General features: G+C 39.5%; 4 protein-coding genes across 7 annotated transcripts; 2 read left to right on the top strand and 2 right to left on the bottom strand.

Moving 5' to 3' along the window:
- Positions 1-2754: 2754 nt before the first annotated feature.
- On the bottom strand, positions 2755-52632 carry LOC144018042 (solute carrier family 22 member 23-like). Its single transcript, XM_077520137.1, has 10 exons — positions 51745-52632; positions 35584-35687; positions 35320-35474; positions 19770-19938; positions 17884-18011; positions 15249-15351; positions 12823-13058; positions 11292-11324; positions 10303-10426; positions 2755-7749 (listed from the first exon to the last, which is right to left on the bottom strand). The coding sequence occupies exons 1-10, from the start codon at positions 52189-52191 to the stop codon at positions 6708-6710; spliced, it is 2541 nt and encodes an 846-aa protein (XP_077376263.1). The 5' UTR covers positions 52192-52632; the 3' UTR covers positions 2755-6707.
- Positions 52633-69361: 16729 nt separating this feature from the next.
- Positions 69362-92008, top strand: dspa (desmoplakin a). 2 transcript variants are annotated; one of them, XM_077520082.1, is made up of 24 exons: positions 69362-69704; positions 71709-71793; positions 71914-72032; positions 72570-72834; positions 74939-75064; positions 76599-76658; positions 76735-76902; positions 76981-77085; positions 77757-77852; positions 77948-78073; positions 78203-78361; positions 79433-79587; positions 80689-80815; positions 80896-81082; positions 81162-81349; positions 82459-82640; positions 82729-82867; positions 83552-83745; positions 83843-84005; positions 84090-84173; positions 84295-84402; positions 85264-85362; positions 85442-85939; positions 88305-92008. In XM_077520082.1, the coding sequence occupies exons 1-24, from the start codon at positions 69439-69441 to the stop codon at positions 91503-91505; spliced, it is 6900 nt and encodes a 2299-aa protein (XP_077376208.1). In that variant the 5' UTR covers positions 69362-69438; the 3' UTR covers positions 91506-92008. The 2 variants fall into 2 exon arrangements, with proteins under 2 accessions (XP_077376208.1, XP_077376201.1); XM_077520075.1 differs by having other exon boundaries at positions 85442-87256.
- LOC144018034 (uncharacterized) lies at positions 80912-108275 on the bottom strand. 2 transcript variants are annotated; one of them, XM_077520125.1, is made up of 7 exons: positions 108226-108275; positions 104309-104335; positions 103873-104189; positions 102102-102221; positions 97828-97866; positions 94125-94192; positions 80912-80988 (listed from the first exon to the last, which is right to left on the bottom strand). In XM_077520125.1, exons 3-6 carry the CDS (start codon positions 104012-104014, stop codon positions 94182-94184), a joined length of 312 nt encoding a protein of 103 aa, XP_077376251.1. In that variant the 5' UTR covers positions 104015-104189; positions 104309-104335; positions 108226-108275; the 3' UTR covers positions 80912-80988; positions 94125-94181. The 2 variants fall into 2 exon arrangements, with proteins under 2 accessions (XP_077376251.1, XP_077376242.1); XM_077520116.1 differs by lacking the exon at positions 108226-108275 and having other exon boundaries at positions 103873-104039; positions 104112-104800.
- Positions 93636-143508, top strand: tns3 (tensin 3). Of its 2 annotated transcripts, none has more exons than XM_077520103.1 (27): positions 93636-93916; positions 103946-104114; positions 104327-104377; positions 105513-105635; positions 107362-107426; positions 109030-109113; positions 110838-110950; positions 111662-111722; positions 111815-111890; positions 111978-112107; positions 112472-112537; positions 114312-114425; positions 123619-124743; positions 131139-131290; positions 131368-131500; positions 132492-132578; positions 133550-133682; positions 133759-134288; positions 134376-134462; positions 135662-135793; positions 137847-137942; positions 139316-139393; positions 139504-139581; positions 141242-141410; positions 141488-141556; positions 141625-141654; positions 141746-143508. In XM_077520103.1, the coding sequence occupies exons 2-27, from the start codon at positions 103965-103967 to the stop codon at positions 141888-141890; spliced, it is 4077 nt and encodes a 1358-aa protein (XP_077376229.1). In that variant the 5' UTR covers positions 93636-93916; positions 103946-103964; the 3' UTR covers positions 141891-143508. The 2 variants fall into 2 exon arrangements, with proteins under 2 accessions (XP_077376229.1, XP_077376219.1); XM_077520093.1 differs by lacking the exon at positions 93636-93916 and adding an exon at positions 103700-103862.
- Positions 143509-144179: the final 671 nt, after the last annotated feature.

Below are 144179 nucleotides of genomic sequence, written 5' to 3'. Positions count from 1 at the left end.
GGCAGTAACTAGGAGATGGCTGCAATCTGATCCTTCAACACATACCGATTGGATAAGTATTGTGAACACAATTGAAAGTGTGGAGCGAATTACTTTCTCTTTAAACCAAAAAATGGAAAAATTTCTTGTTTTGGGAAAAATTGATTGTTTATAAACCAAAGAACTGACTCTTTAACCATTGTTGTATAAAAAGACCGAAATTACTGTATTTTTTTTCTTCCTGTAACGTGAAATTGATGACCAAATGTATGTTTGTTGTTTCTGTTTTGCTGTAATTGAAGAAGTTATAAAAATTAAGTTAAAAAAAAAAAACGTGACCATACTATGATCAATACATAATAATATAAATAACAACAAAGGTGTTGGATAAATTGTGGCACAGAGTGAAGATTGGGGTAGCTAGCTAGCTAACTAGCTAATAAGCTAGCCACAGTCTGTAGTTGTAGAGGGGATGCGAGATGCCCGAGTACAGTAAAAAAAAAAATCCAGGAAACTGAAATAGTTAACATTGTTAAAGACTACAGATTCTATTTTTGAGGATAGCACATCTGCAACATGTCACTTATGCTGCATTTGAGGAAGATCAAAAGTCAGATTTATCCCAGCTGGCTTTTCCCAGTTCTGACCTGAAAGCATTCGAGGAGAAAGTAAACAACCAAAATGGCGGATACTGAAAACTTCTTTCTTTATTTTGGTCCTCAAAACACACAAACATCGAGCAAAGATGCCTTCTTGCAATGTTGCTTCATTTATTGTACTTACCTTATTTCATAAGCATTCCATACAGTTCAGTATAGTTCACCGTATAATTTCATATAGGGAGATTGCGGAATTACTGTCAAATACATTGTGTTACGTGGCAATATGTTGAATAATTATGAATGAAAAAATCTATAGATTTATACGTAAGTAAATTGTCTGGGTTTTCGAAGGGGTCGCCATTGTAGAGTGACGTCACTTGTCGTCCGTCGGTGAAGTCAGGTACTTTTTTCCCCTGACTTCGCAAGTGGAATTTCCGAGTTCAAGGGGGCGTTCCCGTACACACTTCCTGGTTTGAAGTTGGAAAATTCCAACTTCCCACTTTCGGCGAATGCAGCATTATGCCGGCGAATCCGCATCTTATACAAGCGCAAGGCTCACTACGTGTTTTTCAATTTGGAAAAACTGTCTCCGCCACCTTGGAAATGCGCCTGGCGGTGTGACGATTTGGTGGCTTTAAGGTCAATCCAAACCTTACGCTTGCCCAAACCATGTGGGCTGCCTGGTTGATTCAGAATTAAGTGAACATATGCAGGCCTATATGTGATAAAAATGAATTTAAAAATATCAATGTCATCAGTTATCCTTCCAAATTGTCAAGACTTTAGAGTGCGACTAGCATGCCTCATATAACGGGAACGAAAGCAGCTGCTTTGATTGGCTGTGAAGGAAGCTGTGACCACTCCCACAACGGCACAGTAGAGAAGTTTACAAAGTGTTCATTGAGCAAGAAACGTTTTTTTTTTGTTTTTTTTTAATTATGGGTGGAAAGAAAGGCCACACAGGAAGGACGCAGCCAAGATTTGAATCCCAAACCTCAGGCCTGCGAGGCAGCTGTGCCACCACTAGGGCCATCGTGCTGCCTTTTTAACAATTTCAATAATAAAAAGTGGCTGATATGAAAGTAAGCGATAAAGCCAAAGTTCTCCTTTTGTCTCACATCCTGTTTGGCTGGAGATTAAATGGCGGCCTTCAAAGCTTGCTCACCCCCCACCCACTGCTCTGTTCCTGCTTTTACTGTCCCGGCGAGCTATTCATTAAATTGCCCTTTGTCCTGTGGTCTGCGAGGCAAGCAGAGGTTGTCTTTGCCGGTGATCGAAATCCTGTTGTTGCATTTTGAGGGCAGTCTTAATCGTGTATGTGCGTATAGCTCGAAGAAGATTGATAGCGCTGCTGAAATATACATCAAGCTGCAGCCAGGAGTATAGTGGAAAGCATAAAGACGGGGACATGTTAACAGTGGGGGGCATTCTTCCTGCACGCTCGCCGGTTGCCTAGCAACGTGATTGTATCCCCTGCGAGGAAATTGTCCACACAGGATTTAAAGTTTGTAGCAGGATTTTGTTACACAGTCAGAGGCCAACTCATTCTGACTGCGACATGCTGCTGGCAGCAAGGCAACAAACAGCAAAAAATAAAATCAAATATATATGGAGTCTTATTTAATTAACATGAGCGGAGCAGAATAAATGACCACAATCAAAATTATACTCCATCTAGAAAGTAATACTATAATACAGTTTTGGTGCTGCTTAACATATTTCCGGGGTTGTTGGCAGTTTTTAAGTTTAATTTATATATGAACATACTTTTTTGTATTCCTTTAAAAAAAAAAAAAAAAAAAAAAGGGTTTTAAGGCTTTTTAAATATATATATATGAAAATACTTGCTTATATGCTTGAATGTATGTTTAATTAAAGGTACTTCCAAGTACATTCAAATGTATATGCAAATCAATTTTAAAATGTTTAAAGATGGTCAAATGTACGTGCAAATACTTATGAACGTATTTAAATGACACAAATATAATTTCCCCACCAATAACGTGACCTATAACCTGTACAATAGATTTTTTTTTTTTTTAGGTTAAGTAAAAACAGGTGAGTAGTTGCACAAGTACAAACACCCTCAGTTCAACCTGTTTTTGTTTTGTTTTTTTTAAACCATAACACATGCAATCCCACATGCAATTTGAAAAACAAAGTGTACAGCTGATCAATAAATAGTAGTTTATTTTGACAACAGGTATGGCTTATATACAAGTGCGTGTAAGAATTTGAAAATAAAGTGAAACCAAACATTCAGAAATTATAAATGGTACAGTCCATGTTTTTTTTTTTATTTTTTTTTTTTAAACATTCATTCAAATCTCCCTTCGAGTGGAAGGAAGCAGAACCTGAACACTTGATCACCTTTCACACGTTCATCCTTCATATTTATATTCACTGTTCCACATAATCCATTTATATACTGTCCGTTCAACGCTTCCACGGGTGCTAAATTGTACTCGATGTATTGCGGATGCTTCAGTCAGCACCGTGCAAAAGCTTGACGAGATCTGACACGAGCGACTCGTTTATTGTTTTAATATGGCCGCTGTGTTGGCGACACAAACACACACAACAAACGGAAGGAAGCCGAGTTAAAGCAAAATCTCTGCAGCACATGTCAAAGTCTGCACCATCAATTGTTCAAATAAAGCTCCTCCTTCCCTTTTCTATTGTTTTCTATTTGGGAAAAGCTCCATTGAATGTACGAAGTATTAGCGCCACGCAGAACGTTCAAAATAAAAGTGGTAAAAAAAAGAAGTCATTTGAGTCGTTTTACTGCAAGATAATGTATGACAATAGGTCTTAATATCGCAAGAGGATGTAAGAAAAATTATTTTTATGAGAATACAGTCAATGTTATAATAGTTGGGATAATTTTACGAGCAAGAACAAAATCTCAGGTTGTATTCTTTTCCATTAATATTATTTAACATGACCAAAAATACAAGCAAACAAACAAAACAAAAAAAACCTGAAAAAAGTTCCAATGTAAAATAAGTTGTTACATTTTTGGGGGGGTTGGGGGGAATTTCCGAGCTGATTATACTATTTTTGGATTTCTTTTTAATTTTAGGAAAAAAAAAAAAAGTCACGCCAATCAGTCACACAGGCAGGAAAGGAAAAGGCAGAAAAATGCTTTTTTTTTAATTATCATTTTCCTGAGAATTTCAAAAGGTGTATTTAATGTCATAATGTTACAGGAGTAAATTTTAAATTCACTTTGAGATTTAACAATTTTATATTACCAAAATGAAGTCAAAATATATGAACTCCCACACAAGCAAATGAAATAACTCAAAATTTGTCATTTTAGTATTTTAATCACTAATCATACATATTTCGCTTAAAAAAATATTGCTCCGGCAAAATCAAAACTTGGTCCTGAACTTAGTAATAACTTTAATAAAAATAAAATTGTATAAATATTTTGTGATGAAATGACAACTTGAGTTATACATAATTATAATATAATTAAATATTATGTATTTATTTTTATTATTTTTTAACTTTATGCCCACTTGATCAAAAGCAGATGCAGCCCCCAGGTGGATGCCAGGGGCTTATACCAAAAAAAAAAGAAAAAAAAAAAGAAAAAAGAAAACAAACAAACAAACAAAAAAACAAAAAACACCTCCCCGATACCCATTGTGGGATCAATGGTCTTTTTTTTATTTTATTTTATTTTTTTTTTATTCCTTTTGAATTTTTATTTAATATTAATGTTAGTTTAAAAAAAAAAGAGATAAAAACAAATCCTAAAAGTTCGACTTTTTCAGCTAAAAGAACAAAAATAAAAAAAATAAAATTTCAACTTTTTGTTGTCTTGTATTTGAGTATTTTCTCATAATCCACTTTCTTCCTTTCAACGTACTTTTTATATTTGACTTTGTAAAGTCAAATTTGTGTCCAACATTGTTTTAGTGTGGCTCTAATACTCCGCCAATGTGATGTCACATGATTGTAGGGAATTTGTGCTTTTGAGGTGTGTAGCAGCATCAGACACTGGCATGAATATTTCACAACTTGATCATCCAACAAGGATTGCCACCTTTTAAAAAAAAAACCAAAAAACAAAAAAAAAACTCATACTTTGATTCAAGCTGCATTGCATCATTCACAGGAAGGAAGGAAAAAAAACAAGCACAATCTTGTCGCCAGTGCACATGGAGGAAGAACATTGTTGGAAAGTACCTGTGATTTTTTTTTTGTGCATGTATTTTTTTCATGAACGCACCACAAGATTGCGACAGGAGCTCTCTCTCTACTTTCTGTTCCTCCCTGGGCAAATTCCGCGAGATACAACAAGGGCGGGAACCTTGAGTCACATTTTGCAAACAAAACAAAAAAATATGTCTGGCTTTTGAGTTTGACAGTAATGAGTAATGACCCTTTTTATTTCGCTTTCTGAGCATGGTTGTAAACATCTCGGCAAGACGACTGCGTGCGTCAAGTATAGATGGAAGAGTCTTTTATGAAGCAGTTTAGTTGTGTGTGGATGTAAAAAAAAAAAAAAAAAAAAAAAAAATACAATAAACATAAAAATTACAATGCATCCATTTAAAAAAAAAAAAAAATTAAAAAAAAAATCATTTTGTCTTTGCCGACTGTTTTGTGCGCCATGTGAGGCGTCATCAATATTGCAAGAATGAAGCTTTGTACATTAATCAGGTCAATCAGTTTTCAATTTGGTTCACACGCACACACACACACACAATTAAGCACTTGCTGACAATATCAATACAATATTACCACACAGTCCATTTGGACCCATTGTTTCGGGGGGGAAAAAAAATCCTTCCTACAAAAGACAGTCCGATCGCATTTAATCGCCTGCATTGATCCGATTCACTCCACCCACATTCAGTCTATGGCAGGGGGCTGCACAAAACGAGCCCTCAGATGCATGCAATACTCATTTTTGGCACCATTTTAACATTTGCGTTTTGGTTTTGATGGGAGTTGCGCTTATTTTTGTGCTGTTTCTCGAGATCATTTACTTCAATATCGGCCAAAAAACAAGTCTTGTTCTTCCATACAGTGCATACGAAATCGATTAGACCAGTTTACGATGTTTTGGTAATTGCCAAAATAATTGTTTACTTTCTGTCCTAGGTAATTTAAAGGAATACTTGACTCATTGAACAATTTTCAGCAGTGAAGTTAATATTTTGTCCAGAATGAATTTCATAATTTCATTATCTTTCATGTACAATTAATACTTTTAAAAAGTAATTTTTCTACTTGCTGTCGACTAATGATGACATCACCTGTGCTGAGGAAGTAGGTAACGGCCAATCATGGCTCACCTGTTTTCTGGGTTTGGTCAGTAAGCTGAGCCATGATTGGTCGTTCCCGATTCGTTCCCGCAAGTAGAAAAATGACTTTTTAAGGTACTAATAGTACATAAAAAAAAAACACATGAAGTTACCACATTAATTATAGGCAAAATATTAACTTTTTACTGCTGAAAAAGGCTCAATGTGTCAAGTATCCATTTAACAAGGACCACCAAACTACTCAGTGGAGCCCCCTGGAAATTAAAAAGGAAAATGCAAGAAATGATCCAATTTCCCTTAATTGGTCTGAAAATTATTATTAATTTCCTACAAATCTTTCTCTGACTGGCACTCATGCCAAAACAACAACAGTAGAGTTTTGGCACCATGTGGTGGCAATCTTGGTGTCAAGGAAGCATGTTGATGTGAGTTGGGGAGTTCCATTTGGACAAGTAGTGCTTTGACGCCATCGTGGATTTTCACTGCATACATTTTTGGTGATGTTTTTAGTGGTCAACTCTTTCCAGGAAACTGGCCTAATAAATCTGTTAAGCACTGCATGCCGGACAAACAAAATTTATTTGGCTTCCTCACGTCCTGCATGGCGCTCGTTTCGGATCGACTCTTTCAAAGTTTTTTGATGCAGTTTCAAGGCTGGTGATTTATTTATTTTTTTCTGTTTTCCTGTTCACCGACATTCAAAAACAACGCTGTCACAAAGCAGTCTCTTGTGCAGGAAGAGGAAGAGGAAGGGGATGGCGTTTCAAGACCACCCAACTCCAGGCTGGGACGGCTTTCCTTTTGAAGGTGAATTTTATTTGCTGCCAAGCGTCCGTCGTCATCATGACGACGACGCCACGCCGTTGAGGGCGTTGCTTTCCGTGCTGGCGCTGATTGACAGCACGCCGGAGTCTATGGGGGAGGAAACCGTACAGACCACCAGAGACGGGGGAGATGCTCGTGAAGGGCTGGAATCCGAGTCCGAGTCTTGAGAATCCTGTAAAGGATGATCAGTCAACGTGGTCGCCGTGGCGACGGAGGCGGTTGGTTCTGAGACGGGAGCGGCGTCGGGCGGAGGAGACGGGGAAGGGGATCGAGGCGGTGGCGTATGGCCGGATGAGGGTAAAACCAAGTCTGGAACGGGGGAGGGAGGGGGAGAAGGATCGCCGCCGCAGGGTGACGACGGTGGCGTTGATTGCTCCTCTATTTCTAAGTGGATGTCTGAGCAGAGGGGGGAGGGGGCGTCGCCCTCTGGCGACGGTGGAACCGATTCCTCGGACGTAGCGTCTAGATGGTTGGGGGACTCCGAGTCGGGGAGCGCTTCCGGCGTAGGGGACGAACGAATGGCATCGACGGAGCGAGCGAGAGGCTCGATGGAAGCGAGGACCACTTCCGAAGGTTTGTCCTGGTCGGACAACAGCGGGTGCGAGTGCGCGGGCGCGGACGACAGGAGGTGCTCTTGGCTGGCGTGCACGACGTCATCTTTCGTCGGCACCTCGGCGGCATCATCGTCATCGTCATCGTCATCGTCGGGCCGCTCGGCGAGGTCCACCGAGTCCATGGTGGAGACGGCGGTGGCGGCCACCTCGTGCAGCGGCGTGTCGCGCACGCGCGTGTAGTCTCGTGCACTCTCGGAGGGCGCCAGCACCTTGCGCGGCAGCAGCAGCGGCTGGCGCGCGTAGCTCTCGCCGTCGGCCAGCGTCTCGGGCAGCGGGTGGTAGCGCGTCTCGGGCAGCAGCAGGATGCAGATGATGCAGATGAGCGTGCAGCAGGCGAAGATGATGTGGTGCAGGAAGTAGCCTTTCTGGTTATGCAGCTCCATGATGGGCGCCGTCAGCATGCCGAAGCCGGCGCTCGCCAGGACCAGGCCCAGGCCGCCGCCCCTGCGACCGTCACAATACAGGTTAGGGAAAACATAATACTTTTTTTTTTTTTTTTCCCCAGACCGATACCAGTTAGAGTACTCAACTCGAGTAGTTTCACATCCCGATAGCAATTACAGGTACACTCCTACTTTTGATATATATTAAAAAAAATAATAATAATAAATAAATATAATAATAATAATAATAATAATAATAATAATAATCCTCAAAATTAGATGGAATTAATGGCAAATCTCTAATTCTTAGATCCTGATGGTAAAACGGCCACAAGGGGGCATATGAGTACTAGGGGTGTGAATTGCCGAGTACCTGACGATTCGATCCGTATCACGATTCACAGGTCACGATTCGATGCGATACCGATTAATCCCGATATGAATTTACAAGTCGATTCTTGCGATTTTTTTTTTTACTCAAATTTGGAAAATATTAAGAAAATGTATTTATTTATTGATCTTATTGAACTTCAGTTTTATAACTGTGAGCCACTGTATTTAACAAACAGGTTGTAACCTTTTTCATGTTAGAACAGCATTGAAATAAAATATTATGGCTTAATGCTCCATTAATATAATATTCTTCCATGCTTAAGGTGTGAAAGTTAGACGTTTTGTTGAATATTTTTCCATCAAAAATGGACATTAAAAAAATCGATTCGGCTGCCTATTGAATCGATTCGAGAATTGCGTGCTGTCGTATCGCGATATATTGCCGAATCGATTTTTTTTTAACACCCCTAATGAGTACCATCCATTCATCCATCCATCCATTTTCTTGACCGTTTATTTTATTTTTTTGACCGTTTTACAAGGGTCGCTGGCTTAGGGCAGTAAGCGGGGGACACCCTGAACTGGTTGCCAGCCAATCGCAGGGCACACAGAGACGAACAACCATCCACACTCACACGCACACCTAGGGACAATTCGGAGCGCCCAATTAACCTGCCATGCATGTCTTTGGAATGTGGGAGGAGACCGGAGTACCCGGAGAAGACCCACGCGGGCACGGGGAGAACATGCAAACTCTACCCAGGAATGCCGAAGCCTGGACTCGAACCCAAGTCCTCAGTACTGGGAGGCGGATGTGCTAAATCCCTAGTATTTATGGAATATTAACAGTTTTGATTTAAAAGTATTTTATTCCCTCAAAACATGCTTTTTATTAACATGCTAGTTATTAAAATATACCTAAAAAAAAAATCCAACGATTGATGTAACAGCATGACTTTCTTTTAAACAAAAGTATATCTTTCTAAAAAAAATATATATATAAATAAATAAATAAATCACATTGTTTTTTGATTGTTATTAAGATGCACATAAACAATTCTGCATCTTTTATAAATTTCTTAATAAAACACATTTCACATAAAACACACAATATAAAAGAAAAAAAGCCAATCTAAATATTTGTTCAACTACCTAAACTCAACTCTAAATATAATCAGAACATAAATAACAAATTATGTTTTCACATATGAAATAACATAAAATAAAATGTAATAATAAAATGGAATAAGGAAATCCGTTTTATTGCATGTTTGGTTTAATTCAACTCCATCCATCAAAAAAAAAAAAAAAAAAAAAAATCATTATCTGACACTAGTCCGATTAATATTGCTTTTGTGGACTATGAAGTAAGCAGCAAAATTCACCTGAAGAAAATGTTTGACTTGACTAACTCAACCAGTGTGTTTGCATGATGACAATAAATACATAACATATTTTATATATGGTATATAAGTTAAAGGTGACCACAATGCAAGACCAGTGAACACCATTACATTTTTGATGAAAACCTGCCTTCTTCAACAAGAATGTGATGGGACATCTAGCACGACAATGACCCAAAGCCTATTTGCAAGTTGCCAAGGCAACAAAGGAGTGGCTCAAGAGGAAACATATTAAGGTCATTAAGTGGCTGAGTCAGTTGACAACCCTCAACCAACAGAAAACCTGAGTGAAGTGAAACAAAAGTCAAGAAATTAAAATTCCACTCACATAATCAATAAACAACCGAGATTGTTCATGTCTTTGCAATGTACAAATTCACCCACTTGGTGTGTTTCAAGTGAAGTTGCCTTGTTTTAGACAGCAGAGAGTGCTGCAGCACCGCTTCTTTTTCCAGCCATACACGACTTGCAATCCTGCAGGTGGCGCCCTTCACGCACTTACAGCTGATTCCACCTTACGTAAGGCAGGCCACATGCAGTGAAGCTCACAGTGCTCACAAGGGATTTGCACAAGCTGCGCCTTTGTCAGACACTGATGCTGACAAAGGCTGCGCCATATGTTCCATTATTTCTTCTTGGTGAGGAGGTGGAGCAACAAATCTATTTGAATTAGATGGCGTCACTAGTATTGACTGGAAACTCAGGTATTTTTAATATTCAAGGATGATGCTGGAGGTTTGTTCCTACATTGTATATAAGTGGAGGAATGTGGCTATCTATGCTAATGCAACTACACTGACCATTTATATATACGTCATTTATATATTCTAGGTCATACATCAGGTTTTTGAGAAAATATCATGTAAGACGCGCTTTACCTGATGACTGTGGGCGTGATCTCCGCACAGAAGAAGATGCTCAGGTTGCTGACGGCGTGGGAGGAGAACATCCCGATGATGGAGAAGGCGATGGAGAAGTTCTTCTTTAGTGTGCTTGAGCTGTCTACACACAAACATGATTTTTTTTGCTCCAATGCATCATTACAACATAAATTGTTGACTGTACAACTTTTGGCATATATTGCACAGGAGTACGTTTTTAGACTGGTAGCACATTCAGCCTCTAGGGGCGCTCTAGGATTTGGGCCTCTTTCCTCTCTGACATGCAGGTATGATGAATCCAGTCAGCTGTTGCTTAACGTTTGCCATCATACAGTACGAGGGTTTCGGTATCATCAAATCTAATTGAATGCAACTTAAATCTAATTGAATGCAACTTAAACCTAATTAAATGCCCTTAAACACGTGTGCACACATATTCATAAATACATGTACTTATGTATTAGGGCTGTTAGTCAACAACTTGTACTCCTAAATCGCTTGATTTTCATAGTTGACTCCCAATTAATTGTATAATAATCATGTTATATCTGTTCTACATTTACAATGAAATATATTTTTTTTCATACTCTTGCTTTAGTGTTTCATGTTGGATGTGACAGAACACTACATTTTTCTTTTCAAATTCAGAACAATTGGTATTTAGAACATAAAGCATCTCTGGGTAATTGTGTTCATTGTGAATTACACCTAGTCACCAGTTCCCACAAATGGTTGTTTTTGTTTTTAAATCATATTCATTGATGCTAAATGGTGTTTCGAGACTCCTTTACACAATGTTGTATGTAAAATAATAGAAAGAACAACAACTGTATGCTTCTCGACATTTCATGCTTCTTAATGCCTTAATTTGAGCAAAATCCAATTCATGACTTTTAATGCTTTTCTGCAGAAACCTGCAGAAACCCCGGAGTACATAGCCAAAACCACAAAAAGATTATAGTCATCATGTCATGCTATAGGCTTACCTATATTGAGATGTGTACTGTACTTTCCCAGCACTAGAAGACAAATCAAGAAAAAGGGTGTCAGTTGTGAAAGAGAAAGAAAAAAAACACAACTCATGATTAACAATTAAATCTACAATCAAACACGACAAAAGCTCGTCACAACACAAAGTGCCATGTGAACGCAACATCTTATTATGTTGACACAAGTTGAACATTAAGTCACCAGTAACTGAATAAACCAACTCGTGTCTTGTTGGTACACATTGACCATCAGGGCCATTTGTGGACATGTCCAAAATCGCCATTATGAACAGCTGACATGAGCGCAGGACATGCCTCAATGTGCAAGCGCTGGACAATTCATTAGGTACGCTAATCAAAATTTGGCACTATTTAACACCTTCAAAATGGAATAACTATACAATTTAATGAATTACAACCATAAAAAAAAAAAAAAAAAAAAAAAAAAAAAAGACCATACATTCTCAAATAGAGGCCTCCATTTTCATGGACTTTGAATAGTATTTATTTATTTATTGACAAATAGACTAACAGAGAGCATAAGACAATAGAGTACAATAATCTGTCGGACACCATATAATATACTGTTACATATACCGTACTACTACATATTTCAGTGTAATATCATTGTGGCCAAAACAAATTTAATTCCAAATAACATTTTGTGAAAAAGGTCCTAATTTAAATATATAAAACGTGTGCTTTTGATTAGACAATTACAAATAGAATTGATTTGACTTATATTTTTTAATATTATTATTTTATTTTTGTAATAGATTTGACTTTAAATTCTGCACTGCGATTGGCTGGCAACCAGTTCAGGGTGTAGCCCGCCTACTGCCCGAAGCCATCTGCGATAGGCTCCAGCACCCCCCTCGACCCTTGTGAGGAAAAGCGGCTCGGAAAATGGACGGATGGACTTTAAATTCGTATTTGAAATTGACTGCTACATCAAATTAAAATTAATTAAATATATAGAAATAAATATATAAAATAAATAAATTCATCTCGACTGTTTATTTTGACAATATAGGCAAAAAATGAATTAAAATTAAATAAAATATACATATAATTATCGTTTGTCAAAGACAAATCCAATTTCATCTAATTTCAGTGTCATAGTTCTGTAAAAAAACAACTTTATTTACTATTAATATTACAAAAGTGTATTTTTTCAAATAACTCTCACTGATGAAGTTTTTAACCACCAATAGAGACTAACTGATAACACATTTTACAATAATAGTTCTCTGCCCCCGTCAGAGGAAAATATGGTGCTGTTGAATCACAATGTTATTAAAAGTCAAAATTTCTAATAATGTCCAAGCTCTTATTTTGTATCTTACTGTCATGATTGTGTTTTGGGTTGTTAGGACGTTGATCTTGTCAGTTGCTTATGCAGTTACTAGTACGCCCCTTATGATGCTAATGTGATGTTGTCAGTTGCTATGTGCCTTAATTAGTCACTCTCATGTTAGAATTGTGGCGATTGAAGGTAAAAGTAATCAAATCATCAGTGCGAACTCACAGTTTGGCAGACCCAGTTGCAGCAACGACGCCAACGCGGTGATGATCATGAACATGAGGAGGCCGCCGCGCCGGCCCATCAGGCCCACCGCCGGGCACAGCGCCAGGCAGGACGCCACCGCGATGCCCGCCATGGTGTAATAGTCGGCGTAGAAGTCGTGAAACATGGTGGTTTCCTGGGCCTCCGGGTCCATCATGCTGCGGGCGAAGCAGTGGTGGATCCCGTAGCCTGTTAGCCTGCGCAAAAACAGAGGACAAGCAATACATACAATGTATGCTAATGGAAAATAGGTCATTGATTAAAAACTAAAAATAAAATAAATAAATAAAAAATAAAAATCCATTAGAACCTCTCCATTTGAATGTTGTACAATTAATAAAATCCTAAATAAACCTTTCAAAAAAAAAAAAAACACACACATTGAAAAGGCGTTACAACTTATAATACATAATATTATGCATAAGTTCTACATATCTCAGCAGACTACTGCAAAACTTATTTCCTCAAGTATTAACATCACAAGTGCTTCAAGTTGTTACATAAAACATCATCATCATTTCTTTTACCATTGGAATATATTTTCTAAAAATTTTGTAATTATCATTTAGCCCTACATAAAAAAATAAATTCAAATTAAATTTAAAACATAATTTAAACATTGTTACTTCAATAATTTAATATAATACTACAATTCATAATATTATTATTAATTGTATATTAAAACTTTTATATTTTGTCTTTATTAATTATCTTGAAATTAATTTTTTAGTCATACCTAAAAAATACAAATTTCAATTAAGGTAAAAACATATTTTTTTTGCATTTTTATGTAAATTAATAAAAAACTAATTTTGTATTTTATTTCAAGAACAGTCAACTCTTTTACACTTGAAAAGTGTATGAAAGTTAAATTGGTACGCAAAATGTTACCATAGAATCAGGTTTATTAGTTATTGCAGCTTTATTAACATTAGTTATTGCTATTATCATTATTATGATTATCACTATACATATAGTTTTTAAATTCCAACTATAATATTACATGTTAAATAAATATTAAGATTAAAAAAACAAACCAAACACCAACTTAAAACTCTCCCTTTACCAATAAACAAAGGTTTTATGAATCAGAAAATTGATTAATTTAAGTTCCATTATTTCCTATGGGAGTTGACAATTGCGTTTCACCTCGGAGGCTCCACTGGACATTTCATTAATATGATTTTATTGGTTCTAGTTTACAGTGTTATAAACCTGCACTGCATCATGCTGGGAGCTGCTTCTAATGTTTTGATGTCCTCATAACCTCTACTGTGTCATGTAACATAAAAATAAAACAAAATATAATAAACTCCTATCAGATGGTACATCTGTAGACTAAAAACTTTGACCACAAAGATATATATTGTTTTAAATTAATCCATTTGTGGCAGCGTCAATCAAAATCTTAGATCAAGTAGGAGCGCATAATAAAGTAGTGAGTGGTGAGAATGTTGATTCATTCCTATCTAATAAAATGACATCTCAAAGTCCACTGTGCTGTCGTGTAATCCAAAGCAATCCACAATGTACTCTGTCAACATGCACATGTTGACACACAAGAGCACACACACCCTCTGCACCAGGATACACAAAAAGCAGAACTCGCGCTCACTCCCTGTGTGTGTGTGTGTCTATCGTTTCATAAGGACGGCCGCTCATGTAAAATTTACGCCGACTTCAGGAGTCAGTGACGCGATCCGCTGTGGTGAGTGTCTGTACGTGCTAAAGAGCAGGTCAGGGATGGAGGGAAAAGGAGATCGCAGGATAAAAATGGAACGGGGCACTCTTACCGAAAGGCAAAATAGCTTGTTTGGGAAAGAACGGAGGACCGATCAATAAGACTATACTGAAAAGAAAAAAGCATACACTGTTAAATATGGCCCAAATTTGCTATATAAGTGATGCGTCCATTATTATATCAGCAAAATGATTGCCGACCATAGCGAGTTGAGTCATGTGGGAGTTGTTACTCATTTAAGTCAGTGGTGGCGTAGAGTCAGATTAAATAAATGCAATGTAACATTAAATAATATTTGCATTATTTATGTTATGTACATTTTTAAGTGTATTATTGCTTACTTCCGTGCTTCACGTTTGTATGTATTGAAGGTAAACACAGCCTTAACAGATATGTCACTTGAAATGTACATGGACATACACAGGATCTCCCCACATAAATATAAATAAATAGATAAAACAAGAAATAAAACAATAAATAAATAGCCAAATAGCAACAACAACAATAATAACAACAACAACAACAACAACAACAACAATAATAATAATAATAATCAAATAGATAAAGAAAGAAAGAAATTGGATATGGCTACTAAATCCGAATTGCGACGAATTTGCAGTGACAAATCTACCCCAAGCACACTTACGAGTTGACGCAGAGCACAACAATATTTTTCCACAGGTTCCTCGTCCGGGCCATTTTCACGATGCACGTCTTTTTGGGCTTGCGTTGAAGAGCTCTCTGCAATTCTGGGAACACAAAAGTTCAATTCACAAAGCAGTCCAATGGAATCTTGACACTTCAAATCAACATTTAGGACTGAAAAGTTTAATTAATTTCACTGCACTAGCTCACTCAGTTATATTCTTTTAGATTTGGAAACACAAGAAACTGGGGGAAAAAAAAGAAGAAAAAAAAAAAAAAAAAAAAGAGGGCAGCAAGAAAAAGGCCACTGCAGCAAAGTGGAGACTATGGAGTATCACGCTACAACATTTGATAAAATGAGCATGCGTATTTATTTATTTACTTATTGTTTCGAGCTGTGGGGATCCTCAAACTATAAAACGCAGCAAAGAACCACTTTTGAGATTTTGTAACTGAGAATTTAAAATACATCAAGGAACAGAGATGACATGTTTATTAATGTGTACACTGGCAAATTTGACCTATATTCACTGAGTACAGACAAAATGGCTGATTTTTTCATTTATTAAAGATATCTCTCAGTTTGAGGGTTCTCCGAGTTGCACTTTTAGCTTCTGCTGAGAAAGCTAACATTTTTGCCAACACCACCTCTTGATTTGGAGTGTGAAGCGCTCCATACCAACTTGACAAAACGAGCAAGCATGTTCGCACTTTGCTACCTTCAGAGACACGTGCGATATTTCACGAAACAGTTTCTACCTCACGGCAGGGGCCATTAAAGGAGAAACGGGTCGGAATGTGTCGTTTGGTGCCTGACGAGCCGGTTGCCGGTGAAACATGCCTCACGCTTCGGTGTTTCCACGTGAACTCGAGCATGTGACAGCATTCCACATCCCGTGCCTCTCGCTGACCGGATCGCTGAGCTTTTACATTGATCCCCTGGCCAAGCCGCAAACTTCCGAGCGAGACGCTCAAGGCTAAAGACTGGTGCGGCATTGAGTTCACTCTTCGATTGATTGTTCCGCATGTGCCTGCATCAGTTTTTTGAAAAGCTACAGTACAATGAAATGCAGTGTTCAAATTCTTCCAAATACTCCTGATAGTCACTATAACTGTGTGATACGTTTTAACTGCTATTTTTTTTTTTCTTTCTTCATTTTCTATACTATTTAGGTACAGCCTAAATGTTCAAACTGTGCATAATGTTACAGTGGGTGGCTTACCATAATATTCAACTTTTCAGGAATTAAACCCGAGTCGTGTTATGCTACTGTAGTTTAGTGGTGGTCATGACGGATCGAGCCAAGTATTTATTTATTTATTTATTTAAGGTGGTACTAAATTTAAGAACCACCGACCCACACCAACACAATATTAAAGTCATAAACTTATTTAAATTATTGTATTAAAAACTATACATATACACGATTATCGGCCGGGTGGATATCAAAAATCTGAAGGTCCATAAGAGATCAATTTAAAACTGGGAACTTTTTACAAATGTTTTATCGTAACTTTATAAGGGAGGCTGCTGACACTGGAGGCTTTTTGTTTTTGTAGGGGAAAAAAGGTAACATTTCAGTAATATTGAAATTTTGGAAAACTTTGACTGTAGAAAACTTTAGAGAGCTGTTTACATGTTTAGGTTTTCATTTAAGACAAGACATGCTGATGACCCTGATAGCTCCCTGTACTTTTTTGTGTGAAAAATTCAAACAAAGTTTTCTATTTTCTGTCTAAAATTAAATGAAAATCCATCGACATGTAGACAAATTTGATAAGTTACTTTGACAAACATACTTAACGGCCTTTCAAAAAAGTTAAGAGTTGGTTTTGGTTTTATTTTGACACCAATATTTTCTTTTTCCTTTGGGTGATTTTCCTCACATGATTTCTCTGTGCCCTGCCATGTCTTTTTAACATAGTGTGTGTGGGTGCATTTGAATGTGTGAGTATGGGCATGCTCATGGGGATGTTGGCAGGAGTGAGTTTTCTTTTTAAATTGTACTATGGATATTTTTATTTTTTTTAATTTTTTTTCCTAAAAGACTGTACTATGGATATTTTAATTCCACAGAACTTTGAGTTAGATTTTTATGCTCCAAATGTAGGTTAATCTTGGCTTCTCCTTGACTGCTAATAATCGGAACAGGCCCTGGGAAAAAATATTGTTCTATCTGTACCATTTCCATGATCACCTTGAAATGTATGGTTCGCTGTAAAACGAGGACTCACCATAGTTGGATGTCCGAAAGCTAAAATATTGATACCTAGTGTTGGTGTAACATACTGTCAATAACTGCTGATTAATCAATAAACGTCAAAATAAGCTGTGAACTAGCAATGAAATATGTAATGGCGACAGCACACTTGTTGCTCAAGTGGGCTCCAGGGTTCTAGCCATCACCCGACTGTGCACCCATCTCAGGTCATAGCCGCCCACCCGTGCTGCAGCAAAATGAAAGAAGTCCTAGTGTGGCAACAATGTGGTGTTCATCGCCTCACAGCTACTTCAGGAGTGGCCTATTACCATGGCAACCAGACAGGAAACTGAACTGATGGTGTCGATGGTGCCTTTTTGCAGGCAAACGTCGCTATCAACTCATTGCTAATTTCTATTATTTATTTTTGGTTACCTGGGAGGATGTTGTCCGGATCCTGCTGCATATTGACGCAGTTCTTCTTAGCGATGTGTCCCATGATCCACTTGGAGCGGCAGTACTGCTGCGTGGCCAGCAGCCAACGCAATGACTCAGGGAAGATCCTGACAAGCAGACGAGAGGGAAGTCCTCGCTCATCAGTCGTGACAAACGAGTCCGCATGGAATGAAATCTCATTTTCAAGCTGGATGAGGTTACTCACTGACAGTATGGACTTTTAAATCTCATTTTTCTTATCCGCAGTGCCACATTTGGCTCAAAATGAAATGCAGGAGGAAAGCTTTCATAGTATGCAAAATTGTAGAACACTTTGCAAGGATCCTTCTGTCCTTTCTACTCCACCTTTCTGCTTTTAGCTGCCATGTGTTGCTTTAAAACACGACTAATGTTCAGTGCAAACAGGAGTGGTTGGAATATACAAAAACAAATGAATAATAATAACAATAATAACTAACTATTACAATAATAATAATAAAAATACATATTTTTGGGGGCTAATTTTTAGGATGAACCGATATTAGATTCTAGCAGCATGACAACCGTGAGCGGACAACACACTAATCAGAGGACAACGCATCAGTGTTTGCAGTGTCTATTTCATCTTGCTCCCGCCCTCCTCCTCCTAATACAAATAAGTGTTCTCTGCTCAGAGAAGGAGAACATTACAGAGAAGGAGAAGTTACTTGGATGTAATTTATGTCAGCACGGTCGTTGACTGAGCTTTGCAAGCAGCCAATCACATTGTACCCCGGTTAAAAGTCCCGTAATAAAAGGAACGAGCTCAGACCCGGTAACAGCCAGTATGAGTGGTTATTGAATTTGAAACCTTGACTTTTAAAACCACGGTAAACCGTCAAAACGGTTACTGTGTAGTCATTTCTATGCAGGCCTTTGTAAAGTATTTACCAGCCTAGCATAAAACATGTAATATGTGAACTGCAGATCTGTGGCACTTGGGCTTTTTTTTTTTTCTACAAACACTTTTTGGGGAATAATATTAAATAATGTGTCCAAGGACTAGTTTAGAGAAATGCAAAGAAACAGCAAGCGTCGAAGCAGAATTTGTCTATCTCCCCACAACATGTAACTATGGACACACGCAACATAGTGGAGCGATCACATGTCAGAGTGAACTGCGATGCTAATCTCTAAATGATGCAAGAAACATTTTTAATAATGTACAGGGACCTCATTTTCAGCATATGGTAAGACTGCACTTTAATTCATCTGAGTGACTGTTCAAATGCCTTGGGAGTGCTGCTGTTTTGGCTAGAAACTCAGTTCAACTAGGTAGTGTTTATAAACTGAAATAATGACAATCCATATGTTTCCATCAATGATTTGAAAAGGGAGTCTCCTTTTGGAGGGAGGCGTTTATTTGCCTTCAGTGGCCGGCGCACCAATAGACTAACAATAGTTTACCTGATGCCTGCACATCATCATCCTTCCAATGAATTGGAAAGCCCCATCAATTAGATGAGCCCACGCGTGTGCATTATATCTCCATTATTGATATTTGATCAGATTAGCCATTTCAAGAGCTGCTGCTGAGCGTAACCACCTTTAGTTTGCACAGGTAGGCCTTGGAGCAACGCCAAACTCCAGCATACAGACTGCAATAAAATCTAATTCCCCATGAGTTTGTCGACCTCAGCAGTGCACGGTGCGAGACGGAGTGCCTTTATGGATGGCGACTCCAGTCTCAGGCAAGGTCACTGGAAAGCTGAACAAATATGTGTTTAAATTGTGAAATTAAAACGGAATATATTCTCCATTAATTTACTTACATTGTTTCTGATAGCTGTGGGTTTTAAAATGATGACAAAAAAATTGAAATAAATTATTTGACTGTCGCAACTTACCATATGTAGGACAGCATGAGCAGCAGGGGGCAGATGATGACAGCCTGGAGCACCTGCCAATCACGGCACAGGTAAGCCACACCTGGCATCAGCAGCTGGCCGCCCAGCATTACGAAACTGGCCACCATGGTCATGGAGAAGCGCCAACCTGGCAGGCACAGCTCGATCCCTGGTAGAGGGGAAAAAACCCCGGAAGACACGGTGAATATGTGAGTGAGTAGAAAAGTGAATGGTATCAGCTGAGGTTCATGACTCATGTTCCAAAACAGGCACCAAAACACTGGTGAGCATCGGAGGCTCACAGGTAGTGACATGATTTTTTAAGGTGATGTCATTCTTAGGAAAACGCCTCGAAATTGAAGTGTTGATACATTTATTGCCCCTGGCCATTGTTGCGCCTACTGTGTTGTTACCATGACTCCAAAGGATCATCTGCATTCCGGGAAAAAAAACAAAAAACAAAAAAAACATATCACATATACTAGTTTTCAAAACAAAACATATACATACAGTATATACCTAGTCCCTAAAGTGATATGGGTGACAAAAATAAATAAATAAATAAATAAATAAATAAATAAATAACATTGTTATAACTTATATTGCTGCTTCTGTATTTGGTAAAGACATTTCTCATTGTAACAACAATGTTTGTCATTCAAACGAGAAAACTCATTTGTACTCGTTGTCCACCCCCACTCCCCATGTCACTTTAGTTAAGGGGTGGCCATGTTCGGTCCTCGAGTACCTACCCAGCCTCTTTTCAATGTTTCTTTCCACTAACACACCTGATTCATGATCAGGATCGTTAGCAGGCTTCTGCAAAGCTTGCTGATGAGCTGATCATTAGATTCAACTGTGCTAAAGGAGGGAGACATGGAAAACAGACTGGATAGTGACTCTCGAGGACCGAACTTAGCCAGCCAACTTAGGGCTGGGAATCTTTGACTGTCTCTCTTTTTGGGTCTACAATTCGATTCAGAATCGCTTTTCGATTCTCGATTCAAACGATTTTCGATTCAAAATTATTTGATTGACAAATGATTTCTGCTTCAATTCACAGATATGCACAACATTGAAATGATCTACTCCAGTCTGCTTTGCAAGACAAAATGACAAATAGAGACATTAAAGTATCTTTTTTTTTTGTTTGTTTAAACATTTATTAACTTCGTATTGTAAGTGCCTTTTTCCACAAAAACAGTATGTGGGCTACAACTGCCTTTTCCCCTTCTTCTTCATTTCTAATTTAAATAAAATCGATTTTTGGATATTAATAAATGAGAATCTCGATTCTTTTATGAATCGATTTTTTTTGGCACACCCCTAAATATATGTTTGAATCTATCAAACTGGAACCCGCAACCTTGAGAAAGGTCAACAATAGGACGAGAATATTGTGAGGACCTCCAATAAATCTCACAGCTACAGCTGTGAGACTGAACATAGCAGCACAGTGTGCAGTTGTGAGGAGAGGGAGAGAGTGGAAAAAAACAAAACAAAAAAACGCTCTTTTGCTCATTTGTCCACTATTAGAATGGCACTGATTCATTCCGGCATTAGCATTCACACCACACAGGCTGCCAGCCACCACAGACAGTGGAGTCCTTTAGTGGCCACAGTGGGATGGCTTCACATCACAGCCCCGAGGGTGAACACTACAGTATAGTATCAGAGCTATTCTCACATTGTTCATCCATCCATCTTTTTTAACGTCACATTCGCTGCTGCACAACTCGCTCCAAAATGGGCTTTTCAAGGTGACAGAGGCCAGCATAATGGGGTGGGTGTCGGGGCGAGTGCTCCCGCTCCATTCCAGCAGAAAAAGACTGGAATTTCAATTAGGACGTGCCCCCCTTCAGAGGGCATGAATTATGCTCTATGTTGGCGGACAGCGTCACAGCTAGAATGACAGGGCCAATGAGTTGAGAGCGGGCTGATGGGTGCAGGACCCGCTGAGTCTGACCCGACTCAACTTGTTGCGAGACGGTTCACTGCTCTCGGACTGCATGGGATTAGAATTCCTTCATCTTGGTGGACGGCATCATGAGCAAGAAACGGGCACAGTCTGCCATTACCGGGCAGTCTGAAAGAGCGCACACAGATGCGAGAATACAGACATGTCACGTTGGTATAAAACGGCACAATGATGACCAAGGACTAAAAAGACAACAAAAAAAATGATGAAAACAAAAGCAGCCTTGATCTCCTTCCACTTCACGTTGACCCTAATCTATGCCCCCATCGCACCGGCTCAGCATTCGCACAATGCTGAGCTTGAGCTGGTGCCCAACTGACATAAATCTCCTGCTAACCAATACCATCACACATACCACAAAGTCAAAAGTGTTGCCGCCAAGTTCTCCGGAATGGCGAACTAATCAATAATACAACTATGAGTGCACTCTGTCCAGTTACGTTGCATTAAAGAAATTGATGAAAATGTCTCAATCTCTTAATCTCTTAGTCTTAATCCAATTGCTTCTATGTTGAGTAGAAAAGAAAGGAAACTTTCTGATTAAACAAAGTTGTCAGACTTTTAGCTCTTGTGGTGATGGTGCAAAACACAGACTAAGTGAACACCTAGTCAGTCTACTGTATTTTAATTTATTTTATTTATTTATTTATAGCCTCCCTTTAAACCGTTAGGAAAATATAATAGATAGTAAAGTAACGACTTCAGTTCATAGACACCACACATGGGCAGTTGTCTGTTGAGCCAATTAAACTCTGTTGCTAACCAAAACAGCAGCACCAAGTAAGACATGTAAAGTCCCTCAGTTATCAGTGGAACTGAAGTGTTCCAAAATACACCCATACATGCATGATGTAAATGAGTGTGCAGTATGTTTTTTTTGTTCGTTTTTTTTTTTGGGTTCATTTTTCCTTTCGGACAACACCCGAAAAGAAAAAGGGCTGACGGGATGAAGCTGAAGCTTAAATTATTAAATAATATTAAATATTAATATTATATTATATTATTAAATATTAATATTAAATATGATTTGGGGTTATGTGAAGACAGCTTCTCCAACAGTGATTAGACTTGACACCACAATGTTGTATGCGTTTAGGTCCTGCGGTGAAATGTCATTTATTTGTTCCACCCAATTGTTGTGGTTTCTGTCTTTTCACTGTATTTCTCTGCTTGTGGCCGATCAGGACCTAGAGATTATAAATCAGAAGAATAGAAAATTGTTATTAATTTCATGCCATTTTAAGAAAAAAAATGCTACGTTGGCCTATACAAGTCTTTTAAAATTACCTGTCGTTTTTTGGGGGTGGGAATTTAAACAACAAAACTTGTGTATTGGTACTTGGTATCTGTATTTATGACTAAAGAGGTGAGTATTTGTACTAATATGAAAAAAGTGGTATTGACACTAAATGTTTTATGATCGCAGAATGAAGCAATTCTGAATCGGAACTAATCATAGTGCCAACTGCCTTCTGGGACATCCACGTCTTCAACATTGCTGGTTCCGCTACACTGTACTTTTCCAGCCAACAATGATGTAATCAATTCTACTTCAGAGCCAATTAGCAACGACAATAATCCCAAAAGAAGCTTCGACTGCTTTGCTGACTGGCCAAAGTGGAAAATGAATCGGATAGCAGCCACAGCAGACGTCTAGCGCAACTCAGCTTCTTGTTTTACTCACTTGACCACTACAGGCACTCAGTGCAGCCACTTCCTGTACCCACAGTAACCTTTAACTGCTCACATCACGTCCTTCTGGCCATGTAGCACGTCAGGTCCATTCATCTAACAGGACTTTTTGGTCTTTGCTACAAATGTTTGCAGAGATACGTGTCCTTATCTTGAGTCACAGGCCTTCTTGTGGGCCTCTGAGATAAAATGAGAAAACAGAAAAATAACAGTTGTCCTCCTGTGTTTTGCCTCGCCTTGAAAGCAAAACACTGGCATGTGTACACATTCAGCCGCTTGAACAGTGAAGCTTTCAAGGGTTGGGCACTGTTACTATTAGCGAGCCACAGCTTGTTGAATCCTTCCGACTTGCCTTTTGTTTGATCACAAAACCAATGTTCGTCCTCTAAAATGTAAATTAGTCAATCATTAAGTCGAACTAAACGCGCACCTGCTGTTCTGTTTACAAAGTAACTATTACGCAAACATATGTGACATAAAACACAATGTAACAGGTAAAAATTAACCAAAACCCAACTTAACAAAGTAAACAATAAATCCAAATGATCCATTACCTGACATAACAAAATGTAACTCAAGAAGGTATAATAACAAGAGACATTAATTAAACATGAAAATAAGATAATCAGATTAAGCAGATGTGCATGATTTAAAATAAAAACAATCCCCATAAAGTGACATTTTATCACTTTTCCAAGCCAAGTCAAACTGAAAATGTGTCATATATTTAAATTTATATTCTGTTACAGAGCCAAGATCAAAGACCGACTCCTCTTCATAAAGCTGAAGTCATTTAAAGGAACACTTTACTTATTGATCCATTTTTAGCAGCAAAAAGTTGCTACTTTTTCAATAATTAATTTGGTGACGTGATTATTTTTTTATGTACATTTAATAACTTTTAAACCATTGTTAAAATGAATCGAACGCCGGCATGTTTGTTACACGTGACTAAATAACCCGGATGTTTACGTCACTAGTGTGTAAACGCTACACTATGGAAGCACTATGCAACGCAGCCGTGCATCTAGCGTCAAACCCGGAAGGATTAAACCTTATCGCTTCGAGCCAACACGACAAAATAACACTACCGAAGGAAAGTCTGCCTTGGATGTGAAAGTTGTGGCGCCAGATGGTCTTTTCGGGCACAAAATAAACTTTGACGAACGAGTGAATCAGGCGGGGGGTGAGTGGTGCTCGTGCGGGAGCTGCACAGGAATGGACAATCCGCTAATGAATGTGTGCTGTCTGGAAATGAAAGAACTCGAGGATCGGTTCCTTGCGGACAATCTCAACTGCATCCTGGAACATCAGACATTCAACATGGCAATACTAAATAGACATTCTCAGGATAGCTTTGGTTGCGATGAAAGATGTGAAGAAGAAAAGTCTTGGAGGAGCAAATATCCAACAGGTAAAGTGACACACAGTACGAGCAATGCAAAACGTGTGGAACTGACGAAATATTTCATGAAAAAGAAAAAATAGTAAAATTAAATGTATCGTCGTTACAGCACCCAACCTCCCCTAGCTGTTTTTTTTTTCTTTTTTGCGTAGCGTCCCACTGCGGTCAGGCCAGCCGCCCCAACGATTGTTAATACTGTGCATTACGGTAACGTGCCGACGTGCCCCTGCGTTGGCCACCTTCAAATGAATTATGAAATAAAACAGTCCGTGCAGTATAATAACGAATGCCCCCCCACCCCCGAAACATGCCTACCTTTCGCTTTAAATTTGCTTCGCTTCTCCGAGATCTTTCAGTGGCCGTAGTAAGACCTCGATTTGTGTCGGCTGTTGTGAGAGTGAAGGCTCCGTGTTGCTAGCAGTTGCGGCTCCTCCATCGGCTTGATTATTTCCCACGTCTGGTTCTTTAAAGATACTCGGTACTGCGTTGGGCTTTAGTATTAGGCGTGTGGCGTACCCCATCTCAAATTGTAACATATATTCGAAGTCCTCATGCCTGAAATGTTCGCTGCAGGCACGCCTGCTTGTCCTTCGGGAGGTTGACAGCACTTAGCAAACAAACCATTGTCTACTCAAGTAGCTTTTTTTTTTTTTTTTTTTTTTTTTTTTTGGGGGGGGTCTCGCGGGTTTTCCCTTGCCGACGCCTTGCAAAATTTTGCAATACAGTAAGGCATAACTGACGTTTGTGTCTTCCTCGTTGTTATGTCTGCGTGAACTACTGTTCCCCAAGCGAGTATACACACTAGTGACGTCACCACTTGGGGGCGTTGCAACACGGAAGTACTTCTATGTTGAAAAAAGTTAAATAAATCAATATAGGAGTGTATTCTTCAGCTCTTATGCATGTTTCGTAGCTATACTAACTATTTACTGCCAATCAAGCCATACATGTAAAATTAAAGGAGCCTTCCTTTAAGGAAATGCTCGTCTGGACCAAAGCGAGCTCAGCCATGTGCAAAGCTGCTGATGAGTTTTGGCTGGCTTTGTGACTGACAGGCCAGTGCAGCATTGTCAGCACTGAGCGTATTCCTGATCTGCAGCCAGCCAGGCTTGCTGCTAGACTGGTCTTCCTACAGATGGAGGAGCTTTTGTGCGAGCAAGGGAAAGTGCTTTGTCAGTCAGTGCAAAAGGGGGGAGAGTGTTAGCGCATAACTGTAGGTCACTTTTAGCCACTGATAATTTAAATTACATTAAGTATGAACACTTAGTTCTCCGGAAAATCTTAATTCTTCATCTTATCAAGGCACTTTGCACCATTCTATGCTTTCAACGTTGTGGGTATGGCTTGGGGGAAGGCCGTTTTCTGTTCCAAGTGCACAAGCCAGGACCATAGAGTCGTGCTTGGATGAATTTGGTGTGGAAGAACTCAAAAGCCCCGACCTTAACCCATTCAGACACCTATGGTATCGTGTTTGGATGCTTCCTTAAAGGCTGATATTAGAACTTTTTCAGCACCTTATAACTGTGGTAAAGGGCATATTTACACAAATATGTATATCAATGGTACCAAAGTAAAAGTGATTACACGAGGTTTAAGTTTACGACGGTCACAACATACGACATTTGGAGATTAAAAAAGCCGCCCAATAAACTAGTTTATGCAGAAATGTTTTCACTAACAGAAAACATTTAGATTGGAACATTTAAAGTCGAACACCCCAAAATCCTGGGAACAAAATATATGGCTCGTTTAAGATATTGTTTTATTCCAACAACTAATTTTTTTTCACTTCTATGACAGTTGCATTACAATGCTTGTACGGTTGATAAAGATTTAAACTAGGGCTGGGCGATAATGGAAAAATATAATAATTATAATCTTAATTAAAATTGAACTCATGAGTGATAATGATTATTGACAAATTGACAAAGTAAAATAAGAATATACAAAATGGATGGATGGATAATAGCAATAAATATGTTCCAGCTGTAGGGGCAGTGTTGTGCCACGTAACCAGGGAATACACACTTCCCGAAGTTAGAGTTCGAGTAGAAGAAAGTTTAGATTACGATCTAGAACTCGTTTTTCACAGATTATGAAGATTAACTGCTGTTGAGTATTGTTATATTATGTGTGTGTATGTGTTTCTTCTGCGTCTGTGTGAGAATATTCGTTACTGCCAGAAGTGATTGCTAATTTCCAGTTAGCATGTCAATGGGATTTTACATTGACTTTAGGATTAGCACTGATGATGTTTTTAAATGAAACATGTCTTGGAAGTAAACATTCAATTTGTGTAATTCTTTTTGTTGTATGTTTAGTTTTATTGTAAAAACCGACTGGTGTGCCAAGAAACATGGTGCATTCAGGGTACTTTCACGAGGTCGGGAACTTGCAAACCCACATCACCATTCATTACATTAATTGTTTGTCTTTGATTATAATGTTTATTAATATGTCAAGAAGCCAAAATCGAAATCATGATTACATTTCAATTAATTGCCTAGCCCTAGTAAAGATGGTGACAGTTTTAACAGTTTGCCACCTTGGGAAAACCCGTTAATAGCAGTTCATTGACATGCATCATAAATCATCTAAACGGGACTTATTCTGTCCAATAACTCTTTGAAGGGCTTTTCTACAACCTCCCTTGATTATACAAATGGGTGACTCATTTAGACTCGGCACACAAATAACTCGAGGCACTGTCAATACCGAGGAGCAATGAAAGGGAGCTATTGACGATTAATAAGGTCATAGCTATTGATCGCGGACGTGAGAGACTGCCAAAAAGCCGCAGGTCACCACCTTTTTAATTCATGTGCTTGAAAGTGTTAGACATTTAAAAAAAGTGAAGTAAAACACAGCTTGGGTGAGTGTTTCCTTTTGAGTGTATTTGTCTATTTTGACCTTACCCTTTTCCTCCCACACAGACCCACTCAATCACAAAAACAAGCCATCGGCTCTGCAGGAGTCACCGAAAGGGAACAGTGACCAAAAAAAAGAAAATCTTGGAATAATTTCACAACGTAAACTCAAGAGCCAAACAAAGGTTGCCCACATTGATTTTGGCAAATCACTGGACTTCACTCAGGATTTTTTCAGATAGCGTGAGGTTCTGTATGTGAAACTCCCACAAATAGGGAAGTGTTTCTTTTTTTCCAGCCAGACAGACGGAAGGTGAAGTAGAGTCATAGCAGAAGAGGCTTTGCTGAGCATGCACGGGCCAAAAGGCTGCACGGAAGGGAACTTTAACCCTCCTCGATAGAGAGAAATCTGCACCTTTACCCATTTATCAAGATGACGAGTGAAGAGAGATTGTAGATGGGGGCGGGGTCAAGGACATGGCAAACTGTATTGCAGATAATTGAAAAATACTATTTCCGTGTGAAAAATACAGGGCCAAAACCAAGCCAGATTCTCCAAATATCACATCATCCATTTTAGAGCATTCACATTTTACTTAAAGGGACACTCGTGAATTTGACAACGTCATTTTTTTCCATGTACAACTAACACTTTTAAAATGCACGTGCTGAGAATGAGAGCTCAGGTAACAACCAATCAGGGCTTACCTAACGTTTACTAGTTTACCACAACAAAATCCTTCTCAAGGGAAAGGAGGCCTTCATTGCAAAGGACTGTTCAGAGGTCAGGGCAGTGCAAAATGATCTAAAAAGGAAGCTGAGGGAGGCCAGGGAACAACTACAAGAAGAAGACTGAGGCCAAGATGGGACAGAGAACACCAACGTCAAGTATGACCTTGGATGAAGATGACAGGCTAGAGCAGATCGGTACCATTAGCTGAAGAAGAGATTTGGCTCTGGAGCTGAACCTGTTTCTTCTGAGAAGACTAAGATGGTTTAATGTTCGCAAGACGCTCGTAAGGATCTTCTACTATGGTGGCCAGCACAGTCTTCTTTGAGGTGGTGAGGAAGGCCTAGTCTGTGGCTGGTCTAGAATTGGACAACATAGCGAACAGGTGTCAAATTCAAGGCCAGGGACAGAGAAAGACAAGAAGGAGAAGAATGAGAAAGAGACCGTTCCCTTGGCAGTTATTGTTAATCTGTATCAAAAAGTGTTTGATTGTTGCCAAGTTTGTATTTCTTACAGCAAAAAAAAAAAAGAAAGAAAAAGAAGAGAGAAGAAAAAGAAGAGAGAAGAAGAAGAAGAAGAAGAAGAAGAAGAAGAAGAAGAAAAAGAAGAAGAAAAAGAAAAAGAAGAAAAAGAAGTAGAAAAAGAAGAAGAAGAAGAAGAAGAAGAAGAAGAAAAAGAAGAAGAAGAAGAAGAAAAAGAAGAAAAAGAAGAAAAAGAAGAAGAAAAAGAAGAAGAAAAAGAAGAAGAAAAAGAAGAAGAAAAAGAAGAAGAAGAAGAAGAGAAAGACAAAGAAAGAAGGAAGCAGGAAACGAATAAGGAAAAAGAAAAGGAAGAGCCAGCGAACAGTGGCTAGCTACCAGCTAGCAATAACTAGACGAGATAAATAAAAAAATACCCATCAAGATGACTGCATAATATGCAAATCTGTTTGTAATGTATCATCTGATTTTTACAACTAAAAAGCACAACAAAAGTTTAGTTGCTCTAGCGTCATCCCTCAATATTTCAACATTTTGTTCTTAAGTAGTGCTGTAAACACACACACAATGTGAACACGTTTGAACAGGTGTTACAGTTCGCCTACTCGTGTAGCTTAATTAACCAAGCTAGAGTACATATCATCACCTGTCTGCACTCATTCAGCAAACACAAAAGGAAGCTATTACTTGTGCGGACAAACATGAAGCCTCATCGTTGTGAGTGATGAATTTCTGTGTTAAAAGGAGGGTATCAAACGGAAAACATCTTGGCCGGGATGGCCTCAAGCTACCTGACTAGCCAGGCAAGGTGCAAAGAACCCACATGTGTATATATAGGAGAATCATACTTAAAAGAATTTAATATGGCCAAATTAATTATTTCCATGTGCCTGTCCTTTACACACTATATGGAAGGACACACTATTTTGCAATCAATTTTATTTCTTTATTTCTTAGCAGACGGCACTTAACAAAAATCTTCTTCAAAGCAACATTGCGCAATGCTGCCTGCATTTTCCTCCTCCCCGTGCACAAGCACGCCCAATCAGACATGTAAAACAGGCGAGGAGAAATAATACAGCTTCTGGCGGTCGAGTGACTACACAGACTGCTCACAGCGAGTAAACATGATAAACAAGTGTCTTTTGCTGAACTAATGAAGCGTTTATCAGGCGCTGGCCCGCTAGCGCACTTTGAGCAGTAAATGGATCATCATCCGGTTGGAGGCACTTTGATTACTTTTATAAGGACCTAAGTCATGCCTAAATCATAAATATTCATTCTCTGCATCGCATCCCAAGACAAACTAGTGCGATACTGACTTGAATTTTAGTCAACTTTGAACACAACTGTATGTTGGTCATAGCAAAGTTTAAATTCATAATATATTCACGCGACCGAAGTGATGTAAAGTGGGATGAATCCAAGTTTTTGGGAGAATATTAACTAAAAACATTTTCCCAAATGATGAAACCTTTGTAATTTTGTATTACGAGAGTCATTTTGTAATATGTTATGTCGAATAAAATATGAACATTCAGAAGTGAACTTCTCCACGAGAATAAAGTAATGTTAACAAAACGTTTACAAGAAGAAAAGTTCAGGAGTTTGATACCAATTCTTTTTTCAGACCGATACCAGTACTTAACCCGAGTAGTTACCGATATGGAAACTAAATAACGATACCAATAGTACCTAAAATTCCCCAAAAAACATTGACAGATCATTTTAGAGAAAGACTTTTATGTCAAAATGTACAATTTTTCCAGAAATTAATGGAAACTTTCTATTTTTCTCATTTCTAGTTCCTGATCGTAAAACGTCCGCAAGAGAGCTCCTGATACTGGTCCTGAGTCACCCACCAATCAGACTCTTGCTCCACCCCTCACTGATATTTGAAAACAGCCAAATTGTGTTTATCCCAGTGTTTAACCTGAAGGTGGCCACACAGAGGGTTTTTGCACCAAACTCAACCTTTCAACAAACGTGCACTCAAATTTCAAAATAATGACCAGGATAATTAGAAAGCATTAGTAGACACAGATACAGTTTATCAGAAAAAAAAAGTTTATTTAGTTTTGAGTATCCCTATGAATATAAAGCTGGTATCGGCACCGATAGATCCATGCTATCGTTACTCGCCCATCCCTAATAAAATTGCAATATCAACATTTCAACTATGATTTACTATTCTAGCAATATTGAAAAAACAAAAAAACAAAAAAAAAAAAACAAAAAAAAAGAAGTTATGTGGTTACAAAAGCAAATATAATACTGTTTTTTGAGAATACAATTGGAATTCTAATGAGTGAACAGCAAATTTTGACTTCTTTCTTTCTTACATAAAAAAAAATGGGTGAATTTCTTTCCATTGGCTAAAAAAAAAAAAAAAAAAAAATTTCAAAAGGTCATAAGACAAAAGTTGACATGCTAATTGGTAAGCTTATAAAGATTACAAGAACAATGTTACAATTTTTACCCCGCCCTCATCAAACAAAACATTTTTGGACATAAAATATGTAAATACGGAGGGGCTGAAAAAGTCACTTGAGGCCACAATTTGGTCTGGGGCAGCTCTGACGGTCGCCATTCATGGACACTATTTGCAGAAGCCCACACATGTATGCATGTAAATCTGTGTTTAATTTGCATATGGGGCGGGTAAGCGAAGTGTTTATTCAAACGATGGATGACGCCAATAAAGCTGTCCACAGGTGGATGCGCGCTAATGGTGGGTCTGAGGAGAGCCCGCACACTTCACTAGCTGATTGCTTAGGCTAGTATATGGAGGACCAAAACTGCCAAAATTCGAAATACATAAATGACTAAATAAATGACTAAAAGTGAAAATAAAAATTAATATAAAAAATAATTTTGGAAATGACATCTAAATAAATAAATATAAAATGAAATAAATCAGTTTTTATTTTCACTTTTAGTCATTTATTTAGTTAGTTAGTCCTTTATTTATTTATCTATTTAGTCATTCATTTATTTATCTATTTAGTCATTTATTTATTTAGTCATTAATTAATTAATTTATTTAGTCATTTATTTATTTTGAATTTTGGCAGTTTTAGGCCATAATGCCAAGTCGAAATGTTATTCAAATGAGGGGGCGGCCCTAAGTGTGTCTTGCGTTGGACTCCACCGTTGCAAACTGCCTGCCATTGGTCGAGTGAGCAGCTCGGTGAACAAGGAAGTCTCTTCGGCCTGCAACGGAGAGCTCCAGCAATGGACGCCGATCGTGTCCACTGTCACCTCAACTTGCGACTTGAGTTGTTAGACAACAAGTGAGAGCAGACAGTGGACAAGATAGTCGTCCATTGCTGGAGCTCTCCATTGCAAGCCGGCGAGACTTCCTTGTTTGCCGAGCTGCTCACTCGGCCAATGACAACCAGTTTGCAACGGCCGAGTTCAACCCAAGACACGCTTATGACCGCCCCTCATTTGAATAACATTTCAACTTGGCTAAATAAATGACTAAATAAATAAATAAATACATAAATAAATAACAAAAAGTGAAAATAAAAACTGATTTATTTCCATTTATATTTATTTTTTTTAGATAAAATTTTCGAATTATATTTTTTATATTCATTTTTATTTTCAGTTTTAGTCATTTATTTATTTTGAATTTTGGCAGTTTTGGTCCTCCTTACTAGCACACATCAGCAGGTCAGGGTGAAAAGAACATAAAGCTTGCGTCAAATGACTTTCTATACAATAAATGACTGTTGTTTCCTCGCAACCAACATAGTGCAAATCAGTGTCGTAAAAATATGCAAGCGTGACATTTAAATTCAACTCCTTAACAGATGACAAAATCAGTGCAAATTACAGACGAGAAACCTTGTCAGCTCTCCATACGCACTTCATTCAAAAAGGCTGCTTGCCTGGTTTTCTATGTTCTTCCTTTCCCCTTTCATGTTTTCCCCTTTACTTTTCAGTGTCCCTGTGTGGCAGATGGCGTCAGTAGCTGTACAAGTGTCACATTCTATCAGCGATGTTTGAACCTGCTCTAAAGCCTCAGCACGGCAGGCCACTCGGGCGCAAAGACTGTGTGCACATTGACCTGTAACTGTTTTTTTGGGTTTTTTTGTTTGTTTTTTTAAACCACCAGACATAATGAGTTAAAAGGTGTCTCTTCACTGCATTATAACAAATACCCCTGTCACTATAGAATTAAAATAGATTGAGTAATCAACCCCCCCCCCCCCCCCACACACACACACAAAAAGAAACAATCTTCTATACATATGCATTATCAAAAGTAGCCAATGCTAAACTACCATTTAGTTCACACATGAGTATATATCTACATTACACATACAGTAGCGTCTTAAGTTACTTACAGACAATGCTTCAACACATTATTTCATGATAGTTAGCAATCGTGATTAGCATTAGTGCGCTAACAAACAAATATTTCACATGACCACTAGTTGGCAGTATGACAAATTAAGGTAGGTGGCACATTAATTTCTTCAAAACGTGTGCCTGAGTTATTGGAACTCCATATTATTGCAGTTGTAAATATATCCATGACAGACTTGAACTGGAGTACAATAGTCAATTTCCAGTCCTCATGCGCACCAACGCATCACTTATACGCACCCCTGATCATAACCCTTGAAGCAACAGATGTTTGAAAATAAACACGGCAACAATACTTTTAGACAGACAATATAGCAGTACTGACGGTCATATACTGTATTCTTTATCTTTTGCAAAGAATGATTATATGAATTTTCCAGGTAGGAAACACCCAACTTCTTCGTGCTATTTTGAATCCCAGGATTTGGGTTTGGTCAAGATCTGACCTTGTGAAATTGGGTTAAAAGATTTTTGTGCGTTTTGGCAATGCAAACTTTGCGCTATGATCGTTTTTCCTGTATCAAATTTGGTCTCTGAAAAATCATCCACAGTGTGTTGCACACAGACCGTTTGGCCCAATTAGAGCATGTCTGCTCACACTAAAATGGCTCCTTTCCTGTTTGTTTTCAAACATGGCTTCTTCAGCGTTTGTAGTGTATCTTGTTTTGACAAACTCATCTATCTAATTTCCCATCTACTGGACATACTCATAACGAGAGGGCTACATAACATTTTTCCCCTTAACTTTGAGATGGATGTTACTGAACAGATTTTTGGAGAGCATGTTTAAGGCCCTCCGAAAGCACCGCATGCTCAGGCCCTAAATACTCACTGTCTGTCTTTAGGGTGACGTAAAAGGATAAAGTACAGCATTATACATGAAGGAGAATTAACGTGGACTGATGATCAAGGAAGGAAGGGGATTAGTGTTACATCTCTACTGTGCACAAACCAATGCTGGGAGAGCGCAAGCAAGTCCAACCACAAAAAGGAAGTTTACATGCTTTGTTCTTAGCCTAAACCTCATACGATCATAGCATTTTTTATTTTTTTTTGCAAACTGTGGTGTTTATGGCCACTGTCCATGTCAGTTTTTAAGCGAATGCTTAAAAGAGAACGCTTGGAGGTCAGACAGGATTGATTCTGCCTGCTAATGTGTTATTGAATGACCGTCCCTTAGTCTCAGAGCGCTCGCGGAGTTTTGTCAATACAGATTGGCTCCAGGGTAAATATCAAGTGTCACACAAAAACACATCAGAAATACAGGTAGGCCCAATTGGAAAAGACAAAAGCCCATACAAATATTTACAAAAAAAGGTTCAACAAGCCGGTGCAAGTGTGCTTCATACTGAATTTTGAGGGTTAATCTAAAAAATAATAGTGCTTCTCTCCTCTTAAACTACAACACATCGACATCAAGAAATATTTTTATACCATTATTAATCAAAATACAGGAACATATAATACACTGTTTATAGCTTTAACAGCTTTCAAACTTCTGAGAAGACAATTTGGACAATAACCCAAATTTTTGTCCAACCAAACTGTGGTGTACAAGATTTAAAGTAGGGGGGTTGGCATAATACTTACACATTTACATAGTTGCTGTTTAGAAAGGTTAAATATGGGCATTGCCTCTATGACAGGGATTCCCCAACTGTATGCATAATTAATCATGAAACCTTGGCTATAAATGGGTTTTGATTGTGCGCGAGGTCAGACGTCACTGATGTTGGCCCTGAGAGTTTTTTTTTTATAGGAATCCCTCCACACCAAATTCATCCAATCATGGGTTTTGGAACTTGCATTGTGCAATTGGGAAAAAGAACCTTCGCTAAACTGTTACCACAAAATTGGAAGCATATATTTGCCTTTAAAGTCTTGGTCAAATTATGACTGTTGCAACTTCCATTTTCTTTCGTCAATGTAAAGCAGAAGTTGGGAAAAGGAGCCCGAGAAATCATTTTATCCGGCCCTCCACACAGATCTAAAGCCAAATAAAACCCGAGAGGAAGAACTTACTGAGGACGTAGAGTGACAGTGTGATGCCAGACAAGCAAAAGCCTTCAAAGAATCGCAGTGTGCTGAACATGGGAACGTTGACTGAAAAGGCCACAGTGAGGCCGAACACCAGCATGAACAGCACAGATATGATCAGCACTGGGTGACGGCCAAACCTACACAATGACACACAATGTCCAAATATTTACAGTACATGGTAAATAATCTAAAACACCTTTAATGTAAAAATATTGATGTGACTGTAAAACTCTGGGGATGTCTTACCAGTCAGCGAGGATTCCGAACACCAGGTATCCGAAGATGGATCCCACCAAGAGTGAGAATTTTGCAATGTGGACTTTCCATGCCGAGTTGCACACCAGACTCCACTGAAGAGACAATAAACGCAGCTATTAGAAATGCATGCAGAGTTAAACATGTCAACATGTTATAGTCAGTCTTGTCAATTAATTATAACATTTAAGCTTGAGTCAGTGTTCCGTTTTTGACAGACTTGGATGGAAAATTAGCCATTCGGAGACGAGTGGCGCTATAATGATTGACATATGAGACTGTTGAATGATTGCACAAGCAGTGCCTGAAATACTTACCACTGACCAATCATGATCAACAATTGAACGGGATGGCGGGACGATGAGTGAAGGAATGTCTGCCATGCATATCGTAATTATGTGCTACGTTTGCTTCTTTTTGGTCAAACTTTCCAAACTAAAATTATGTAGATGAAATCAAACACCATATTATTTTCAAATCCTGGCCAGTTGTTAATTGGTGGCACGAAAATGTTAACATATCCAGGCAAATCTGGAGAGCTGGTCGCTTTACCGTAACAGCAAGCTCAAGAACATTTACAGTGTTTTAAAATGTCATACGTGCTATCTTATTTTTACTGTACACTTGCCAGTTAAGAAATATTGTACAATTCCCAAACACACAAACACACAAACAAACAAACAAACAAAAACAAGTGACACCACAGGGTCTCAGTTTAGCTAGCATAAAAGATTAGCAGATAGCACAAAATGCTAGTTAACTACTGGCAGGCTAGCTAGTAGCTACTGTACTAGCTACTACCCTACTATAATAAGAAAATTTTATAACTACAGTATTTTTATATCTTTACCTTATTACTATGGACAATTCTAAGCATCCGCGCTTTTCTGATATTTCCGCAATTCAACACACATTACACCAACTTCGCACCTCCTTCGAATGCAGCATTACAACCCCATTTTGACTTGACATAATTGTGACACAAACTTGGAATTGTTCATACTGTGATAGTTAATGTTCAAAAATTAGATAAATAAGTCGCAAATCACAATTTTAATTACGTGCTCCTCGTCAACCATCATTGATGTTAAGATAATTTGTCTTAAGCTAATAATATTACGGTAGTTGACTTGATTTTTCATTTTCACGAGCATACTAGTAAAGAAATGTTCATTAAAGTAATTGCCTTGCATAAAGATTTCATCATGGCAAAAGTTAACCCCGTAACCCAACTGATCAGTTTTGTTTCTAATTTTTTCCAATGGGTAGAAAATAATTTAGAAATATAGTGTCAGCAATTGATTGTGTTAATTGATTTTGGCTCCATTGTAGCTGCTAGTGCTATTATATAATTCAGTATCAGAAAAAGGACAATTGCAAAACAGTACCCAGTCTCCATTTTGTTAAATAACAAACTCCTATAAAGAATATCATGGTGGGGGCACTCGCTTTAACCTGGCATGACCTCTATCCCAGTGACCCGTTTCAAATAGAACGCTCCAGGATTACGCAGAACCACCTAGTCATCACATGAGCCGGGAATGCTACTCATTCACTCTTTTGGTATCGATGTGAGACGAAGAAAAAGATACAGGGTCGCAAAACAAGTTCCTGTTGTGCAATCACTTTACAGCTGAGAGACGGAATGAAAACAAAAAGAAAACAAAGTGACTCCGCAGACTGCGACGAATCAGAGGCTGGATGAGCTGCTGTGTGGCGACTGTGCTTGAAAAGACCTCCGAGGCCTACCACAGCTAGATGACCAGTGTTGCGACACAGCATGTTTAAAGTCACATGGATTCGAAGCCACGACGCGACTCAACTGTTTAAAGTGTGGCCAAAATGTACAGCAGACAGATTGGGGGAGGTGCTGCTTGTCAACATGTTATTAGGGCAATTTTCTGTAGAAGCATTTGTCAATAACACATGTATTATTAACTAGGTCTCTGACCAAGCTTTGGTGCGAACTACATGCTGCAAATCGTCCAAGCAGCTTGCGCTAGCAAAAAACAGTAGTGCAGTACACAGAGTCATGGAGAATATATTAGCACACCCTTGTTTCTTCAGTTTATTTATTTTAAATGCCTCATACAACTAAAGGTACATTTGTTTGAATGAATGTAATATCCAACCATCCATCCATCCATTTTCATTGTCAATGCCATGTGTGTTTTCTTTTTTTTGTGATAACAAAAATGATTTAAGTTCTTACATGACACATCAATAGTTATGTCAGTGTACTGCCCCCCCACCCCCCACCCCCCCCAAAAAGGTGCTTTAAAGGCATTCCATGTTTTCTTTTCTCTTAGTCACAATATACCTTTAATGGTACCAGACATTCAAATGAACAAGAAAGAAAACAAGGTAGTGGAATTTTTTTTTTTTTTTCCATGGCTGTATGACAAACTTGCATTCTAACGGCAGCGGTGAAAACTGAATTTCTTTAGAAGACAGAATTTGAATTTTGAGGAGAGTAAAATTCCTTTCATCCTTCAAAGCTCAACTATTAATAAAACTTAAGGAGAATGAGAACATGAATTAATAAGAAGGTTAGAAGTATAAAGTTGCATTTGAGCTCTATTAATTTAAATCCTTTTACACAAATAGGAATAATTTGTGTCTCTCAGTATTGTTCTGTTACCTGTGTGTTTCCACAGCGTTTGTGCGAATATCCGTTATTTGAAGGAATATCAATCCCAAAGTCAATGCTAATGCAATTTTACATTGACTATAGCATCAACACGAAGGATGTTCTAAAAAAAAAAAAAAAAAAACACACCGAGTCTTATTTACATACAAAATGTGCGCAATTCTTTTTGGTTTAGATTTAGAGTAAAGTTCAAATGGGGTGTCAGCTTAAATCACGGTCAAGGACATTAGAATTGTAAACACATACAATGTCACACGCTTGATAGGTTTCTACACAAGCAAGGTTCATTATTTTTCTTCAATTATACCATTTCAAAAGGACAAGAGTAGCCAAAATTGATCCATTAATTTCCAAGACCTACTACAAGGATGTCAAACTTGTTTTTTCTCTGTGCACCAAGTTGTAGTTATTGCCCTCAGGGGGATGATTATAATGGTGGAAAGACAAAAGTGTACAATTTCTAGGGTTGTAAGTTATAATAGTAAACAATAACAACAAAAATGTGTATCATGGTTTTAAGGTCATGGTTCAGTTTACATTTGGTAAAGCAAGGGAACAAAGTGCTAAACAAAGTGATTACTCTATCTTTTCTGTTGACAGGGACAGATTTAATGCTTAAACAACTCTTTGACTGCCAAAGACGTTTAATAATGATTAGTAAAATTCCGATGAATGGAATGCGATCTTTCATTTAGTAGCCACATTGTATATGTAGTAAAGGCAAACAATATTCTTTTTGCCTTGAAAGATGAGTTAAAATGCTCAAAAGAGGCTGGCACTGTGGATTTTTTCGTTTTGTTTTTACAACGTATGGCAGTCAAAGAGTTAAAAATAATAATTCCAAATGATATAGCAACAGCTTAAATGTTTTCTGTTTACAAAACTACAACATCAACAACAGTTTGTCATCTTAATGCTGTTTAAATGCTGCTGGAAATTGCATTTGCTGTTGTTTTTATTTATTTATTTATTTTTGTCCATACAGTCACATGTAGAGATTCTTAATTTAAAGATGCTATTATATGAATATAGATAGACTCTCAGCAAACATTCCAAACAATCAGGTTTAGTCCAAGTCCCATCATGCGCAAGCGGCTTGTCCGCTATGCAGCCCATTATCCCTGTGTTCTCTTGCTTTGCTATTGTGTTGCTCATTAGAGAATAATGAATAGGAGGCAGTGTGCAGAGTTGGTCGAGACGCGTATATAAACCTATTAGCGGATAGAAATGCGAAGCGTGAAGAGGCGGCAGAGCGGGGTGGGGAGAGAGAAAATCCGTTAAAATCCTCGAAGCGTCTGCTGACTTCTCTTAAATGACTGCAGTGGAACAATGGTTATGTCATACAAATAACATGGATTCATGCTGCTCAATTGAGCCCTTTCCAAATGTTTTTGAATTGGGGCGAACCGAGTGTTGTTGTGATGAGGTGTGATCTGGCAAATAAACTACAGTGGAGTCCCTAAAGTCAAATGCTGGAGTTCAACGAACACCTCAATTCAGTGAGCACCGGAGCATGAAATTTGATTTTTGCTTGGCAACAAAATAGGTATTGAGAGAAGAACTTGGGACAAATGAGAGTCAGACTAGCCTCACTGAGCATTGCAGTTACTTATTTGATTCTTGTTTCTTTTGTGTGTGTGTTTTTTTTAAATATAAATATTATGACTGAAAAAAAAGTAAGCTTCTTGAAGCACGTCTGTCATTCTAATTGTTGCATTAAGGGTATACTACTTGACTCATTAAGCTATTTTCAACAGTAAGTTGTTCAATCGATTAATTGGATTAATTTTAATTTTATTTTAATTTTTACATAAGCTTTTTTCCCCCCCCTGATTACTGTTTATTAACCAGTATTTGGTGTTTATTTCGTACTTTGTGTTAGTATTGTGATTAAAAAGAGGGGGATTGATGTACTTTGTTACCGGTTCAGCCAATGTTTTCCAAAGTAAAAACCGATGTTTGCAAATGTCTTATTTTGTTTAAAACACAGAAGATAATCAGTCTTCTTTCATGAAGGACTCCAGAAATCGATAAGCCAAATATCATGATATTAAAACTGCCACAATATCGGCGTCGTCATGTTCACGATATTTAAAAGTAAAACATCTTAACAAGTTTTATTAGAGATTGTAGGTGATTTATATGCATTGCTGTTATGTGCAAAAGCACAATATTGTGCATTTTTTTTAGTATGAGCTCATTTTAATTACAATATAATTACCTTTTTTAAATATCGCCAACCTCGCCACAATATCGTGATAATTATCGTATCGTGAGCTTCATATCGTGATATCGTATTGTGATGTTTGGATATCGTTACATCCCTAGAAATCAGTGTACAATTACTGTTAATATGCTGAAATCGATTTAAAAAAAAAAATCGAATTGAATCGAATACTTGTCCATTAATCGATTAATTTTGAAAGCTCTAATTAATACGATTAAAACTAATTTTTCCACTTGCTGTCAACTGAAGATGACATCACCTGTGATGAGGAAATAGGTAACGACCAATCACGGATCACCTATTTTCTGGATTTGGTCAGCAAACTGAGCCACGATAGGCCGTTACCTACTTCCTCAGCACAGGTGATGTCATCTTCAGTTGACAGAAACTGGCAAAATTTGTTTGTAAAGGTATTAATTGTTCATAAAAATTATGAAGTTATCACATTAATTATTAGCAAAATATCTTCCGTATCCGTTTAAATCATGATTTAAGTTAAGACTTTTTGTTCCCATATCAATTCAACACTATTAAACTTTTTTTTTTTTTTTACATTTGCTGCAGCATGACTATCTTAACGTTAACAGCATTTTAATTGTCTTTTTATTTACTACTACTAAAATACGAGTTGAAATATTACACGTACTGTAAAATGTTTGCGGACCCCCAACGAAACAAACCAAATGCTTTATGACCTTTTTTATACTAATAATTATCACTGTATTGCCTATAGAGAAAAGACCAAATTGTTTTAGAAAGTATCATCATTACTGTATGCACTTCCGGTTGTATCTCAAATAGTGTCTCGTAACACAAAGCAGAAAAACAGCCATGATGAATAAATGATCAAAGTCACAATAAAAGACCACGACAGTGATCCTGATTAGTCAGTGCTTTGCAATTAGAGCGGCTCTTTTCTGAACCTGCTGAACTTTAAAGTCGTGGGTGGGGTGTTTCAAAGGTGTAGAGGGGGGGCGGGGAAGGGAGAGCGAGAAACACTAGAACAGTCACAAAGGCTAAACGAATAATAATACAAAGTAATGTAATGCAGTACATGTGAACAGCAGATCTTAACAGGAAGAGGAATGCGTAGATAAAAAGAATGAATCACAAGAAGAGAACAGTTAGAGAAGAGAAGGTAGAACCAAGCAAACAGAGAAAGATAAAGAGAGAGGTTGCTGCATAGTTACTGCCTAGCAACAGTGATAATCAGAACCTTCCAAGTTTTACCTCACCCATGGGTGGAAAATACTGTGAAGTGGTGGGCGTACAGAGTGGGGGTTAAAGACAATATCAAGTAAAAAAGGAACATGAACAAGTTTATGAGAATCCGTGCTTCAGTTGGCTTCCATTGCACTGCTGCAGTGATCAAAACTTTTAACAATAAGAGTTGGTCACTGGTCACTTCATTAGCTACACTTGCACAATCCATCCAGTTGTACTCAACAAAAATATAAATGCAACACTGTTTTTGTGCCCGTTTTGCCCACATTGTAGTCAGTACACTGGTTTTCTGAGTCCCCAGAAGCCCCCCCGCCTCCCCTGCTTGTTCTCATTAGCTGGAGTATACCCGGGCTAACTTTTAGGGATGTAACGATATGCAAACATCACGATACGATATCACGATATGAAGGTCACGATATGATAATTATCACAATATTGTGGGGGAGTTGGCGACATTTAAATAAGATCATAATATTCTAAAAAAATAAATAAATAAATAAATAAATAAATAAATAAAAAGAGCTCATACTATAAAAAGCACAATATTGTGCTTTTGTAGTTAACAGCAATGCATATAAACCACCTACAATCTCTAAAAACAATATTGAGGCACTTGCTAATGCAAACAGAGATTGATCGCTTCACAAGCAAATTAGGTTTCCCCTTCATTTGTCAAGTAGCATCGATTTTAAACATAGAAGGCCAAAACATCCCTAATGAAAATTAAATTGCACTAATAAACTAGCCACTAGAGGGTGCTAGAACTGTACAAATGGAAATCAACTTGACTTTTTTTTTAACAGATGTGTTCCTTTTTAATATCGTGAACATGACGACGATGACGATATTGTTGAAGTTTTAATATCACGATATTGCCCTTATCGTTACATCCCTACTAACTTTCATGCGAATGACACACTACACCCTACACTGGTACACCAGACAATCACAGGGCTCATAACAGACAAACAACCATTCACTCATCCAACTATAGACAAAAGTCATTTTTACCCAGAGAAAACCGAAGCAAAACCCAGCGAAAACCTAAGCAAAACATAAAAACATAAGCCAGGAAATAACGTGCAATTTCTCACGGACCCAAACCTCTCGACTGTGAGGCAATCTTGCTAACCTCTACACCACCATCCTACATAAAAAAAGACAAATATCGCAAAAATACATGTCCCATTTTTCACCGTGCCCTATAGTTCAGCTGAGTTTACCACGGTACAGTTTGCCATGGCAAACCTGATCTGGCTTGAGCAAAACCAATAGCATAACTTCACGCTTCACAACAGCAAACAATGAATTCAACAAAGAAGAGGGGAGCATGGCATGTTCTTTCTTCCTGGCCATGCGGACGATGTTTATTACAACAAGAAGACAAGCTTTGTTTGAGAAACAGCGCCTTTTGTCTTCTTCTCATTCCAATCCTGCTGTCACAAGGATGCGACAGTTCTCTATCAACCAATCAGCAAACCGCAGTGTGTCAAGCCTGGCAGTGGCAATAACAGTAGTTCAAAGTAGAGAAGCAAATAGTGACACAGTACAGTTGTTTTGGTAACGTTCACCTCTTTTGACAAGATACTAGGGGTGGAGTGGGGAGTTGACCAAGTCGGATAAGTCGACTTTGTACTTATTGGGTTTTTATTAAAGACAATACAGCACAGATTCCCCAAAACATGGGAAAGGAAATTCTGAACATCCCAAAAAAAAAAAAAACACTTGGGCTGTAATTGTTATTCAAAAATATAACTTGCCACTAGGCAGAGGACTTAACATCAATTCCAGGCTTCAGCCTTCCTGGGTGGACTTTGCATGTTCTCCCTGTGCCTTTTTTTTTTTTTTTTTTATTCTTTTTTTTTTTTAACCTTAAAGGAATATAGGACTTGTGAAAAACTAATCAGCTATTCTGTGAAATGGTTAATTTAAACTCTTCCCTGAAACAAAATTCTCTATTTATGCTGAACGACTATGATTTAATATTTTTGCATTAAGTATAGGGCTGCACAATATATCGAAAAAATATCGATATCGCGATATTGGCCCTTGCAATATGCATATCGCGAAGGCATGCAATAAGTTTTATACTGAATTTTATGCTTTTTATATGAATATGACCAGTCAGATGCTAACTAAAATGTGCATCACCATTCAATAGTTGAAAATTATCAAGACATAATTACAATGAATTAACTAATATTACATTAAGGTTGCTTATTTTGCCACATGAAAAATGTTTTTCTTTCATTAGGTAATAAAAATTAAATTTCTTTAGGTACATGTTAAATATCGCAATAATATCGATATCGCTATGTTCAGCAAGTATATCGCATATCGCATGTTTTTGCAATATCGTGCAGCCCTAATTAAGTACAGTATTGGCCAGTCATATGATCATCGTGCAGTATCATAAATAAAAATACACATTGAATGACATGCCTGCCAGTGAGACTCACATGGAATTATTCAGTCCCACGGCGGACGGTGGAATTATGCCCTATAGCAAAGAAGCACTTCTTCAAAAGCAGTCCAGCCACGGAGGACTCGCCAAACATTTGTGTCTAGCCGAAAGCCGCATGAAACTGGCCGATTCATAGCGAGGCGACCGTCTACAAGTTGCATGTTACAGAGGCTCAAATTACCAGTCAAGTCACCACTGACATTGTTCACTCTGGAAATGTAATTTGTGGGAGGTCCCAAACTGGAGGGTAAACTTCTGGGTGACTTTTACTCTTCCAGGCGATGCTACGTGTGTGCTCAGCACGCTTTAGCCCACATTAGGAGAGGCAACTCCCCCCACATGGAATGACATGATCCCTGACGTGTTGAGGATTTTACTCTGACCAGAATTGGCGCAGTAATCGGGATAGAAGACGGTCTTTTTTGTGCCCATTACGTCAACAAACTCCCATTGAAATGAACGAACCCGGCTTTCATTTACACATGGGATACGTCACCACGATCACGTGACCAGGATAATGGCGTTCACCACGGTATGTTCTTATTTTGATATTTAATCACAAATTCCCAAAGGTTTGGGTTTCTCATATTTAATAGGCGTTATTGTGACCCGTTTTGGGCTTTTTGATGGTTCTGACCAAGTCATTTCAAAATAAGTTAATGCCCAGGGGTTAAAATTGGCTCATCTACATAGCTAGCAAACATTAGCATGTACAGTTCTCATTACTAGCCGTGGATCCTGAAATGAAACAAACACATGTTGCAATGAAATCTGTGATATTGATGTATCCCACCCCTATTGCCAAACTGTAGTGATGCATGATGTCATCTAAAGCCGCCTCTCCAAATGTTCACTTATCAGAAACAAAGCTAGCATGCAGGGTCTTCATCTATCTGTGTCTAACACCGGCATCTTTCCTCCCTGTTGACACTGCTGGGTGACGCTCGTGTGTGCACCCTGAGTGGCTGCACTGGTGGGTGGTTGGGTGAGTGGGCGGGGGTCACCTCCTTTTGACAGCTGAGTGTGTTTCAAAGTGTCCCACACTGATCAGCAGGAGGGTGGGGGGAGTTGAGCAGCTGGCTAAACAGAATATAACGGACACAGTGCAGCGAGGGCCCCCTCACGTCATGGGTGTTCATCCTACAGTATCATCTTTCACATCTGAGGCCCGGCTGCTTTTTACGTAACGGTCTCCCTTATCGCACCCACCCACACCGTAGTCGGACCTGCGATGCTCTTGGGTCTCGCTCTAGTGTTTCAGACTCCAAGTGTGAGCCGAGAAGGGTCGGTTACACACGAGAGTAATGATACATTCTCATTTCAGAGGCTCAGTCCAATTAAGATGGACCCCGAGGACGGCTTTGACTCAATTAGAGCGGGTCTCCACATGAACCACTTTGGATCCTTCGCCACCTCTTGTAAATGCTACTTTCAGTGTCAGTGAGGAGAGAACTTAAGCATAGCAAGTGGCGCTCATGAAACATGGGCAAGTACGTCAAGCGGTGAAGCCACCAAAGGAGTAAAGCATATGCATTTCAAATAACATTTGACAACTCAACACAACATGATCAAGGACACTGTTGGGATAAACCTTGTTACATTTGGGTGATGTCCTACATAATATGGAAAAGGTTCAAAGGTCATATTGCTCAGTACATACTGTAAGGCCTTGGTTTGCGAAGGAGATCCGTTTCTACATCTGCGACATCACATAGTAGTAAAGTTATAACATTTCAAATAAATATTTGTTCGAAAAAACCTAAGGGCCATCAACATAAAAAAAAAAAAATCAAATAAAAAACCGTGAGCAAACTAGTTCATTCTGTGCCATTTCATTCATAAACACGCCATTCTTAAATGTTGCACAGTTCAAATAAGGGGAGTCTGTTGTCCATCTTCAAATCGTATAGCGAAATACTGCAAAAACCACACAGCATTAAAAGGCATCAGTCAGGACGAAAAACGCAAACAATTTGGAGGAGAGTGATGATCTCTGCATCCTTCTCAGCAAGGAGTCTCATCTATTTTATTGAAGAACAGTCGAGAAGCGAGAAAACCGACCTCTGCAGCAAAGAGGAGACTGGACTGGCACAGCAACAGGGTAAGCTAACGTTGCGTATTCTTTCCAGCCAGGCACACTTGGAACAAGGTACTAGAAATAGTACCAGAACTTAGCATCTGAAAACATCAGAAGTGAGTAGAGCTCACAAAGTGGCTCTTGCAAATTGATAAATGAATGACTGACCACCACAAGAAAGTCTCAGGTCTCTCTCAATACAAAACAATTCTCAAAAAGTTTGCAAAGAATATCAGGGAGTTGTCCTGCACCGAAAGAACATAAATTATTTAAATATGGTGTAAAAGGTGTTGCGCATCAATGGGTCACAACTCGCAAGTCAACAACAAAATCAAATCAACAACAAACACTAATTCAAATACTGTAATATAATTTGTGGGGTACCTCAAGGATCAGTACTTGTATTTACTTAGCAGTGACATTTCACCAATGCACATTCATTCATCTAGCGCTACTGGCCATGTCCACGTGAAGACATTTTCAAGGACCGAAGTAAAAACACAAGAATAAAAATATCACTCGCCATAGCTGCACTTGAATGAGCTGTCGCCATTTGTATAGATGAGTGTCATAACGTTTACCATCCATCCATTTTCTGAACCACTTTTCCCCAATATTAGCCATTTAGCTTAGCTATTGCTAACGATCCACAGAGGTGAATGAATGGTCATGCCATCTTGTCAGGGATGTAGAAAGTGTGGTAAAAGTCGCTTGAACTCATCAACTTGTACTGTACTCCAATGTTAATTAAGTCAACACAATTATGGTATCCAGCAATATCTGACCAATAAAAATTACGTATTTTTTTTCACCCCAATATCGGTCCGACTATCGGGCCAATAGTTATCATGCAACCCTACTATTAATGACGCATTGCCAAGAAGGAGTTTCTGAATATTAAGAAGAGGGACAAAGCGAACAGGCTGTCTTTAAATATTAGCAAAATTTATGATTCTTAGTTGAATGAATATATAGACGTTGAGCAACATTGACAGTGCGGGGAACAGAGATCAAAAGGACTAATGAAATCAAAATTTTTAGGTGCTATGATTGATGAACACTAACATGGACAACTCATAGAACACGTTAAAAAAAAAAAGGTATCGCAAACCATAACTATAAATACATAAGGTCAAAGAATGTAATTGTTCTATATCTGACCTGTTGCATTGAAGCGCGGGGGTGCGCTTGTTTATGACCTACACCGAACCGAGCTTTGTTTTAGAGAAACGTGCTGTTCGAGTCGTTAATGGCAATGGATACTGGGACCATGCTAACATGATATTTATACAGTTAATATCTTGTAGATTAAAACCGCCTTAAAATTATGTATAAAGCTCAGCAAATTTTACCAAACAAGTTGCAGAAGAAATTTTAAAAGAGAGAATGTTTGTGCACATTCAGAGGAACTGAGTAGTTTTTCTAAACCAGAATATAGTACAAAACAAAAAGGAAAGACACATTTCAATCCAAGGCGTCAGTCTGTGCAACAACGTTGACTGTATTAGTGAACGGTCTCCGTCCATTTGTATTTTCAAAAAATATGTAAAAGCGCAATTTAACTGAAGAAAAATATGATATTGCTACATAGCAAGAAATTTGGATTTTTATTATTTTGTTGTTTTGTAAAACAGATATACAAGCGTGCCTTGACAGTAGCTGGTAGGGGTGTTAAAAAAAAATAATCGATTCGGCGATATATCGCGATACTACATCGCGCGATTCTCGAATCGATTCAATAATCGGCAGAATCGATTTTTTTTTTTTTTTTTTTTTTTTTTTTTTTTTTAAGGATTCACACCTTGAGCATGGAAGAATGTTATATGAACGGAACATTAAGCCTTAATATTTTATTTTAATGCTGTTTAAACATGAAACAGATTACAACCTCTATAAGACTGAAATTTCAGATAAATAAATAATACATTTTCATATAAATCTTACACTCTACAAGGTTACTGATTAGTATTTTCTAAATTTGAATGAAAAAAATCGCAAGAATCGACTTATAAATTCGTATCGGGATTAATCGGTATCGAATCGAATCGTGACCTGTGAATCGTGATACGAATCGAATCGTCAGGTACTAGGCAATTCACACCCCTAGTAGCTGGCATTCATTTTGTGTTAAGGGGCCGCTATAAGTTTGACCTTCTTTCTTGCCTCTTTCATTTCTTTTCTTTTAAATAAATAAATGCCCTGCGATTGGCTGGCAACCAGTCCAGGGTGTCCCCCGCCTACTGCCCAGAGCCAGCTGAGATAGGCGCCAGCACCCCCCGCGACCCTTGTGAGGAATAAGTGGTCTAGAAAATGGATGGATGGGTGGAATAAATAAAGAAAATAAACAACATGAATAAATGAACTGAATTCTGTTTGACTGATGTCATTTCAGCACTTCAGTAGCTGAAGGTTTCAAGCCACTTTCCTCCCAGCCGAAGACAATACAGAGTACAGCGTGGCCTGTAGTTGTTCACACATGATCATAAGGGTCCAGTCACATGGGGCGTGTGCGTATGCGGGGCCAGTGTTGACACTTGCCTTACTTACACAGCGTCACGGACAGCTGAGCCCAATTGTGAGTGACCACGCAGTTCAAACACGGGCACAAACGCAGAGTCATCAGTTCCTGCTGCTGTGCCACATCCTATTTTATCTACTTGGAGACGGGAACATGTGGCAATGCACACAAGGTGGGGCGCAAGTGGGAGAGGCTCCCTCACTTTAGAGGGGCCGCACTCTACGCAGAACAAGAAGCAGCCAAAGCATCATTCTCATGGGATTTATTGTGAAATAAATACGTAAAAGGAAAAAGACTTATCTGCATTTACTGGTCCAGTTCCTGCTGACGTTCTGTCAAGTTGCCCAGTTGGCAAAACTGCCATGTGTCTTCTGTGTGTAGTTTTTTTTTTTTTTTTTTTTTTTTAATTTCTCATAATTTTCAAATTCCTGCTGACCATCTGTCCGCTGTTACCTAGACAACAAACTGTCGTAGGTAGGCTTGCATGTAGCATTTATTTCTCCCGAATGGGTAAAAAATACTGCTCCACAAATTTTGCCTAGCAACAAGAAGTCATACAGTAAAATTGCACAACATGACCAGGAACAAGAATTTCACACATAATTCTTGTGCTTTCTCGGGCAGTTTGTTCCGGCTGACTTCTAGTCAAATGTCATTCAAACAGGCCAGTGGAAGTGGTTAGCATATACAAGTACACTTTACCATTTACCAATATATAACTGCTATATGTCACTTTTATCAATAGGCGCACGTGATTGTGCTTCACAAATTCTGGCTAGCAAGGAAAGTATGACGTGGCCAGAGTGGTGTCGTAAAATGCATAGAATTAGAAAGCATACATACAGTACAAGGTCGGCGCTACTACTGATTTAATCTCTCCCCATGATGACCTTGTTACAAGGTTGACATGCATGGGTGAGGCTTCTTAGTGACCATTCAAGCATGTAGTGGCACCAACATGACATTCCCATTGTGTATGCAAAGGCAACACAAATACACAATGTGCAAGGGTGACACCAGCATGAGAAAGTGAGCCGGTGTTTAATATTGCAAGAAAAAAAAACGGTGTGGATCCACCCAATTACTCTCAAGATATCCCACGACTTAAGCATGGTAAATTAAATGCAATTTGAGCATTTTGTCTAATTTTTGATTAAAATCAGCAAGGGCCTGATCGTCAACCTGAGCGATTAACCACACCTGTAAGGTGTTTTGTTTTTTTTTTTTTTATTATCAAACTCTCCAGGTGGCCTGATTTGATATTGATATCACATATTGGGCCGATATCAGCCAAAAAGACAGTATCTGATTATTTCGATAGACAATACAGTGATCCCTCACTATAACGTGGCACTTTTCGCGGCCTCGCGGATTTTTTTTTTGTGTGCAATTTTTCATGCATTTTTTTTTTTTTACAGTAATGTTTAAATTTTATAACATTTATGAATGTTAGAACACTGAGAATGTTTAAACGAGAGAAATGTGAGAAAATGTAAACGCCTCAATGAGAAAAGTGTATAAACTGTGTGGTGGCGTGTTTTAGAGCCTTAAAACATTTATAGTAAATGTAAAACATAATGCTAACTACTTCGCACATTTCATTTATTGCGGGTATTTTTTGGAACCTAACCCCAGTGGAAAACGGTGGAACACCGTATATTCAAAATCTCGGATATCAGCAATCATAATCAAGCCGTCCATTCCAGACTCCGAGTTAGCAAGTGAGATGTAGTTAACAGATAAGCTAACAATTTGCCTACCTCTTCTATTTCTTCTTCTACTACTTTCTTGTTTGTGTTTTGTGCAAGTCTGGAAGCCCTGTGGAACCACGCTGCCTCTCACAGGCGAGTCTTGATATCATGAAAGGAGGGGGAAGGAGACTCATGTTTTATCGTCGCCAATATCGTATCAAAATGGGCGAAAAAAGGTATTTTCAGATAAATAATTGTGATGCAACGGTTGATGTACTTCACAAGATAAATATATTTTGCTTTCAAATTGGCCATAGAAGTCCAGAATTTCAGGACACCATATATGAGGGACAGTCAGAACAGATTTATTGTGTTCCTTCACATTTTAAAACTTGGTTCTGTTTGTTAAGCCATAAAACATTTCCTACGTTATAAATAAATCAATCATTCTGACCAGAAGATTGGATCGACTCCTGCCTACTTTCGTCCTGGATCGCTGCGGTTTGTTTGCTTTATTTAAATCAGACATTATTGGCGATAAGCAGATGGGCTGTTGGCACAGTAGCGGACACAAGCCCAGGCTGCCCCAACCACCATTAGTGCAGAGACGCTTCAAAGCTTGGCTTAACATCAGACTGCGTGTGTGCTGATAAGCCCCCAAAACTCAACCGGCATTCATTTGCGGAATCTGGATAAGTTCCTCTTGTCTGCCGGCAGCTGCGAGCTAATCAAATTGCACTTTCATCTCCATTGATTCTCCTTGTCGGGCGCGTGTTGAAGATTTGATTACGTTATCCAATCATGGTCATTTTACACACAAATAGGCCAGGTTTTTAATTGCTGTGCAGATACGAGAAAATTACAGTGAGGCTAGTTTATTCCATCTACCACATGACGCCACATGAAAAAGCAACCCCCAGAATGAGCCGTGTAGGAAATATGTTGTTTAGTCACGGGGCAGCCGGTGGGCAGAGGTGGGAGGGTGATGTTTGGTCAGGAGTTGCATTATTCCAGAGCGTGCGTACTAAAGACCTTTGCCCCAAATCGAACGGCTCCCTGTCTATTACCGGTAAATTCCACTGGTTCTGTCAGTTAAGGTGACACCAAGGGTCTGACTAACAAATAATAGTGAAGGATAATGACAATCCTGTGGACACACTCTGGGGGCATTCAAGTGAACAAAACAAAATGAAGCAGATGGTGTGGCACAGAACCCCCCCATAATGGGGATCCCCCTGCCCCCTCCATCTTGTGTAGAATGAATGAATGAATATGTACATAAGAGTAAGACAACAGCTTACCTTCGTGACAACATTCTGCACAAGGCCGGTGTGCAGCTCAAAGGTCCATGCGTTGCACATGCACTCCGTGTCGTTGTGGACGCCAAGAGTCCGCCCGCTCTCGTTCTGGGGGCCACCCGACGCCCAAGAGCCGGCCCACGTCACGTTGCCGCCGCTCGTAGTCGTAGCGGCGGTCGCGGTGGTGGACCTGGAAACGGTGGCGTTCGCCAAGGGTCGGATGCATGTGTTGTTCGGCTGGGCGAGGAGGAAATTGTCCGAGTATTGACTGAATCCGATGAAGAGCGCCGGGATCCATGTGAGCAGGATCAGCTGTTTCTGGTACTTCCCGAAGCCGCCGAGGAAAGGCAAGACCGAGTCGTCGATGCGCGTCAGAGGACCCGGCGTCGACGACGTGCTCTCGGGGGACACGAAGCCGTTCTCCGGTTGATGGTCGTCGGTGTCGGCCATCGCGCTTCCGCCGGTAGATGCCTCCTCGGTTGTGTTCGGGAAGGAGGGGTTGCAGTGCGCGCCCCCTCCACCACCACTATCACTACGAACACCACCACCACCTCCTCCTCCTTCTCCGCCGCTTCCTCCTCCTCCTCCCCCTTCTCTCCCCCACCCCCGTCGACTCCACAATGCGTCAATGCGCTCAGCTCCGGCGGGGGAGCCACAGCAAGCGGACTGGAAGGAAGACTCTTCTGTTGTCAGGAAACACTTTTTCCTCTGCTGCCGCGAGTATGTATCGCCGAGGCACACGCTGCGGTCCACTAACTATATAACGACCATACTACCCGTCGTCCGGTCCATTGTGTCCGTGCCGGTGGTCCGAGGCAGTTGAGCTCCCGGAAGTGAGAGGCTGTAGTCTAGTCACACACCTGAGCATAAAGCCGCGCGTGGGGGCGGACCTACCTAACATGGCGACAAACTAGGGACGTCCTCTTTCAATCAACGAAATCCACTTGGCACACTTTTTGCGGATTTCATGGCCATCAAATATAATCAAAATAATGGCAATTAAATATTTAAGACCTGTCACGCCGCCACCTGCGTGACAGGCCTTTATTGTCATAGTCATGTTTCCTGTTTTATTTTGAATTTCTGATTCCCTTCGCACCCCAGGTCACTTGCCCTTCCTGCAGTTCACTAATTACCGGTCCCCGCCCATGATCATGTCCACCTGCCACCAATCAACCAAGACAATAAAAGCCACCTGCATTCTCCCCTCCGTGGCCGAAGTGTCACACCGTCAGTGCATGGAAGCGTCCACAGTCCTTATGTCCTCGTTCATGTTGCTTAGCGTTGTTGCCTTGTTTTTGTGCCTTTTCCTCCCTTTTGGAGCGCCTTTAGTTACCCCTTTTGCCTTGAGCCCTTTTTCCTCCCTAGCGGAGCGCTTTCTGTTGTCCCCAGTACCTTTTGCCTGTTTTTTCCTCCCTAGTGGAGCGCTTTTTGTTCTCCACTTTTTCCCCTCCCTGTTCTCCTCTCAGTTTGAGAGGAGACCTTTGTTGGCCGGAAATAAACCTGCTGCCTTGGTGGCCTACCTTACGCCTGCGTCTGGGTCCTACCTCTTCACGTCGTGACAGTACACTTCGGCCAGCATGGACCCAGCGGGAGTGTCCAACTTGGAGACCTGGCAGAGGCTTGAAGACATCGCCCGAGTCATTGCAGAGATAAAAGAGTTGATGGCTTTGGACCGTGGCGACTGGGGTGAAGGGTCGGACTGGCCTCAGAACCCCGAACCTCGTCTGCTGCAGCCTCTCGCCCCTGAACCTCGTCTGCTGGAGCCTCTCGCTCCTGAACCTCGTCTGCTGGAGCCTCTCGCCCCTGAACCTCGTCTGTTGCAGCTTCTCGCTCCTGAACCTTGTCTGCTGCAGCCTCTCGCCCCTGAACCTCGTTTGCTACAGCCTCTCGCTCCGGAACCTTGTCTACTGCCGCCGCAGCCCCTGGCCGCTTCGCCTGTGCCGCTGCCGCCGCAGCCCCTGGCCGCTTCGCCTGTGCCGCTGCCGCCGCAGCCCCTGGCCGCTTCGCCTGTGCCGCTGCCGCCGCAGCCCCTGGCCGCTTCGCCTGTGCCGCTGCCGCCGCAGCCCCTGGCCGCTTCGCCTGTGCCGCTGCCGCCGCAGCCACTGGCCGCTTCGCCTGGGCCGCTGCCGCCGCAGCCCCTGGCCGCTTCGCCTGGGCCGCTGCCGCCGCAGCGCCTGGCCGCTTCGCCTGGGCCGCTACTTCCTGTTCCTCGTCAGGCGGCGCATGGATTGCGGCCGCCACCTCCTGTTCCTCGTCAGGCGGCGCATGGATTGCGGCCGCCACCTCCTGTTCCTCGTCAGGCGGCGCATGGATTGCGGCCGCCACCTCCTGTTCCTCGTCAGGCGGCGCATGGATTGCGGTCGCCACCTCCTGTTCCTCGTCAGGCGGCGCATGGATTGCGGTCGCCACCTCCTGTTCCTCGTCAGGCGGCGCATGGATTGCGGTCGCCACCTCCTGTTCCTCGTCAGGCGGCGCATGGATTGCGGTCGCCACCTCCTGTTCCTCGTCAGGCGGCGCATGGATTGCGGCCGCCACCTCTTGCACCAGTTCCGGCGGCGCCCGGCCAGCGGCCGCCATCACCTGCACCAGTTCCGGCAGCGCCCGGCCAGCGGCCGCCATCGCCTGCACCAGTTCCGGCGGCGCCCGGCCAGCGGCCGCCTCCTGCTCCTCATCTGGCGGCGAACACCCCGCCGCCACCTCTGCTCCTTGTCGGGCGTCAAGGACGCCCTCCTGACTGGCCCCGCTGGGACTCTCTTGTCGGGCGTCGAGGACGCCCTCCTGAACTGCTTTTTGTCTGTACGGATGGGTGGGCCGTGTTCCCACCTCCGTGCCCCCTTCCGCCCGCCCTTGTTTTTGGACTCTTTGGGTCGGATGGCCGTCAGGAGCCGGCCATTGAGGGGGGGGTACTGTCACGCCGCCACCTGCGTGACAGGCCTTTATTGTCATAGTCATGTTTCCTGTTTTATTTTGAATTTCTGATTCCCTTCGCACCCCAGGTCACTTGCCCTTCCTGCAGTTCACTAATTACCGGTCCCCGCCCATGATCATGTCCACCTGCCACCAATCAACCAAGACAATAAAAGCCACCTGCATTCTCCCCTCCGTGGCCGAAGTGTCACACCGTCAGTGCATGGAAGCGTCCACAGTCCTTATGTCCTCGTTCATGTTGCTTAGCGTTGTTGCCTTGTTTTTGTGCCTTTTCCTCCCTTTTGGAGCGCCTTTAGTTACCCCTTTTGCCTTGAGCCCTTTTTCCTCCCTAGCGGAGCGCTTTCTGTTGTCCCCAGTACCTTTTGCCTGTTTTTTCCTCCCTAGTGGAGCGCTTTTTGTTCTCCACTTTTTCCCCTCCCTGTTCTCCTCTCAGTTTGAGAGGAGACCTTTGCTGGCCGGAAATAAACCTGCTGCCTTGGTGGCCTACCTTACGCCTGCGTCTGAGTCCTACTTGTCCTCGCCTTGTCAAGACCAAACTACAAACTGATTTAGTATAAATAAATGCATTAATATATATATATATATATATATACCTGACGATTCACAGGTCACGATTCGATACTGATTAATCCCGATATGAATTTATAAGTCGATTGTTGCAATTTTTTTCATTCAAATTTAGAAAATACTAATCAGTAAACTTGTACAGTCTAAGATTTGTATGAAAATGTATTATTTATTTATCTGAAACTTCAGTCTTATACAGGTTGTAATCTGTTTCATGCTTGAAGAGCATTCAAATAAAATATTAAGGCTTAATGTTCCGTTCATACAACATTCTTCCATGCTTAAGGTGTGAACCCTAACCCAAAGTAAGACATTTTGTTGAATATTTTTCCATTAAAAATGGAAGTTTATGTATGCGCCTGTATTTATTTACTTATTTAAAAAAATAAAAATAAATCTTGGGGGGGAAAAAAGAACAGCGATAAACATCCAAAGAGGGGGCTGTCTCCCTGAGCAAAAAACTACGGGGGAAAAAAGTGAAAAAGTGAATCTACCTGTGCTGAACCACTAGTTTGCAGGGATCCACTTATAATTATTCCTTAATTTAGAATTTAGTCGTCCCATGACCACTCTTGTAATTCAAAACACTTGTATGTCAAAATCACCTTTCCTCAATGAAACCAATGTTTTGGTAATCCCATATGTTCCAGCCCCAAATGGAACATGTTTTTCCATAGAAAAGTAACTTGTAATCTTAATTTTTTTTTTCATTATTTATTTATATTTGTTATTGATTTATTTATTTATTTTACAGTAACTTTAACCTGTACTGGGGGTATAGTATTTTATTTGTCTATTTTCAGGGGTTGTGATTGTCTATCTTGACTGATTTTGGTTATATGAACTCAACTCAACTTTATTTATAAAGCACTTTAAAACAAGCATTGCTGTATACAGTGCTGTACATGGAACAGAAATCGGTCATGCAGTAAAGAATAAGATAAGTAAAACACGAACAAAACAAACATCTTAAAGTGAGTATACAAGTTATATGAAGACAAATGAATCCTATTTTCAATAGTGTGTAGCATTGATCTTGTGTTTGACTGAATTACTATATTCATCCATCCATTTTCTTGACCGCTTATTCCTCACAAGGGTCGGGGGGGGGGTGCTGGAGCCTATCTCAGCTGGATTTGGGCAGTAGGCGGGGTGCACCCTGGACTGGTTGCCAGCCAATCGCAGTGTCACGTTTGGGGGGTGTCGGAGGCAGGAACAACACTAGTTAGAAGGCCTCCCTCAGCAACAATCCATGGTCGATGACTTTATCAAATAGTGTTGCACGAATTATATTTGACAAATACGGCCCTCTTCTTTTTTGAGGATGTTCTCCTCATATTTCAGTTCTTCCTCAACATCTACTTCCTGCTCATCCTCCACAGATTTCCCCCGTCACACTCTCTTTTCTTCCGTTTTGGTTGAAAGCAGGTGAACTAACCTGCTGCATTTTGCAGTGTTCAAACCTGATCTGTTTGTCTACAATAAAGCAATCATGTGTAGACGCAGCTAATGTGTGTGTGTTTAACAGTCCAGTCCACACATGCGTGTGGTGATTTGTCAGTCCGTGTTTTTGAATGGCAAGGGGGTGACATTATGGCATATCTCTGTCTTGTGTATAAAAGTGTGTTCGGTGTTTTGCAAATCATTGTGTGTGTTGTTCTGAAAAAAAAGTGTGAGTCTGACTTCGTTTTTATAGTGGTGATAATCTGGTCCAGGGTTTTGCTCCTTCAGTGTAAGGTGTTAATAATTATGCCATTCTTTTGTTTTTAGTGTTTATGCAATTGTAAAAAACTGTAAGACGTTTTCCTTATACTCCCTACATTTGAACACATTTTTATTTGTATTTTTTATTTCTTACTTTGTCAATATAGGCTCGTTACCTGTACAATCTCCACGAATGACAACGTAATGCAAAGAACATATACAGTACTAGTAAAGAAAGAGTGACATAGTCAACTGCAGCTGAAATTTTGATGGATTTGTTGAAATGTTGGGGTCTTATAAAATGGAAAGAAAAAAGACGCTTAAAATGATAGTGAATCAGGGAGCATTAAGGTGTTGGGAGAAGCAAGCTTATCACCATTCGTGATCTTATTGAACAGAATTATTGCTTGAATTATTGCTACAATAATGATGGCATATGTGTTCCGTCTTCTGCCAGTCTAAACTAGGGATGTAACGATATCCAAACATCACGATACGATATTGTCACAATATGAAGGTCACGATATGATAAGTATCACGATATTGTGGGGGCGTTGGCAATATTTTAAAAAGATCACAATATTATAATAAAAAAAAAGAGAGCTCGTACTAAAAAATTTAAAAAAAAGCACAATATTGTGCTTTTGTACATAACAGCAATGCATATAAACCACCTCCAATCTCTAATAACAATATTGAGGCACTTACTTGCTAATGCAAGCACACATTGATCCCTTCACAAGCAAATTAGGTTCCCCTTCATCTGACAATTAGCATAATTTTAAACATAGAAGGCCAAAACATCCCTAATGAAAATTTAATTGCACTAATAGCCACTAGAGGGTGCTAGAACTGCACAAATGGAAACCAACCTGACTTTTTTTTAACAGACGTGTTCCTTTTAAATATTGTGACCATGACGACGACGATATTGTGGCAGTTTTAATATCACGATATCACAATATTGCCCTTATCGTGACATCCCTAGTCTAAACCACTAGCTTCTGGTGTTCAAAAATCACATACAGGTAATTTTTGAGTTGCAATCATTTCAAATGTTTTTTGTTAGTTTTTTTTTTTTTTTTCACACATTTTGATGGCAAAACCTTACTGATCGATAGTTTTGTACAATGAGACCCCTCAGCTGTTACTGTGGAAGCTCTCTGAAGAAAATGCCTTGTGCTGTAAAATGGGATGACGAACGCCCTGTTCACATGCAAACACAAGCAAAGCAGGCTTCGTTCCTCAAACAAATCTTGTACAGACAGAAACATTTCAAGACATGCAAGTGTCCAAAAAAGACGCGCAGGACGATTAATATATATGCCAAGACTGGAGTGGTGCTGTAGCGCTGCCACAGGGAGTTAACAGAAAGCGTAGAAGAAGAATCAACGAAGAAGACGAACCACTCATCTGAGTAGCCGATAGGCCAAGACTTTTCAAGCCGCGAGGCCGCCATATTACTCCTCCCAAGAAATGTTTCTCGGCATACGATCCTATACATTTTACAGTATCGAAATTAGAGAACATTTGAGGTAGTACTTAGTAGAAACAACAGATATCTAGCAACTGAGTGATAAAAGAAAAACGGGTTTTCAAAATAGTTTAAACAGTAGTCTGCTCGTGAGATGGGATGAGTAATATAGCTGCGCTGTCGCTTCAACGGTTTGCACAGGTTTGAGACGAACACCTAAGAAGTGATTCAAATACAACAACATTGCGCAAAACATTTTGCTGTTAAAACACAAACAAGCTAAGGAGGTTGTGCAAAACGACGACGACACGGCTATCCGCCATTGTTGTTGACAGACATGACAGTCATGCAAGAATTACATCACTACTGGAAGAGTATCGCGCATATGGTGTCCACATTGGAACTTAAGGGGCGTGTTTCGAAATCTTTTCATTCTGGAGCCCGCTTCCAAAAGTGATCGGTTTCAAGCTCCGAAACCGTGCCGCCGTGTGGACGAACTGCCCAAACGGTGAGAACTTGTGCTGCGGATACATTGAAATGGGCTTTCGTGTGGACGGGGCCTAAAATGGTAGGAAAAGCAAACTAGAACATCTGAACTCTATTTATTGTTAATGATTTGTGGTAGGTGTTTGCTGACTCCCATTTAGCATTAATTTAAAGGCCCAGTATGGCGGTTTCACTCAGGAAAATGCACTTTTTAAATACAGGATGTACACACTTTAACTTTCTCTCAGTCTACACATCTGGGTTTATGTTAATCTTTGGTGGTGATTTTGTCTGAGCGCCCAATTAACCTGCCATGCATGTCTTTGGAATGTGGGAGGAGACCGGAGTACCCGGAGAAGACCCACGCAAGCACGGGGAGAACATGCAAACTCCACCCAGGAAGGCCGGAGCCTGGACTCGAAGTGAGAAGTAGTTTGTTTAAATCCTGTATTTAAAAAGTGCATTTTCCTGAGTGAAACCGGCAGACTGCACCTTTAAATATGACTATGGTTAATTATGAACAGCCCCGTCCCAAGTTATGAGGGTGTGCTTATGCGTTCAACCACATGTCAGTATTGTTATTATTATTATTATTATTATTATTATTATTATTATTATTATTATTATTATTATTATTATTATTATTATCATTTTTTTTATTTTTTATTTTTTTTTTTTTTTTTTAGTTGTACAAGTTAGGTCACATTAATGATGGAAAAAAGTTATGAAATAATTTATCCTGGTCTCGTTATTTTCCTTTGAACAGGGGTGTGTAGACTTTTTATATCCACTTATCAAAATGGGCATTTAATATATTGACAGTATAATTTCATTTTGACTTTTGTACTTAAGTGCATTACAGAGTGTCTTGTCTGATCCAGTGAGACAAATGACCTTATTTGGACCTTGGTGTAGCATTGATTGCTCAGTGAGTTCTGCTGAGCAACAAGAGCCCAAATATGTCAGATACCATAATTTGACAAAAAAAAATTGTTTCGGAATTCTTTTGGTGAACTGATTCCTGCTGACTGCTTCTCTTCTGCTTGGCAACAAGAGGTCAGATTAGTGCTCCTGTTCCCTTGCACTCCCATACAGCCTAGTGGTCATGACTGACAAAATGTATACATACGTAGTATTTTTATTTTTTATTTTTTCATTGACTTTGGGATCGTAAATGATAGTGTTCCACAAATTCAGATGAGAAACAGGAAGCCATATAAATGTGTGGCACACACAAACTGGAACAAATATTTTTGTCTATTAAGAATCGGTTCCTGAATGTTCCTGTTCCTGCTGGGTCTCTGCCGCCGAGAAACAAAAGGCCATACTAACATGTGGCATGACCAGGAAAAACAATTTGACATGAACTTGTTTCATAATGCTTACAGTTGAGGCTCATCCCGCTATTTAAGAAGGACTGATAAGATATAGTCCCATATTCTGCTGCATGGGAAAATCACACACAATGACATACAGTAATGTTAAGTTTTGGAAAAACACTATGAGAGGCAGTAATTTATCAAAAATGTATTACTGCAAATATGTGTAGCATAATGTGAAATCATTTCCTCTCACAGCTGGCAGATATACATTAGATGCAGTGCGGTTGTGCAAATGTTGTGAACAACAACCATATCATTGTGAAATGAATCCGTACATATAGCACAACTCAAAACAGAGCTATATTATCTCAGTCACGACACGATTTATTTTTTGACTCTTGTACGAGTGTAATCAAGTATGTGACTGTTCATTCAGTGGGTATAGACAGGAGAAGGAATCAAAAACATGAATTTGCAGTGGATGACAACAAATCAAACTTGTGGTTGAATTTAATGTCAACTTCAAGTATACATATATATATTTTTTTAAATAAAGTCCTTAATGAAGCAGTACATTTAGGGTATATGTGCATAATTCATTTGAGGTTTGTCTTCCATCTACGACTATATCAAAAGCAGACGAGTGCACATGAGGCAAACCCTTCGAATGGATCGATGATTTTTAGCTAAGTTATAATTTATTATGTCATATATTTATTTTCAGTTTTATGACATGTTGCTTGTGGCTTTATACAAGGTTGCCAAAACATAATGTTTGGACTCATTAAGCTTGTGCAATGGTGATAAAAAGCATATTTTGCACATTGCACTTAAATTAGAATTACAGCCTTGCTTACACTGAAATTGAGTGATTTACAAGGTAAATGCATCAAACAATAAAATAACAATTAAGAAATTGAAGTAAGCATGAAGGAAGACATAACTCATGAAAAGCATGTAAACAAGTGCCATTTTTGAAAATAGGAATTTTCATCAATTATTATAAAAGCTTGACAATAAAATAAAATAAATTATGGCAATGTAAAAAAGTAATAAATTCCACATCCAGTATTGATATTTTACCCACACTCAATTGCCTAATGAAGTACATATAATGAACTAACCATATGTCCACACATTACGATGTGTTCTGCAATGCTTCACCCTTGTGGTCATAATGTGTCATTACATGCAACGATCACCTTTTTTGTGGAAGCTTTTAAGCCTCCAAGTGGCTTCAACTATGAACTATCACATTAAGGTTATAGTTTAGAGTTTAAAGAATTGTGTACCAGTTTTATAGTTAATATTGAACTTAAAAGGTTTGAGGGAATATGCGGTAGATCAGGAAGAGAACAACAAAAAAAAGCTGCGGTTGCCTGGTGGTTTCTTACACATTAGCGCCCCCTATAGGAAATTTGGAGGAACTCACTTCTGTTTCTATCATTTTACACCTTATAGTCTCTTTATAAACTATATGACAGTTTTCATCACCACCGTCCATGGTATTGTGTGCAATCATTAAATAAGATCCAAGTATTTGAAACTGTTCGGTATCTTCCTCTTGAAGTGTGCTGCAGGAGAGAAACAATTAAAAAGACATTATAACCTTCTCCTGACGCAAACACACCCTTCAGCCACTTAAAAGTAAAAGCACCTGGCTTTGCTCCAACAGAAACCAGTCAACCGTCATGCCTGTATTTACGCTTGTGTGCTGTTTGTTGCCGTTCGAACCTGGATTGTTCTCCTCCCTAGCAACTAATGCAGGTGTGTCAGGAGGAGCCGCCCTGGCCTGTGCCGCGCCATGTTGTGAGTGACTCAGTGTGTGTGTGTGTGTGTGGGGGGGAGTCTGGCTTTGACTCTTAAACCGGCTCGACATATGTGTCAAAAAAAAAAAAAAAAAAACCTCCAATGTGTGTCTGTAGTGAGTACGGCATATGAAAGCGAAGAGTTATACTGTGTTACTATCATTTGATTCTCACTGATAAAATATCCGCGCTAATATGAAATAAAGATAGGAAAACACTTCAGATTCAAAGTCCAGCTGATATACTCAAAGTATTACGTAATATTTTGCCTTGGCAGGTTCATTCTAACCTCTATTGTTGAACTGTGTGCGTTTGTGTGTTTACGAGCATGCAATTAAAGTCACGGTATAGCAAATAGTGCTGCTTGTTTATCGTCTTGAAGATAAACAGAAATAGTGAAACAGGATTACCCCCAACAAACTCCAGTATTTAACTGCAAAAATAAAATCAAAATGCTGGCAATTACTTTGACGCAAAAAAAGAATAAAATGACCAAATCAAATGACCCAAACGCAGAATTTAAAATGCTCATTTTGAATTGGGTTTTATAAATACCATGGACAAAGTTTTCTTATCTTATCTTAGAACTACAATAGAAACCATTTCATATGCTGCAGTAATTTTCACATCTATGGTGTATTGTAGTCACACGTGTTGCCTTTGCTGCCACTAGCAAAGATGCATAATGCAAAAAAAAAAGCCAAAGAAAAAGCAAAGCACACGTATAAAAAATTAGGGCTGGTTATCAATTCTAATTTCCTCAATCGGTTCCGTTTCGATTCACAAGACTTCACTTCGATATTCGATTCACTACACTTCAATCTGATATTAATTATTTAACATCCATTATTCTTCAGTACAAAACTCCACAAACATTACATGTACAGTAACTGGTAAAATGAATTAGACATGTTATAATCACTTAACATTGGCATCAGCAAGGATAAGATGAAAATATTTTCATAATTCTAATTCAATAATTGTAAATATACATTTAAAATATTCTCAACTGTCTTAAAGTGCAACAAGTTCATGTGAACAGCAAATTTCAAGAAAAAAGTAAGATACAAAAAAATTGACTTTTAAAATTCTATTTTCTTATGACGTACAGGGAAAAGAGATATTAAAATAATATGAAGCTCAAAAAGGAAAACTGCTTCGATTGTTCGATTTTTTAAAACCTAGTACATTCAGAAAATATTCCCTATTATTATTATTATTATTATTATTATTATTATTATTATAGGATTCATCTGAAATTTCTTAACATAAAATGAGGGCAAAATTTTCCATCAAATCCCGAGTAACAACCACATTTCAGAATGTCATTGAAGTGGTCATCAGTGTGCTCTACATTGGAAAAATCAACAAGAAGTTGATTTTCATGAAAAACTAGTTTGTGTTTTGTCCTCATGGGCCAGAGTGGACCCCTTGATGTGCTGTTTTTGGCCCGCGGGCCATATGTTTGACACCACTGAAATATGAACCTAAAAACTTGTTTTTGGAGCGTGAGAGTCAAAAATCTCAACTGTGAGGCTAACATGCTTCCACAGTAAACAGATGAGTATTACAACATTATGAAGAAATACAAAATAAAGGAAGTCGAGAGCAAAGATTCAAACCCTGAACCACAGAACTGTAACATGCGTGCAAACCACTATTTCCACCATGCTGCTCACACACAGACAACAGACAACACATTCATCACTTGTCCTGCAAAGACACGATTAGTCACAACTGAGACATTTGGGTTTGTCCAGCCAAAGGAGGATTGGCTTGTTAGTAAGAAACGAGATAACGTCAACGTCAGGTTCTTATATAGATCAGGGTGGGGCAACCCAACTCTGAATGGCCCCTTGATTAATTACCCCCCCTCAAAAAAAAGTCAAGTCAAGTCATCTTTATTTATATAGCACTTTCAAAAAAAGAAAAAAATTGAGAACATTTTGGAATTTGTTTTTACAAACACACCAAAAAAAAAAAAAAATTAATAATAATAATAATAATAATAATAATAATAATTAATAAATAAATAAAAGGTGATAAAAAATCACTTTACGCTTCACAAAATATGAGGAGCAAAAAAAAATAAAAAATTCCATAACTGAAAAAATCTGAAAAAATCTAGCAAAAATAAATAAATACATTAAATAATAATAATAACAATAATAATAATAATAACGATAAAGATAAAACATTAAAATAAAATAAAAAATAAAAAAAATTGTTTTAGGTTGTAATATCACCATTGACCACTAGATGGCAAACATGGCTTAGTTGCAGTTATACCGGGGCATATACTACCCTATACTACAACATCATGAGAAGATGTAATAATTTTTTATTATGGATTTGGAATAATATGGAGGGCAAACATATAACCTCATCAATATTTTCATCAATAGCTCATCAATTTTGAATTAGTTGATTTTCCTGTAAAAAAAAAAAAAATCCATATTCTAATATCAAGCACATATGCACATATTTTGTCCATATATAAAACATCATTTTTGTCTCACAGTTGCCCGACAAGTAGAAAAATTGCAGCCCCCCCTCCATCATTGAAGTTGCCCATCACTGATATATTTTGGAATGTTTCCATATATGAATTATGTCTATTCAGCAGATGATGTCAGCACGAGTGTCTGGAAATGAGGTCACGTCGTCTCACAAGGTGGTGTCACAGTGATTGCATATTGTAACATGGAGGAGGCAAGCGGGTGTTGTGCAGGACGCCGCATGTGTCACGGTGCTGTGTTGTGACTCCTCCTCGCTGGCTTGCAAAACCAGGAGCGAGCCACGCCGTATTGCAAAATAAACACTGTGTTCAATATTTAACCCCCCCACCTGTTTAGAGCGTATGACTTTTACTACTAACTTAAATGCATTAAGTGGATAATGGCGTGTCTTCAGATTCTTATCATGCAAGGAGAAAGAATCTTGCTGGGGGAGGTTCAACTTTCACTAGTGAGACTTTACAAGGGAATTTTCTTTGCCCTAAAAAAAATGCAGCAAAGTTCATTGGCCTCGCTGCTGTTTGCCGTACGAGTTCAGTCAAGTTTAGTTTGGAGCATAAAAAAAAACAAAAAAAAAACACCTGAGCTCAGAGACGAAAATATGTTGGGTGTGTCCCGGCGGGTGGGTGTGTTCAGCGTGAGACTGGCCTTTCCAGAAATGGTGGTTTATAACAGACCGTCATCGTTATTTGGAAATGGAGATTACGCTGAAGCTGAGACCAAATACACACACGTTGGAAGAAGAGGAGGGCAAAATTCCACCTCCGGGTGTTGGTTTCGTTGAGAACTTCCAGTCTGAGTTGACTTCTTATGCACGGCCATGCCTCCCCTCCTTCCTTTCTTTCCCACACATTTACAACGGGACGCTGCAGCTTGCAATAAATCCGCAATTGTAAAGCCACAGGGTACATTGTCTCTTCCTGTCACTGCAGACATTGTGAGGGGCCGGCTCAAGGATTTTTTTTTTTTCTCTCTTGAGCGATACATAAGGGGGGGCTGAGAAAATCATTTAGCAATATTTTTTTCAGAATATCAACTTAAAAAGCTGCTTAAGTGGTATTATATAGATATGTGACGGTGTAGAGCCATCCGTGCCTAAAACCCTCTCATATAGTGAATGCTCTCATGCCCACTACTAAAACAATCTCAAACACATACAATTTTTTTGGGTGGGTCACACACAACTGAAGCACACTATTTTCTACCGATTTTTGTTGTTGTTGTTGCTCATAGACGACTGAAACACTCGCACATTCAAATAAAATGTTCTGACACACAAAACTGAAACACACTACTTAAATGCTCTCACATTTACTAAGAAAACACTCACATGCACACTATTGAAATGCTCTCACCTAATTATGTTGCTATTTTTCCCCGCTCACACCACGACTTAAATGGCCGCACACTACGATGGAAACACTGTTCGTGCACACTATTAAAATGCTCTCATACACACCCTTGCAAAACTCTCATTCAAGTGAAACACTGTCATAATAACTAATGCAATTCTCTCAAGAACTAAATAAATGCTCGCACACTAATGAAATGTTCACATACTGACAACTGAAATGGTCTCACGAAGTAAAGAAATAAAGACTACTCTCTCATTCTCATGCACACTACTGAAATGCTCTAAATGAATTATTTCATACACACTGCTGAAATGCTCTTAAAATGACTACTGAAATGCTCTCACAAGAAATATTGTCATACACATTTCCCTCACTCTTATACAGACTACTGAAATGCTCTAAATGAATTATTTCATTCATATAGCTGAAATGCTCTTAAAATGACTACAGAGATGCTGCCACAAACTAGAGAAATATTCTCAAACACACTACTCAAACGCTCTGATATGGACGACTGAAATGCTCTCACAACTAAATAATTGCTTTCAGCCTCTCACACACTAATGAAACGCTGTCACCCTGACTACCTAAATGCTCTCACACAAATATGGAAATGCTTTCATATAAACCACTGAAACACTCTCACACGTCACTGTAAAAATGTCCATAGAATTAACAGTGAATCTATGTATAAAATTGTAATATAAAAAACGTTAAATCAAAAACAATGCAGCACTGTGTAATTTGCATTAATTGTAAAACTCTGAACCAAACAACTGTTGATTTGACAGTAAGAAAATGTTAAAAAGATCACTTTTTTGAGAATTCACAAATTATTGTAAGTGAGATACTGTTAAAATTACATACAAGTGTTAGAATAACACTTTTTGTCAGTAGGTTCTTTGCACTGTAAAAAATAAATAAATAAATAAATAAATCTGTATTTTTTTTTGCAAAAAAAAATCTGTCAGCTGTGGTTACATAATACAAAATAATTCTGTAAAAAAAAAAACTATGCAAATATAAACATTACACAACAACTTTTAAATTATATTTCCTAGAAATATAACATTTTAAAACTTGTAGATTCAACAGTCATTTACTGATAACTTTAACAACAACAGGGTGGCATGGCTCAGTGGTAGACTGGTCATCTTGGAACCCTGATGTTGGTTTGTTCCCAGCGCAGTGTGACCATGTTGAAGATCCATGCGCAAGATAATGAAACCTCAGTTGATGAATAAGTAGTCAAAATGCAAAGCACTTTGAGGGCCTTGGAAGCTAGGAAAGCGCTATACAAATGAAGTGCCATTTACCAAGAACATGCTGCTTTGATACTACTTTGTTCTGTAAAATTTACATGCAGGTTTTGTTTATTATACTTTGAACCCCAGTAAAATGTACAAATTGTTCTGTAAAGTTGTTTACATTTGCACAGTATTTTTTTAGCAGAATTTCTCTGGCAACCACAACTGCCAGTTTTTTTGTTTTGTTTTTTCTGTAAAAAACATTTTTATTTTTTTTTTGTACAGTGAAGTTAGTTTTTTCCGTAAAACTGTTTACATTTTTATTGTAATTTTTAAGGAATTATTCTGATAACTAGAGCTGCCAAATTTTTTTGGTAAAAAAATTAATAATAGATATAATATTTGTTTACAGTGTGCATGACAGCATTTTGGCATGTTTTGTGAGAGGATTTCAATTATGTGTGTGAGAGTGAGTATGTGTGAGGTCATTCTGAATTGAGTTCCTATAGTAGCACCCCCCCCCCCCCCCCCCCCCATACTATGCACGCATGCTCATACTAACACACACATGCACCAATTGGTTACTTTCTCGACACGTTTGCTGCATGCATGCAGAGCCACCCTTGCACTCCTCACTGCTTTTCACTGGCGCCGGCACGCCTACCTGCATGTGGCCGCATGCAAACGGTGCAATTAGGCAGCGTGAGAGAGCGCACATCCAGACGTAAGGGAAGGGCTGGACCCAAGTGTCACTCGCTTTTCAACAGCCTCCACTTTCTCAAATGGACTTGCGACCTCAAGAATGTTGAACCTGGGATGATACATTCTTCATGCAACCACCGCTATCAGTTACATTTTTTTTTTCCATTACTGCTGCTGCTTTATTTAATTGGTGTCAACGGAAAAGTCACCACACTGGAAATTTGTGTTTGCTTGAACTCCGCATGACATATCAAACCCAGAAAGATATCATCGTGACTTTTGGAGCACTTACTAAGTCATCGTTTGAAGTCCAATTTGTGTGTTCTATGGTTATCATCACTATTTTCCTATTTTTGTGATTGAAAAAAGCAAAACACAAAGTGAACCATTTTCGATACACATTTAAATAAAATCTCGAGAGATTTACAGATTTCAAGCATTTTGTTTGACTTCTGAGGCATAAAAATATGTTTAACTCACTTTTCACTTTGCAAGGTGTAAATGAATCATACTTAATAGAATATGCTTAGTGCATGACACTTTCTTATCATTTTGTTGCTGAAGGGACGTCGGCAACACATAATTTTGTCAGCTCGAAATTGACTCAATATTTTTTTTGCATCTAATGTGAAAAACAGCTACAGTGCAGGGAAGAATATTTTTTTTCTCCAGTTTTAGCTGATTAAGCATTTATGTTGTTCTGTTTTTCTCTTGTAAAACCTATTTTGTTAGTTCAGTACAGTGTTCCCTCGTTTTCCGCTGGGGTTAGGCTCCAAAAAATACCCGCAATAAATGAAATCCGCGAAGTAGTTAGCTTTATGTTTTACAACTCTTATAAATGTTTTAAGGCTCTAAAATCCCCGACCGCACAATTTATACACTTTTCTCATTGAGGCATTTACATGTTCTCACATTTCTCTCTTGTTCAAACATTGACAATGTTCAAACCTTCATAAATTTTATAAAATGGGTATATTACTGTAAAAAAATATACAAAATTGCACTTAAAAAAAACCGCGAAAAGTGAACCGCGTTATAGCGAGGGAAGACTGTAGTTTATCCTGTCAAAATTTAGCTTGCAGCATATGTCTGGCCAGTGTTTTTTCTTTTTTTTTCCTTGTCTGTGACCTGTGCAAATTAGTAAAACAGGAAAACTATTTTTTATGCAAAGAAGTCCTACGTACATTTCATAGTCTATTGGTACTTTTTCTGAAACAATTGAGCTGAAATAATCCTCTTGTAAAACGTTTTTATCATATCAAATGATGCATTTGGTGCATTAAAAGCTCAATGCACTTTTGCAATTCCCGAACTTTACAAAGTTTTGGGACGCGCAGTAAGCAATTCAGTCGAATGTCAGCGTGAGTGAGTTCAGTCCTCTTCCTGTCAGCGAGCGAGCCGGCGTGTTTCGTAAACGCGCACGCGCACACACACAGCCAAAGGTGTGGTTTCTTTGCGATCCAAAAGCGCGCAGCTTCCGCCTATTCACAGCAGACCCAACTCGGCGCACCAGGAGACGGCCACAGGGGGCACAAACACACACAAAAAAAAAAAAGTTTCAATCCCCCTCCCAACCCGTGCCGAGATGAGCGCGTACGGCGGCTCCACGTCCAGACTGGCTTCGATGGGCCAGCGGAGTAATTCCCGACCGGACTTGTCGTCGTCAAGCTACATGAGGAACGACGTTTTCGTGTCTGGGAACGGCTTCCAAGGAGGGGACTACCAGATGGCGGACGGCGGCTACACGCACAAGACCACCTACTCCAGGTCCTCCATGCACGGCGGAGGGGGCACCGGGAGGAAAATGCAAGTTAGCATGAGCGCTGGCGGCGGAGGAGGTGGAGGGATAAGGTCAGTTCGTTCATTATCACCTGTTGCTTCGGCTCAAACTTCCTCGAACAGACCCACCCCAAAGCATATTTATGTTGAAATGGAATTAATGTTAGGTAGTGTTAGTAGTAACAGAAAAAAAATAAAATTAAATTAACTCATTCACTGCCTTTGACAAGTATACTTGTCAATTGTATTTTTTAGAGCGGTGCTAAATGGGGGCGAATCTGAGCATGCTCCACTGTAAATATCAAACTTGGAAACAACTTTACTGATGCCCAACCACCGGTAGATGACATCATTGCCCCATTTTATAGGAAATAAACACAGTTTCAGAGTCCATGGGAGAAATGGCTGTATTTTGGCAAACCTACATTTTTCTGCTGTCAATTATAAAAGAACGGGACGGGACAAAAAGTAGGGAGTCTATTCTGTTATTTGGTAGATTCGGTTTATATATAATTATTGAATGTAATATCACGTGAGTATTGGAAATGTAAAAATTTTCTATAATGACTGGCAGTGAATGAGTTAAAAAAGGTTTAGTTCCTGTGGAAATGTGCTGAATTAGCATGTTAAAAAAAAGTAATTATTGTAATAACTATGCGGTAACTGTGATTCCATGAAATCCTGTTGCTCAAGGTTCTGACCATAACAGAGGAAATGCTTGGAACGCCCCTCCCTAATTCCCCTCTGTCGTTCGTGGGTGATCTCACTCAGACCTTTGGACGATTGCAAAGCCTTCCTTTATTAATGTTTTCTTAACAAAGCCTTCTGTAAGAATGTTAACAATATTGTTTTTTTTTTTTTTTAATTTATAACCTCAACCTTATAAACATCAAATTGTCATTATTATGGGCCTTTGTGGTTATAATAGAACCAGAAATGGCACTAGAACAGGTTGCTCAGTACAAAAAACCCCCAAAAAACAAGTGTTTATGAATGAAGGTCAGTGCATGAATTCATTATTCACAGTTGTTAACTATTTTTAAATGTAATAAAAAAAATGTTATTTAAATATCTTTGATAGAGTAGATAATAACACCATTGTTTATTTGTGTTGTATCATTTTTATTTATACAGTGGAAACTCTAGTCCGAAGTGCCACTATTTGTAGTAAAAAAACAAAAAATAAAAAAACAAACAAACAAAAAAAAAACCATCAACTTTGTGACACTTCATCTGTATGTTTTATGATGATAGCATTGAACCAAATACAGATGGTTAGTCAGTAGATTAAATAAATAAATAAATAAATAAATAAAATGTCTGAATTTTAGTAAACTTTTATAACACTCTTCAAACATGAGTTGTTTTACTTGTTTTATCATACAGGGGTTAAGTTATCTTTTTTTACTTATAAGGTATGAAGGTTTAAAATATTAAACATAAGGTCCTTTGAATAGTTAATAATATTGTCATGCATGGATGATTTTTTTTTAATGGGTTGAACCTTCACATAATTTCCTATGGGAAATGAATTGTGTGTGCATGCATGTGTTCATGTAAATAAATATTAGTTTTTTTGTTTTGTTTTGTTTTTTAAATTAGAACAACCTTTGTCACAATTATGTTCTTCTTAGGAGGGTTAACTGTAACTTCCATGGTATGAAATATGGAATCATCCTTGACAAGCACTCATAGTGAAACTTAGATTAGTGTTTCTAGTTAGTGCACGTTTATGTGAGAGATTATTCGGTATGCCGCAGGATATTAAACAATTTGAATTGGTCCAAATATTACCGATTCACTACATATAACATATTTTTGTTTATCAATGCATATGACTTGCAGAATTACAATCTCTTCCACTAGTTGACAATACACCTATTTATGAAGGTTTTGTGTGGTGATGGATTTTTTTCACATGTAAAACTGTGCCAATAAAGGTTGGCGAATGTTGACTTAGATGAAGTGTTCAGTACAACCTCATAACTTTAAAGCCATAGCAATTTGTCTCGCAAGACGTTTTAATAAAAGTTGTCCTGTCAAGATGGGAATATTTATCGTGTTCTCGCGTTGCAGTGTGGAGGACATGCAAGAGAAAGTAATGCAGCTGAAAGCCATGAGTCACGAGTACCTGCAAAGAGCGAAGATGATTCTGCAGAGTGTAAGTAGCGCCTCGATGACTAGAAATACGCACAAAGCAGATGGGTGGTTAGCTGCCGACAATATTTTGAGCGCAGTAGAGAACGCAGCTCGTATTTATTCATTGTTGCTGCCGTGCCAGGGCGGCCCACCTGCGGAAGCCGAGAAGATGCTGATGATGGCGGCTGACCATATGGAACTGTTGAGGACGTACGGCATGGACCTGCAGCAGATGCGCATACCCAACGACGTCTTTGCCAGGTACGGCCAAAAAAAACAAAATGGCTGCCTACTAGGGGTGTGAATTGCCTAGTACCTGACGATTCGATTCGTATCACGATTCATAGGTCACGATTCGATTTGATACAGATTAATCCCAATACGAATTTATAAGTCCATTGTTGCGATTTTTTTTTTTTTTTTTTAATTTAGAAAATACTAATCAGTAAACTTGTACAGTGTAAGATTTGTATGAAAATGTATTACTTATTTATCTGAAACTTCAGTCTTATACAGGTTGTAATTTGTTTCATGTTTGAACAGCATTGAAATAAAATATTAAGGCTTAACGTTCCATTAATATAACATTTTTCCATGCTTAAGGTGTTTTGGTAAATATTTTTCCATCAAAAATGGATATTTAAAAATCGATTCGGCCGCCTATTGAATCGATTCGAGAATTACGCGATGTCATATCGCGATATGTTGCCGAATCACCCCTATTACATACCATACACACTAATTTGAAAATTCTTGGTCTGATTGAAAACGTGATTTCTTTTGTTTGAAACCTTGCAGTGTAAACCAGTTGGAGCATATGTATGGTGGTATCCAACAGCAGCTAATGGGCACCATGGGCACCATGGGTACCATGGGTACCATGGGAAACATGGGCACGATGGGCACCATGGGAAACATGGGAAACATGGGTACCATGGGCTCCATGGGTACCATGGCCACCATGGGTACCATGTCCCTCAAACGGAACACAGCCGGCAGTTTGGGCACCTCCGAAGGAGGAAGGCTCTTTCAGGATGCCATGGCTTGGATTAGCCAGCAGAAGGTAAGACATGAAATCGGTTTGGGGGGTGTTTGGAATGCAAACGCTTGGAAAAAGAAATATTATTGTACGGATAATGCTTGACTTTCAGGTGTTCAGCATTGGTTTGGGTATGAGTTTGCAGTAATGGGGGATCATTGAGAAATTGTAACACCGTCTTAGGCCACATTTGCAACTCGCGGCTTCACCGATTTGCAGATTTTTGCTGAAAACCTATTTGTTGTTTTTGTGCTCAGGCCAAAGCAATGCATACACTGCTTTGGCACCATCTTGTGACATCCTGGTGTCAAGGAACTATGTGAAAGTGAGTTGAGAAACTTCATTTAGATAAAAGTAGTGCTTTGCTGCCAACTTTGGCATCCATAGGCAATTAGAAAACTTTTGTGGGGGTGGCGTCAATTACTTGCAGATTTTCACTATTTCAATCTCATGAAATTAGATTACGCACACATGAGAACACATAAAAATGATTTTCAATAAAATATTAGATGTATTTTTATGTTATATGAATCTGTTTCACACTTTCAATTAAAAATAAATGAACTTTCCAGGATATTCTAATTTATTGAGAAATGCACCTGTGGAATTGTTGATTAATAATGTCCTGAAGCAGTAGATTCCAAACAGAGTGCGCTATATAATTGTGACCAGTAGAGGCGCTGTTGATTCACTATTCTCAACTATAGAAGAAGAACATGAGTTGTTCTACATCCATGCTATGCTAGCTAACGCCTCCAAGCAGCATTATTATTGCCATTGAGATTCTCAAGATTCCCAGTATATGCCGCTTTAAATATGGAGAAAAACAATAAAATTATTTAAAAAAAAATAAAATAAAATAAAAATAAATAAATAAATAAATAAATAAATAAATAAATACAAATAAAAGCTCACTTATTTTCCATTTCAATTTTGCAACAGGAAAATTGAAAAACAACAACATATGAATAAATAAATTACTGAGTAAATGTGTGAAACCATGATTTGATTTGTGTATTGAATTAGATGGACTAGTATGAACGTGTTTAAAAATTCAAAATTAGTAAAAAAATAAAAAAATAAAAACAGCCTGTACCTGTACAGTACTTTGCTACTCTTCTTGCACTTTACAAGAGCTAACTGTGTGCAAAGTTTGTAGTAGCTTTTAAAAATATATAACCTGTATTTTATTTGTATTTTTTATTTAACCTTTAAAGCAAAAACAAATAAGTAGACCATAAACTATATCAGCTTATTGTCAGGTAAACCCCACATCACGAACACCAGCGAATTATGTGGTGTTTTTCCGTTTTGTTTTTAACGCAGCGTTGTCGCAACACGTTTGACATATTCGACGCTGCCGTGTTGCGGTTGCTCAAGCTGCGTGGATAATTGCATGCGCAAGCCTGGGAGGTGGAGGAGGAGGGCGTGCACTCTCCCTATCACTCCCTCTGACCCGATGGTAACTGAAACCATCTTGACTCGCTGCCAAAACCTGATCCACCGGTGAATGAGGCCTATAGTGAAACATTGACGTGGGGAGGGAAATACGGCGGCTCAGTTCGGAGGCAGCGAAGCTACGTGTACGTCAAAAAAAAAAAAAAAAAGAACAGTAAATGAGTGTGAAATTTGACACCTATCAGTTAGATGCAAGGACGAGGCAGGTCGACATGCTTAAGGGAACACGCCCTCATGACATCGCTAACCTCTGTTGCCAAAAACCTCACCCCTAAAATGTTGTTTGCTGACACTAGCATAACACCTGATCCCATCGGACTGCTTTTTACTACAACTTTTAGTGGTGCTGGCGAAAGAGGCCGTCATGTGTGGCTTCAGCCCAGTAAGCATGGAAGAAGGGAGCGGCGTGCGAACAAAAGCTCGAAAGAGAAGAGAGAGTGAAAAAAAAATTGGGAGTAAAGTGCAGGGACAGGCAGAGGTTGTTCTTATCAAAAGAGCAGAGCTGAACAAAGAGGGGCATAGTTGGAATAGTTTCCTGCTTAGAGCCGGACATTAGATGGGCATAGAGTGCCACCTAGAGGACAAAAAGGAGAATGCTAGAGTACCATGAAAGCGTATTACTAGTGATTATAATTATACATACACAAACGTTTTATTCTTTTACTTGCAGCGCATGATTCAGACGGCTCCATGGGGGGACGACTCAGCAACCATCGAGAAACAAATCATGAGCCACAACAAATTCCACAGCACTATTCAAAGGAGCCAGGAAGTAGACCGTGCCCGGGACGAACTGGTACGTAACCTCGTTCTCCTTCACTCGAACTTTGACCTTGTGTGCGTGTCTTCTCAAGCTCTTCTTAAAGGGGAAGTCAACCGTAAAGGGATATTTGACTCTTTGAGACATTTTCAGGAATAAAAAGTTAATATTTTGTCTATAATGAATGTGGTAACTTCATTATTTTTCATGTATAATTAATACCTTTAAAAAGTGATCTTACTACTTGCTGTTGACTGATGATGACATCACCTGTGTGAAGAATTAGGTAACGACCAATCATGGCACAGTTTACTGACCAAACCCAATAAACAGCTGAGCCATGATTGGCCGTTACCTACTTCCTCAGAACAGGTGATGTCATCATCAGTCGACAGCAAGTAGAAAAATGACTTTTTATGAGAGGTATTAATTGTAAATGGAAAATAATGACACTATCAAATTCATTCTGGACAAAATATTCACTTTTCAATGCTGAAAATTATCCAATGAGTCAAGTATCCCCTCACTAGTCTAAACATGTAATTCTAATTAATATTACATTTGTGGAATATGAGTTATGAAGCAAAATCCAGCTATTTTTATCCATCTCAGGGGGCGGCCATTTTGCCACTTGCTGTCAACTGAAGATGACATCATCGTTGCTGACGGCTAGGTAACGACCAATCACAGTTCACCGGTTTTCTGAAGCTGAGCTGTGATTGGTTGTTACCTGAGATGTGAGCAACATTGATGTCATCTTCGGTCAACAGCAAGTGGCAAAATGGCGGGCTGGATTTGACTTAATAACTCATATTCCACAAATGTAATATTAATCAGGATGTTGTGTTGAGACTAGCGAGGTTACATATGTTATTGGCAAGAACATAACATTATTGACTTCCTCTTTAACTCATTCAGTGCCATTGACGGCTATACACGTCAAAGTAGAGCTGTGCAATTCATTGAAATTCAATTATAATTTCAGTTATTACACTCCACAATTACAAAATCAGCATAATCGCAAAGTAAAAAGTTGTTTAAATTTATACATTTGCAGGTTTTTTTACATTTTAAAATAACTAATTTGATCAATTTTGTTTCATCCAAAAGGAACTTGCATAAATATAGTGTTTCAAATAATTTTATTTGTCTTAATATTTTTTTAATGTTTTTTTTATGTTTAAAAATTTTCTTGTTTTGTACCAAAAATAAAAAAATATATTGCCCTACTGCACAGTGCATATGCGGCATTCCAACTATCACATTTTTGTCAACATAAATAAATATATATTATTATAAATTCTGTTTGGTCCAAAACTTAATTATAGTGTTTCTATTTTTTTTTTTTTTAATTTGGTCCTAATATTTTTAAACGCTTAAACATTTTCTTGTTTTGCGCAAAACCATAAATAACCGTTAATAAACTTTTGCCAAAATAATCCTGATTATTATTTTTCCCCATAATCGAGCAGCCCTACGTCAAAGATCCATTTTTACTGTGCTGGCAGTGAATGAGTTAACTGACGTCATGTGTCAAAATAAAAATGCAATAAAAAGGACTTGTCTTTAGGGCATGAGGGGTGATAAGTCCAACGTTTACATCATGGAACAAGAATGGGACAGTCTGCAGGTAGGAAAAAAAAAAGCGTTTTAAAGCAAAAACAGTTGGGATTTTTTTTTTTTTTAATTGATTTATCGTGCAACAGAAAATGTCCCACAACCGAGTGAATCAGCTGCGTGAGCTGCAAAGCATCATTGAGGAAATCTCCCGCGCGATCATGTGGGTGAACGAGAAGGAGGAGGAGGAGCTGGTCTTCGACTGGGGTGACAAAAACATCGATCAGTACATCCCCAAGAAGCAAGAGAGCTACTCTGTAAGCTTGCACTCTTGCTACCTCCCCTACTCAGTGAACCGTTTGGATATTTCACGTTCCATCCTCTTCTTCATGCAGAAGCTGATGAAAGATCTGGAGGAGAAGGAGAAGGATCTGAACAAGCTGAAGGTGAAAGCGGACGGCCTCCTGAACAACAACCATCCGGCGTCGGATAAGATTGAAGTGAGTTATTTCAGCTCATATGTGTGGAGTAGGGATAGACCGATTATCGGCCGGGCCGATTATCGGTGCCGATATTTGGCAGTTTGACAAATATCGGTATCGGCCTTTTGACCAATCTGAAAGCCAATAAAGCGGGTATTTTGAACACATTCTGACAATTTGTTCACCTTCTGCAAAAATCTTTTGAAACTTTTTATGAATCCTGATGAAAACCCCAAATTTGCTACGTTTGCGTTCATTTTTTTGCACAGCGAAATACAGGAACTTTTCATTTATGGATCTATTTCAATTTCCACTTTATAAATAAGGATGCTGACACTGGGAATTCCCTACATGTTTTATTTTTAAGAATTAAAAAAAAAGTAAAAAAAGAAAAAAAAAAGAAAAAAAGAAATGTTGAAACTCCCTGCAATTTTTTTTAAATATATTTTTTAAACAAAGCTGCCAATATCGTTTAAAATTGAAAAGAAAAAGTACTTTTTAATTTTTACACTAATATTTTCTCTTCTACAGCAAATAAATATCGGCTTGAAATATCGGTTATCGTTCTCCTTGACTACTAATAATCGGTATCAGTATCGGCCTTGAAAAAGCCATATCGGTCTATCACTAGACTGTGGAGGTGGGCCACTGCCAAGTGAACAAGATAACGTGTTTGTACGTGCCTTCAGGCCTACATGGACACCTTACAGACCCAGTGGAGTTGGCTTCTCCAGATCACCAAGTGTATTCACATTCATTTGAAGGAGAATGCAGCCTACAACCAAGTAAGCGCTCATTAGTCCTGCCTTGAAATAGCACCTGATTCGGTTCATCGTATGTGGACAAAAAAACAACAACAAAAAAACAATCTCCTGTTTAGTTTTTCAAAGAGGCGAATGAGACCTACGCGAAGCTGAAAAAGGACCGCGACAACATCCAGACCAAGTTCAAGTGCACCAAGGACACCCCGCTGGAAAACCTTGTGGAGCTTCTGAAACAGCTGGAGGTACCCATCATGCAAATATGGAATTCCCTGCATGTTTGGAACTCATTTCAATTTCATTTTGAAAAGCTGTTTTTCTGGTTTGGCCATTTCATCTTTTTTTTTTCCGAACGCCCTTTTGACTGTCTACAGAAAGAAAAGGAGCGTATCATGGAGAATAAGAGACAGGTTCAAAGCCTGGTGAACAAGTCCAAGACTATTGTGAGGCTGAAGCCCCGCAACCCAGAGGAACCGACAGCAACTAACAACCCCATCATGGTCCAAGCGTTGTGTGACTTCAAGCAGGACCAGGTGGGTCCTTAAGGGGCAATGAACTACATTTGTTGACTTAACCCTCCTGTTGTGTTGTGGGTCAGAATGACCAACTTTCAAGTTTAAAGAACAACAAATGTTAGCTTTTTTTTGCGATCAAACTTGCCAACAGCAGACAATAAAAAAAAAACGTTTTGAAATATTCGCAATGAAATCACTAATGAGCTGTAAAATTTTTATTTGGATGCTTTTGGAACATTGAGCATATACCGGGTCAAACTGATTCACATCAACAGACTATAAGAAATGGTTCATTTTGATGGACTGTATGTTCAATGAAAACGGTCGTCAGTTAATAATAAGCTATAACAATGTTTATTGTCATTGTTTTGGAATGTTCCGGGTCAAATTAACCTGAAGTATAATAATTTATTTTTTATTTTTTGCTAAGAAACATCTCATCAGCAGACAAATCAAATTGTTCACGTTGTCATTTTAAATTAATATGTTAAATGTTTTCTGGAATGACTTTGGAACATTAAACATAGCCTGACCCAATTTAATGCAAAACTACAAATTACTTATTTGTTATGAAACTTCTTCAGTTAAAATGGTTCACTTTGACATATTTTCATCCATCCATCCATTTTCTTAACCCCTTATTCCTCACAAGGGTCACGGGGGGTGCTGGAACCTATCTCAGCTGGCTCTGGGCAGTAGGCAGGGGACACCCTGAACTGGTTGCCAGCCAATCGCAGGGCACACAGAGACAAACAACCACTCGCACTTACAAGCTCACCTAGGGACAATTCGGAGCACCCAATTAACCTGCCATGCATGTTTTTGGAATGTGGGAGGAGTCCGGAGTACCCGGAGAAGACCCACGCAGGCACGGGGAGAACATGCAAACTCCACCCAGGAAGGTCCGAGCCTGGACTCGAACCCGAGTCCTCAGAACTGGGAGGCGGACGTGCTAACCAGTCACCCACCGTGCCGCCCGACATATTTTCAATTAAATGTTTATCGGAATGGTTTTAGAAGTCCGGGTCGACCCATTTTAAAATTTGTAGTTTTTTAAACATTTACATGTTTTTTGTTTTTTTTTTGTAGAAAGGGATCCTCAAAGGGAATGAGGGCATACTGAAAGACAACACGCAGCGCAGCAAGTGGCTTGTGACTGGACCAGGAGGTCTGGACATGTTGATTCCCTCCGTGTGTCTGCTGATCCCACCGCCAAACCCCCTCAGCATCGGCCTCGCCAACAAGTAAGAGCAATTGAGGAGTACACTTATATATTATATTATATTATTATACTTCAGATAATCTCACAAACACACATTGAAACAGTATTTGCTACCCCAAAAAAGTGTGGTTTTTGGCTTTTGAGATATATTTAAAGGAGACCTACTATGCATTTTGAATACAATTTGAAGCAGTTTCCAGGTGTCTTAATAAGTTATCTGAATTTAAAAAGAAAACATACATAAGATTCACTTGTCAGACACGACATTTTGTGATGGTAGAATTAGGGCGGGAGACAAAGCGAGTGGCTACTCAATGTTGGTAAATTTGAAACTTGTTTTTGCTATATTTATAGCCTTTTTCAGCCCCTCCAGCCACAATTCACAATATTTCTGTGATGTTTTTCAAGACCTTTAGAAGTGAAATTAAAAAAAAAACACACATTGCAATTTGATTTATTCAATTTTCTACACCACTTACAGGTAACCCACAGCGAAAGCCCCTTAACTGGTTGCCAGTCAGTCACGGGGAGCTTTAATTTAATTTAGACAAGAGCTTTTTGGGCCTACTTACTCACACTAAAATGTAGGGATGTTCAATACCACTTTTTTTCAAACCGATACCGATACTCAGACCCTCAGTACTCACCGATACTGATACCAACTGCCGATACCAGTAGTACATTTTGACAAATAAAAAAAGTCACTAAAAGATATTTTTAAACAAATATATTTCCTTTAATTTTGACTAAAAAAAAAAAACAGCACAGTCGCTCTTCAATAGTCTTAACGCTCAAAATAAAACACAAAAATGCTCTTTTAGTTTAAGATTCACAATTTTGAAGTATTTCCAAACCGGTGAAGTTTTGGTGAAAAACTGCTGCAAGCTAGCGCCAGTTACAGGCAAGGAGGACTCACTTAACGTCTTCCCCCTCTGCCATTGGTCGCTTGTACTCGTCTGCGTCACGAGTACTCGAGTACTTGAAAAAAGGCTGGTATTGGCCCGATACCGATACCTGGTATCGGTACACGCCCATCCCTACTAAAATGATCAGACAAACCGATAACGTGTATGTTTGCTTACTTTGGAATTGTTCTTATGTTTCAAACGTTGTATTTCTCCAGGAATGAGCAGTATTACGAGGCCATCCTCGCCATCTGGAATCAGCTGTACATTAACATCAAGAGCCTCATCACATGGCAATACTGCCTCAAAGACATCAACTACATCAACTCTCTCACCTTCTCCATGGTAATTTTTTTGCAACATTGACTCAACTTGAATAATTAGCCAGAGTTTGCTCACCTCCTGTGTCGTTTTCTGCATGGCAGATATCGAAAATGCGTCCCGAGGAGTACCGCAGCATCATCAAGAGACTGGAGACACACTACCAAGAGTTCCTTCGCACCAGTCAAGGTTCTGACCTTTTCGGAGAGGACGATAAAATCAGCATCCAGAGCCACTTCGATAAAGCCCAGACCCATTATGATACCCTGGTTGTCCAACTGACCGGCTACAGTGAGTTGTCTGGTTCCACATAAATGACCGATATACGAAACTATCAGCTGATTGAATTCTTCTCTTTTTGCATTTGAAGAGGAGGATAAACAGGAAAGCAAACCCGCGCCTCCCAAAATCCAGGCCCTTAGCATCACACTGCTCAACAGTCTGCAAGAGCTCCGACGGAGGCTGGAGCTGGCCGAATCTGGACTCACCAGCCATCTGCACATTTGCCCGGGCGAGAACAGCCTGCAGGAGTGTTTGGTGCACATTGAAAAACTGCAGGTATGGTACTCATCAATTTGTAGTTCAATTTCACAATTACAAGCACTTGAAGATGCTGCTGCAGCATGCTAGCCAAGTGGTTAGCATTCTTGCATCACAGTTTTGAGGTCATGGTTTGAATTTTGGCTCTGGACTTCCTCTTAGTTTACATATTCTTGAGCTTTTTTGGAATTTTCACGAAAATGGCAGATTATTATTATTTTTTTTAACCAAAATTGAAATCATATATGCATTAAACCACTGCATATTTACGTTTGGATATTTTTTTTTGAGAAACTATTCTGATATTGCCTGAAAAGCTCACCTATTTGTGTTACTTCTCAGTGAGTTGAGGATTTTCATTCAGACAAAAGGAGCATATTGTCTTGTGACATCTACCATTTCTAGACTAAATTGTCCACAGTTGTGAACGCTTGTTTGTCTATGTAGCGTACAATTGCCTGGTGAGCAATCGTGATCCATCGTAAATTTTGTATTGGTAGATCACATGACATCATAAGACATTATAAAAACAGACCTAGAATTTTAGCTCACTGGTAGCGCTCTGTGCTACCAAACTGGCAGGCGTAGGATCGATCCCCGTGCGGATCGTTTCCCCTTCTTCTTCTTCTTCTTCTTCTTCTTCTTCTTTCGGCTTTTCCCTTCAGGGGTCGCCACAGCGAATCAGTTGCCTCCATCTAACTCTGTCCTCTGCATCCTCTGCTCTCACACCAACTACCTTCATGTCCTCTTTAACTACATCCATAAACCTCCTCTTTGGTCTTCCTCTCGATCTTCTGCCTGGCATTTGAAAACTCAGCATCCTTCTTCCAATATAGTCACTATCTCTCCTCTGGACATGTCCAAACCATCTAAATCTGGCCTCTCTGACTTTATCTCCAAAGCTTCTAACATGTGCTGTCCCTCTGATGTACTCATTTCTGATCCTATCCAACCTGGTCACTCCCAAAGAGAATCTCAGCATCACGGATCGTTTCCCCACTCCCTCTTTAAAAAAAAGTTAATCACGGGAGGTTGTGCCAAAAATGTTTGGGCACCCTCCTGCTTAGGATAAGCGCCGCAGGAAATGACTATGCGGGATTTAACGTGCCGTACTATTTCATGTGTAGACTGTGCACCAAGATCTGGACTACATTCACGATGAGTACCTGCGCCTCAGAGAGAAGATTCTAAAGCAGCTGGAAGGGATCCCTCCCGACTCGGAGCAAGCTAAATTCCTCCGCTCAGAACTGGAAATCATCAGCCAGAAACTGGGCGGTCTACAGGGTCTCTACGCAGCTTATATCCAAAGGTATCCATTCATTTTGGAAAAGAAATACAGCAAAAAGTAACGTACAATCCAGTCACTTAATTTGATAATGTCACGTGATTGTTTATAGACTGTCAGCGCTGAAGTCCTTGCTGGAGACTCTTCTCCAGGTTGAAGACGTTGTCAAAGTCCACGAGGCCCGCCTGACGGAAAAAGAAACCACCTCACTGGACCCGAGAGAACTGGACAACTACCAGAGCACGCTGAAGGTATTTACACAATTTGAATTCCTTTCCTTCATTGATTACGAGGGGAAATTAGCAATCATTAACTCATTCACTCCCAACCATTTTCACTTAAGTGTTTTCCTGGATTTTGACTGATTTTTCAAGGCCCGCAAAATATTATGTTCTATTGCTATAAAAATATGGAACATACCAAAAGAGAGATTAAAGTCTCTTCTTTTATCAGGTAAAAAAAAGTATATTCCTATTTGTTTCCGCTGTGCAGCAATTAGCAATAGAACATAGCTAAGTTTCATCGTTTTTCACAATTCTGCTTAGAACTGTGGGGAAATCAGCTTTTTTTTAACATGGCCTGGTTGATCTCTTATACTCTGCTGCCACTCAACCATTTTCTGCAGTAGAGAGACTGCATCAAAGCCTTCTCTATGCTCTGGCATAAAAAACAACAACAACAACAATATAAGTACGTCTTTGGGACACTTAAAACATTTAAAATACGACGTATTTATACGTTTTTGGGAGCTAATGAGTTAAGTATGTAACTTGTTATCATTAAGTATGTAACTTTTTATTTTTGAAGAGGTCATTTTAAACTCCGCTTTCTATATGCCAGTGTTGTTTAAAGCAGAATAATGCAGTCATAAAGTGGATATTGCTCCACTTTCATACAGTCTAGTTCACCACGACACCCTGCATTCTCTCTTAAAGCAAATGAAGATCGAGCTGGACCTCAAAAAAGATCTGCTGACCGCGATGGAGTCCGAGCTGGCCAAAGCAGTTCAGTGGAACGGCCAAGTTTCAGACTCCTTCCACAGGTGCGACGTGGATTTGTCCAAATACGCAGAGCTGGTGGGTCAACTGTCTGACCGTTGGCGCCGCATCCAAACCCAAATTGACACCCGGTTGGTACACAGTCACGTTTTATTCTTATTTTGTTTCTTGTAACGAGACTCAGAAACATCCCGTCATCCTTCTTCCTCCCACGCTTTCCTCTCTCAGTTTGTGGGATCTGGAGAAGCATGAGAAGCAGCTGAAGAATTACCAGCAGAAGAGCACTTCCACAGACCAGTGGATAAACAATGCCCGGAAGCGCCAGGACGTCCTTCAGAATGTTAAACTCAATAACATCCAGATGGTCATGGACTACCTCAACCAGCAGAAGGCATGTTTCCACCCTTGCTTCCTTGTTTACATATACTTGTACTTAAAATGGAAACATTTCATTTAACTGACAACCCCTACATAGATACTTCATGGAGAGATTAAAGGCAAGAAGGAGAAGGTGGAAGATGTCCAGAAAGATGCAGACACCTGTGCTGCCTCCATTAAGGTTAGTCGGGTTACAAGTGTGTGCGCTTAATAACAAAAACATATTGGTAGGCTACTACATGCGCCTTTGCTAAAAAATAAATAATCTCCCACTCTCTTCTGCATGTGTGTTGTGTTTTCAGGACTATGAGCTGCAGCTGGCTTCCTACAGTTCCGGCCTGGAAACGCTCCTCAATATTCCGATCAAGAGAACCATGCTGAAATCCCCCGCTACTGTTGTTCGACAGGAGGTATGAATAAAGTGTTTTTACTCACTGGTACACTTGAATAAGCTAATGAGAATCCGTACAATATTTGTATCATAAATCTGCCTTTAGAAAGATAAGACAAAGTTTAATTTTTTTACAAATGCACTATATCTTACTCAGAGCTGTCACTAATTACTTTTCACCATTTATTTATTCATTTATTTTTCTTTATCATTATATGATTATTATATATTTTAAGTGTGAATTTGTAGTTTTATTACTGTATTTATTTAGATTTTTAGTAGCGATGTTACATATTCCCCCCCCACACACTTTTTTCAAACCGATACCAGTACGAGTACTCAACTCTTGAGTAGTCACCGATACCAAGTACCAATAGCACTAGTACTTTTGATACATAAAATAATCCCACCCCCAAAAATACAGACAGATAAAGAAATGCTTATAGCATATAGAAAATATAGCATTTTCCTTAAAATTGCATGAAAAATGAATACCAATTTTCTATTCTTCTATTAAACGGTCACAAGGGGGCAGCCGATGTCACAAGTACAGATACCTTGAAATAAGACTAGATAGCATCCCGATACCAATACCTGCTATCGGTACTCGCCCATCCATAATTTTTAGTTTTTTTAATTATCCATACAAATCGCTGCCGTCAGGCCGAAACCTCCTCAGTCATAATTTGGTAAAATTCACATTTTTCAAAAATCTATACTTTTGGTCAGTCCACATGTGGGTGTAATTTTTTTTACGAATTATTGACCAATCTAAAGTGTTGAAAATGACACCCTGTAACCCTGTTGTCATTAAATGCCCACAACCTAGTCTCGTTCATTACTACCGTAAATGTAATTCTGTAATTCTACCTTTCATCAGGCATCTGACCTCCAGTCCCACTACATCGAGCTCCTTACTCGTTCAGGTGACTACTACAAGTTTCTTGGGGAGTTACTGAAGAACATGGAAGAGCTGAAGGTAACTTTCAATAATATTTTGTACGTTCGACGGAATGCAAACTATCAAATCGAAATCTAAAATAGTTTTCCATCTTCAGATTCGGAACACCAAGATTGAGATGCTGGAGGACGAACTTAGACGCCTCAAGGAACAGCTCGCGGATTGTGGCGGGAAAAATAAGTCTTTGGAAGATGCCTTGGCCCGCCTCAAGCTGGAGCTCAGCCAATCAAAAGACCAGCTCATTTCTATGGAGGAAGTGAAGAGAACCACATCCATTCAAGTAACTGCCGCCAAGGAAAGCCTGGACAGTACCCAGGGCCAGATCCAAGAGCTGACCGAACAGCTCAACCGCATTAAGTATCAACTGGAAGAAGAAAAGAGGAAAAAAAGGCTGGCGGAAGAGCGCTACACCAGTCAACAAGAAGAGTATGAGGCGGCTGTTCGCCGCAGACAGAAAGAGCTGGATGAGCTTAACTGGCTCAAGATTGACTTGGAAAAGACTGTCAAGGACAAGGAACGTGAGCTTGAGAGGCTGAAGATACTGCTGGAGGAGGAGGCGGCACGTCGCCGCAATGCCGAGTCAGATATTTCAAAGGTAAGAACACAGTGCACCCAGGAGATCAATCAACTTAAGCAAACGTACGAGACCCAGATCCACGTCACCAAGACCACCGTCCTGAAAGCCTCGCAGCAGCAGGAAGAGGACTCGGCCGAGCTGAGGCAGCAGTACGAGAAGCTCACCGGAGAGAAGCGAGATCTGGAAGATGAGCTCCGTAGACTCAAACTCTCCATCGCTCACGCCGAAGAGCAAAAAAACAGAGCGGAGATGGAGACGAACCAGCAGAGGACTTCACTGACCCAAGAGACCAGAATGAGGAGTGAGCTGGAAGTGCACATCAGGAAGGTCACACAGCAGAGAGATGAGGATGAGCTCAAACTAAAGGAGGCGACCAAAAATATTCAGGAAAAGGGCCGTCAGATCAGCATGCTTACACGTGATGTAGAAGAAGAAGGCAAGAAGAGGAGGGCCTTGGAATTGGAAATCAATCACCTGAGACAATCTGAGGCAGACCTAAAGGCGAAGAACGCCTCCTTTCTGGAGATGATTGACAAACTTAAATTGTCTGAGAAGGAGATCCGCATCACCCGAGTGGAGCTGGAGAAGCAGACCAGTGACCGGAACAAGGCAGAACAGGGCGCTGTGAGGCTCCAGAGCCGCATCCGGGAACTCCAGTCCTCTCTGGATGCCATGGGAGCTGAGGTGGAGAGGCAAAAGAAGGCAACTCAAGAGGAGTTCACACGCAGAAAGAGGCTGGAATCGGAGTTGGAGAGGGTGACGCAAACATGCAAAGAGTACACCACCACCATCACAAGCCTCAAGTCCATTCAGCTGGAGGCTTCAAACTCTGAAAAGAAGCACATGCAGGGTCTCAGAGTTCTTCAGGATGATCGGGATAAGAGCCTCAGGGAGCACAAACTCACCAAAGATGAATTGGCGGCTTTGAGCGCCGAGCTGAAGGCACTGAAACAGAAGTTCCACCTTGATCAACTCCAGATTGTGGAGTTCAACCAGCGAAATGAAAGTCTGTACAAAACCATCGAGGACAAAACCCGCCACCTCAACGATTGCACCATTGAAATAGAACGTCTGAAGACTCTGACTCAGAACATGACAAAGGAGAAAATGAGGCTGGAGGAGGAGCTGAGGGTCCTTAGGCAGGAGAGGGATCAGCTGAGGATTAGTAGGGACGCCATTGATGGGGAAAATGCATCTCAGATTTCAGCCTTGCATGTCCAACTTCAGAGTAGCAACAAGAGGACAGCGGAGCTCCAGGCTCTCATCAACGACCTGACCATGGAGAGAGAAAAGCTTATGGTCGAAATAGACAAATTCCAAAAGCAGTCCTTTGAGGTATTTTTGATTGCACTGAAGGATCGCCTCTGCATAATTCCACTTTTTTTTTCTTCTAAGTTTCTGATTTTGCATGAACAATTACGGAGTCTTAAGATTGAACACAAAACATTTACAAAACATTTACATTACACAAAATGGTGTATTTAGGGAGTTTTGTAAGAAATTTCCCGACTCAGATTTGCATGTGCTTTTAACTATAACCAACCACAGAATGTAACTCATATCATCACTGTATACTAATTGTACATGCATTACAGTGGACTCCCTGAACCCAACCATAGTCCCTTTATGAAGGTTTGCTCATTTTGTCCAGCTGCCAAACAATTTATCATCAGAGGAAAAATTGGAATAGAATTAATCGTAATGGAAAGATTTTATAGTAGCTAACTGTCATGAAATAATAATAAGGATAAAAAAAAAATCCAAACCAAAAAATAAAGTGCAGCTCCGATCACAATGGCATTTTGGCATAGAGGAAGTAAAGAGTTTTACTTCCGCTTGGTGCACAGTCTCCATGTTTTGAGAAGTTGTTAGTCGATGAAAGAGAGGAACATGAATGAAATCTCCAATGCCGACTGATTATGAGTGTGACTGGATTGCGTCGTGTATGAAGTCGCTTCCAATGGCTGCCGGACCACCACAAATTTGAATGTAAACAAGCAAATGCAGTTTTCTAACATTCATTAGTTTGTGAGAAAACAGTGAGATGGGCTGATTCAAATCTTCCGTCGCATTTAGTCCTTCTCTCGTGCCTCATTTCATTTTCATTCTGGGGTGCATTCCTCTCCGAAGTGCAGTCAGCCGGATCCACTTAGGGGGTGAAGTGCCTTGAGGTTGTTGCATTGTAATGGAACGATGGCAGTCCAATAGCTCCAATAGTTTGAATCGATAAAAAGTTATGTTCATTCAGCCATGTTCTTAGCTCTTGTGAAAGTGTGGAACTGACAGTTCTAAGAGTCCACTGTACATGTAGTTCATGCAGCTTCTTATTTTTTTGTCAACCATCATTCACATGTAATTTTGTGCTTCGCTCATATCTCCACAGACATCCATCATGGTGCACGAGTCTCAAAGCAAGTACAGTGAGGTGATGCTGGAGAGGGATGATTTGCTTTCAAAGCTTAAATTACTGGACCAGGACAAACTCCGCCAGAAGCGCCTTGAAGAGGAACTGGCCCGTGTCAAACACTCTCTGGAGACTGAGCTTCGCAACAAGCAGCGTTTAGTTGACGAGAAGAACACGGTTCTCAAGGATTTCACCCTTCTGAAGAGCCAGTACGAGCTGAAGGAGACCCAGCTCAGGCAGTGGGAGTCAGACAGGTCCAAGACAGATCAAGATAGGTTGAGTTTAAAGCATGAGATTGAGAGGTTGATGAGAGAGCTTCGAAGTGTCGAGGAACGTTACAAGAGCAGGCTGTTGAGTTCCGAGAAGGAGGTGCATGACTTAAGTCTCAAGAGGGATGTGCTGCAGAGAGAAATAGAGAGGTTGCAGAGAAGGCCGAGTACGTTGAACAGACAGACCCAGACGGATATGAAGGTTGCAACAGTTGACCCTTCTAAGCTTTTATTTGATGGGGTGCGTCGCAAAGTCACAGCCCACCAACTTTGTGACTGCGGTGTGATCAGCAAGGCGACCCTAGAGCTACTGCTGCAGGGGAAGAAGACCGTGGACGAGGTAGCCGTTGAAATCCAAGTGAATCTAAAGGGTACAGGCATTATTGCCGGCATGATGACAGGTTCTCAAGGGAAAATGCCCTTCACCGAAGCCAAAAACAGAAACCTTCTCAGCCCGGAGAGTGCACTTATGTTGTTAGAGGCTCAAGCAGCAACAGGCTACATAGCAGACCCTGCATTTAATGACAAGATGCCTGTGGACACTGCTTGTTCCAGGGGGATTGTGGACACAGAAGACAGAGACGCCTTGGTGCAAGCTGAAGCTGCAAGTGTTGGTTTCAAAGATCCCTACACGGGTAAAGTGTTATCTGTGGGCCAGGCTTGCAAACAAGGCCGAATCGACAAAGAGACAACACTCCGTTTGTTGCAGGCTCAGGAGGCTGTTGGGGGGATATTGGATCCTGTTCTGAGTGTGTTCCTGCCAAAAGATTTGGCCCTGGATCGTAATCTTATTGATGAGGAGCTCTACAGGGCCTTGAACAGAAGACCTGCCTGCTACCTGGATCCAACCACAGGAGAAAAGAAAAGCTATAGTGATCTGAGGAAGAAGTGTACAGTGGAACCTGTTCACGGTTTACTCTTGCTTCACGGCCCAGAAAAACCCATGACAGTTAAGGGGCTCCGTGGACAAGTCTCTGTGACAGAGCTGATCAAATCTGAATTGCTTGATGAAACTGATCTGCAAAGGCTTAGAGAAGGGGAGATCACCAGCAAAGATATTGAAGATAAACTGAGGTCTTACCTCTATGGATCGACTTGTATCGCAGGGATCTATGATGAGGTCCATGACAGGATATGGCCCTTTTATCAGGCAATGAAGGAAGGTCTGCTGATGAGGGGAACCACATTGGAGCTTCTTGAAGCCCAAGCTGCATCTGGCTTCATTGTTGACCCAGTAAACAATGTCTTCTTGACAGTAGAGGAGGCCACATTGAGAGGCCTGGTAGGAAAAGAATTTAAGAATAAGTTGCTATCTGCAGAAAGGGCAGTAACTGGATACACTGATCCTGCCACAGGAAAGACAATCTCCCTTTTCCAGGCCATTGAGAAAGATCTTATCGAGAAAGGCCATGGAATACGTCTGCTTGAGGCTCAGATTGCCAGCGGTGGCATTATTGACCCCAAAGAGAGCCATCGAATTGATGTTGACGTTGCTTATAAACGAGGATATTTCGACGAGGAGATGAATGAGATCCTAACTTATGAAGGGGATGATACAAAAGGGTTCTTTGACCCAAACACAAAGGAGAACCTAACATATCTTCAGCTCAAAGAGAGGTGCATCACAGATGCCAAGACTGGCCTAGTACTCCTGCCTCTCAAAGACAAGAAGAAAGCTCAGGCATTACAAGAGAGCCGAAGCAACGTCCTCCGCAAGAGGCGGGTGGTGATTGTTGACCCAGACACCGGTCTCGAAATGTCCGTGAGAGAGGCCTATCACCGCGAGTTAATCGACTATGACACCTTTCTGGACTTGTCCGAACAGGAGTGCGAGTGGGAAGAAATCACCATCACAGGGTCCGACGGCTCGACACGATTGGTGATAGTAGACAGAAAGACAGGGACCCAGTACGACATTCAAGACTGCATGCAGCGTGGTATTATTGACCAGAATTCCCTAGATCAGTATCGGTCAGGAAAGTTAACCTTGACACAGTTTGCTGACCACATTTCCAGCAAGAGCACCGGCACCGAGATGGCAATCACAGCCAGCACTGCTGATGACGTGATTACCTGCAGTAGTCCCACCCAGGCAGCACCGTCCTCCCCGACCGTTCGTAAACGCTTCAGCAGCATTTCCATTACAGTCTCTCCCCCAGAGATGTTTGATGACCAGAGCCCAGTGGCGGCCATATTCGACACAGAGACTTTGGAGAAGATAACAATTCCTGAAGCACAGAGAAGAGGAATAGTGGATACCATCACAGCACAGAGGCTCCTGGAGGCTCAGGCAAGCACCGGGGGAATTATCAACCCCGCAACTGCGCAGAGACTAACACTGCAGGATGCTGTCCATCAGTGTGTCATCGATGAAGCCATGGCCACCAAATTGAAGGCAGCACAGAAAGCCTATCTAGGTTTTGAGGATGTGAAGACTAAGAGGAAGATGTCCGCAGCAGAGGCAGTCAAGGAGACGTGGCTGCCTTACGAGGCCGGACAGAGGTTCCTGGAATTTCAATACCTGACTGGAGGCCTGGTAGATCCCAGCAGTGGAAAACGCATTACCATTGAGGAGGCCATCCGCAAAAACTGGCTGGACGGCCTAGGGGCACAGAAACTTCAGGATACCCGCAACTATCCGAAAAACCTGACGTGTCCCAAGACCAAACTGAAGATCTCCTACAAGGAAGCCATGGATAGCTGTATGGTGGAAGAGGCCAACGGTATGAAGATGCTGCAGGCCTCATCAGTGTCATCAAAGGGACTCAGTAGCCCTTACAACGTATCCAACCAAGGATCTCGGTCTGGGTCCAGGTCTGGCTCCAGAAGTGGGTCTCGGAGAGGCAGTGTGGATTATTCATCTACATACACCTACAGCTTCGAGTCCAACAGCACAAGTGGCAACTATTAATTCAACATTTTAGTGAATGAACAGATTTAACAAATAACTTGTCACTATTAGAACTATAGATTTTTATTAACTATTTTACAGTTTAATTAAGGTTTTTCTGGTATATATTTGAGAATTTGGGATGCTTAAGAATTTAATATGATTCTTTATTTGGATGAGTGTTTGGCTCTGGTGTTTGTTTTTTAAGCTTATGTTTACTATAATTCACAGCATTGCATAAAGGAATATATTCATAACTCATTTTAATGTGTTTTTTTTAACGAGTGCAGTCTTACTGGAAAATGCTTGTTCAACTTTGTATCTTTACTTGCCATTTTTTGATAACAGTTTGTTGTAGCTTGACTTTTGATGTGTTTTATCTAAGCAAGAAAAATAATGCTACATTAAATGCTGTTATGCATTTACACACTGACTTGGTAAAGTTCTGATCAGTTGTAAAAAACTACTACTGCCACTTATTATTACTTAAAAGTGATTAAAAAAAAATAAAGGCTTTAATTCCATTTTTGATTATTTGTTGTGTATTCATTTACTTACTGGATATTTGTGAAGTAAAAGCAATCGTTTACAATCGAGTAGTATCAATTGATACCTACAGGTGGAGCTAATTGGCAGTTTAAAAAAAGAATCAAGTTTTCACAACTTTAGTGAGTGCAAGTAAACAAAAAGTGAAATGGAACACTTGGGTGCACTAAATCCTACGCCAGTTTTGAAAAAATTGCAACTCAAAATTTAAAATGTTCTAAAACTCATAATACTGGTACATCTAAATACATTAGAATATAATGGCAATCACAATTTTTGTAGTTCAATTAAAAATGTGACATTAGAGTCTCTTTACACATCAAAATATTTCATGTTTTTTTATGTAGTAGTAACATTTTTATTGCGAGCAAAACCCCTGAATTCATCATCTCAAATTCAAACATTGCCTAAGACACATTCAAAATTGTTTTAATAGTTAAAATATAACTGCGATTGGCTGGCAACCAGTCCAGGGTGTCCCCCGCCTACTGCCCAGAGCCAGCTGAGATAGGCGCCAGCACCCCCCGCGACCCTTGTGAGGAAGAAGTGGTCAAGAAAATGGATGGATGGATAGTTAAAAATATAAATGAGGGAGGAATTGGCCGTCATAAAAGTATTTTCCTATGCGTTAATGAAACTAATATTTCACGTTTTTAATTACTGAATTGAATTAACGCTTCTACCATATTCAAATGTAATTGGTGCACCTGTAATGTGATGTTGATGTAATGAATTATTTTGAACGAGAAAAAACAAGATACTATTCCAAATTCATCAAGTAATTCTTTGTCACTGAAACTCGAAGGAAAATCATTCAAAGGCACTGAATGTTATTAATTGCATATATATATATATATATATATATATATATATATATATATATGTTTATATTTTTTTAACTAATAAGATGCTATTATTATTATTATTATTATTATTATTATTATTATTATTATTATTATTATTATAATTATTATGTAAAAGTGAATTAACCCAAAGTGTTGTTCACGTTGCTGGTCATTTGAAAACATATCTACTGTCATTTTCAACAGCACTTTAATTTTAAATAACTTGCCAAATGTATTTTTAAATGTTGATAATAAGAACAAAATAACTTTGGCATGCGTTTATATTACTTTGATGGTCAAGGAAAATAGCCATATGGTAAACATGTAGTACAACATAAAAAAACATAAAATACATACAATTATCCAACTACACGACGACAGAAAATTACCAAGTATTTCACAATCCGATGATGTTGTTTTGACAATATCAATAATCTACAATTAGACGATGAAAAACATCAATTGGTTTATAAAGAATATTTTGGGGTAATCTAAGGCAAGTGTGCTAGAGGGCGCACTATCATTCATAAAGTATCAATTCATTTCTAACCTCGTCTCGAGATGGGACGATTTAGGAATGGGGGCAGGCGGGGTCGTCGTGTCCTGTCGGGGGTTGTCTGGAGGAAATGTGCGTGTGAACAAACGGACAGAGGCGGAGGGAGCAGGCCATAGGAGGGGCCCGGGCTGGGATGGAGTGGGTGGGTGGGGCGTGTCGAACCGGACGGAGACAGCCCAGTGGAGCAGCCGTGGGAGGACCATCCCCATGCCAGGACTTGCGGCTTCTGTAGCGCGCAGCTTCGACTTGAGGAAAGTGTGTCGAGTAACGAGTGGCGATTCAGTGCAAATCTGCAAGGATCTCCCTTCTACGACAACTTCAATCCAACTACATCCGCCAAAAGCGAGGCTGGAATGAGCGAGCTCCATGACGGGCTGAGGCTGCTGTGACCTCCCTTGCGACACTTTCCAGCCCTTTCTGCACTTCTGCCTGACAAAGGAGGCCAAAGCAAAACTTCCAAAAGTGTTTACACGCAGCCTGTACAGGTAAGGCTGAACTTTCCTCTTGTGTTTTTTTTTTTTTTTGCTCTTTCCTCACACAGTCAATCATTACCAGCAGCAGCAGGAAGGATTTCAACCTCTGCCTGCTCACAAGGTAATAGTGGAGCACAGTGGAGCTTTTTTTTCCCCTCCCCACAAACTCATTTCATGGGGCTTGTAGAAGCAAAACAGAAAAGTTTCACACAATATTTACCTTGGACTTGTGTCCTTCCTTCGTGCACTCATGTCTTCGTGTGTTTGCTTGCCACTTTCAACACGAGTCTGAGGACACAGAAGGGAGTCATTCAAACTGAGCACACTATGTGAAAGTCTTTTTTTTTTTTTTTAATCCTTGTTATTGGAAATTATGTTTGGTCAGCCTGACCTTTTAAAGCAGTGGTGGGAAACTGAGGGCTCGTGGGCCACATCTGAACCCTTGGGAGCATTCAGTGTGGCTTTGGCTTTGGTGCGTAAAGCACAAAAAATCTATTACATGTGAAACTGACAACTCGTGACTATATGTCACAAATTTGTGTAATAGATTTTGCATTACTTCATAAACTTGACGAATGTGTTCCAAACTTGAATTGTTGTGTGGTTGGCTAAGGTTGTCGGGTCAGTTTTCATCTTGTTTGATGTCATCTAAATTTGGATACCCCATAAAAAAAAAATGAAGAAAAAGCCCAGTTACGTGTCTTCCTCCATAACTTTTGCACTGGTTCCTTGCTTCGGTGCAATATGGTGCAGCTCATAATGTGAAACACATGCAGCCATTATTGTGGAGGACTTAGCCGGGAGTCGTTTTAGAGCGCCAAAAAGAGAACAGGGCTCTCTTTTTTTTTTTTTCCTGTGTGTGTCAGTGTTTACTCTGATCTACTGAGATTGTCTTTGGAGCACACATCTGCTGTGATGTATGTGCCGCCTCGGGGCAGCCATCATTTTGACGGCATGTAGCAGCCCACTTCCATCACGAGAGCAGCGGCGGGAGAAGTCCTCTCCCTCTTCACCTCGAGTGTATCACTTGTTGGCCTTTCCCTGCTTGGAAGTTAAAGTGAGCCACACGCCTCCGTTTACATCCTCCTCGTGCATCATTCCTCTAGCAGGCTGATGATCTCTTTCAACATTGATTATAGGCCGAGTAAGACAGGAGAAACATTTTTACCGCTTTTGTTGCTGGTTCTGTTTTGAAGTTGGAAAAATGTGAACAGCACGTATGTAAAGTATAAGTAAGCGGCCATTTCAAATCCAAAATTTGTGATAATGCAACATATGTTTGTTGGGCAAAGGGAGTTGCCGCCACTTGGCTGCCATGTGTAAGCCATTAAAGTGAGCGGAAGGACCAAGAAATGCTTGAGATGAACATGGAGTGAGAGTGGGAATGTAATCCATTTTGGGACACATTCCACCATGACCTTGGGATAGGAACGGATAATGAGGGAGTACTTTAGCAGCCTTTGGGCTGTATTTTTTTTTTTTTCCCAAGAGTGATGCCTGTGTTGTTTTTCTTCCCCTCTGTTCATAAAAAAAATGTGACAAATACATGTTAGCCTTCCAGCGTTACCCTATAAACTTGCTAAAAATACAAACTTCTCCCAATCTGTGGCTTTTTCTTCTTGGGTTTTTACGGTTCTGTTTATTTCAAATGGGTGTCATAGCTGCAGTGTGAGCCTGCCTGAGGACATGACAGGAAAAGGCAAGACCAAATTCTGGCTTTATAATGAACCTATTATGTCACTTTGGAAATGTTTTCCTGCGCTTTGAGGGAGACTCATGCCAAGTATGAAGACATTTGGATGAGAGATGGTATCACAGCTATTTAGGCGGTTCTTTGATTTGCACCAACAGGAGTCAAGGATCTCTTGCGAGCTTTGATAATGTTGTTGGGCAAAGGGATGTTTGAAAATGTCTTTTTTTTTTTTTTTTTTTTTTTTTTAATAAATCCAAGCCATTGTGGTTTAGTGCAGTCTAGGGGTGTTAAAAAAAAAATCGATTCGGCGATATATCGCGATACTACATCGCGCGATTCTCGAATCGATTCAATTTTAAAAAAATCGATTTTTTTTTTTTTTTTTTTTTTTTACAAAGAGCTCAGAATTGTTCATTCGGTATTCGGATTCAACGGATTCAACGTCTTATCATCATTGCCTTTTTTTTTTTTTTGTGTGTGTGAATCGATTTTTAAACTTCCATTTTTAATGGAAAAATATTCAACAAAACGTCTGACTTCGGGTTAGGATTCACACCTTGAGCATGGAAGAATGTTATATGAACGGAACATTAAGCCTTAATATTTTATTTTAATGCTGTTCAAACATGAAACAGATTACAACCTCTATAAGATAAATAAATAATACATTTTCATATAAATCTTACACTCTACAAGCTTACTGATTAGTATTTTCTAAATTTGAATGAAAAAAAATCGCAACAATCGACTTATAAATTCGTATCGGGATTAATCGGTATCGAATCGAATCGTGACCTGTGAATCGTGATACGAATCGAATCGTCAGGTACTAGGCAATTCACACCCCTAGTGCAGTCACTATCGAAAATTTTTAGAATTGATTAATCTTTCATTATTCAATCGATTAATCAGATTCATTTTAGTTTGTGTTTAAGTGTATTACGAAAGCATTTTTTTTTCCTGATTGTGGGAATGCTGAAAGCATCCCACATAGGGTATTCAGACATATTGACATAAGACTTCCGATTTACACCGTTCAAATTTCAACTTGCTTCAAAATTTCATGCATTCCGGGGTATATATATCGTCCGATTCCACGTTACTTACTGTACTCGCACAATTTGACGTTAAATATAAACTTTTCCCCATTCATTTTCAATGGGACTGACATTGAACGTTTTCTAAGTCCCACTTTCCACGTCCACTTCCATACAAACAGCTGATCATCATTACCAGCTCTTTGATACTGATCAGTTCTTTATATCATTTATCTTTCAAATTCAATTAAAACATTGTAATGTTTACATCATTTATCTTTCAATTTACTTCATAAGCATTCAGCTATTGGCATTCAGCTTTCAGCATTCCCACACAATTTCTCCTGAAATTGCACTTAGTCTAGTTAGTGTTTATTAACCAGTGATTGCTGTTTATTTTGTACTTTGCATTCGTACAGTGATTTTTTATTTTTTATTTTTTTTAAAGGGCGATTGTACTACGTTACTGGTTTGATCATTGTTTTCCAAAGTAAAAGCAGATGTTTGCAAAGGTCTTATTGTGATTAAACACAGAAGCTAATCAGTCTTTTTTGAAGGACTACAGAAATTGGTGAAGAATTAGTGTTGATATGCTTTAATTAGAGGATTTTGACAATTTTATACTTAAAAAATGGCTTCAAACGATTACTCGATTATTAAAATAGTTGGGTAATTTGATAATGGAATACTTCTTGATTAATCGATTAATTAATTTTGACCGTTTTCTCTCATATGTCAGTCTAAAGCATAGCACATATTCTGCATGTTTTAAACGTTTCCCTCCTTCAACACACCTGTATCAAATGATCAGGATCATTATCAGGTTTTTACAGAGCTTGCTGATGAGCTAATCCTTCGAATTAGGTTTGTTGGAGGAGGGAAACCTCTAAAACATGCACAACTGGGGCCCTCAAAGAACGGAGTTTGAAACCTATGTTCTCAAGAGAGCCACTTGAGTCGATTGTTTTGAACAGCTATTTAAGTGGCTATTAGATTTTATCTTTTGTACCATTGGAGTGTGCAAACATTTCATACATCAAGAAAATTAAAGTTTTTTTTTCAACTGCTCTGACTGTATCTTGAATGGTGTACTTTAGATAACCGACACAGCATGCAACACATGACTGAATCGCCATAGAAAATCGTAAGCCTCCTCCCCAAAACCAGATGTCTGTCGCAGTACCATGACTGACCTGTGAGAAGCAGCACTGTGCCACAAGGCCACCAGACTTCTAGAAAAAAAAAGAAAGACAAAAGAGTAGTGTCTCAGTCAACCAGGTCAATGATAATCTGCAAAGGTTGAATCGAGGCAACTGGGGCTAAATGAGTGAACAAGAAGAGTCCAGTTGCCTTGGTTCATATTTTGTGTGTGTGGGGGGGGGGGGGGGGGAGTAGAAGAAGAAGAAGAAGAAGAAGAAGAAGAAGAAGAAGAAGAAGCTAGCCTTATCTGGCAATTAAGTTGTGATTACAAACTCTTCTCTATATTGAACAAACCAGTTTCTCCTCTATTTATAGTTTGAGGCAACTGCACAAGCTTTAGGTAGATTAATTAGCTATCAATTTTTTTTTCCACATTAGAGTCACAGAATCTGTGCCTCAGATAAACTTGGTGTTGACCACGCATGTAAGAAGCTACTATTGGAAAAATTGAACAGTTAATATTGTCGGCTCTGAATGTTTTCCAAGCAGATCAAGGAGGAGAAATCACTTCTATCACTACAGGATAAACTTTAAGGGACATCTGATAATCGGGACTTTGCTGACTTAGCTTGTTGTAGGTGATAATCATGTATTTGTAAAGAACAACATCAACAAAAAAACACGTTAGAAATACATTAAGTGCATTTTTTTTTCTTCTAATTTTGGATTTAAAGGGGAAGTCAACCTGAAACATTTCTTGACAATATGTTATATGTGACCTCACTAGTCTAAGCATGACATTCTGATTAATATTACATTTGTGGAATATGAGTTATGCAGCAAAATCCAGCCATTTTTTAATACATCTCAGGGGGGCGGACATTTTGCCACTTGCTGTCGACTGAAGATGACATCACAGTTGCTCTTGGGTCAGGCAACGACCAATCACAGCTCACCGGTTTTCTGAAGCTGAGCTGTGATTGGTTGTTACCTAAGACCTGAGCAACAATGATGTCATCTTCAGTCGACAGCAAGTGGCAAAATGGCCGCCCCCTGAGATGGATAAAAACGGCTGGATTTTGCTGCTTAAATCATATTCCACTAACACAATACGGACCAAAATACCGTATTTACACTAGTGGGGCTCCATAAAATTATTATTGTCGAGAATTTTTGGGGGGTTGACTTCCTCTTTAAGCCATCACAGGGTCACAAGGTCAGCACTGTCTACAATGCATGCAGCTCACGTCAAAATCTAACAGTTATATTTAATGTCACAAAATGTCAGCTTGCTTGGAGTTTGGATGATTGAAGTCACCCCTTAGGCAACCCTTAGATTGCTTTCATATGTCTGCAGGCATGACGTTTGCGGTGGAATTGCAGTTTTCTTAAATTGGGCTAAAAACGCTGCATGACTCACAAGTGGGCAACAAGGAGCCCTCGGTCGATTGCTTATACGGTAAAACTATATATGCATTTGGGGGTTTGGGATAATGCACTTGGGCTCCTTTGCGTTGGCTTATTTAGAACCAATTTTTTTCAAGTTGGTTGGGTAAAAAAGCTTGCAGGTACATTTTGTGGCGGTTGCATATAATGCTGTTAGCTCAAGCGCATTTTCTTGGCAAATATCTTTTTGCTTAATAAATAAATGTGTGCGATGTCGGTTGAAATTTGTGGATTTTTGCAGCATATTGTAAATGTCAATCTTCCTCAATTTACAATGTCGTTCTCATCCAACAGCGGCATCATAACCGGAATTTGTACTTAAGTCTGAATACACTTTAGTCAACCTATATTACAGTGAAAGTCAGAAGTACAGTAAAAAAAAATTGTATGAACGGCCATAAACAGCAAACAAATGAAATGAGAAACCATCAGCATGTCAGTACCTGAAACTAGTTGTGGCCCATTCATAACCACTTATTGTCATAATTACAGTAAATATTAGCATGAAATGTGCGTATGGATCATTGTAAAGGACTCTCTTCAATTTATTAACTTTGTAGTGTAGTAATCAAATTCATAATTTATGCTGAACAAGTTTGGGAATCCCTGCCTCATTCCCAAAATTGCTACTTTGATCATGAAAATAAAACTATTTGGATTGTATTTGAACCCAATTCATGACTGATGATTACATAAAGTTTCTTCATGCCTTAAGCTTCCTCCACAACTTTTTTTTTTGTTCCAAGTATGCAGAAACAATCTGCTGCAATGATGACCACATTGCCATCACTGATGGAAAACACAGCCCGCGAGCTTGTCGACGCATGTACCATGTAGCAACCGGCAAAATCAGACACAAACAAACTTCTGCGCTATTCAACCCAGTCTCATTCACTGCGACGGCAAAGAATGCAAAGTTCTTGCCAATTGTTGTCAACACAATGAACTGCAAAAAATGAAAACAAACATAGGCTGTGATTCAACCCTTATTGCCGAAGATTTGGAATTGGAACTTTCCCCTCACGTTGCAGCTGCTTGTGTGGAATATTCCGTAATAAATTGCTGGCCAGGTGAAAAGGGTGTGGTTCCTTCGATCGAGGTTTGTCGAGCAGTTTTATTTCGATCCCTTGCTTCCCTTTCCTGAAAGTTTTACCTAAAACACTTTTGGGCACACAGTGAGGAGGATCCTTCACCCACCTCGTCGAAAACTCTTACCTGCAGGGTAAGAGTTGTGTGCGCGAGACACACCCTAATCCCCCAAACATCCTGACCTTAATAAACCTGTCACAGCTTGTCCAGAGCAGACCGTCGTGATCACCGCCGCCATATTTTCTTTGTCGGTTTATGCAAAGACCTCTATCCCGGACCCTCTGCCAGGCCAGCTGTCAGAGTGCCCATGGGTGGCCTTGGGATTTGAGCTCCTTGGCAAAGTCTATCCTGCCTTTGTGAGCTAATGTTGGGCCTCATACCAGAACAAAAGCAGTCGGAGCAAATTAAAGAGCAATTATCTTTAGTGCGTGCTGGGGCAAGTCGCTCATGTTGGCTTGAAAGATGAATGGGAGAGGTGGTCTTTGGATAAGGCTGGAGCTCCAGGCGGTGCTGCGCGTAACGGTTTGCTGTGGAATCAGTAATCCTCCATCTGATTTTCTTTGCTTAGTGATAGATAAACAATAGTTTGGTGATCCTTTTTTAAATCGTGGATGACAAATTAATGTGATTTTGGATGGCTTTGGAAGCTTTAGAGGTGGTTGTCGAGACATTTTGATAACTCGATCTGGGTAGTTTTATCTTGCAATCAGAAGAACTGCAGGTGATTCAGTCCTAATTTAGTTAAAAGTGTGGAGATATCTTTTTTTTGGGGGGTCATATTTTCTTACAGTTTCAGGCAATGCTGCGGCTCAGGTTCTGATCAAAACAAAGAGATCAGAACATATCACTCCAGTCTTAAAGGCTTTACACTGGCTGCCAGTCAGCTGTAGACTAGATTTCAAAATTCTGCTCCTGGTCTATAAATCACTGAATGGTTTTGGGTCCTGAATACATTCAAGAAATGCTGATTGAATAATGAATCCAGTAAGGCTCTGGGGTTTGCAGTCTTGGGTCAATTAGTGGAGCGCAGAGTTCAAAGTAAACATGGTGAAGCTGCATTTAGCTGTTATGCCGCATAGAAACAGATTAAGCTGCCAACAAGTGAAGTCAGCCCCGAGTGACAATGCGTTTAAATCCAGGTTAAAAATTTTGCTCCCCCCCTTATACCTTTGATTAAGGTTTTGTAATTTTTAAATCATGGTTTTAATTATTTTAGACAACTGCTCTGGTTTCTCTACTCTTGTTTTTACATTTTCTGTTAATGCATTAACGTCAGTATTGTCAGTATTTTTTAGCAAGCTACTTTTGTTTTTTTCTGCTTTGCTTCTGAGTGTCGTGAAAGCACATGTGAGATGCGTTGTGTATGAAATGAGCTATAGAAGTAAAACTGCCTCGCCATGCCATAGAAGGTGGGTATCGCATCTATATATGTGACTGTCGGTGTAGAATTTCATCCAACCTTACACAACCTTTCTTTCCAAATCAATTTTTTTTCTGTATACAATTGACACACCAAATAAACGAAGACTTTCACAACACTGGGTCACACAGAGGTTAAGTGTTGCTTAGATTCCAATCTAATCTTCAGTTAGCAAAGTACTCTTACACATCCAAAACAGTACAAAGACCTTTCTCCCCCATCCCTACCCTGGAGGTAGGTGGACCCTAACTACTGTTCATTAATTTGTCATGAGTCAACATTTTTCTCCAGGGTCTTAGGAAATAGGCAAACTCGGTCATCTGTGTCACCAATCCCCAAGGACCTCTGGTCCAGGCTTCCACGCACACTCACCGAACACAGCCAGCTCTCTTTCCTCGAGTGATGACCTCTCCAGACACATGGCCCCTTTCATTCCGCTCAGCTCTATGGCTCCCTCTCGGGCCCCCTTCAAAGTGTAGCCCGGGATGTAGCCTGCAGTCATTTCACAATTGACACATTCTTGACTGTCAATAGTTTAATCACAACTCACAATCAGAGGGTCATATGAGAAGGATGATGACATCTTTTAGCCTCGTTTGGAAACGTGAAACTGTTTGCGTGCTTGTGCTTGGATCAAGTCCCAATCGTCATTTATCAAGAAATGCCGCTGGCGCCAAGCGATTAATGATTTAATCTTGGTCATAAAATGTTATAAATGTTAGAGTGAACCACACATTTCAAAGTACACTAAATAACTTTACTTACTTGAGTTGGTATGTGAACTCACTAACTCAGAATTGGTGGATTCTTTCCAAAAAAGCAATTTCAACACTTTAGATTGGTCAATATATATATATATATATATATATATATATATATATATATATATATATATATATATATATATATATATATATATATATATATATATATATATATATATATATATATATATATATATATATACACAAAAAATAATAATTTTAATTGACATTCCCATGTAGGGTCAACCCAACATCTTCATAGATTTGCACAAATATATGAAATTGACCAAATTTTAACATATAAGATTCACGCCTGTCAGACAATATATGCAAGCAAATGGAACGCACTACTCGGCTGCAACCAGCAGAGGTGCTGTTGAATCAGTCGTACTAGTTTACCTTCTAAAGAACAGCCAGGCGGACAATCATGCTACATTCTGTTTTGTGCATTTGATATCTCGACATGATTGTCTGGTGTACTGTGCCCTTCTTCAAATGATATTTTTTTCTGATAGATTCCATTTTTATAGTAAATCCATTCATCCATTTTCTATAGCGCTTGCCCTCATTAGGGTCACCAAACTGGCAGATATTTGGAACCTAACCATGCTGACTGAAAAGCGAGGTTCCCATTACACTGTTTGTTACCCAAAGAAAAATCATGCAAGTATGGGGACAACATCAAAACTCCGCACAGGAGTCTTTTGTCAATCAAGGAAAATTAGCCCACCCACATGGCAAAACATTTTTATCTTCTTAGCCCCACCCCCACCTGATCTCAAGCCCTCTCATGTGAAAGCAAAATTCCCCTGGAGTTGTCGGTTAGTGATTTTTACAATTTTTAGGAAATTGCGACAGAGATAAGGGTTTTTGTTTTTTTTTCTGCTGGGAAGCTGTAATACAATTAAACATGTCTCCTGGGTGACAGGTGTTTCCTTCACACTGTAAAAGGAAACAGTTTGCGCAACTTGTGAAAGGTATTTTTGGCCTGTGCTTTTTCTAGCCAAGGTCGTATTATCTATTAATTACCGTAAGTAGACAGGCCAGGAAGTCTCTTGTCATGAGCTCAGCACGACACGCCATCCAATCAGGCCAACATGTTTCAACTAGAGCTCCCCCCCCTCCCATGTTGTTGTTGTCATCTCACTGGTATTATATATCTCGTTGCAGCGTAGATAAGTGGCTTTAATCTTTCCAAATAAACGAGCTGACGCATTGCTTATTCGTGGCGCTAAGCTGACGACCGTTACTGTGCAAACACACGACTCTCTGCACAATCTGGTTTTGAGGTCACTCTCCGAGCATATCGGCGGGAAACTTGGACACAATGACAAGCGCTGAGGACTTTGACCGTCAAATATTGACTCGAGTAAAGTCACCTGTCGTAACGTGGCGATGGTGTGAAGCGGCTCGAAAGCCCCTGACTCGCCGGTCTCTTTCCTTTTGTGACAGAGGAGCACCACACTCAAGCATGGAGGAGGGATACGAGCTGGACCTGACGTACATCACGGAGCGCATCATCGCCGTGTCCTTCCCCCGGGGATGCCTGGAAGAGATCTACGCTCACAACCTGAAGGATGTCACGCGAATGCTCAAGTCCAAGCATGCAGACAATTACCTGGTCAGTTAAATGTCACCTGCAGTCTGTTGTTCGTATTGCGGCCTAGTGGCCAAAGAGCACGCCGCATTGATGTCACTGTTGCATGAATGTTGACCAAGTACTGATTTTTTTTTTTTTTCCCCCCATGCTGAGCACATCTGTAATTTACCTATTTAGAGAATCATTGTCCTAAAAGAACTCGCAGATTGACTCACTGGCTGTGTTTTCCACAGATTATCAACCTGTCAGAGAAAAGACATGACCTGTCAAGAATGAATCCAAAGGTACATTTTTGGCAGATGTGTAACTGAATTTACAACACATAAGCAATTTTGAGGTTACTAACAGTGCGCAAAGAACATGTTTGCGCACAGGCGCAAGAATCCTTAGTTACCGCCAACATTACTGATTGTCATTTGATTGGCTTAGAAGTGTTTTTCATACAAATATTTGCTGTAATTGTGACTTTATTTCTGCGTTAGCATAAGTTAGTGTTCAAATATCGCACGCTGCAATTTATTTATGAATTTGTGTTACGCGGGAACGGAACTGTGTTGTAAATCGAACTATTCCTGTATCTGAAATAAAATCAAGCAAGTGCAACAAAACATATTATTAATTGTCTGGTAAGTCAAGTAAAAAAGAAATCTTGACATGTGTTCTGTGCACCACTGCTAGTCCACACACGGCATTTTAATTAAATTGGGTTCGTGGAATATGAATTAAACAGCAAAATCTACCCGTTTTTCTACATCTCGGTGGGAGGCCATTTTGAGACTTGCTTTTAACTGAACATGACGTCACAGTGTGCCAAAGGGTTTAGCTTCTGGATGTCACATGACCAAACCCAGACAACAGGTGAGTGAGTCATGATGGTCATTACCTGAGCCCTGAGGCACTGTGATGTCATTTTCAGTGAACAGCAAGTGTCAGTAAAAGGTAAAATGGCTGCCCTATGAGATTGGGGGGGAAAAAAAAAATTGATGGATTTTGCTTAATTCATAGTTCAGCAAACGCAATATTAATCAGAATGCTGTGTTTAGATAGTTGGGGTGCATAGAAATTATTCTTGTAAATATATATATATTTTTATTTGACTCCCTCTTTAAGTAATAATAATAATAATAATAATAATAATAATAATAATGATAAAAGGTATATTTTTAAAATGTTCATTTTACCAATTAGAGTTTTAAAAAATAGTGGACACAACATTGAGTAGTAAAAGTAGTGGTAGTAAGTGAAATGGGGTCACCGAAGCAATGTCATGTGCCTTATTGTTGTCATTTTAGGGTAAAAATTCAGCTTTTTCAATTCAACCGGAATAAGTGGTACAATACATCATCTACAAAGGCCAAAAATCCACACTGATGAGAATGTTTTTAATTGATCCTTATTGTATTATGTTTACACTTTTAGACTCTGGATACAGGCTGGCCTGATATGCATGCCCCGCCTCTCGATAAGATCTGCACCATCTGTAAAGCAATGGAGAGCTGGCTCAATGCGCACCCGCTGCATGTGGTGGTTATCCACTGTAGGGTAAGCATTTACAGCTGTTTTTTTTTTTTTTTCTCCTCTTGTAAATACTAATTAAAACAAAACTTGAACATTTAAGTATTTTAAATGATTGGTTAACAAAACAATTGATTGTTTTTACTTCTTCGGGAATTGTGTTTATTTGGCTTTACAGTGGAGCCTCTTCATTTTTATAAAAAAAAAAAAATTATAGGGCTGGGTTTAAAAAATTGAATAATCGATATCGAATCGATTTTCCTTTTCAAGCCTCATATCAATTCATAAAACCATGAAGCGATTATTTTAACATCTGTTTCCCATAAATTTATAAGAAAATGGCATTTTCAAGGCCAATGTGTTTATTTATTTTTGTATTTTACTGTTTTCTTGACATATACCGGTACTGTTCACATGAATTTCAAAGTATTTTCTTACATTAATGAAAGACCTGCTTATTGCACTTTAAGACAATTCAGAATCTTTTTTAATTTATATTTACAACTATTGAATTTGAATTATGAAAATATTTTCATCTCATCCTTGGTGATGCCAATGTTTGTGTAACATCCATCCATTTACTACCACTTATCCGGGGTCGGGTCGCGGGGGCAGCAGCTTTAGGAGGGAAACCCAGACCTCCCTCTCCCCAGCCACTTCAACCAGCTCCGCCGGCGGGATCCCGAGGCGTTCCCAGGCCAACCGAGAGACAAAGTCTCTCCAGCGTGTCCTGGGTCGTCCCCGGGGCCTCCCGCCGGTGGGACATGCCCGGAACACCTCCCCCGGGAGGCGTCCAGGAGGCATCTGAACCAGATGTCCGAGCCACCTCAGCTGGCTCCTCTCTACGCGGAGGAGCAGCGGCTCGACTCTGAGTCCCTCCCGGATGACTGAGCTTCTCACCCTATCTCTAAGGGAGAGCCCGGACACCCTGCGGAGGAAGCTCATTTCGGCCGCTTGTATCCGGGATCTTGTTCTTTCGGTCACGACCCACAGCTCGTGACCATAGGTGAGGGTGGGAACGTAGATCGACCGGTACATCGAGAGCTTTGCCTTTTGGCTCAGCTCTTTCTTCACCACGACGGACCGATACAGCGTCCACATCACTGCAGACGCTGCACCGATCCGCCTGTCAATCTCCCGCTCCATCCTGCCCTCACTCGTGAACAAGACCCCAAGATACTTGAACTCCTCCACTTGGGGCAGGATCTCATCCCGACCCGGACAGGACACGCCACCCTTTTCCGACTGAGGACCATGGTCTCGGATTTGGAGGTGCTGATCTTCATCCCAACCGCTTCACACTCGGCTGCGAACCACTCCAGTGAGAGTTGGAGATCCCAGTGGAGATACCACATCATCTGCAAAAATCATTTAACCAGTTACCTCCTTCGCAAACTTTAATTTGTAATTTATTGTTTGTGGCGTTTTCATCATGTCCTTAATATATAAGAAGACTTGATATGCGTGATTAATCAATATTGGATTGAAGTAACGTGAATCTAATTGAATAGAAAAAAATCGATATTGAATCAAACTGAAATCTTGTGAATCAAAATCGAATTGATTGAGGAAATTAGAATTGATACCCAGCCCTACTTTATAACATTTATACTTGATTAAAATAGTATTAAATATTATTAAAATGTTACCTTTGTTATGACAACTGTTCTAGTGTTTTGAAATCCAAACTCAGCATCCCAGAATGAATTTTGTTTGACTTGTTTCTAACGTGATGAATCATCCTGTTTCCTAGGGTGGCAAAGGGCGAATCGGTGTTGTCATTTCATCCTTTGTGCATTTCACAGACGTCTCCGCCAGGTAAGCGCTCATGTGTCTATAAATGTCTATGTTTGTGTTCTAGACACCGTTTGTCATCGTTAGCAGCCTCCCTGTCGGCATCGAACAAACCACAATAATGCTTCGTGACTCATTCGGCGGACCGCAAAATAAGTCAAGTCATTTGTTTACCTCTTGTAATTCAAGGTCAATGTGATTCACAGGCTGACAAAGAGAAAAAAGGGAAAACCACACAATTTAAATGGTGAATCACCCCGTATAGAATTACATGAATCAGCTTGAGAGAGAAAAAAGTAATGACTGTAATAGCTGCCGGCCACGGTGTCACTTTCATGACATCTATTCATCTCGGACAGTCACTGGGAGTGATTTTACTCGGCCTCTCAGTGAGGCTCTGTAAAGAGAAAACGTACTATTATCCACCATTGCCTTTTACGAAAACAGCATATTTCTGCGCTCACACAGCGACACTACATCCCTGAATCAAATAATTAGCTATGTGATGACAAATGAGTGAAAGGTGAGTGACAGGTTATCCCTGACACGTGCCGTCATGCTACGTCTAAGGCGGAAATTTGCTGGGTTGACTTTGTACACCCATTCAGTGTCGCTGCCAGTTAAACTGAAAAAAATGTCAATTTTTAAAGGCAGTATGAAACAGTCGAGCAATAAAATTCACACCCATGTGACAAAATCAATGTCCCAGCTTTGTTATGGCTCAGATACTACCTCCTAAGCTGGAAAATTTCCAGGTAAATTTTGCCCCCGGAAACTTCACACCCCTGTCCTGGCATTGCATGACACACAGTCGATGTCCCACCTTTGTTGGCAACTGCTTCCCTCCGTTTCATTCCGGTGCTGCATAGTATCACTAAAAAAAGGTGGAACAATGTCAGCTTTTACCAGCAGTGTGAATGGGAGCTCACATGCGCACTGTGCCACCAGAAGTTGACATTTTTCTGCCATTCACTCACTTCTCCCAGCTGTGTCGAAAGCAACTGTCCGAAAAGTGTTTTATATGCCACACCAGACACCGGTGCTGATGTCACAATGAATCAAATTATCAGGTTGCAGGATGGCATATTTATGGCAATATCAACATTTAATGGGGTTCTGTATGTGCATAAATGCAGCTGCGGAATCTCAATGTGAAAGAGGCTAATGTTTGCGTCCCATGAAGAAGACACGGTCGAGAAGGTGAACGTCCTAAAAAAAAGAGAGTCAGAGGAAGAGTTGGAAAACAATGCGCTAGATTTACAATAGAATAGATTTGCATGGGGGGATCTGGGGGGAGGCACGAGGGTCCGGGTGAAAAGGCCCCCACGCTTGTTGGTTTTAGGGATGCCTGAATGGCCGACTTGTGCACACACTCCCTTTTCTCCGCCTCCCTGTTTACTTAAAGCTGCCATTCTCTTCCTCTCTGCGGGAATCCCTTGTCCCTCTGCTTACTTTCACTCTTCTCCATTATGCATGTGTATGCATGTGTGTCTGTGTTGACCTTGTACAAGTCAGGGTTAACGCACTTTAATTACAGGGGCAGCACAAGTTGAATCTCTTTGCGTCATCATTGCTGGAAGTGTTTAATAAATTGTCATCCCCACCCCACCCCCATTTTCTTTAAAAGTGCTGATCAGGCGTTGGACCGCTTCGCCATGAGGAAATACTACGATGATAAGGTGTCTGCTCTCATGACGCCTTCACAGAAGCGGTAAGAACCAAAACCATTTTTGGTATAGCAACTCAACGTTTGGGGACATGCCGGCATCTACTACGCAATGTTTGATTTTTTTTTTCATTATCATGATTAAATACTTGACTTCCCCTTCTTTACCAATATACAGTGGATGTAAACATTTAAACACGTAATAAGAGCCACAAGCAAAAGGCAACATAAATAGTACATTTAGCTTACATAACTAGTAAATGACATCAGTAATCCAATTTGTCTAAAAGTGAAGCTACAACGAATGTAGAAAGCACAATCTGCCATAACATAGCTTTAAAAAAAAAGAAGTTATTTTGATAGCCAAACCAGCAACCGTTAAATTGACTTAGTAATGAAGCTACTATCACATGATTAATTCGGCATAAGCATACAAATCTGCCAAAAACAAAACTAGAACTATCAAATGAAGCTAATAATGTAGTGAAGATATACGTACCAAAAAAAAAAAAGGTACATGAAGAAAACATACAGTAGCTAGCAAAGTAAAGCTAACAACAAAAACCACTAGCCAGTAATAAGGCTAATAAATGTCCCTAATAATGATGCTAGAACAGGTATCAAATAAAGCTACCACAACCTACCTACGTGCCAAAAAGTACGGAGCCCCTAAGGTGACATGGTAGAAAAAAGAAAAAAAAAACTTTTCGTGCCCTCGCAAAAAACTTTGCGTTCTCTCGCAAAGATTGCGTTCCCTCGCAATCTTTGCGAGAGAACGCAGTTGTTTTCCGAGGGAACGCAAAATTGTTTTTTTTCGCCTACCATGTTACCTTAGCTGCGCCGTAAACACTTCCGGGTCATCTTCCATGTGAACAAAAGCGACGAGGATGGAACGTTTCTAAACATGAAACAAAACAGTGGGAAAGCTTTCCCAAAGCAACTAGGATGGAGCATGTATTTTTCCACTGCTTTGTTTACACGTCGCTTTTGTTCACATGGAAGATGACCCCGAAGTGTTTACGGCGCAGCTAAGGTGACATGGTTGGCGAAAAAAACAACTTTGTGTTCTCTCGAAAAGGGAACGCAAAGTTGTTTTGCAAGGGAACGCAAAGTTGTTGTTTTTTCTACCATGTCACCTTAGGGGCTCCGAAAAAAGTGCTTGGTTAGGGTTCCTAATATCAACCTACTGACACGGTTATCACATCAAGGCAACCTAACTGTCAAGTTTAGCTAATATTGAAGCTGATACATCCATCAAATACAGAAACAAACATTTTAGCTAATGCTATCAATGTGGGAGAAATTGATCAAATAAGGAACTTAAGGAACTTCAACCTAAAATAGCTTTGACGTCAAGGTAAAGGAGATTTAAAAAACAAAAAAAAACATACCCACATAATAGTACCATTACAATAAACTAAGACTGAATGTATTATTACTATCAAAGTAAGCTAACATAAAAGCTATCACAGCTATCGCATTAAGGTTGCTAATAGTGACGCTAACACAATCTATTTGATCAAATTGGCTATAGCAGGATTTTGCTACCACTTTTGCTAGTTTTGTAAATTAGCCAATTTGGATATTCAATACATTTTGGAAGAAAATGTTGATGGCTTGCTAATTTGAATAAATGCCAAAACAACAGGAAGTCATACATATGCAAATAGTCAAACCACAAAATATTAGGAATATTGAAACATGAATTGAATTCTTAAAACTTTCCATACTTGACTGCCCAACTTTGATTAAGGTGTTTTAATTTTTAGGTACGTTTGGATCCTGAACAGCCTCCTAAGCGGTTCCATGAAGATCAACGCTTCGCCTTTATTCCTGCACTGCATCATCCTTCACGGAATGCCCAACTTTGAGTCCTCTGGAGGTGAAAAGTCTTTTTGTTTACCGCCACACACAGCTGCAGCGCCTCGGAGAGCATGAGACGTGACCACATCAGAGTTTTTGTTTTTTTTTGTGCTTTTTTTCACACGCACGCATGCATTCACATGCTCAGACACATGCAGTCTTTAAAGCAGAAGAAACCTACGACCTGTGGGCCAAATGCAGCCAGAGAGAGCACTTGAGCCACCCTACCATGCAAAGAAAGTTACGTTTTAACACTTGGAAGTTGTCATACAAGTGTAAAAATATGTTAAAGGGATGTGGTTAACTGTCATGAGAGTGTGAAATTATGCTAGCCACAGCAAAATAAAACTAAAATGGAGTAAAATTACTCACCCTTTGAAGAAGCCTAAAAGGTAACGTGGCCAAAACAGTTTGCTGAGAAGCTTCTCTTGTTATTCGCATGCGAGTCATTAGTTCAAAGACCATGATCCTATTCTCAGTGCCTCAGTAAGTTAGCCAAAGACAAATAAAACCAAAATAACTCATTTTATGAAAACATCTGGCAGACAATGTCACGTTTTTCTTGTCATTTCCATGCGAGCCATCAGCTGTTAGCTACATGCTGTCACATGCATTAACATTATCAGTCATACAAATGTAAAAAAATAATGAGGTTCCCAAGTAATTTAAATTTGCATGTTCATTTCTAAAATAACATGAGTGAAAGTTTGTCATAATTCCTTGTTCCCAGTATGTCGGCCGTATGTCAAAGTCTACCAGGGAATGCAAGCGGTATATTCGTCTGGAATTTAGTAAGTGGTGCCATCACTCTTTGTTTAAACCTTATTCTGAGTACATAATTAGTTTGATTCTGATTTTTTATTTTTTTTTCCCCCCCTGACAGCCACATCGGTCCAGGCCACAGGGGGCGGATCTGCGTCACCCTGGAGCCTGCCCAGCTTCTCAAAGGGGACATTATGGTAAGGAAAATAAACAGTGCACAATATACCCAAATGACATCAGTATTCTTTTTCAGCTTCTCTGTATTTTCTTTATCCTTATTTTAGATTAAATGTTACCACAAGAGCGAGGTTTCTTCAGAGCGTGAGGTGATTTTCAGGCTGCAGTTCCACACGGGAGCAGTGCAGGGCTATAAGCTGATGTTCGATAAAGAGGACATGGAAGCCGCCAACAAAGGTTAAAAACAAAACAAAAAAAAACAGCAGGTCTCGACTTGTCCGCTATTTCAAGGAGCACACCGTGTCTAACAGAGGTGGCAAACCCAGGTCCAGAAAGTAAAAACCCTGCCACTATTTGGCTTTTACCCCAGGTGCTAGCTAGCGAGCTCTCTAGCTAGCTCCCCGGGTGCTGTGTTACTTGCTAGGGAGCTAGCTAGCTAGCATAAGGGGCTAAAGGCAAACTGTGGCAGGGTTTTTACTTCCTGGACCTGGATTTGCCACCTCTGGTGTCTAATTTACACTTCTTGGCACTTTAACCAATAATGCTCTGCACCAAAAACACAATCCCAACGTTCTCTCATCAACACGTGTTATTTTTTTAGACTCCAGATTTCCTGAGTACGGCAAAGTCGAGCTGTTTTTCTCAGATGGGCCGGAAAACATTCCTGGTAAGTTGGATTTATTTCCTTCTTTTTCCCTCTTTTTTTACGTAGTGACAGTGGTTGACTTACTATTTGTTGTAATTACAAAACAATCACTCGCGTAGAAAGTATTGCGGAGTGAATCATTGTGTTGCTCAAAATGTCACCCTCACCCAAAACCTTATCCACACTATAGCTGTCAAGTAACATTTTAACATTCTCAAGTGTAAAAAAATAAAAAATAAATAATTTTTTTTTTTTTTTTAAAAAGCTAAACACTATAAAACAAAGTGATACTTACACCGAACCCATTTTTCTTATACAGAAACGTGCAATCCGCGTTATTTTGGGTTGTGCATACAGAGACCACACAAATCCATTATTTATACAACTAAAGATTTTTTTAAATTTAATGAATTGATGGAGTTTAACCGCCTTAAAATATTGTATACAGCCTACCATGAAATTCTACCAGTTAATATACAAACTAGATTTATAAAAAGGGAAAGTGAGTATAAATTAAGAGGAATATACATTTTCTCTAAACCTAAATACAGAACAAAACAAAAAGAATGATGTATTTCAACTCAAGGTGTCAGTCTATGGAACAATTTGGATTGTAAAGCAAAATCTTCTCAATCTATTTGTATTTTTTAAAAATGTATAAAAGCATATTTACTGCAAAAATAAAATATCATAAAAGGACATGCAGTTGAATTATTTTTGAATTGTTTGGTAGTATTGTAACACCAAAAGCGTCTTGACCGCTTGCTGTCATTGATTTTGTGTTGATTCTTTTTTGTGTGTGTTGATTAGGGGCAGACAAAACAAGTTTTACTTCTTTCTGTCCCCTTTCATTTCTTTTATTTTAAAGAGTGAAATAAAGTGATTTGATTTGATTTGATATTCACTACTCACTCCACGTATTTATCCTAGTCTCAAACTGTCACTTAAATGTTTTTTTTTTTTTTGCTGTACATACAAAGTTTTAGCATTTTAACATTCCTAGCTGTAAGGCAAATGATATTCCTTGAAACACTATAATTAACAAAATGTATTAAATTTGTTATTTTAAAATTTAACAAAAGGTGCAAATTTATAAATTTAAACAACTCAAAAATTAGTATTAATAATATTTTTTTTATGATTATGCTTAAGGTGTAATTGTGGAGTTTAATAATTGAAATTGTAATTGAATTTCGGTTAATTGCACAGCCCTAGTGTGTGCTTCCTTGGATCATAGATGGAGAGAAAGTGTGCTTGTGTGTACAGGTATATGCTGTACACACACACACTAGTCACAAAATTGGGTACATTACAATATACGAGATCCAATACACAGGTAGTTTTGCTTACGGTGGATTTCCGTGACATGATTACGGTAAATATTTGTAAGAAAACCCGTATTAAATATATAACAATTCCAGTTATCATACTGGTGAGTGTCCCTACAAACAACCTTTATTTGAACTTGTTATATATATTGTGCAAAAGTCACATACAGCAGTAAGTAATACTTTAGTGAAAGATTTGGGAACATAAAGAAGAGATTTATGCTATCCGTGCCAGGCATGCAAGAGTCGTCTGGCCCCAAGCAAATATGCAATCCATATTTCTTATGAAGACGTCTTCCCTTGGACATGAGAATTGCACACATGGATGGTAGACATGAACACAGTTGGTTATGATGATTTTTGCATTGCTCTGCGTTGTGATATTTGAGAAGTTATTACGGCACGATATTCCCCAAGTTGGACTAAAGGGAGGTCGTTGCTAGGTTTGATGTTTCTTTTGGCTTCAGGTGCTGACAGATGGCATAACGGCGTGGATGTTACTGTGGACTACAATACTGCTGACCCCTTGATCCGCTGGGACTCGTACCAGAACATGTGTGAGGCTGACGGTACTCTAGCAAGTGAGTACTACTCTATATCGTCTTCAGCAAATATTAGGTTTCCGTTTATGTGAATCCTAGACAGATATTAGAAAGTTACAATGCACCAAGCAATAAAATGAAACATAGTGGACACCTGCATACTCACAGTTCAGCACCCAGTACATCACCTATCTGGAGATTATTATTACATATATTTTTTTTAAATATTTTTAAGAAAGATACGGTTTGGAAAATGGATGGATGGATATATATTCAATACAATTATTATGGCTTTTGCTATTTGTGGGCCTATCCCCCACAAATATTGGGGGTCCACTGTAAAACTGGAAGCTCACAGTTCAGGGTGCAAAAATGTTCCTCATCGGAAATGATGTCAACTGAATTAATTTGCTACTGGGTCAAATTGCCACCATCATAAAACCGTTAATAAATGGTAAGGCAAAGTTTCAAAACATTTCCAGGTACTCTGGGTTCCTCCCACATTCCCAAAACATTGGAAGACTGTAAATTGTTTTGTGGGTGCAAATGTGAGTCTGAATTCTTGATTGCCGATGTTCGAGCTATACAGTACCGATTATTAGTCATCAAGGAGACCGATAACCAACATTCGGAGACAATATCCATTTTGATAAAAGGGAAAATATTGGTGTCAAAATATTAGAAAATACAAACTCTCACTCTAAATTTGCTCAACTGTCTTTAAGCATATTGACGCCTTCTTAAAATAATCCCCTAAATCAGATCAAATCTTCAGATTTGTCAGGAAACACAAAAAAATTGAACCAATTGCATCATGAGGACATGATTTGGGCAAAAAAAATATATAATTTTTTTGCAAAAAAAAAACTTAAGCAATTATTTAAAGAGTGTGACAATATGTTTATTAAACAACTTTTGAGATATCCATTATTATTATTATTTATTTATTTATTTTTTAAACTTATCAGCATGTCTTAGAAAATGAAATAAAAAATTAAGCAAATAAAGAGCTCCTTGATTGTTGTCGACAGTTTCTGTTTCTCAGCCGCGGTCCTCGAGTACCCCTAGCCAGCCTGCTTTCCATGTCCCTCTCAGCCAACACACCTGAGGATCGTTATCTGGCTTCATGCAACCTTGCTGATTAGCTAATCATTCGAAACACCTGTGTTGCAGGGAGTTTCCAGGCTCAGCAGCGTCTCTTATAAAGTTAACTTTAAATAAATAGTAGTGCTGTCAAAAGCGTTAACTCATTGATTGATCACAAAAAATTCTCACATTAATCATGTAATAACGCAGATTAATCACACTATTAATTTCGACCATAGATGATCCTTTAGCTTTACAGCAGATGGTTACGTTAAAGGTAGCACATGTTGTATTTGAGCAAAAAAAGAAACACAACTACAAGCATTAAAGTAAAGCATATAATAAATGACATTCAGAATATTTGTTCATGTCAAACTATTGGGGTCATTTTTTTTTTTTTTATTCTGCATGTAATTAACTGATTAGAAAAAGAGAATGAGAGTGGGTCGTGGATTAAAAAAAATGCAGAAGACATCCTCACAACATTAAATATTGAAAGAATTAACAAATAACACATAAACTCTTCAAATCTGGCTGCTAAAAAATGTTGATAAAAAGCCTTTTTAACTCATTCACTGCCTTTGACAAGTATACTTGTCAATTGTATTTTTTAGAGCGGTGCTAAATGGGGGCGAATCTGAGCATGCTCCACTGTAAATATCAAACTTGGAAACAACTTTACTGATGCCCAACCACCGGTAGATGACATCATAGCCCCATTTTATAGGAAATAAACACAGTTTCAGAGTCCATGGGAGAAATGGCTGTATTTTGGCAAACCTACATTTTTCTGCTGTCAATTATAAAAGAACGGGACGGGACAAAAAGTAGGGAGTCTATTCTGTTATTTGGTAGATTCGGTTTATATATAATTATTGAATGTAATATCACGTGAGTATTGGAAATGTAAAAATTTTCTATAATGACTGGCAGTGAATGAGTGATTAATCATGATTAATCAGAATTCTAAGATGTGATTAATCTGATTAAAAAATGTAATCGTTTGACAGCTCTAATAAATAGTATACTCAAGTTAACTCAGTTTTAAAGTGATTTATTATCGACCATCAGATTTTTACAAAATGGCCGATGCCGATATTCATCAAAATGCTGGATATCAGCGCCAATTATGGGTTTATCCCAAGAATATGAGTAGAGTATGAGAGTATGTATCCTGCCTGTTGCCCAAAAATAAGCCAGTTGGGACTCCCGATCATCCGCAACGCTAATGAGGTCAAGTGCTTTTGAAAATGGAAATCTATAGAAAGGAAGGAAAACGAGTTTGACATGTAATGTCTTCAGTAGGGCAGAAGGGAGGAGTGTTGTTGTATGCGAGCGTCGGCTTCAAAGGCAGAGACTTTAGTTCTCAGGGCATGTCTATTTTGTCGGTCCCATCAAATGAATAGGCGCGCTTGAACCGTCGCACACCCTCAGTAGCGCCTCGACAGTCAGAGACTGGCGGCGTGCTGCCCTCTCCGTGGTCACCGCTCTCCACGCAACCGCGCCATTCACAACAGCCTCCCAGAATAGATACAGATCCACCCAATTCCCATGAGTCACTTTTATGAACGTTGGATGAAAATGAGCTGTTATGTTCACATAAACATTTATGCTTCAATAAAAAAAAAAGAGCAGACATGAACATAGCTGCAGTCAACCACCCCCTGCTTGATTTTGAAGCATTCATGTGGGATATTTACAACCCTGCCTTCTCATGTAAACACTACATCCGAGTGCGACTTTGTGGGAATTCTACATCTTCTTCCCAGCAGCCTGGTAGACATGGCGTCCCCTTCTTTGACAGCTTCCAAAGCGACACAGCCTGAGGAAGTCTCAAAACTCTTTGCCACAAACGTGCTAAGCTAGTGTGTGTTGAAGCGGGAAGAAAGAACTCATTTACTTCAATGGCTTTTTTTTTTTTCCAGTCAGTGTGTTTATCCCTACGTGTGAGTTAAGAGTGGGATTTAAAAGCAGCTTGGAGAGGGTGTTTACTGTCAAAACGGTGTCTTTGTAGAGCAACTAACAGCTGGAAACGTTTGGAAGTTGGTTATTAAAGGAGAAACAGTGAATAGGTACATTTCCCCCCTTCTCTCATCACGCTATATAATCTCACAGGAAGTTGATATTTAAAGGTAACGTCAGCCTGTCATGTCACCGTCAGTGCCAATTAAATACATAAGCTACATGTTCTTGACCTTTCTCAGTAGTTGACACAATGGTGGGAAAATTTAAAACATCCACTGACAGGGAAGTCATGTGGTCCATATGTGCTGTATGTGTACTCTATATATCATCAATTGATTGTTTTCAAGCGTGAGAATGAATTGAAATCTTCAGTGTCTCTATTACTTGTAGTCATAATAATAATGAAGAGACATTTGGGATGTAAACATTCAAAAAGGAACACAAAGATATTCACACTTACTTTTTATAAGTAGTCAAATTTGGGTGTTAATTTTGCTTGACAGCTTCACAATGCTTTCATCTTTTAGTCACTACTTTGCTGTTTTGAGTAGTTGCTTGGATCATCATTGTCATTCCAAGTCGTGTTTCCAAGTTTTGACATTCGGAATGTTGGAATTGTAGGAATTTAGGACCAAAGCAATGACATTTGGTAATTGCATAGCCGTAGATCAGACCTCCAAAAAGCTACGTGACACTTGTGGATTGTTTTGGGACTGACCACGCGCTGTAGTAATACATACAATTTTGGCTTAATTCTGCTACTTCAGGAATTCTTAACTTCTTTTGCTTTTGGGAGTCACATTCCCACACGCTCATTACTTTGTGACCCACTTTCACACAAGTTAAACCAAGCACATTTATCTGCCAAAAATCTTTTTCAAAAACGTACAAATCATCTTTTCATCATAAATACACAATGTGGCATGTGCATAATACATTTCAGAATATTTTTGAGGAACTGAGGAATATATAGTCAAATTCCATCCATCCATTTTCTGTAGTAGGGTTGTAGAGAACTGGAGCCTCTTCCAGCTGACTTTGAACGTTAGCAGGTTACACACACTAGTTTAAACACATCATTCGGATTATTATTGTGTTTGTGGAATATCAATTAAGCCACAAAATCCAACCGGTTTTATCCATCTCAGGTGGCGGCCATTTTGCCACTTGCTGTCAACTGAAGATGACATCACAGTTGCTCAGGGCTCAGGCAACGACCAATCACGTTTCACCTGTTTTCTGAGTTTCATCATGTGACATTTACAAGCTGAGCCGTGATTGGTTGTTAGCATAACCTTGAGCAATTTTGATGTCATTTTCAGTTGACGAGTGGCAAAATGGCCGCCCCCTGAGACGTATGAAACGGGTGGATTTTGCTGCTTTATTTGTAGTTTACAAATGCAATATTAATCTGAATGCTGTGTTTAGACTAGTGGGGGAACATACAACATATTGTAAAGAATGTTTCGAGTAGAATTGCCCTTTAACTCAATCACTCCCAGCCATTTTTACTGAAACAAGCTCCTTCGCTCCCGGCTGTTTTTCTAGATTTCGACTGATTTTGCAAGGCCCACAGAATATTGTGTTCTATTGCTATAAAGACATGGAACCTACCAAAAGAAACATTAGAGTCTCTTCTTTCATCAGGAAAAAAAGTATATTTGGATCTGTTTTCAGTTTGCTGCAATTAGCAGTAGAATATAGCTAAGTTTCATCAATATTCACAAACCTGTTGAAAACACTGGAGAAAAGAGCTTGCTGCAACATATCCTGGTTGATGTCTTATACTCTGCTGCCACCTGCTGGCCCTTTCTTGTAATAACTACTACGGATGTAACGATATCCAAACATCACGATACAATATTATCACGATATGAAGGTCACGATACGATAATTATCATGATATTGAGGGGAGGTTGGCGATACCAAAAAAGGCACAATAAAAAAAAATTGAGGCACTTACTTGCTAATGCACGCACACATTGAGTTCCTCCACATATTGACTCGGTTTTACATTTCCCTTCATCTGATCAGGGTTAGGGTTAAGGTTTTAAACATAGAAGGGCCAAAACATGCATTGTGAAAGTTAAACTGCACTAAAAAAAACTAGCCACCAGAGGGTGCTAGAACTTCACAAATGAAAAATAAAAAAACCTGACTTTTGAACAGATGTACTGCTTTTAATATTGTGACGACGATATCGCGATATCACGATATTGCTGTTGTTGTTACATCCCTAATAACTACCATTGTTTTAAGCGACCTCTCAGGTCAGAAGCTGCATCAAAGCCTTCTGTATGCTATAGCATTTAAAAAAAATAAAAAAAAATAAAAAAATAAAGTATAAATACATTTTTGGTCCCATGGCAATATTTAAAATTTAACATGTTTATACGTTTTTGGGAGCAAATGAGTTAAACAAAACCCATACTTGCCATATTTACACACTATGCGATCAGAACATTAGTACAAGCTAATAACGTCAACATAGTTCTCCATGAATCTTTGCATGTTTTTGACTTGCTCTCCACAACCCACCAAGCAAGAACACCACAAAAACAATCCCCGCTCTAGAGTTTACCATCCACGATGAAGGTAAAATGTGATTACAGAACCCCATAATTGAGTCAAGCCACATCTGTTTCTGGACGATTTTCTACATTGAAGATGGCAGGAATGCGATTTAATGACACACAAGCAGGAGGAGGACTACCGGGCTGCCACTTGCTTTAATTAAAAAGTATCTTCCTGAAGAGCGAAAAGTGCAGGAAGGAATGTGGTTTTTATTCTCTGATCCTTTCTGGGCCAGCCTCTTTTTTTTTTTTTTTTTTTTTTTTTCCCGCCTAGTGGGGTAGTCCCCCTGATACAGGGCAAGAGGTCTAGTTACTGCCTTTCCCCTGGCCCACCTCTTTCCCCTAAGCTCCGCCTCACGTGTTTACATTCCTCTGCCCTTATTTGGAGATGTGAAGCCCCCCCACCTTTTACACTCTTCGTGTGGAGTGCAAACACACACACACACACACCTTCTCAGCGGAGAAAGAACTCACTCCAGTGATTTGACCCTGAACATTATCCGGCGTGGAAAAGGCCACGTCCGCTGCCGTGTCTATGCATGGCCTCTCCTCATCAACTTCCCAGGAAATGTGGATTCTCTTGCACCTTGCGCAAAAGGTAGGAGTACTTGTTGGGGTGAAATGACAGGGGAGGGGGGAAACATCTGCCTGTAAAGCAGCTTGCACCTTGCTCGGAATGTTACGAGAGGGATTTACTGGAAAGCTGCGGGAGGAGGCCTGAGCCGAGGCCGGATGTGCGTTCCCACCAGTGAGTTTGTGCATGTGGGGGGTAAGTCATACATATTGGAGCAGCAACAGGAGGAGGAGGAGGGAGAGCATTATCATGCGTGTCTGGAATTTCGATCTGGTCAGGGTGTGAGGCAAAAAGGCTTGATAGATTGAGCTAGAAGCACGTTTCGGGTTTCCTCGGCGGAATCGTAAAGTTAAACTAACAACGGGGCAGAATTCCTCTAGCATTGCTCCTGATGTCTCCGTAGTGATGGATGGCGACTGGGCCCGGCCGCAAATGACTGACCTCCTGTGCTTCTGGAGGATTAAAGAGGTTGTTTGGACATATGCCAGGGGTCAAGGGTCAACCGGCGGGGAGAAGGGTTACTTGATCACAGCAGGGATAGGAATGCAGGGGTCAACACTGTCAAGATGTGCAGTCGTCTGACACATCGAAGACACTTGAGGTTTGTTATATAATCTGAGCATTGGGATTCTTGTGTCATTTTTCCCTTCCATGAACACTTGGCAGCCTGATGGGAGGCAAGGAGTTGTTGTAATAACAATATCAAATACTTGCATTTGGTGCAAAAAGACATAACTGACTGACTTATTGTGTAATTATTAGGGATGTAACAATAAGGGCAATATCGTGATATTGTGATATTAAAACTGCCACAATATCGTCGTCATCATGTTCACAATATTTAAAGGGAACACATCTGTTAAAAAAGTCAGGTTGATTTCCATTTGTGCATTTCTAGCACCCTCTGGTGGCTAGTTTATTAATGCAATTTAATTTTCATTAGAGATGTTTTGGCCTTCTATGTTTAAAATCTGGTCTAATTGTCAGATGAAGGGGAACCTAATATGCTTGTGAAGCAAATCAATATGTGGAGGAACTTAATGCGTGTGTGCATTAACAAGTAAGCGCTTCAATATTGTTAATAGAGATTGTAGGTGGTTTTTCCTCTGGTCTCTTGAGATCTCGCTAAATTTGCTGGAATTTAGAGGCTTCCGGGGTTGGCGTAAGACTTTGATTTTGTAATCATGGGGAAGGCAGGAAGTGTTTGGTCGGTGCTGGATTTCACTTTGATTTATCTTTCTTTTCTCTTTATTTTTTTCTGACCTTTTCTCTGGTCTCCTGACCATTTAAACCTCACGACTCTGGCAAGATTCTGAAGTACCTGGTTAAGGCGAAGGGTAATGGGATATTTATAAGGCTTTAGGTGAATTAATGAGTATAAATTTATACGTATTTGCACGCACGCGCACGCACGCAAACACGCAAACGCACGCACACACACACACAAAAAAAAAAAAAAAGATTGTAGGTGGTTTATATGTATTGCTGTTATGTACAAAAGCACAATATTGTGCTTTTTTGGTATGAGCTCTTTTTTTTTTTTTTTTTTTTTTTTTTTTTTAACAATATTGTGGCCTTTTTTAAATATCGCCAAAAAACGGGCTGGATAGGGGCTCTTGAGGACCGAACTTGGAGACCCCTGCTCTCGCCAGTCATTTGATAGCCACTACCTTGAATAGTATAAATAACTGTAAAAGATATTAAGCCACAAAGTTTCTGTAACCTAATTTGTATGAACAGGGTAACAATAGTTTTGAATTGTTCATACTATTTAGTTTTTATTTCAATTTCATTTTTAATTCTTAGTTTTAATTAGTTTGAGTTTGTTTTATTTATTTTATTTTATTTTTTGTATTGGAAATGATGTTAGTTTTTGCATTAGTTTTAGTATTAGATTTAGTTTTTGTTAACATATGGAACATTTGAGTATAAGATAATAAAAAAAAATTTAAGAAAAAAAGTGTTGTGTAATAAAGTCTCAAACGACAGCTTAACCTCCCTTTTTCTGTACGGGCCTACAACAATACCAAAGTAAGTACTCTTAAAATTAACTCCGAAAGCTCATGTATATTAACTGGCAAAGATGAAAACAAACAATATTTTTACAATAATTTATGTTATTATTGTTAGGTTTTATTTTTTAAGCCATTTACATTTTTATTTTATTTTATTATTTTGTGAAACCCTCCTGTTCTGTTATTTTGGAAAATCTACAAAAAAAAAATTAAAATTAATTTATAGCATCATTTATATATATATATATATATATATATATATATATATATATATATATATATATATATATATTAGGGGTGTGAATTGCCTAGTACCTGACGATTCGATTCGTATCACGATTCACAGGTCACGATTCGATTCGATACCGATTAATCCCGATATGAATTTATAAGTCGATTGTTGCGATTTTTTTCATTCAAATTTAGAAAATACTAATCAGTAAGCTTGTAGAGTGTAAGATTTATATGAAAATGTATTATTTATTTATCTGAAATTTCAGTCTTATAGAGGTTGTAATCTGTTTCATGTTTGAACAGCATTAAAATAAAATATTAAGGCTTAATGTTCCGTTCATATAACATTCTTCCATGCACAAGGTGTGAATCCTATAAAAAATAAAAAATAAAAAAAAATCGATTCTGCCGATTATTGAATTGATTCGAGAATCGCGCGATGTAGTATCGCGATATATCGCCGAATCGATTTTTTTAACACCCCTAATATATATATATATATATATATATATATATATATATATATATATATATATATATATATATATATATATATATATATATATATATATATATAATAAAACATTGCATTGCATTATATATTTTTTGATTATTAAACATCAGGTTGGGTCACATTAACCCATGAACATTGTTAAGAACGCAACAGAAGGGTTTTAAGAAAAATTGTATTTTCAATTTTAGTTTTAGTTATAAAATTAGTGACCTTGGTAATGAACGTACGGCGCATTCAATACACTAAACCTCGAACCCTTCTTATGTTATAGTGCCACGTTGTCAAAGCCTAAGCCAAGACAAAGTAGTTACCAAGAAGACCCCCAACGGAGGAGAGACCACCCTGGTTCGGGGGACCTGCACGACCTCCGCCACCTCCAGCCCCGACCACAGCGATCACGCCCTCTCTGTCAGCAGCGACTCTGGCCTGTCTAGCACCTCCCTCTGGGCGGACAGACCCGCAGCTCCGGCCGCTGCCATCAGCACTTCCACCGTCCGCTCCCACCAGGGTCCCAGCCCGCAGGAGAAAGTCCAGCTCAAACAGCTGTTGAGCGGATTCGGAGTGGAGGACCCCTCGTTGGAGGAGATGGACGATCCAGCCCCAAGAGTGGGCATCCATCAGATAGTCCCAGCTCAAGTGCACATTCACGGCGATCCCTCAAGAGGGCCTCCAGAGAGGGAAACGGACATCCTGGATGATGAGGTCATTACGGGCCAGGATCTGCATAGCGTGGACAGCTTTGGGACCCTGTCGTCCTCTTGCCACAAAAGCAGCCAGAACTCGCTCCTCTCTGATGGCTTTGGGAGTCCTGGAGGAGAGGAACAGCAAAGCCAAAGCCAGACGCATCCCATGGAGGACTATGAGAGACATTATAGTGAGGCGAAAAGGAGCCATATTGGCTCCAGGAGCAACTCTGTGGCTACTTCCAACCCCAGCAGCGCTTGTGTCCCAAAGCAGCATGTCTACAGACAGGGAAGCTATTCCACGCAGTCCTGGGTCCGCCAGCAACAGATGGTTGCTGCACAACAGTTAATTTACATGCCGGAGGATGGAAATGACGCAGAAAGGTACCAAGGGAACAAACAAAGAAGTAATTCACCCAAAGAAGGTCTGACCTTGGAGCAGCAGGGCACAGCTCCTCACAAGGAACAAGCGACACTGAACAATAATAACAACAACAAACAAGACGACGAGTTCAAATCTCTCACCATGGATATTGACAACTCCATCGATCAGCTCAACCAGCTCATCATGGACCTGGACCCCACTTTCATGCCGCTGTCGAGCAAAAGCAGTTCCATCAAGAGGAACGGCGGCGCGCTTGTAAACGGCTCGGCCTCCAAGTGCACCAATGGCATCGAGCTGCGATTTGGCGAGAACAACACGCAGCAAATAGGTAAGACGGTCACACAGTGGTGATTGAGTGAAATGTTCGAGAGGGTGTTTAGGGTACACTCAAAAAACAGTCGGATCAAAATAAAAAAAATGTGTCAATAAGGGACCGACCAAACTGTTTGGGTTAATCATTTAAAATAAAAAGTTGCCTTAAATAAATAACCCAGAAAACAACTCCCAAAATTTATTTTATTTTTTGTCCATTTTTGGCTGTCAAAATGAACACACTCTAAATCAGGGCTCGGCAAACTCGGTCCTCGAGGGCCGGGGTCCTGCAGGTTTTGGATGTTTCCCTTCTCCAACACAGCTGACATATGATCAGCTCATCAGCAAGCTCTGCATAAGCTCTCGATCCCGTTGATTGGAATCAGCTTGTGTTGCTGGAGGGAAACCTCCAAAACCTGCAGGACTTCGGCCCTCGAGGCCCGCCCCTGCTCTAAATACAGTTGGGTTAAAAATAACTCAAATCTGGACCAAAACAGTACTTGGGTCAATTTGACATCATTTTGGGGGGTTGTGTTTTTTTTGTTTTGTTTTTTTTTTTGTATGAAATGACACATTTTTGGGAGGTTTGTATTTGATATAATAACCCCAAAAATTTGGTCAATGACTCTAGGAGTGGATCAGTCCATTTGTGACCCAAATTGGGTTATTTTTGACCCAACTGTGTCAGGGTTTGAGGCAAGATTGAGGACCCAAGTGCAAGGAGGCACAGTGAGGAGGCTGATGTGAAAAAGTGGTTGTTTAATAAGACAAAAACAAAAGGATAATTCAGGAACTAGTTCAACAAAGTCCAGAACAAGAGCAAACAAATACAGAGAAATCACTTCACTTAACTGAGGCACAGGAACAGAGTAGAACCATAACAACAACAATGCACCCACGCAGACTGAACAAAACCATCAGACTATATACACTTAAACTGAATGACGCAACAAGATACAACTGGATAAGACACAAGTGGCTGAGGCCACTGATTGGTCAACACACGGGGCAGGGAAGACACACACGCAGGTGGACATGGTTACGCATGACGAGGCAAGGAACGCATATCAAAAACACTAACCAGACAAAAGACAACATGAACACCCAAAATACAAATAAACAAACGAAATATGACAGATTACAACAAAAAAAAACAACAACAACAACAAAAAAACCTTTATTTTAATCGGGTAAAATGTTTGAGAACTAATTCTCATTTACAAACATGACTTGTACAAGAAGCACCAACAGGAACACACAACACAATACACAAACATGCAATTTTGCAAATAACATAAGCATAAAACAAAGAAAAAAAGAGACTTGTGCTTACATTCACAAGAACAGGTGTCGACAATAATTTCCTGAATCTTGTTCTTGAACAAAGACATAGTCAGTTTGTTCTGCGGGGTGTTCCACTCATTCGCTGCTGCGAATCGAAAGGAATTACGGCCAAAAGTAGTGAGTGATTTTGGAGGTGTAAACTTAATGAGCTCACTGGACCTGGTGCTGTAAGTAGTCCGAGCAAGATGAAGAAGTGATGACAGATAGGATGGTGTCATGCCAAGAAAAGTTGTATAGATAATTTGTAAAGATCACAATGGTGAGTTTGAAAATGAGCATTTGTCACAAATGGGATAGCTGAATGATAAAGGGTGTCCAGTTTTTTAACGTTCCAAAACATCATTTCTTCTCCACTGCACAGTTAAGTGAACAGCTCTCATCTCCCCTCCCCTCTCCCAACTTGGCGTGTTTGAGTGGCAGAAATAGCGGGGTTGCTGCCAGCTTTTTCAGATGTTTGCAGTCTGTTTCGCATGTCGGCGCGCCGTTCAGGCCTGCCCGTGTAGCTATCTGATGGGGGATCAGCACGTTACACAAGGAGAGGGAGGGAAGGAGGACCTTTTTGAACATTGTTCCTCTATTATCATCAGCTCTTTTGTATGGTTACTTTTTTGCTTCAATTTGGCATTTTTGCTCTTGTACCATTTTCCGAAATTACTCACAGTCAAAGTCACATGAGTTTGGTCCAGGTGACTCTGTGACAGTGTGAATGTGTGTGAATGATTGAATGACACATGTTGACCTACTCCAGTCAACATGTGTCCTTTGACTGACTGCCAACCAGATCAGAAGTCAGCTTGGACAAGCTACATAGGAAATCTCGATGGATAGCTGGGTGAATGGACATTCATCTCACTGTTGGTTTAATTATTTAAAAATAATGATGTGTTTTTTAAAATTTAAAGGGAGGAAAAACGCGATTATTACCTTTGCACATCTGATATGGCACTATGTTCTCTTTGCAATATTTCATTACATATCCACTCACCAGATGGTTCATCTGGTATGCTGAATGATCTTTAAGTGGACGTCGAGTTTTTTTTTTTCTATGTTCATAAATTAAAATATATATATATTAATTTCAATAATATGCAAAAAAATATGTTCTATCACATCGACGTAGGGCTACTCGATTATGAAGACAATCGTGATCACGATTAATTTGGTAATAATTGAAATCATGATTAGGACAATCATTTGTCCAAGAAAAGGTTTAAACATGTAAAAAAAAATTAAGGCAATACATTTCTTTGAAACTATAATTATACAAGTTATTTTTGGACCAAACAAGTTTTATTAAATTATTCATTTTAAAATGAAAAGGTGAAAATATATAATTTTAAAGTGTATTACAAAAGCACTTTTCCCCTGATTACTGTGATTAACCAGCGATTGGTGGTTATTTCGTACTTTGTATTCCTATAGTGAGAAAAAAAAAAAAAAAGTGGATTAACTATGTTACCAGTTCGGTCATTGTTTTCCAAAGAAAAAAAGATGTTTGCAAATGTCTTATTTTGATTAAACACTGAAGATAATCAGTCTTCTTTCATGAAGGACTACAGAAATCAGTTGATATGCTGAAATCAGAAGATTTGGACAATTATAAATTAAAAAATGGCTCGAAACGATTACTTGATTACTAAAGTAGTTGTCGATTAATTTGATAATTGATTACTTATCGAACAATTGATTAATTCTGATGGCTCCAAATTGCACAGCCACATCAACGTACATTTTTTTTAATATAATTGTAGGTCTAATAATCCATCCATCCATTTTGTTGACCGCTTATTCCTCACAAGGGTCGCGGGGGGTGCTGGAGCCGATCTCAGCTGGCTTTGGGCAGTAGGCGGGGTACACCCTAAACTGGTTGCCAGCCAATCGCAGGGTCTAATAATCACTAATTATATTAATAATCAGGTCTAATAATCACTAATTATATTAATAATCAGGTCTAATAATCACTAATTATATTACAGGGGCTCGCCTCACTTTACAGGAAGCTGACATGTTTTGTCGCCACCTTTCTGCTACAGATACCCAAAGGAGACAAATTTAGCAAAAGTATTAAATGGTGGTAGGCTTTTAAAGGCACCGTAGTATAGATGATATGCTTCAAAATGCGCACGTTTCCAACCTAGGTTGTTGTATTCTATTAGCTCACCACTAGTTGGCAAAAAAAAATCAGTCTCTTTAAAACAATATGTTAGGTGGGAAATCCAGACAGTTTTTGCAATTGAGCATTCATAAATGAGCCTAATATGGGCAAGATTGTGCCGCACTGCATCATCCCATTGCCCTTCCATGCGCAACACCTTGGTGGGCGCTCCGACAAACCAAGTCAGTATGTAAGTGCCTTCATAGCTTTTCGTGTGATGTTGACAACACTAGAAAGTCACAGATGACCATCTTCTTCTGATTTCAGTGATTCAAGCCTAGAAAAACAACAAGGTTATTAGGTTTCACTCTCTTAACTCTTTGAATAGTCAGTGACAGCTGCGATGCACTTAAGTCAGTGTTTTGAACAGGAAACTAATGAGGCAGAGAGAAACGACAGTCATCCATCTGGCTGTGTATTTGTGGTTGGCAAGGGGAGGGCTGGTGGAGGTGATGGTTGGCCTGAGGAATTTCCAAGAAGGAACTGTGAGCCTGAAGGCAAATATTTTTCCATTTGATTCCAAAGGAGCCATCCATACCTGTCTGTGCGTATCAGCTACAAGGAGGCCTCTTTTAAGGGGGGAAAATAAGTCAAGCTCAAATATGAAAAAAAAAAAAAAAAAAAAACTCCAGTAAATTATGGGTTGTTCTCTTTAAGTCACTCTTATTTGCTATTAAATAATTAACGCATTAGTTTAGCCACTTAATCACTCGGTAATAACTTGATCCAGCCGCACAAATTGACCAACAATGACGAAAAATTAATGATCAATTACTCAGTTGGAATTGCATACTAGCTTGATTAGTTTGATTGAGTTATTATGACATTTACACCAAACCTACTTCATTCCCTCATTCTATATTTGGATTAGTGAGAAAAAAAAAAAGACTCAACAGCACACACAGTTTATAAAATCGCTAAGTGACGACGTGACAGCTATGGTCATTTGCCAAACAATTTGACTAATGAGCCCCATTATTAGCACTTAGGCATCATTCGCATTCTTCGGGTTTGACAGCCCCGAGCCCGCTGGGAGGGTTCAAATTAACACCCTAGTGCTGAAGAGTGACGTTCCTCAGAGTAGTCACAGCAGCGAGCCCCCACACATAAACACATTGGCCCACCAGATAGCTTCCCAGCATTCCTCAACTGTCCGCTAACAACATGACTGCAGGCATTAGCCTTTGAAGAACCTGCCAGAATGTCTTGAGTCATTTTTCTTTTGTGAAAAGACAATGAGGACGAAGGATATTCCAATAGTATCCAAGGCTTAATGTTTTATTTTTTTGAAATAGCCACACTAATTAGCTAGCCAATGCTCTTTGCTAGCTAGCTATAATGACGTAAGTAGCACCAAGCTTGCCTCGATAGCACCCGAACAGCAGAAAGCAGCGAGGATAGGTGACTGTTCATCGTAGACGAAAATGTTCTTGTTTTTTTTTTTTTTTACTTTTATTTTTTTAAACAAGATCGGGAGATTGTGTTGATATGTATTTATATTACACAGCGGCTACTAGGGATGTAACGATAAGGGCGATATTGTGATATTAAAGCTGTCACAATATCGTCGTTGTCATGTTCACAATATTTAAAAGGACCACATCTGTTTAAGCAAAAGTCAGGTTGATTTCCATTTGTGCAGTTCTAGCACCCTCTAGTGGCTAGTTTATTAGTGTCATGTAAGTTTCATTAGGGATGTTTTGGCCTTCTGTGTTTAAAATATATGCTAATTGTCAGATGAAGGGGAACATAATTTGCTTGTGAAGCGATCAATGTGTGCTTGCATTAGCAAGTAAGTGCCTCAATATTGTTATTAGAGATTGTAGGTGGTTTATATGCATTGCTGTTATGTACAAAAGCACAATGTTGTGCTTTTTTTAGTATGAGCTCTTTTTTTGTACAATATTGTGATCCTTTTAACTCTTTTAATGCCACACGTTATCAAAACGTTATCATTCACGTCATCCTTGAAAACGTCCTATTTCATCAGATTTTGTCATCTTTCATTGTAATTTGATACACGGGCATTCCATTGAAGAGATACAATGCTGCCATCTGGTGGCCATAGTTAGTGAGTGTTTTTGATTCCACAACCCATTGACCAGGCAGCGCTGCACTTAGATGTTGCACTGCCCATTGATTTAAAAAATAAATAAATAAATAAACGTAGTTGACGTCATTTAACGTTTATGGCGGCATACATTGTGATTTTATTAATCGTGATTAAACGTTTTTGGCAGTCAAAGAGTTAAATATCGCCACCCCAACAATCCCCCCCACAATATCGTGATAATTATCGTATCGTGACCTTCATATCGTGATAACATCGTATCTTGATGTTTGGATATCGTTACATCCCTAGCGGCTACTGACCATTTGCTTCGGCCTTTTGCTTGTCACACGTAGGTGACGTAAGTGCATTTCACCCTGTTGACGTGAAGCTTTTTGGGAAACGTCTCCACGGATCGTAAATCTTAAGAATCTTTGATTCTCAATGTTGCTAATCGATGTATTTTAATGAGGCGCAAAATGCAAATTTTGACTCACAAACAGTGATGTGATGTGACATGCTACTCACCAACACCCATCTATGAATCCATTTTCCATCATGCTTAGGGTGGTGAGAGCCAGAGTCTATCCCAGTTGATTTTGAGTGAGATGTGGTGTACACCATGGAGTGCTCACCAGTAAAATCACAGGGCACAATTAAACAAGCATTCGCATACATTTAGATGAACTGGAATGAGGGAGGAAGCTGCAATGACGGAACAAAAAATTCACAGAAGCACGCAGAAAACACACAACTCCACACAGGAATGCCAGAACCGAGATTTCAATTCAACCCCGAAGTCTCCATATCTCGAAGGATTTATTTTACATTTAACGACCCGCCGCTTTCTCTCTGTGTCCAGCTGTGCAGTCAAATGAAGGTGATGTCACACGGAATCTAAGTCGCCAAGGAGGTGACGTCACAGATCGCGCAAGGTTCTGTAGCTCCGGGTGGACGGGGCCAGAGGAGTACAGAAGCCAGAGGACATATTCACCCTGTTTACCACAGTCACAGGTACATTGAACGGCACAAGCGCCCCTGCCTTTTTCTTTTACATGTGGTTTGAAACCATTTGTTCTGTTTGTCTCCAGCATACCGTGTTGTGCAGGAGCGACTGTGCGGACTACAGCATGCAAGGTCAAGATACAGACAGCGGAGTTGAAGCTGGGAGTGACATGCCTCCACCCACGCCCGCCTTCCCGATATCTCCACCTACACCCTACGGTGAGTCAAGTGAATTGCGACTGACTGTTGTTGCTATTCTAATGTGCAGGCCCTGAAAATACTCTTGCTAGATGTTTCACGATTTAGTTTCTCTTGGTCGTCATATGGTATGAGTATGCCTCTCTGGAACTCGCTTCTGTAAATCTGATCTTAATGATACATTGGAAATAGGTGATTCAGTGCACCTTTGCCAGGTCGTCGGCTTCTAATCGACTTATAATATATGGAGGACCAAAAATGCCAAAATAAAAAAATACATAAATATATAAAAATGAAAATAAAAACGGGTCTAAAAATATTAATTCCCCTCATTTGAATAACTTTTCATGACACATTTCATGTAAACGTTTGCAGCATGAAATAAGTATGACCATGATCAGAGTGTTATTATTTTTATTAGCGCTTTTGACATTTTTTTTTCTATTGATATATATATTTTTTGTATTTATTTTCACGTTTATTTTTTATATTTGTACTTTTTTTTAGTCTTTTTATTTTGTATTTATTTTTACATTATTTATCAATGTGTATATATTCCCCATTTATATGTATTTTTTTTATTTAATTTTTTTAATTTATTTTTTCATGTTTATTTTGGCATTTTTGGTACTCCATACTAATCGGGCGGAAGTAGCTCATTTGTAAGGACTTGGGCTTTATTTATTTATTTATTTATTCACTCATCTACTTTGTTATTAATTTATTGATTCACTTGTATACATACTTACAATGTTTGTTTTGTTCTTGTTTTATACTTACCTTGTTCTTTACTGCATGACCAATTTCTGTTCCATGTACAGCACTTTGTGTACAGCAATGCTTGTTTTAAAGTGCTTTATAAATAAAGTTGAGTTGAGGAGTTAGAGGTTCACTGTTAAAGTACTGTTGCTGATAAATAACAACAAGTTGCAGAAATGTTTGATCTCCTTCCTGGTTGATGTTGATGATGGCCTGACTGTAACTAAAAAATGTCTTGTTTTTGACTTTTCAGTGAAAAATGTGTCAGAGTTTAGTCAATCATTCCGGCAAACGCCACCTACCAGCATTCATTCTTATGGAGGCTTCAGGACAGACCATGGTAAGTCCAATATGTCGTCAGGTTATGACATGATTCTGTCTACGCCGTGACTACATCTTAACAATTATAGTTTAGCAAGAGAAACCGAAAACAAAGCAAAAATTCAACCCCAGGGAGGTTTCCTGACCGATCTTATGACTCAATGGGGCAACCTTTGTAGACGATACAAGTCTGATGACTCAAATACACCGTTTTGGTTTTGTGGGGTTTATCTATGGTGGAAGACTGTCCCCGTCTTCCAGATTGTTCTCAGAGATAGGAACTCGTCCCAGCATGCGAGAGAGGACTTCAATGAAATTGAGTTAATCCTTTCATCATGTTGGTTTGGACGTCACAGCAACATTGTAAATCTGCAAGTGCCCACAAACAGATGATATTGCCGTCTTGTATTTCATTTTGACTTCACTTCCCTATATCGTTAACTGGTTGCCATTGGAGCCTACAGTTGCTCATCTTTCGCTTGGAAGGCCTGGGAACTAAACGCTGCCCCCGCTGTGCCTCTTAGAACCAGACACCCAAGCCAGGATCCCGGCTACATTCAGTTCTGTCTCATTACCATGGTTACCGTGGGCCAGGAAGCATGACACAAAGACAAACTTTTCTCCCCCCCCCCCCTTTTGAAAGTGTCTCTATGTACACAGTGGGAAATACAAACAAGAAAACCAGCGTCTCTACATCTGTGCACAACTGATTAAAAAAAGAAACCCCCTAAAGCTGAACAACACTGAGCTTTTACCCAATTATGTCAGACTGCTCAATTGAATCTGATTTGTGGTGGAAATAATTGGTAGCTGTGTTTTATGAAGATTGATGACCCGTGTTTTCATTTCCTGTAAACCACAATATTGATTGCACTCAATCCACAGCTCTTCTCTCAGGCAATATTTCCCAATTATACGGCTATTTCTGTGCTACCTAACTTAGTTTGCTTCAAAATGAAAACAGCTCTGTAATTTTCTTGACTCTCACAGAATCGCGAGGATATTCAGAGATGATCAATGGAGTTGCAGGAGTTGACGCGTCAAATTCCACCATCAACTGCCACAGGATACAAAATATGACACATTCTGTCTCTGTTGTTGAGTCTCACCAGCGGACAGACAGGTAGGATTCCGTCCAGTTTTGTGTACAAGATATGAGTTATCGTTGTTGATCATTTCTCATCTTATAACAACTGAAGCCCTCCAGTGATCCAATCTTGGCCGGAGCATCCCGTCGTGAGCCGCCAAGCCTCTTTGAACAGCTTCCCCTCCAACAGGCAAGCCCCCCAGCACGCCACGTCACTAGACTACGGCCACCAACACGTGCACCCGGCACCTAACGCCCACAGCTCGCCTCGTAGCACCCAGCGAGGCCGGACGGCCCGCTACGCCCTCAACCACAGTCCTGCCCAAAGCTTTGACGAGCAGGATGACTTGGCTTTAGGTTATGTTTCGCACTGTCCCACCCCCGCCTTACTGCTCGGAAACGGGAGTACGGAAAGGGATATCCTGACCTCCTTGGATGAGAATCAATCGCAGCCACTTCTGATGCTACCCCCACATCTGCCTGAGAAGAAGAGAGTATCAGATGGGGAACATGGGGGAACAGCATCCCCGGCCCTGAGTGGATTCTCGAGTCCACACAGTGGGAGTTCTCTGAGTATCCCCTTCCCCAACGTCTTGCCGGACCTGTCGGCTCAGATGCCGAGAACGGGCTCACCGCTGCCAGGTGAGTCATTAGCGAATAAACCACCTACTGGCCCGAATGGCGCTTGATGAGTACTCAAAATTCATTCTGCTGTTGTTGTTTTTGCAGATGTGCTTGCAAGCAAGCAGGTCACTGTCAAATTTGTACAAGACACATCCAAATTCTGGTACAAGCCTGACATCTCAAGAGATCAAGGTAAGTTTATACAGTAGGACCTCTTAACATTCACTGCCAGCCATTTTAGAAAATTTCAAAATTTTCAATACCCACGCGATATTACGTTCAATAATTATTTATAAGCCGAATCTACCAAATGACAGCATAGACTCCCTACTTTTTGCCTCGTCCCGTTCTTTTATAATTGACAGTAGAAAACTGTAGGTTGCACAAAATCCAGCCATTACTCCCATGGACTCTGAAAATGTGTTTATTTCGTATAAAATGAGGCAATGATGTCATCTACCGGTGGTTGGGCATCAGTAAAGTTGTTTCCAAGTTTGACAATTACAGTCCAGCATAATCAGATTCGCCCCCATTATGCCCGCTCAAAAAAAATATATAATTGACAAGTATACTTGTCAAAGGCAGTGAATGAGTTAACATGCTGAAGTTGGAATGGTTTAAATTCATCCAGAAATCTAGAAGCAGTTGAAGGAAGACAAATACCACAAAAGTAAAAATAAATCAGCAAGAAACAAGAAAACAAGGAAGAAATCAAGTAAGAAATGGAGGAAGTAATCGGGTAAGCAATGGAGTAAAGTGAGAAGAATTAAGTCGGCAATGAAGTAAGGAGTGTAGAATCGAGTAGCAATGGTGTAAGGAGTGGCAAACTTAAAGCGGAAGTCAACATCCCCCAAAATTTTTGACAACAATATGTTCTACGCAGCCCCATTTATTCCACATATTGCATTAGTGGAATATGTTAAACAGCAAAATCCAGCAGTTTTTATCAATATCAGAACCAGAAGGCGGCCATTTTGCCAACTGAAGTTAATGGTATTTAGTGATATTGTTTATATATTATGATAAAATTGTTGAAATTGTTAAAGGGATACTTGACTCATTAAACTATTTTCAGCAGTGAAAAGGTAATATTTTGTCCAGAATGGATTTGATAACTTTATTATTTTTCATGTACAATTAACTTTTAAAAAGTATTTTTTCTACTTGGTGTCGACTGATGATGACATCACCTGTGCTAAGGAAGTCGGTATTGGCCAATTATGATGATCACCCCTGATGACTATATAAATACAGGATGTATACCCATGAACTCCTTCTCAGTCTACACCTCTGGGCTTCTGTTAATGTGTGGTGGTGATTTTTTTCCTGAGTGAAAACGAAAGAACGTGTCTTTAAAGCAACTGATGGCTCATCATGTTTCTGTCTCACAGCCATTTCAGTCTTAAAGGACAAGGAGCCAGGCTGCTTCATTGTGCGTGACAGCCATTCCTTCAGAGGAGCCTACGGGCTGGCCATGAAAGTGGCCACACCCCCACCATCTGTTCTCCAGCAGAGCAAAAAAGGTACGAAACGCATCAGAGAAGCTGAATTGCTCAATGGTTACCTTAACATGTTGGAATGTCCAGAATCTGCACTAAGGTGGGTTTCTTTGAATGTGCCTTGCTTCTCTTAAGCAGAACATGCAGAATGTTAACACTTTAACAGATTTTGTAAATGAGAGAGAACCTATACGAGGTATTAAAAAAAAAAATAATAATCAGCCTGTTCCACAAATCACCATAATCACTGAGAATGCTGGAAAATTCCAAAAAGAACATCAAATTGTACTTAACACCGAATGGAAGGAAATTAGCTTTGCTCACTATATCAACATTGAAGTTGTAAACTCAAACTCTGTCATTTTCATTGTGATGAATGGAATGTTTTACAAACTCAACAACACAAAATTGTAATCAACAAACTCAAAGTCAACCAGTCAACCCTCCAAACTCAAGCTTCAGCAAGCTTCCTATTACATTTCATGGAACTTAGCCAAAACTCAGTTGACCACGCGCCTACTATAAGTTTTTCCCATGATAACTACTGAACAAGTCTTAACATTTACAATTGCTAGTTCTGATCGTTTTCTTTTTTCTTTTTCTTTTTTTTTCCTCTGCTTTGGTTCCGTGTAGCTTCCATGCTACAGGCTTGATGAAAATCAACCTGAGTCATTTAGTCATTATTTTTCGTTTTAAAGACAAAAAGGATTTTGTTTGCCTTTACTGGTTGGGGCGTCCTCTACCGCCTTCCTCAGAAACTTTGCCAAAACTAATAAAGGTAAACAAAATCATTATTCCTTTCTGTCTTAAAAAAATAAAAATAATGACTGAACTTTCAAACAGGGCTGAATAAGAATAAGAAAAAAAATCACATTACATTGTTTATTAGTCAATTACCTAGCTGTAAAATAATAATAATAAAAACATAAAGCAAAAAAAAAATCTAAAGAAATAATAAAATAATATAGCTCACTAAAATTACTAAAATAGCATACAAAATTTTCTTAAAAAAAGATTTCAAAAATACACTTCATTGGTATGTTTTGAATATTTATTCATTCATATTATTCACTGATAATATAATAAAGGATTCCAGCAAATCGGTGGCCCATATGATATACAAGTACAGAGAAGAAGAAAAAACATCTTTTTAATGATGATTTGGAGGAAGCATATTGTACATGGGTGCGTGTTAGCTACGGGATTTTACAGTAAGTATGATCTGGGGTTGGTCTCTGAGTCGCAGGGGTAACCTGGGAATCACTCCCCAAAGCCATCTCGTCTTACCATCCACTGTACTCGAAAGAGTACTGGAACCTGAGAGTCTCCCCTTCGTCACACTGTAGTTGGGCGTCTTTGCCGTGAAGCAAAACAGAACTAATGGCCGACATGGCTCTGATAAACAGCTAATGTTTCAGCGCTTAACAAAGGACTTGCTGCATCTCCTGGGAAGATTCCTGCCCCACATAGATGGGGTCACATAAAAAGGGATTGTTGAGCGAGAAGAGTTATTTTTGGAACGAAATGCGGGGAACCAAACATTCTGAACATGTTCCAGCATGACACAAAGGAACATTGAACGTTATCATACCTATAAAACAGTGTGCATCCGAAAACATGCTCCCATTTTTTTGTATTTTTTTTTATTTTTTTTTACATTCCTAACAGCACAAAGTTTATAGACATACCTTTCTGCTTATTTGAACCTTCCCGACACACACACCTGTCCCTTTTGTTCTCCATCCTCCCAAATCAGTCCTAAGGTACCTGTGATGACATCATGACACCGTCCCCCCCTCCGCACTTGCAGCTTAAGCCCATTGTGGTTCCTTATTATTGTGAAACCCAACCCATCTCAAGGAGCGGGTCTTTGTGTCGAGACATTCCTCAGCTCCTCCTGCCCCCTCCCAGGCTCTTCTGTGGAATCATAATCCCATCCATTCATCTCACGAGTTGGATATGTTTGGGGGGGAATTACCCCAACCTCCTTGGAGGGAACCGAATGTTTAGCGCTGAAACGGGCCACAGACGCTTGTGATGAAGTAATCATCTTGTTTTGTGTGTTTGTGTTTGGCAGGCGGAGATCTTGCCAATGAATTAGTGCGCCACTTCCTGATTGAGTGCACACAGAAGGGTGTTCGCTTGAAGGGTTGCCCCAATGAGCCCTATTTTGGTGAGTGATTAGGACGCTGACATCATTTGGCTGTTTGGAAAAACTCAATGCCAAACAGTCGCTAAAGGCACTCTGCTGCCCTCTGTTGTCCGTGGGTGCATTTTACAATCCAGGAATTCCCAAACCTTTTCCATCTTAGCAAGATTTTGTATAAAGTAATGACAACAAACATGGAGTGCCAATCATTTTTGTGGCTGAAATAGCTACACCAATTTTATATTATTATTACTATAATGTATTTAAAGCAGACACGAAGGTGAAAATTCACAGATTTTGGTGATGATGTTGCCTGATAATTAAAAAAACTGCAATATAAAAAATGAAATTAATATCCAGTATATCGCTACTGGCAGTTAACTCTCCTGTTAGCTTGGTTTCTCACTAACAGCAATAATGTTCCCGGGTCGATTTGACCCAAGTGTTTAATAATAAAAACACATCTCAGTAAACATTATGAACTGCTTTCATTGCAAACATTTGAAATGAACCATTTTTAACAAGTTTCATCATGGAATACGACTATTTGTGGTTCTTTAACTTTGAAATGGGTCAGTTTGACCCGAGCTATGTTTAATATTGCAAAAGTGCCCTATTACTGGATTATAGCTCATGATTAACAGTTTTCAATGCAATTGTCAAAATGAACCATTTTAATTGTTGATTAAAAGTTGTGAAAAAACTACTCGTTTATTTTGTAGCTACTAAAATGGGTCAAATTGACCCAAGCTATATTTAATGTTCCAAAAGCATTCCAATAAACATTAGTAAGTTTGAAACCATTTTAATTGAAAATATGTCAACGTGAACAGTTTTAATTACCGTAATTGAAGAGAAGTTTCATACAAATAAATAGATAAATAGATAAATAAATAAATAAACTACTCATTTGTATCTTGAACATTTAAATGGATCGATTTGATCCAGGCTATATTTAATGTTACATTTAATTGAACATTTGTTAAAGTGAACCATTATAATTGTCTGTCAATGAAATGTTTCATAATAATATTTATACTCTTTCACTCTTAAAATGGGTCAATGTGACCCGGCCGGAATGTTTAAAATTCCAAAACCAACACAATAAACATTGTTTATAGCTTATTATTAACTGTTTTCTGTGCACATACATTGGAGGTAACCATTTCTTAGTCTGTTGATGTGATGTTTTTTTTTTTTTTTTTTTTTTGTTTTTTTTAATTGTCTGTTGATTTTTATAGCGAAAGCTAACATTTGTTCTTGAACTTGGATGTGGGTCATTTTGACCCATAACATAACAGGAGGGTTAAAAACAAAAACTGGTGTAGTAGTAAAGCGTCAAATTCCTTGTGTATTTATTTATTTATGTTTTTGTACAAAACACTATTGTTTTACAGGAAGTTTAACTGCACTGGTTTGCCAACATTCAATAACTCCCTTGGCCCTGCCTTGTAAACTCATCATACCAGACAGAGGTAAAAACACACACAGACTCTTGCTCAGATTCGATTCGTAGAATATTATGTGAATCATATTTTTATGTGAAACTGTCTATTTTTCCCTCCCAACTTTTCTTTTTTTTTAGACCCTCTAGAAGATGTGGTGGAGAACACGTCTCAGTCAGTCACCAACTCTGCTGCAGAACTGCTCAAACAGGGAGCAGGTAACATCTAAGCGGTGTTAATTTCGCCAACGAAAACTAAACAAAAATAATTTCGTCAACACATTTTCACTGGACTAAAACCCTAATTTATATACAATAACTGGGATTAGATCAGCATGCATTTTCGTCGACTAATGAAGACGATACCAAAATGTATTTCACTTAATAAAAACTGGACTAAAATCTATGGACATTTTAGTTCATGAACAAAAACGGGAAGAAAATTACATGATTTTGTAAAATCTTGGCTCTGCTAATCAGTCACTGTGACACTGTCATGTGACATACAGTTCCACACTCCCTTTCAAATCTGTTGCTAGCAATAGGACACATAGGACATACAGGAGGTGGATTCACGATGAAAGGTTAAAAAAAAAAAAATAAAATAAAATAAAAAAACTAAAAAAAACTAGCTCGTAGCATGAAGCCATAGTAGCCACTTGTTGATATACTGTAATTATGTGTGAAGTTGTTTTTCATCAAAAACTTGAGAGAACATTTTATGTGACATAGTTTTAGATACGAAATATTCAACATTATCTGATGACAAAAAAAATATAGAGGTAAAATGATTGTCCTGACTGAAACATTGACAGTATTTGTTGACTAAAACTAGATGAATGAAATTATGTTTTATTGGACTAAAATAAAGACTAAAATGCTAGACTAAATAACTAAAAATTGACTAAATAAAAACTGGATGAGGTTGACTAACTATGATAAAAACGTAACACACATGATTGAAATTGGACTACAATTGAGACTAAATTTAAAAACTGCTGATAAAACTAGAAAAATTTCCTCGGAAATTTTGGATGCGACTGCTGAGTCTTGCAAGGTAGAAAGCCGCATGCACTGAATAGTTTGCCAAATCCTGTTGAAATCAGGGCACTTCCTGTTGAAATCAAGTCACTTCCAAATCACTTCCTGTTGAAATCAGGTCACTTCCTGTTGAAATTAAGTCACTTCCAAATCACTTCCTGTTGAAATCAGGTCACTTCCTGTTGAAATTAAGTCACTTCCGGATCACTTCCTGTTGAAATCAGGTCACTTCCTGTTGAAATCAGGTCACTTCCTGTTGAAATTAAGTCACTTCCAAATCACTTCCTGTTGAAATCAGGTCACTTCCTGTTGAAATTAAGTCACTTCCGGATCACTTCCTGTTGAAATCAGGTCACTTCCTGTTGAAATCGGGTCACTTCCTGTTGAAAGAGGTCACTTCCTGTTGAAATCAGGTCAATTCCTAGGTGCTTGATTTGTGGATTCCCCCCCCCCCCTTCTCCATTCATTCCTATGGGACTTTTTGGTCAGGATCTTTCCCCCCTTCTTCATTCATTCGTATGGGAATTTTTGGCGTAAATAATTTGAAATAATAAACGCCATTTTCTAGGATAGTAATATGTGCCTGCTTTGCTCCGTAGCAGTCACATAATTATCACTACTTGGGTTAGGTGACACAATTCCGATGTAATTTTTTGCTCTCAATTTGAATATGCGTCATTACAGCAAGAAAAAAAACACATGAGATTGGATCTCTTCAGATCTGAATTAGGCAAAATCAGATACCGTACATACACCTAGATATACCCCTTGAAATGTTACATGGAAATACAGTGTCGATAATGTACTCTAAATGCAAATCTGTGTTGTTTGTTTATAGCCTGCAACGTGTGGTACCTGGGCTCGGTGGACATGGAGTCCCTGACGGGGGTGCAGGCGGTGCAGAAAGCCACTGGCGTGACCCTGAGCTCCAACCCGCCTCCAACTTCCACCGTGGTCCACTTCAAGGTCTCCTCGCAGGGAATCACCCTCACTGACAACCAGAGGAAGTCAGTGGAACACACATACTGTGAAACACACAAAATGATAGTTGTCACATGTTACTAATATCTCGTCTGTTTTGTAGACTTTTCTTCAGGAGGCACTACAATGTCAACACGGTCATATTCTGTGCTTTGGACCCTCAAGATCGAAAGTGAGTGTTGAATAAGAATGACTGTGGACACTTTCCAAGTGCTAATTTGTCCTTGTTTTGTTGAACAGGTGGAAAAGGGACGGCTGCATGTCAGCAAAGTAAGACATTATTCGTACACAACTGCAAGCAGGAAATCATTTGAACAACACGATCAGTTTTTTTTCTTACATTTGCTCCGCTTCTGCGCAGGATTTTTGGATTCGTGGCGAGAAAGAGTGGCACCTCCATGGACAACGTGTGCCACCTGTTTGCTGAGCACGACCCCGAGCAGCCGGCCAGCGCCATCGTCAATTTTGTGTCCAAGGTGATGATCGGCTCGCTGAAGAGTAAGTAGGAGGAGAAAACGAGGAACTGTAAATGTGACACGATTACCACCAGGATATTGAGCTGAACATGAACTCTCATGACTTCATTATTACACTCATATACATGATTTTTTTTTCTTAGTTCGATATTACAGTAAGGGCATTAACATTGTTGATTAGATGAATGCATTTATCTTATGAAATCGTGGAAAATGTGCTAAAGCAGTGTGCGTGTATATAAATTGGTTTCATGGGATAGATGGCGTGCATATACAGTATGATCTATGCAACATAAAAATGTTTTATTTTTTTAAACCATTCTTAAACATAAGTCTTCCTCTAAGTTCTATGTGTATGAAAGCTGTCAACATTTAAATGAAAAAAATAGTGTGTGATGAAAATTATTTTAATTAAGCCTTAATATATATTATATATCCCTCCCCCACTTAACACCAGCTGGTTGCGGTGTTATAATTATACCAAACTGAAATTGTGTTTTTGTTGTCTCTGAGGTCACATCCCCAATCATGATTTTGTGGGACACGAGGCCAATAAAAAAAATTAAAACAACTCTATGAAATGATCTTATTCTAAAACAATTATTGTTTTATTGTCAGCTTATTCTAAAACAATCTAGAGCCATTAAAATCCCCCCAAAAAATTGTTTAAAACCTACTCCTCCTTTGAAAGCCAAGATTAAAAAAAGAGGTCCAGCTATATTATCACCATTTGATAAATTTCTATATTGCCATAACTGAAGTTATCTTAGTAGATTTGTACAATATTTATTTTCCTTGAGCAAAAAAAACAAAAAACAATTTTGTTGTAAGCAGTTCTGATTTTATTTTAAATTATTTCCTGTCCTCTGGTGCCCCCTAGTGTTGATGCATCCTCAATGGCAAATGGGCTTTCACTTGTGTAGCGCTTCAAGGTGCTCAATGTTTTTGTCTCCTCATTCACTCATTAACTGATGACATACCATTAACTGATTTCCTGTATACAGTACTGTACTACTGCCCTGAATTTTTGGGTTAATTCTCACCAAAGTAGATTCTTTTACATGGCTGAATTTCAATTAGTAGTTTTTAAAATGTTTTTCTCAATCTACTGCCAATCTCAAGCTCTTTGGCACCACCTAGTGGCCGGAGGATAACTATCGAAGCCTTCATTAAGTGGAATTTAGAAAGGCACGCCACCTAAAATAATAATAATAAAAAAATGGATCCGTAACTTTTGCCACAAAAACTGTTGAGTTTGTTTTTCTCATGCCGCCGCTCCTCTCAAGTCTTCTCGTGCCCGCTAGGGGGAGATGTTCCCACACAATGAAAACTGCTGTTTCTCAGTGGCTGTAGGATATGTCGGCCAAACTATATTTCGTGTAGTGGTGTCTGGAAAGTGTTGGAATTACAAAAAGAAGCCATCATTGCTGTATTGTTTCTTCTGTGGGAACGCTCTGCAATGGATTTCCATTTTGTTTCTGCCTAGTTCGCAGTGTGGCTCTGTCTAGACAGTTAACACAACGGTAGAATTGTATGTGTACCTCATGTATACTGGACCTCTGCGCATCCGTTTATTTGTATATGCAAATGTAATTGTTTTGATGTGCTCTGTAAATAATAATAAAAAAAAGGAAACATTTGTATGAAATAGAGTGCATTATTTTGACGTTATCAGCAAAGTCCCTTCATTAACATTAGCAGGCTGTCACGCTGGTCATGGGTGAGCTGGAGCCCGTCCCAACCGACACCCTGGACTGGTTCATACTCACAATCACTTCTATGGACAATTTAGAGTCTTCAATGAACCTAACCTGAAAGTTTTTGAAATGTGGGAGCGAGGAAGCTGGAGGAAACTCACTGAAACGGAGAAACAGGATGCAACAAAAACAAGATATGCTTACAGCTCAAATGCCGTCACTTTTAAGTGTCTAATGGGAAAGAAGTCAACCTTGGTTGAAACACTGCAGACGTTTACCTGCAACACAAGCCCGGGCAGGTTTGCTTGATGGCAGTGTGAGAGAATATAAGTTGAGTGGGCGGTGTCATCATCATCCTTACGATCCATTTGCAGGTGGTGAAAGTTGAGAATTCCCGGAGTGGGCTTGTTGTCTTGCTCTGTTATTTGAAATACAAGAACCTGCGGGAGAAGTGCGGGAGAAAAAAAGCAACATTGTTAATCTACACAAGAACACGTCTGTGTTAAATATATTTCACACAGATTTGTATAACTTATGTGGGCCCATGCAGCAATTTGTGGCGATTGATTAATTGAGCAGCAGATTAATGACACAGGAGCGGTAATTGCAGGACAAATAGACG

The sequence above is a fragment of the Festucalex cinctus genome, chromosome 1, assembly GCF_051991245.1.
Source record: "Festucalex cinctus isolate MCC-2025b chromosome 1, RoL_Fcin_1.0, whole genome shotgun sequence".
NCBI lineage: Eukaryota > Metazoa > Chordata > Actinopteri > Syngnathiformes > Syngnathidae > Festucalex > Festucalex cinctus.
The sequence above is the reverse complement of the archived record's forward strand: the minus strand, read 5'-3'. Positions and strand labels throughout refer to the sequence as shown.

What these genes read in the sequence shown, in the direction of transcription:
- LOC144018042 (XM_077520137.1), bottom strand. Translation starts at nt 52,191, where the DNA reads ATGGCCGACACCGACGACCATCAACCGGAGAACGGCTTCGTGTCCCCC. An exon ending in GTTGTGCTCTGCGTCAACTC is followed by an intron (nt 13,059 to 15,248) that starts GTAAGTGTGCTT and finishes GTTTTTGCGCAG; the next exon opens with GCTAACAGGCTACGGGATCC. An exon ending in CAGTACACATCTCAATATAG is followed by an intron (nt 10,427 to 11,291) that starts GTAAGCCTATAG and finishes GTTTGTGTGTAG; the next exon opens with ACAGCTCAAGCACACTAAAG.
- dspa (XM_077520075.1), top strand. Translation starts at nt 69,439, where the DNA reads ATGAGCGCGTACGGCGGCTCCACGTCCAGACTGGCTTCGATGGGCCAG. An exon ending in AGAATGCAGCCTACAACCAA is followed by an intron (nt 77,853 to 77,947) that starts GTAAGCGCTCAT and finishes TCTCCTGTTTAG; the next exon opens with TTTTTCAAAGAGGCGAATGA. An exon ending in CCTGTGCTGCCTCCATTAAG is followed by an intron (nt 84,174 to 84,294) that starts GTTAGTCGGGTT and finishes TTGTGTTTTCAG; the next exon opens with GACTATGAGCTGCAGCTGGC.
- tns3 (XM_077520103.1), top strand. Translation starts at nt 103,965, where the DNA reads ATGGAGGAGGGATACGAGCTGGACCTGACGTACATCACGGAGCGCATC. An exon ending in ATCTCCACCTACACCCTACG is followed by an intron (nt 131,501 to 132,491) that starts GTGAGTCAAGTG and finishes TTGACTTTTCAG; the next exon opens with TGAAAAATGTGTCAGAGTTT. An exon ending in AACGGGCTCACCGCTGCCAG is followed by an intron (nt 134,289 to 134,375) that starts GTGAGTCATTAG and finishes TTGTTTTTGCAG; the next exon opens with ATGTGCTTGCAAGCAAGCAG.
- LOC144018034 (XM_077520125.1), bottom strand. Translation starts at nt 104,014, where the DNA reads ATGATGCGCTCCGTGATGTACGTCAGGTCCAGCTCGTATCCCTCCTCC. An exon ending in CCATCGCCACGTTACGACAG is followed by an intron (nt 102,222 to 103,872) that starts GTGACTTTACTC and finishes AAATGACTGCAG; the next exon opens with GCTACATCCCGGGCTACACT. An exon ending in AAGAGAGCTGGCTGTGTTCG is followed by an intron (nt 97,867 to 102,101) that starts GTGAGTGTGCGT and finishes TTTTTTTTCTAG; the next exon opens with AAGTCTGGTGGCCTTGTGGC.